The sequence below is a fragment of the Mus musculus genome, chromosome 3 (assembly GCF_000001635.26).
Source record: "Mus musculus strain C57BL/6J chromosome 3, GRCm38.p6 C57BL/6J".
NCBI lineage: Eukaryota > Metazoa > Chordata > Mammalia > Rodentia > Muridae > Mus > Mus musculus.
In genome coordinates this window covers 27,083,021-27,227,199 of record NC_000069.6, presented here as the reverse complement: position 1 = coordinate 27,227,199, position 144,179 = coordinate 27,083,021, and the positions used below count along the sequence as shown (strand labels likewise).

Genomic DNA, 144,179 nt, shown 5'->3' with positions numbered 1-144,179 from the left:
GATAGATTAAATGTATGGCCCGTTGAACATGGAAGACAGCTTCAGAGATAGAATGAAACAGAGGAAAGTGGCTGGGGTTTCCCATGTAGCTGTCAAGGAGGGCCTTCTTAAAGGGAAATCTGAGGGAAAGCATAAGTCAAAGACTGAAATGAAAGCATTGGGACCACGCTGGCATGAGAGAGAGATGAGATGTGATGTTGCCATGGTAATAGTTGTCAACTTATTCAGTTACTTCATAGTTGCTCAAGAAAACAGTGTCTAAGAGAGCCAGCAGAGACCAGTCTACCACAAGGCTTACTAATAGTTACATGTCTAATGTTTGCTGCATATAGTGCAGTGTTTCTGTCAAACTTACAAGACTACATTTTAAAAAGCCTGGGAATACAGCTTAGTAGCAGGCACTTGCTTAGCATATATGAGGTGCTGGGTTGAGTCCCTAGCACTGCAGGCAAACAACAAATGCAGAATACTTAAAGTAAAGTAAATCAATGTATGATTAAGCCCAGTTCAAAAACAATGATGTAAGCCGGGCGTGGTGGCACACACTTTTAATCTCAGCACTTGGGGGCAGAGACAGGCAGATTTCTGAGTTTGAGGCCAGTCTGGCCTACAAAGTGAGTTCCAGGATAGCCAGGGCTACACAGAGAAACCCTGTCTCGAAAAAAACAAAAATAAATAATAAATAAAATAAAAAACAAAACAAAACAATGATGTAGATAGACACATCTGTAATTCCAACATTTGATGGTATATTTTATTTTTATTACTAAGTTACTAGACTGTTAGTTAGAATTTCTTCTTAACAACATTATGACTATCAGAGGCTGGAGAGATGGCGCAGCAATTAAGAGGGCTTGATAGTCTTTCAAAGGACCAGAGTTTTGTACCAACCACCCATATTGGGCAGCTTACAAATACCTGCAATTCCAGTTCCAGGGATCTAACACACTCTTCTGGTTTCTGTGTGCACCAGTACTCATATGCACATACCCAGACATGGACACATATGAAAAAATAAAAGTCTTAATGAGAGTTGTGACTAGTGGTAGCTACTCACTCAATAGAAACGATGACGGCGTTCAGCTCCTCAGCCATTGTTGTGCACAGCTGGTCATAGTAGCTGATCTCTAAGAGAGAAGAATGAATTACGACAAAGGTGGCCATTCAGGCTGTCCACTTGCACACACTGCAGACTATAGATTGTTTTTAGACTAAGATAATAATAGCAACACACACTGAAAAACGCATGTGATCCCGGTGCTCGGCCCTTGCTTCTGATCTCAGGAGCTGAGAGGCAGAGGTACAAGGATCAGGGGTTCGAGGCTGTGGCCATGGGCATTATCCTGGGATGCATGAGTCTACTCAAAACCCAAACAACTAAAGAACAGGAAGGGGCTAGAGGGAGAGGAAGGGAGGAGGAAGGAGGGAGGAGAAGGGGAAGGGTGGGGAGGGGTGGAGGGATGGTTAGAAAGGGAGGGAAGAATGAAAGGCAAACAGACACACTCAACTGCAAATATTAAATCTATTTTATGATAAAATGTAATTATTATAACAGAATATCAGTACTGAGTGAGTTTTGGATGTTTTTAGCTTACTAAACATTTATTTCATTCTGAGCTATATGAAACATACCACATTCATTCTGATTTTGAAGCCCTTCAAATAAAAAGATAAATCACAGCAAACTAGCAGTTTCCTCCGTAGAATTATAAGATTTTATACGTTTAACATCCTCATTTGCTGTGATTCGGGGGAAAATTACCAATGTAAAGAACGGGGTAGTTTCTTTACACCAACAGAGAAGCAGAGTTTTAGGAAATTTTAGTATTTCCTAGAAAGGAGACTCAAATGCCCTCAGGAACAATATAATTTTAAGAGGTAAGGATTGACTTCTTTTATGTTTTCTTCAGATACTTTACAACCCACGAGTCTAGGATGTAGTGCAGTTGGTATAGCACCTGCCTATCAGATACGAAGCTTTGGGTTTGAACCTAACACCACATTAACTGCGGGAGGTAGCAGACACCTGTAATCCCAGCACTCAGGAGGTGAAGGCTGGAGAATGGGAAGTTTAAGGTCATTTCTGGCTACATAGTGAGGCTAGCCCAAGTACGTGAAACCCTGCCCCCAAACAAACAAGTGAACAACAAAAAAAGATGTATTGTTTCAGCAAAGGGCCTAATACTTCCTTCCTTTAGTGACTCGGACAGTAAGTCCTTAGAAGCAGAGGATTAAGGACTCCACACCTGCCCGCACACTTACCAGTCCAGCTCTCCCTCAGGCACACCAGCCAAAACTAAGGGGCAGTGGCCAGGCTGACTCTCATAATGACACCATTCTGCCATCTCTACTTCCTGTCTTGGATAGGACATCCCACCTGACGCGTGTCCAGTGCCACAGACTATCTGTCCAAGGAAGTGACCCTATCTTATTCATTTTTGGATCTCTGTCTCTAGCACACCAGAGTGACTATAATGCTTAGCACTGGTGGTCAATTTTATGAGATGTAGAATCCCCTCTGGGCGTGTCTGTGACAAGTTTCTAGGCTTGTTAACTGGGGAAGGAAGACCCATCCTGACTCAGGGTGATAGGAATCCATGGGTCCTGCTCCTGGACTGAAGACAAAAGTAACAACAACAACAACAACAAACAACAACAACGATAAAACTGTAGATACAATATAACAAGCCCCCTCATGTTCCTGCCCATGGCCTTCCTTCCTGCCACCATTAACTATACCCTCAGAATGTAAACTATAATAAAGCCAGCCTGCCTGCCTGCCTGCCTGCCTGCCTGCCTGCCTGCCTGCCTGCCTGCCTGCCTGCCTGCCTGCCTTCCTTCCTTCCTTCCTTCCTTCCTTCCTTCCTTCCTTCCTTCCTTCCTTCCTTTCCTTCCTTCCTTCCTTCTTTCCTTCCTTCCTTCCTTCCTTCCTTCCTTCCTTCCTTCCTTCCTTCCTTCCCCCTTCCCTTCCCTTCCTTCTCTTCCTCTCTCCTTCCCTCCTTAAGTTGCTTCAGTATTTTGTCATAGTAATGAAGAACCAACTGATACATTGGTGATCCTTGGTCCAGGTCTGCCCACAGCTGTGAGTGTCTGCACTAAAAGTCACCTTTTGAACAAACTAACATAGTCAGTGGGAACAAGCCAGTGAATCACAGAATACCTGATGGGTATGGAGCTAAATGAGATGGAGTTCTGAGAGAGTTGTACATTTTATATTTTGTGCACTAAAAGTTCAGATAAAAACATAATAAAGGAAGAGACCAAGTTTCAATTGCTTTTTCTTTATAGTCTGTTAAAATTACATTTTTATTGGTGTGTATCTTGTGTTGGGGTGCCACAATGCCTATGTAGAGGTCAGAGAACCGTTCTGGGAGTCAACTCTCTCCCTTTCCCACGTAGGTCCCATGGATAGAGCTCAGTCATTAGGCATGGTGGCCAGCACCTCTGTCTGCTGGGCCGTCTTCCAGCCTGTCCATAGGTTTTCTGGGTTGAGAATACCATGGATGAGGAAGGAGGTCATGGTCACCACAGGCAGAAGTCCTGAGCTTCTGAGATAGTCTGTGCCCATGATTCAATGCTAGGCAGCCTGCTTCTGCCAATTGGTTCTGCTCACGAGAGCTGTCCAACTGCAAAGAAGATGCCTCTGGACTCGGAAACACTGTGTGTTGTTTTCTTTTAACGGCTGCATACTTTCGGTATTTTACTCTTTGGGTTTAGAAAGCTAATGTTGAGTTACCTTGTATTAAGCAATACCCACTCTATTTTGTAAGAAGAATCCTTCAGAATCAAGTTGATAAGGGCTACAGATAACTACCTCACGTGCTTATAAGGATGGTGTCTTCTGGTGAAATGAAGGTGAGCTTATTTTCATACGGAAAGCTAGTATCACTGGATTACAGTAAGTCTATGATTTAGATCACGGGAGCTTGTGCATGCTGCACAGCACGCTGCCATCTAAGCTGCATTCTGAGCTCAGAAAAGACTTTCAAAGCAATCGGTACTAAGAAGTAAATCGACAAGGGCTGGGGCTGGGGCTCAGCTGTAGAGCAACTGTTTCACGAGTTCGAAGCAATGCTTTCAACCCCCAGTGCTATAGATGGGAAGATATGAAGGAAGACAGGAAGAAAACAAACAAGGAAGGAAGGAGGAAATCTCTGTAGACCATAACCGTATAAACAGAAGAGACACTGACAATGTGGCCAGGGCGACCTAGGAACCAGAATGTTCCAGGAGAACCAAGGGTCCCATTCTTAAACAGTAACCATGCCCCTCCCAGAGCCCCCTGAAGGTGGCAGGGACTTACTTGCACTAGCCAGGGCCCAGCCTCCTCCGTGGATATAGATGACGCTGCGTCGCAGCGGCTCTTCTGGTTTCGGAGAACCTTCAAATACTCGGACTTCTACCCCATCGAAGTCGGTGTCTGTCACCTTCACTTTCGGAGAAGACCTTGCGCTTTGCTTGCCAAAAGAGGTGATGATGAAATTCAGCGCGATCAGATGGTGGTTCAGTCCCAGGGAATGTATCAGGTTACTCTGCAGGGTTGTGGAGAAGAGGGGTGGGATCAACTGTTAGCAGCAGGCAGGTACACAGAACAGTGCTCACTAACACGTGTGGGGGTGTTTAGCTTGCTTTTATTTTTTGAGAGTATGCATGTACATGTGTGCGTGAGTGCATGTGTACGTGTGTGTGTGCATGCGTGTGTGTGTGTGTGTGTGTGAGAGAGAGAGACAGACAGACAGACAGACAGACAGACAGACAGAGAGACAAAGGGAGGGAGAGAGCCCACTAGAGAGCAAGGATCTCACTATGTGGCCCCCTCAGACACTGAAACTTGCTATGGTAGACCAGGCTGGCCTCAGACTCACAGAGATCTGCCTGCCTTTGTCAACCGAGTGCTGAGATCAAAGGCAGGCTTGCACCAACACACCTGGTTCATTTCGCTGTTTTGAAACAGGGTATTTTGAAACTCAGTATTCCTGGCTTGCTGGCTGGTGACAACTGAGTTCTTGCAAACAACTGTCCCTGGCCCTGAGTGAGTGCCACTGGACACTTAGAACATGACAACAAACTATTTCCCTTTGAGTCTTAGAGCTAACAACATTGCCCCTCCTCCTCCCCCTCCCATGCCCATCCCCTCTCTCACACACTCTCTTGTCTTCCCCATACCCACTCCCACACCCTCTTATTTTAATGGTAGTATTTACATAGAACTCCCAGATGTTATCATTTATTTTTGCAGTGCTGGGAATCACTGGGGCTCACCCAGGGCCTCGAGAATGCTAGACAAGTGCTCTACCACCAAGTCATACTTCCAGCCCTGGCAAAATATTTTCAGCCCTTCTAAAACTCTCTCTCTCTCTCTCTCTCTCTCTCTCTCTCTCTCTCTCTCTCTCTTTTATTTGAGTCAGGGTCTCACTAAATAGCCTGGAACTCTCTGTAGCCCACTCTTGAAGAACTGAAATTTTAGACTTGCACTACCTTGCACTACTAGGCTAGATTGCTGCTTTCTAAATAACTGTAATATTTTGTTTTCTAAAAGCCAGCCTCACATTCCAAATAAATAAACTACAATAAATAAATGCCAAGTAAATACCAAGACTGGAAGAAGAATACTTAAGTGTTGGCGAAAGAAAGGAAAGCTTTATATTATATTAAGTATTTTTAAAGCTTCTGTGTTTAGATGTGTCTGGTCTCTTGAGAAGTGGGAGAAACCATGCACACTAACAAGAAGAAACAGCACAACCAGAAGCTTTTTGGAGATAGCTAAGGACTACCCAAGCGAGGTATGGCTTAAGCCTCTGAACTCAGAATGTAGGAAACAGAGGGATTGCTGCAAGTGAGAACCTGTCTGGGCTATCCAGAGTTCTGGGCTAGCCTGAGCTATACAGTAAAACCTTGTCTCAAAAACAAACAAAAGGATATCTGCACTGAGGCCTCATAGACAGTACAGTTAGAGAAGAGCCCTGAGTCCCAGCAAAGACCTTTCAGAGTCATGGCTTACTGAGTGAGAACACAGCTCCTCAATCATGAAGACCAGAGTTGAGAGCCCAGAACTCACATCAAAAAAAAAAAAAAAAAAAAAAAAAGCCTGGCATCCTGTAAATTCTCATAGTCTCACTGAGGGTCAGATGCCCTCGTCTGGACTGTACACTCCCTCCCCACCCCTGCCACACACACACATACACACTCAGTCAAAACCACAAGTAAATAAACCATTAAAAAAATTCTTTCAGTGAAGGGCACAGCTGGAGAGCACTGGTGCTTTATTACAGACCATGAAACCAGGAGCTGACAACAAGGTAAGCTACCGTTGTCAGATCCTCACAGTATGCCACACTCATCCCTCAGTTTCCTGACTCGCTGACCCCAGCTAAGACGGTTCTCTTGACAAGCACACCCATCCTTTGGAGGGTGTGCTGAGATATGATCACCTGGCTCAGTTTACCCAGCCTACCTAGGCAATGCTAGAAAGCGTTCCTCAAAACCCACCAGGCAGTATTCACGGAAAATACGAGCAGGAGGTGAATGACCTAACCATGACCAGCATTCTGGGACCATTCATTTACCATAACAACGGAGAAATAGATACTGATAATTCAATCTCTATATATGCTCTGACATAACTGTTCACTTTACTGAACAGCTTGAAATAATTGTTAATATCCATCACGTTAAATAAATGGAGGGCCAGCAAGATGGTTCTGTGGGCAGTGGCACTGCCACCAAACCAGACAATCTGAGTTCAATTCCTGGAGCCCACATAAAAAGGGAGAGCTGCGTCCTGCAAGTTACCCTTTGACCTCCACATGCTGGTGATGGCTATGTGCATACAAATGATGAAATTAAATAATTCAAATAAATAAGTAAACAAACATGTGCATAGATTGTGTTTGTGTGTGTGTATGTGTAATTCTAAATTTAAATTCTTTAGAAAATGTCATTTGATTTGTAAAATGAAAACTACTGTAGGTCTGACTATGGTAACAGCTACACTGACCAGGGCATTGCCATATTCATACATCCACATTCCATAGTAGGCACAGCATGCCGGTCCAACACATGGCTCAGTTTACCCAGGCCTCTCCAGAAACACTTCTGCTTCTTAGCTTGCATTCACATTAGCTGTGTTTCTGCAAGACAATGTACTTTGTTTGCAACAGTGGGTGGGGGTAGGGGTGGCACTGAGAAGAAACTGTTTGTCAAGGAGAGAAAGCAAGAGAGGGAGAAAAAATGGGTGGTAGAGAAAGCACCCAGAAAGCTGCCACAAGAATTGTGACATTTAAAAATTACTGATAAATTAGAGAAGCAAGCAAGCAGTTCTTCCAGCACCAAGTGTGATAGTGCAAGCCCATGATCTATCATCTGGCAGGAGAGGCGGCTCCTGATCATACCAGCTATAGTGAGGGCCAGACCAGTCTGGGATATGTGGGTTCCTGTCCCAACAACACAATCAACCAACCCATAGTCAGCATGTTATCGTTCAAATTTGAAAACGGAGTCTGGGGCTCAGTTAGGACAGTGCTTGTCTATCAAGTGCAAAGCTCTGGGTTCAGTCCTCAGCACTATGTGAACCAGGTGTGGGGGTGCACATCTGGAATCCAGGAGAGGTGATGGAACCTGGCAGATGAGCAGCTCAAGGTCCTTCTCGGCTATGTAGCAAGTAGAGGCTAGGCTGTGCTATGAGACCCTGACTCAAAATGTGTCTACCTCCCAAGGTCTGATGGCCATAGGGCAAGTGACAGAATACGACCAGAACTGTACTCCAGGGCTAGAGAGATGGCTCAGTGGTTAAGAGTACTGACTGCTCTTCCAGAGGTCCTGAGTTCAATTCCCAGCAACCATGTGGTGGCTCACAACCATCTGTAATGGGATCTGATGCCCTTTTCTGGTGTGTCTGAAGACAGTGACAGTGTATCCACATATATAAAATAAATGAATCTTTTAAAAAAAAAGAAGAAGAAGAAAAGAATAATCTTTCTGTATCACTATCTGGTCATGTTTTTTGAATACTGTAAAGTTTGAGTGGACTTTATTACAGTTATTACTCGGGGTGGGTCTGTTTTGACACGGTCTCATGTCAAAGTATATTTTTAAGTACAGGTCTGGGGAAGAAAAGGTTGCAACAGGGTTTCACTATGTAGCCCTTGGCTCTCCTGTCACAGTGCTGTGTAGAACAGGCTGGTGGTGAACTTAAAGAGATTCCCTGCCTCTGCCTCCCAAGAGCTGGGATTAAAGGCTACTGTGATCAGCTTGAAGGACAGATTTAATTTCAGTTGATGTTGGCGCTCAACTTCCATGACTACTGTAGGCTAGAAAAGGAACATAGAACAGTGGTGTAGACATGGGTCTCTGGTTGTGGGCAGGGCCCCACATTTCAACCCCAGCAAGGATAGAAAGAGGATGTGAAGAAATCGAAGTTCTCAAAAAGAACCAACTGTGGTGAAATGACAGCTTCATCCCCACACGCCAGCCATCCCTCAGGACAGCTGCAAACCTCCCTTGCTGGACCTGCCGCAGCTTGAGTTCCAGCTCAGCAAAGGGTACTTTCGTCCCTTTCCATCTCCTTCACTGCAGCAGCTGCTGAGAGCTTGTACCCTTGTGTTTCCTCTCTCCAGCGTATCAGTGTATAATTCTCAGCTATGGCCCCTTTGCATACTTTACTTTTTAAGAATTATTTTATGTATATATATGTATACATAAGATATAGCTATCTTCAGACACACTAGAAGAGGGCATCAGATCCTATTACAGATGGTTGTGAGCCACCATGTGGTTCCTGGGAATTGAACTCAGGACCTCTAGAAGAGCAGCCCAGGCTCTTAATCACTGAGCCATCTCTCCAGTCCCACCACCCCTTTATTCTTTATACACAATTCTAAGAAACTGCAAAAGGGATTCTGTGTCCATGGTGGTACAAACAATCAGGATGCTGAGGCAAGAGTGTTAATCAGGAGTTTGGATTGCATAATGGAACACTATCTCAAAACAAAATAGAACCTGGGAGAACAACATAATTTAAGTGGCCAGTTGGCATGAGACGACAGACAGACAGACAGACAGACAGACAATGCTGCCTGTTAGCAATCCTTTCTCTGGTAACTTCTCAGGTATAGAATGGCAAGATGAGCCCATTGCAGTCCATAGCACACAGCCAAGACTTACTGATGCAAAGGTAGTCCCCCAACCTATTTTTTAGAGTATGTGACAGGGTCAGGCCCCTTTCCCTTCTTGAACTGGATGGCCAAGATGTTCTTTGTGGGTTGGGTCACATTAAGTGACAGCAAACCAGATGAAAGCGGACTTCTGAAGTAGCCATGGAGGAAAAAGCCTGTGCCTGGAATAGGAATAAAGCCCTCCAGAAGAGGGATCCTTTCAGGCAAGAACTGTGAATCCGGCCATCTGGGATGAAATGGAAAGTATTCAGAGATCACCCTGATCTAGTCCAGGGCCTCTTTCCCTAGCTACCTACTACTCAAGAATTAACTATTGCCTGCCTTCCTTCAGATGGATGGGTGGATGGGTGGATGGGTGGGTAGACAGACAGATGGACTGATGCAAGACTCTAACTCCAGTCTTCAAGGGTCAAGGTCAAAAGGATCACCAGTTCCGGATCAGTGTGGACTACAAAGACGAAAGAAAAGGGGCAGGGCCAGGGAAGACAAAGGAGGATTAAGGTGGAACTTCCCCAGTAGAAACCACGTTCTCTTTGGCTGGATGCTGGTAAATTCCTTGTGTGAACTCTCGAGAGACCAGCCCATCGTTGCTTTCCAGCCCCCATTTCTTCTTTCTTTTCCCAGGATCATATCTGATACCACTCTGTCCTGTGATCTTGTCTATCGCAAGCTTTCTCGATGCACACCCAAGTGTTTCTATGCATAAGGTCTTCTTTGCTTTCTCTCCCAACCATGTGACCTACAACATTCTGACATTCAGCCCTTGACTCACCAGCTCACCAGCGGCCTGCTCAGTCAAGCACCTACCAACCTGATCCCCAAAGTTTCTTCCTCTCTAACTTCCCCAGGATCTTGTCTATTGTGGATCCACCCCACTGCTGGGGTGCTGAGCTAGGGAAGTGTAGAGACACTACTCAGGGTATAGAAGAATGCAGTCTAAGATGGGGGAGGCCAAAGTTGGGATTCCCTGACTCCAGGATATCCAGTCGTCATTGGGGTGCTGCACAGAGGAGTTGGGAATGAAGGACTGGGGATCTGCGGGCCCTAGACGAGGCTGGGACCATTGGGGGCCCAATGGCTGAGGACAACAACAAACCTGGGGTCAGGGAAAATGGGGAACCCCAGTTTAGCTCATCAGTGAAAGTCCTCAGCTTAATGCAGCTGTCTAGCAGCACAGAGAGGCTTACGGGAGACTTAAGCTGTGGCTCTGTAGGTGAAGGCCTTCTCCATGTAGTGGCTCTGGATGAAAGCGACAGTCCATGTTTATCCATACCATTTGTTGACTGTTCGTCCGTCGTGGAAAATGAATGCCATGGCAACTCCTCAGGGTAGACCAGACGTTAAATACCTTTTGCAGGGAGGAATGTCTGGGAAGGGAAATTTATTGGCTAAAACCTCAGGGCCTCTAGATACATTATTAGCATGGAGAACTCTGTTCTGGGCTATGTGTCCAACCAACATGGGGAGTGTGTGAATACACGTTCCAGGCCAGGAATCTAGTAGGGAGCAGGGAGGTGCCTACTGTCTCAGGTAGGTACTAGGGTATTGGGTGTCAGACCCACTCTACCTTACCAAGTTTCCTGGCATGGTCCACTGTCTATTATGCCACAAAACTCAGTGTATTTATCACTTGGGAGGCAGGTGCTATCTTCTTTTTAAAAGAGGGTCTCATAGCTCTCAGAGTGACCCCAAGCTCACCCTATAGTAAAACATAGCCTCGAACGTCGGATCCTCTTGCCTTTACCTCCCAAGGGCTAGGATTACAGGCATGTACACCATGCTAGGGATCCTGGGGCCTCCAGTATGTTATGTAAATTGGGCACCAACTGAGCCACCTTCTCAGACTTTGGTTTGTTTCTTGAGACAAGGTCTAGCTATATAGCCTAAGCTGGCCTCAAACTCAGGATCTTTCAGCCCCAGTCTCCTAAGTGCCGGGATTACAGGTGTGGCCAATGTGACCAATGCCTGCCTTTGTGTATGTGTGTATCTTATAGATTAGCTCTTCATCTCTGGCCCAGAGTTTATTTGGGGGGGGGAGGGCTGGGGGAAGGATATTAAGACAGGGTTTCTCTGTGTAGCTAGCTCTGGCTGCCCTGGAGCTCACTTTGTAGACCAGGCTGGCCTCGAACTCAAGAAATCTGCCTGCCTCTGCCTCCCGAGTGCTGGGATTAAAGGCGTGCGCCAGAAGCAGGGTCTCAGTAAGTTTCCCAGAGGAGCCTTGAACTTTTAAAACTTTTATTTTAAATTCTGTGCATACATCAGCGTGTGTGTGTGTGTGTGTGTGTGTGTGTGTGTGTGTGTGTGTGTGTAGGGCACATGTAAGAGCCTCCGCTCTCAGATTCCAGAAAAGAACACAATGGTGACCTGCCCGACCCAGAAGCTAGGAACTGAACACAAGTTCTCTTGCCCTGAACTTTTCAATTTTAAACCCCTTGTTGGATAGTTTTTTTGTCACCTTGACCCAAACTAAAGTCATCTGAGAGGAGAGAACCACAATTAAGAAAATACATTCATAAGATCAAGGTATAGGTAATCCTATAGGGCATTTTCTTAATTAGCGATTGATGGGGGAGGTTTCATAAGAAGCAGGCTGAGCAAGGCATGAGGAGCAAGCCAGTAAGGAGCATCCCTCCATAGCCTTTTCATCAGCTCCCACTCTATAGGTTCCTGCCCAATGATTTGATGATGAACTGTTATATGGAACTGTGAGTGAGATAACCCTTCTCTTCACACCCTGCTTCTGGTCATACTATTGCATCACAGTAACAGTAAGCCTAACTGAGACAAGGTTGAAGGACAACTTTCAGGAATCAGTTCTTTCCCTCCACCATGGGCTCCAAGAGTTGAGTTCAGTCATCATACATGTGTAGGAGTCTTTTGAACCTGCTGAGCCATCTTGCTAGCCCCAACTTGAGCTCTCAATCTTCCTGCCTCGGTCTCCCGGGTAGCTGAATTTACGAGCCTGCATTAGACAAAGCTCAAAGCTTAATATTTTATTTCACTCAACGTCACAGTTTTTGCTTGCCTTACAAGAAAATGAACTTCTTAAATGGCACCGTGACTGGCACACAGGAGAGACTCACCAGCTGCTCGATACCTTGAGTTGAAGTGACTCTATTTGAATACTGATCATTTTGGCACTGTCTCCCGTCCCTCGTCTGTCTTTTTCAAACTCCGGATCTACATTTCCAACCATCTCCAGGACCTAGTTTATAAACTCCTCAGAATTTACACGGGCAGGGCTGGGAAGGTACAGTGCCATGCATCCTGTGGTGGTTAATCTTTATTGCCAACCTGAGTGGACACACCTCTGACACACTGCTGAGGTCATTTACAGAGAGATTTCACTGAGCACAGAAGACCCACCCTGATTAAGGGCAGCAACTCCCATGGGCTGAGTTCCCAAACAGACCAGAAGGGGAAAGGTGAATGAAAGCTAGCATCGGGTTTCCTCTGTCCCTGCCCTCTGATGACAGATCCAATGTGGCCAGCTGCCTCATGCTCTTACCACAATACCGTCTCCACGGGGACAGACTGTATCCCCAAACCACAGAAAACAACAAAACTATTAGACAAAACAAACCCTCAGTTACATTGATTTGCTTCAGGTATTTTGTGGTAGTAATTTTTAAGTAACTAATAATCCCAAGCACCACAAAAAAATTAATACCTACTCAGATGTTAGTGCTGTGAGTCACAACCCCTCTGGGGGGTCACATGACCATGCCACAGGGGTTACCTGAGACCACTGGAAAACACAGATGTTTACATTACGATTCATAACGGTGGCAAAATTACAGTTATGAAGTAGCAATAGAAATAATTTATGGTTGGGGGGTGGGAGGGTCACCACAACAAGAGGAACTGTATTAAAGGGTCACAGCCCTAGGAAGGTTGAGAATTGCTGTTTTCGTGACTCACGCCTTAAATCCTAGCACTTGGAAGAGAGAGGCAGGCAGATTGCTATAAGTTCAAGACCAGCCTACACAGCAAGTTCCAGGGAAGCCAAAGCTACATGATGAGACCAGGTTTAAATAAGTAAATAAAATTAACAGGGTCTACTCTTCCTTCTCCTCTGACAGCAGTAACTCACTATGTTCTCGGCAGACTATCTGGCCATCTAGCTTCTAAGGCAGCCAAAGCTTGATTCTGTTCTTCTCCTTCCTTGTTTCTCAGTTTCCAAGCAGTCATTGATTCATCTCTCTACTCAACCAGCCAAAATTTTCTGAAGATCGCTCTACTGGGCTTCCACTGTCACAGTGACCCTGTGCTGAAGCCCTGGTAGGAAGGAGATAGTCTAGAGGGAAGCACTCTGCTCCTGCTTCAGCTAACAGACTACTGAACCATGGCCTCAGAGAATGCCATGCTGGGGGATACCTAAAAAACACAACCAGATGAAGAACTTGCCTGGCAGGAAGTGATGCCACACTATCTCTATCATATTAAGATAGAGATAACTTGCATTTGCTGTGTTTACATTACTGTGCTTTGTTATATATGTCTGCCTCAGACTGCTGTCAGGGAACGCAGGGACACTTGACAATTGCTGCTAACAAAAATCACTGTATTCAGTAAATTCTGACATCAAGACATAAATCTGTCTGTTTCTGGTATAGAGTGCTCTCCCTGCTATGGGGAAGGTGGAGAGAGACTAAGAGCCTTTCTCTCCAGTTTGGCCAAACTACAAAGAAATCACTTTCCTTATTCATTAGTCCATGGACTCGTTGACCTGTAGCCTGGTGACACCCCGCCAACGCTGATGCTGCCTAGATGCAGATGGCCTAGATGCAGATTCCTAGAGCTTGCCTTACTAACCTGAACTGTAGATAACACCCTAACAACATCTTACCCACTGCTGCTGCTGATCCTGCCCTAAAGCTGACGTCTTAGCCTGGCTGCAGTCGAACTTCCTGTTCCCTGGGGCAGGGGCTATATGTGCCTTCTAAGCATTCCTGCTGCACCCCACCCTTTGCATTCATTCATACCTTGTATAACGTATCTTTTACCTCCTATTTTATTTTGGCAGTGTTCTTTGGAAGCAAGCAGGGACAGCACATACAGGCACAAAAAGCAGCTGATAACTTTACAGAGACTCTATACATCAGTTGACAGTGGCCAGGCATCTGAGCCTCGCTGGTAGTCTGGATGCTTTGGTCATGGAAATCAGCACCCATTACAAATCAGGGTAACCTACTCAGACTCCTGACCATTGATTGGTAGAGGCTTCATCATTTTCAAATCACCCCTCTACTTTTCCTTGCTCTGTTTTGTCAAATAAGCCTTTTCTTCCAACACTGAGATTATGTTGGACCCAGAGTTCTCTATGGTACATAGATGTGTGGAAGATGCCACAGAAAAGCATTAGAGAACATCATAAGCCACCCTGCCGCTGTACCTCAGTTGGTAAAGTGCTTGCCTTGCAAAACTGGGTTTGATCTGCTGCACTGCATAAACTAGGCGTGCTTGTGCGTGACTATAATCCTAGCACTTGAAAGGTAGAGGCAGGAGGAACAGAAGTTCAAGGCTATCCTCAGCTATACAGCAAGTGTAAGGCCAGCCAAATAAATAAATAAATAAATAGTCCCATAGTGGTGGTGCACGCCTTTAATCCCAGCATTTGGGAGGCAGAGGCAGGTGGATCTCTTGAGTTCTGAGCTTGAGGCCAGCCTGGTCTACAGTGAAAGTTCCAAGACAGTCAGCAGTATACAAAGAAGCCCAGCATCAATAAATAAATAAATAAAATAAGATAGATAGATAGATAGATAGATAGATGACAGATAGAAGAGCATCTCCAGACTTGACTGGTCAGGACCAAGGAGCCGATGTCCCCCTCTCCCTCCAGCCCTTCCCCCACCCTGTGACACTCTCTGCCCCGTTCATGTCTTGCTCTCCCTTGCCTTCTGAGCACCATGTAAGATAGAGTGAAAAGACAGAGCTCCGGCTGGGGACGGCTTTACGGAGGCTCAGCACAGTCAAAAGAGACAGACGAGAGTTAAGTGCTTTTCTACTCCTACTGAAACACCTTGGCGGTGTTCAGTGAAGATATTCTAAAGACACACGTACCATTCCCCTAGGCCACCAGACTACTGATGCAGTCGTCCCCCCACACCCCCAGTATGGGATTTTCTTAAGAATGTTACTTTGAAAGAAGGAAAGGGCTGAAGCCTGATGCTGGCAATGGAGGAACCTGTCTCTTAGGAGGCGATTTCACAGTCTGACTTGTCAGAGGCCAGGCAGGAGAGACCAGACAAAGCTGACTAGTGGAACCACACAACGGCCAGGCCTGCTTAGCTCTGCAGACCACTTGTCCTCCTGGAAAGGTGGCACCTCCTGTCAAGACCCTGAGGATGGCCATGGAAGGCCCTGGGCCTCTTTCTTCATCCCTCTGTCTGGCATAGCCTCAGTAATTAGGCCTCCTTTTGTCACTATGGTTTCTTCGTTGAATTGGTCTGTTGTGGGCAGGTGGCAGGGTCAAGGCTGTGAAGGTGCCCTGGGCCAGCCTCATCAACTCTAGAAACTAACTCCTTGCTACTTCTCAGAGTGCAAACTAGATCATGAGTCCAGTCTGATAAGGTCTGCCTCTGAGGACCCACATCTTCCTGAGGCTGGGCCTGTAGCTCAGTAGAGACCTAAACTGTGGGAGACCCTATGCTCTTTCTAGTATCAAAAGCAAAAGACTCGAATGCTAATGCTAATCACTTTGTATGTTACTATTATTGAGTTTTAAGAGTTCTTTATATATACTGGATACAAGTCCCTTTTCAAACACATTATTTGGAAATATTTCCTTTTATTGGGTGGGTTTGCATTCTTTCTTTTTGTGTAGGTATGTGTATGGTGTGGCACATGCCTATTAGTGTGGGGTGTGTTCACGTGTGTCAATGTATGTGTCCATGTATAGGGAGGCCAGAAGTCAACTTCCAGTAGCCATCTTTTCACCTTTTTAAATGTGTGTGTGTGTGTGTGTGTGTGTGTGACACTGAACCTGAAGCTCACTAATTCTGCTAGGCTAGCAATGCAAAGAGCCCCAGTGTCTTTGTTACTTTGAAAGAACTCCACTCCTCCCATACTTAAATTATAGGCACATGCTGCCATGCCATTCCCAACTTGTTAAAAAAACAAAACAAAATGTGTGTTCTGGCAATCTAACTTCAAGTTCTCATGCTTGCTTGACAGACCCCTAACCACGAGCCTTCATTTTCATATTCTATACATTGATTTTTTTTAATAACCATTGAAGATTTTTTTTCTTGCTGCTCCCTCCCCCCAAAAACTAAAAGGAAAAGAAAAAAAAGTTTTCTCCTGCCTTGGGTTCTGATCCTCATCAAAAGCCCTCCTGAGGCAGTGTCCTGCTCAGAGCCGCTTCTGCTTGCCAGGACAAATGGCTCTTGTTTTCCTTTCAATGTTCCAAACAGCAGCTGATTCAACCTGCAGCATTAAAGAACAGCGCTTGCAAACAAAGCCTTCCCAACTCCTTCTGGAATACAGCAATCCCTGCTTGCCGGCTCATGCCCTCCGCCTGGCTGCACACACAAGCTCCACGGCCCACAGCACTGCACAAGCTTGACTCAGCTGCTTTCCACAAAGTCCAGGAAGCAGATAATTAGATGAGTCTTCAACAAATGACTTCCTGTTTTTACATCGAGGGCTCTCTATAGCTTAAAATCTGAGTAATCTCTTACGTGGTGGGATATACATTATTCCTCAAATGGTACATGAAGTCTAAACATGAAGGGAAACTATTTTATAGATATTTACCAATATCTGAAGAGTCAGATGATAACCCGCTCATGTATATCCACAATGACAATAATCAACTAGTGCATTCTATATAAAATATTTTAAAAACATATTATATACCCTTTTGCATGGCTTTAGAACCATTTGAACTTCCCCTCTCTGGATTTCCTGAAAGTCTTATGAATAGGAAGGGTGAGTAGCCCACTTATTTTATGCTCATTTGAGGCTGAGCTGTTAATTGCCTAGCTCAGCTCTTACCGCACCACAGCCTGAGTGTCTCTGACTCAGTAGCTCACCCGATTCTGACTCATCACTCTGAATAGTACTGCTCAGAGCTGGAAGGCAGTCACTACGCAAGCAGCGTTCCAAGGCACACCTCTCCTATTACTCGTGCTTTGCAACATTACAATGAGCAGAACTTAAAATCAGGAGGAAGGGAAGCAGGCTATGAAACGTCCCACAGACTCTGTGTCCTGGCAGCATGCTCTCTGTCTGCCAGCAGATCTGCTCCACTGTGCAGCAGGACCCGGCACCGGAACCGGAACAGAAAGCCCAGGCTTCTACAGCAGGAAGCAGTCCCACGGTCACTCGTTAGTCTCAAGTTCAAACAACTGAGCCACAACGTGTGTGGAGACCTCAGGAGGTGCGCTGGCCTGCAAGCTCAGCCCACAAGGCTCACTGACACAGTACTGGCTGTCCTACAGAGGATGGTGTTCGGATGGCTCCTAGACTCGCACTGTTTACAGAGGCTGCTGGTCCAAATAGACTGACATAATCGAAACAACTTACTCACTCACTCTCGTAGAGCACACAGTTTAGGGGCAGAGAGACAGCTCAGCAGTTAAGAGAGCTTGCTGCTCTTCCTGAGGTCCCAGGTTTGGTTCCCAGCACACATGTCCTGTGACTCACAACCACCTACACCCAAGTTCCACAGGCTCTGATGCCCTCTTCTGGCTTCCACGGGTATGGGCACTCACGTGCACATGCCCCCACATAGACAGACATAATAAAAATAAATCTTTTAAAAACGGAAGCCATTTCATCTAGATCTACAATTACAACATTGTCAACTGTTTAATACTAGGCAAATCCAGGCAACATCAAAGCATCTACAGGGCAGAGGGCTAATAATACAGTAACAGCCCCTTCCGAGGAGATTTTATGGGTTAATTACAAGCAAAGGGTTTTGTGTGTATGTTTCATCCACTCTTTTTGTTTGGTTCTTTTTGGAAATTAGGGCTCACCCTGTACTGGAGGGTCCCAGGGACTCCAGAGCTCCATGTTCCGTGAGGAGACTGTGCTCATGAGCAAAGACCAGGGTGATTCCAAATTGGCTCTCTGACTCCACATACACGCACATCACTTGAGAGAGCACCCACATATACACAAAGGAGCAAACACTGGCTTTGAAGTTGGGCACCCATTCACACAAGCCGTAAGGAAAATACACGGTCTATTTTCCACCACTTCACTCTAATGCTCAGCTATAACACGCAGTCAACTCCCAGTGGTAGAGTAAGTAAAGGTCAATACTTCAAACTGGCTCACTGCACTAACGTTTGTTGAAGCTTGGGGCCTTAGATTCTTTCAGGGCTACCCAATTTCTTACTTTGGGCAACTTTGGAGCAATTTTATTATTATTATTTTGGTTTTGCTTATTGTTTTTGACACAGGGTGTCACAGGGTTATCTTGCAGCTCAGGCTGGCCTCAAACTTGCTTTGAGTTATTGCTTGAGTGACAGGAGTCCACCACACACAGTTTGCATATGGTGAGGGCTGAAGCCAAGGTTTTGTGCCTGCTGTGCAAGTACTTCCACCAACTGAGCTGCTCCAGCCCTCACCTCACTGCCAACAGACTCCATACAAATACTGGCACCATAGTCCTTTTAGATGTCCCAGAAAGATTTGGTAGGGTCAAACCTATTCTGTGCAGAAATATTAATGAAGGGCCATTATGCCACATGATGCTGTACACCTACAATCCATGAACTGGGAAAGTAGCAAGAGAAGCAGGTTTCCAAGCCCAGATGGAACTATTCACCAAGTGTGAGACCAGCCCGGATTACACGGGGTTCTGTTTCAAAACAAAAACAGAGGTTTTATTTTTAACTATGTGTGCACATATGTGAGAGTGTATGTAGGTTTGAACACCTCTCCAAGGCATGTACATTTGAGCACAAGGCCCACGCAGGCACTGGAGAGAAGACGACATCAGCTCTCCTTGATCTGTAGTTACTAACCATTGTGAGCTGGCTCATGTGTGTGCTGGAAACCCAATTCCACTTCTTTGCAAAAGCAGTGTGCAGTTTTCACCCCTGAACCATCTTTTCCATCCCTGATTTATAAGTGATAGGAGATGGAGACATAGACAACACTAAGCATGCATTCATTCTCACCCCTGGTACCAAGTTCCCACTCTGTTACCAGGTCCTATACAAAGAGAAGTAACCGCGTGCTAAGAATTACCCCCATCCCTGAGCGCTCAAGCAATAAGGACATCTTCAGATCACCTTGCTAGACAGGAGCTGAGAAAACAATGGGTGAGACCACACCCTGGCCAGGACTGCTTAACTATGCTATCTTCCACCCAGTGCCCAATTCTTCCACTGAGCCCTTAAGGTTGCATCAGGACCCCATAAGATGGGCTTGGGGACCCCTTTATGGGCCACTTCTTCTCAATGGCCTCCTTACTCTGCTCTTCTCTCTTCCCTGTCCTTACTGGGCATGAAAGGGGAAAGGCCAAGCCTAGCCTGTTGGGGCTGCCCGGTTCCAGAGTTTTGGCCTAAAAGCTCCAGTTACAGTAACCGTGTGCTGATAACAAAGTTGACTGACAAACCCTGTGACTGTAATCAGGGCTCACTTCTCTCTGACTCACAACAGCTCAGCCTTTTAAAGACACTGGAAATCCTAGTGGAAGAAAAAAAAAAAGACAGTTATTAAACTCCGTTTAGTCTTTTCACATCTACAAACTCCTCTTAAAACTAGCTGACCGAGCAGAAGGAAGAGATGGTTCCGTGGATTAGAGCGCTTGCTGCTCTCGGAGAGGACCCGGGTTCAGTGCCCAGCACCCACCTGCTGGCTCACAAGCTCCAGAACATCTCAGTCTCTCTTCTGGCCTCTGCAGGTACCACGCATGTATGAGATGCATATACATACATGTTGGCAAAACATTCGTGTAAAATTAAGCCAATCTAAAAACCAAGTTTTTAAAACTAGTTTGGAGCTAGTCTAGCATGTCTGTTTTATGAGGCCCAATTCCTACCGGCCAGAGGACAGGCCCAAAGCTTTAGCCTACCAGAGTGAAGAGCAGGTCTTCCTTGTGAAGCACTGCTTATTGTCTACCAAACACTGACACCCAATCTTTCACCTGCGAAGACCACAAGTATTTACCATGCCTGTCAGGGAAGGAACGGGATAAAGCCACACTTACTCCTGCCTGATCCAAAATCCAAAGGGCTGTGCTGCTAGTGCCGACCTGTGGGCCTTTGTACTAAATGCTGCCCCACGGAGGAGCAAGGCCAACCGAGGACTCTTCTCACAGGTTCCACAAACGAGAGGGACAATCGCAGAAGCAAGTGTCCCAGAGATGTGCACTCAAGACTCTTCACAGTGGAGAATGAGCCGAGGTGAATACAGACAGGGCCCTCTACAGAGGGGTGCATATGCAAGGCTGCCTGCCCTTCCTCTCCACTGTCTCCTAACCACACAGACAGCCTTCTCACTCTCCTTCCCCTCCTCTCAGGGCAAGGCCTTCCAGTGACTCTAGAAACCTTAACATGAGAGAAACGAAGGCTTCTTATGAATTCCCACTACCCCCACCACTCAGGGTAAAGGAGTAAGAAAAGAGAGCATGAAGAAGGGGCTTTAATGGAAAGTGGGAAAACATACACATGCTGCTTCCGCATGACCCAGTTAAGGGAGAGAGCCAGTGTGAGAGAAAACAGAGCATTCCAGAGAGAGAAGGGAGAAGAGCTTTGGGTATCTGATTTCCGCTCTAGCTGACAGCATGAACCTGGGAGAGCGGGGCCTTAAAATGAAGCAAACTAAAGTCTCTTGCAATAGCCAAGAATTTTATTCAGAATACCACCCAGTTTATACTCTGAGGGTTAAGGAGAATCACATGAGTAAGGTGTTCAATCACAAGGACAAGCCACACGTGACAAAACCATTTTCCACAGAGGCGTGTGAGTGAGAACAGCTGAAGTAAATCACTCCTATCCGACACACTTGGGAGGAGCCATGAACACTCATTCCAAGAACAACTCTGTGTTGTGAAGAAACTGAGGGCATGAGACTCTGGTTTTCTTGGAGTTTTCTCACAAGCACTCAGAATTCTCATATGACTCCATCTTGAACTATGTTCCGACAGTACTGACAAAGGCAGTTGTCCTATTTTCTTTCTGTTACTGTGACAAACACTGACCAAAACCTACTTGTGAGGAAAGGGTTTGTTTAGCTTACACGCTATATACTCCATCATGGAGGAAGCCAGGGCCGGAACTCAAGGAAGGGACCTGAAGACAGGAACTGACGTAGAGGTCGCAGAGGAGCTACCTACTGGCTCCCCTCAGGGCTCATGTTCAGCTGCCTTTCTTACCCTCCCAGGACTATAGCAGGCTGGGCTCTTCCACATCAATCACTCATCAAGGAAATGCCCCCACAGACTTGGCACAGGCAATCGTTGGAGGCCATTCCTCAATCAATTCCCTCTTCCCAGATAGCTGACAAACACTAGCCAGCAAGCACACAGTGAGAGAAGAGCTGGGAAGTGTGGAGAGAGACAAAAGGGAGTGTGCTGAAGAGAAGCAAGCCAAGTCACACTGCCCCAGCCCTCCTGGGGAACTGCCTCACCCGAAAGACCAGGAAGGCAGTCCTGGAGAAAAGAGACTGCAGTCTTTCCCTCAGTACAGGCACCGGTACTGTTGGACTGAGTGGCAATGGAGAAAAACCCCATCTGTCACTGAGTGACCCAGAAAGTAGTGCTGGGCTCATCTAGAGAGACAGCCTATTGTTTAACACTGGGTGATGCTGAGGACCTGTGAGCAGGGAACAATTAGAAGTCAACAGTGGGAAAACGGCCAGGGAGGAGCCGTGAGAGCAGGCAGGCCAGCTGCAGGCCAGCTGCAAAGTACAGGTTACAGGAAGTTCAGCTCAGAGAAAAACACAGGGTTTTCCCTAACTTTTAACACCTTTGGTGGCACGGGCAATAGCAGATTTCAACCAAGACTAACCAGAGCCTGAGGTCAACAGATGAACTGGCCTTGGGAGCCAGCTCTCTGTAGGGCTGCAGAACTCTGAAGCCCCGTGGACACATTGACATCCACAGCTCGGTCCCTCCAAATCCGTGATTAATACTACAGAGGTCTTGAAAGCACAAACACAGGTAGGTCTTCTGCCCATACAGACCTCACTGTTGTTGCTCCACATATCCCAGTGTTACTTCCCAGCTAGAACATTAGACACCTCAGGAGATGTCCTGTCTGAGGAGGGTGAGACCTGCCCAACACACACTCTAAGTGTGGCCAGAAGAGGCCCTGGAGATTTGAAGGGAAGACAGCAAAGAGAACACAGCTTTGACACACAGCCGATAGTTTTCCAGTACAAGTTCAACACAGCAGAAGCCACAAAAAGGCCTCACATTCACAAGTGAACACCAGCCCCACACAGTATGGAGAAGACACCCTGTTCTACAAATGGTACTGGGAAACTGGATATACACATAGCAGATGCAACTAGACCTGCATCTTTTACTGTGTGCAAAAATCCAGCCGAACTGCATGGCAGACCTGGATATGAGATCTAAACTCTGAAACTGCTGGAGGAGAAGGCACGAAACACATTCTAAGACAGAGGCAAGGGTCTTCTGAGAAGGACTCCAGTGGCACGGGCACCAACTCCTGGGACTGAAAAGAGGAACTGTGTGAAGTTAAAAGGCTTCTACACAGCAAAGAAACAATCGGCCCACTGTCCATCCCATGGGGTTCATATTAAGAATGCATCAAGAACAGCAAACACTCTGACCAGCAGCCCAGAATGAAATGCACTTGTCACGTAAGCCTGGCACCCTGATGTCAATCAGTAGGGTCCTTATAAAGCGTGTAGGGGAAACGGACTCCACAGTGTCGTCCTCTCACCTCTACATGTTACATCGTGCCTTGCATGGTATGTGTGCATACGCTCTAACAAATAAATAAAAAAATGCAAAATTAAACACTTAGACCACAAATCACCCATAAATAGGCTAATAAACAAAAAGGCAACTCTCTCTTTTCTTTTCTCTTTGAGATTATAATAGCTTTCTTTCAAAATGGGCAGTTCTAAAGAGAAATACCCATGGATGATACATATATGAAAAATAGTTCAACATCCTTAGCCATGGGGAAGTGCAAATTAAAATTGCCACAACTTGGGGTTGGAGAGGTGGCTCAGCGGTTAAGAGTACTGACTGACTGCTCTTCCAGAGGTTCTGAGTTCCATTCCCAGCAAACACATGGTGGCTCACAACCATCTGTAATGGGAACCGATGCCCTCTTCTGGTTTGTCTGGAGAGAGCAACAGCTCTCTCTCTCTCTCTCTCTCTCTCTCTCTCTCTCTATATATATATATATATATATATATATATATATATATAAAACTGTCACAATTCTACTTTGACTCAGTCAAAATGGGTATCACCAAAGCAATAAAAACAAATGCTGGCTAAGTAGAAGGGGAAGAGGAGGAGGAGGAGGAGGAGGAGGAGGAGGAGGAGGAGGAGCCGTTCTATCCTGTAGGGAGGAGTGTAGCCTTCATAGTCAGGGAAATCAGAAATAGCTCCCACAAAAAGTAAAAACAGAACTATATGACCCATCCACTCCACTTCTGGGTTTTTACCTTAAGGATTGTGTGTTAACACACCACAGCGATACCTACCTGTCCGTCCACATTTATCACTGCAGTATTCAAAGTATCTAGTAAATGGAACCAGCTTGGAGGTCCACCAACAGATAACTGGATGAAGAAAAGATGGTACGTGCATACAAGAGAATTCTAATTACCCATTACTAACATGGGCTGGGGATATAGCTCAATGATAGAGTGTTTGTCTAGCATGGGCAAGTTCCTGGGTTCCATCCCCAGCACCAAATTTTTAAAAAATAGTAACATCTGTAGAAACTGGTTAGAAGTATAAAAGTGTGTATCTCTGTGTCTGTCTGTCTGTCTGTCTGTAGGTCATAAAAGTAGGAAGAGGGCAGACCATAAGCTATGAGGAGGAGCTCTTAAGAAAAACAAGATGTGATAGCATCATGTGACATGGGAGCAGAAGAGGAAGGATTGGGTGCAGGGGAAGGATCCCCAGGAGGCAGCACAGCAGGCAACAGGGAGACCGACAGGGACGGACCAGGAAGAACAGCACTGCCAAACTTGTATAAAAACGCCACAGTCGAAACCCATGACGTAGTACGTTAAGTTCTAAAACTTCCGTTTAAAAGCTGAACACGGTGGTCCACAGATTGAATCCCAGCATTCAGAAGGCAGAAGCAGGGGAATCTCTGTGAATTCAAGGCCAGCCTGGTCTACACCGTCAGTTCAAGACCAGCCAGGGGTAGAGTTAGGTCCGATCTCAAACTAATTGTGGGCTGGAGAGATGGCTCAGCGGTTAAGAGCACTGACTGCTCTTCAAGAGGTCCTGAGTTCAATTCCCAGCAACCACATGGTGGCTCACAACCATTAATGGGATCTGATGCCCTCTTCTGGTGTGTCTGATGACAGCTACAGTGTACTCACATACATAGAATAAATAAATAATTCTTTTGAAAATTTGTTTTAAAAGCTGCGGTAACCTAAACTTTGGAATCTCAACACTCAGGGGGGTGAGACAGGAGAATTGGTCATGATGACAAGGTCAGCCTGGATTAAATATAACAAAAGTTTGTTACAAAGAAAAGGCATCATCATCAACAACAACAATAACAACCACAACCCAAAAGGTAGAGAACGAGAGTGGATGGCATGGGTGGAGTGCTTGCCTAGCATGTAAGAATGGCAAGAGTCTGCGGCTCAGTCCCTACATGTGCCAGGGTCTAAAAGAAGGAGAAAAGGGGAAGCGAGAAAGAGAGAGAGAGAGAAAGACAAACTATCATGGGTTTTCTCACAAGCAGGCTCCAAATATATATACACCCCTAAATAATAAGTGTAAAAAAATATTTAAAAGGAATGATACTGACCTATCTAGAAAATCCAGGCAGCCTATGCTATCTCTCTCAGCACTTACCTGGGATGCTACTGTTCATATCCACTAAGCACTAGGAGGAAGGCTATTTATAACTTGGTACTATACTGAGTGATGCCCAAAACTGTGCTAAGGGTCACAGACAATGTCAACAGTCTCTCATCTGACCCTTGTCCTTGAGGTTAGCAAATAGCTATAGATTTTGTGGTGGCCCAGAAGTGCCGTGGACACACAGGGCTGTTCAACCAAACATTGGTGGGAGCTGACAGTGAGCCACACAGAAGACCAAAGCAATTTCCAGAGCAGGTACATGTCTCCGTCTTTGCAAAAGAGGTGCAAGTTCACATGTGACCCTACATGGCTACCACATTAATTACTTCTCTCTTGTGGGAAAATGCAAGCCACTTTTTGTTTTGAGACAGGGTCTCACAACATTGCCCAGGCTAGCTCTGTGCCCTTTCTGTAGCTCAGGCAGTCCTTGAATTCCTCCTGTCCCAGTACCACCAAGCCTAACAGAAATTGATTGAACAAATGGATGCACAGTGTTACTGTCTATGTCTCTCTTCCTTGTCACCTCCAGGTTTATATTTTCTGAAGCCGGGACAATTTACCCTGTCCCCTTCCTACTTAGGTTCTTCATGGGAAGGAAACAGATAGGCAGGGAAAAGCAAACAGTCTGGCCAGCAGACCCTGCAGGATGCAGCCTGGCTTGAGAAAGGGCCGTAACCTCCTCTGCAGGATTAGCACCCTGCCCTCTGCACTCAAAGCTTCTGGGGATGGACCTCCCTGCCTCTTAACCCACTTATTCACTTAGGGAATTTACAGGGGTTTCCTTGGTGCCAGCAAGTTTTCAAAGCTAGGTACATAGGGTGGGGGTGGGGAGCACAGCCCTGTCCCCCTCAAGAGACTCTTCTAACTAGACAGAGGAAGACAGACTTGGTTGGGGGAAACAAATTATGTAAAGGTAACTGAGCAAAGCTGGGGATGGTGGTTCACACCCATCACCCAGCACTTAGGAGGCAGAAGCAGAAGAATAGCCCTACATTCAAAGCCATCCAAGCTACAAAGTGAGATGCTTATCTGGACTCACGGGAGAAGGAAGAGAAGCAAACTCAACAAATGCACAGCTATCGATGGAGAGATCAATGACCCAAGAAAAGAGGGAGAAAGAAGAACAGGGTGAAGGGTGAGAGGGGGTGGCAGGATAGGGAACTAGCCTGGGTTGTTTAAATGTGAGAGCCTGCTCTCTGTCCACAGGTTCATTCTTCTGGTGAGCACGGAAGACGCCACAGCAACCAACAATTTCAGTGTTTGGTTCAAAGTCTAAACAAAGTATGACTTCTTTTTTTTTTTTTTAAAGTTTTATTTATTATTATATCTAAGTACATGGTAGCTGTCTTCAGACACACCAGAAGAGGGCGTCAGATCTTATTACGTATTGTTGTGAGCCACCATGTGGTTGCTGGGATTTGAACTCATGACATTTGGAAGGGCAGTTAGTGCTCTTACCTGCTGAGCCATCTCTCCAGCAAAGAATGACTTCTTGAAGCAACAGACTAGGGGTCCAGCAGGACAGATTTATTATGACGTCTTTGCTGACAACAAAAAGCAACTAGATCTAAACAACAGAAATCCATGTTGTTTTGTGTTGAATAATAAAACTTACACGCCATTATACAGGTGTGACACAGTTTTTTGTTGTTGGCTTTGCGTGTTTTAGATGCTAACTACCTGGGACTTCACACACTAGGCAAGAGCACTACCATTTTTATTATTTTGAATATTATTTATTTACTGTGTATGTGTGTACATGTGCGTACATGTGAATGGAGACCCAGAAGAAGGCATCGAGAATCTTCCTCTCGTGTTCTCTGCCTTGTCCCTTGAGGTAGAGTCTCTCCCTGAACCTGGGGTTTCCAATTTTTAGGGGGGGGGTGCTAGGCTGGAAGCCAACAAGCCCCAGAAATTGATCCTCTTCTTTCTGCCTCTCTTAGAGCTGGGGTTACAGGTAGACACAGGACATCAAGTGTGTTACAGGGGTGCTGCGAGCCAAAGTCCAGCCCTCTGATTGACTAATTAGTGCCCTTAACTGCTGAGCCACCCTTTCAGCCCCCCCAAATTTTAATATGCCATTTATTTTACCAAATAGTACTCTTGAAAAATCATACATTGTATGCTTTCAAGATCTTGCCCTTAGCTTGCTGAAAGCACCTCAATTAAAAGCATATAGTAGATATTTCTTAACAGAGAATTTTTTTTTTTAATGTGTATGTTCTCCTTCCCCAGTAGCCACACTAATCTCAGCTGCATTCTAAGTTTAGTATATGTGCTGGCCACATGAGCACGGACAGGTTTGGTTATGGAGAGATCTTTTAGAAATTCAATAGAAGTGGCTTCCTATATGTACCATCTTATGCTACCTCGGAATAAGAGGAGGAGCAGGAGGAGGGAGAGAAGGTTGAGGAGGAAGAGGAAGAGGAAGAGGAGGAAGAGGAGAAGGGGAAAGAGGAGGAGGAGGAGGCGGCAGCAGTGGCAGGTAACTGTATGTTGGTAACCGGACCTTCTGCAACAGCAACCCAGTATGGGGGTCTCCTGAGACCACAACTGCCACTTTCTCTTCCTGGTCCCCCAGTCCTGGCTCAGAGATCAGCATTGCTTCTTGTTCTTTCAGACTCAGACAGGACATGCTCAATGGCAGCATCTGTAACCAGGAAGATCAACTCAGCACCTGGAGCGACCTGTGAATTCTGACCTCCTGTCCTGACGTGAAGTATCACGTGCACTTCAACTGTTCCACGACGGACTAAGAAACTAGTGGCTTCAATCTTAACTGAGCAGGCTTCCTACCCACCTATTGTGAACTTCATTCCGAAGTAAGCAGAAAGGCTACTCAGTGTGTGAAGAGTCTAGATATCAGCTAGGGAGAAGAAAGAGAGAAGAAGGGGGAAGGGACCCATTAGTGGGTAGAAAGATGCAGCTAGATAGGAGGACTGAGTTTAAGCTCCTATTATACAGAAAGGTGATTGGAGTTGGTAGTTTTAACTCTGTGTGTGTGTGTGTGTGTGTGTGTGTGTGTGTGTGTGTACACATACAGAGTGCAGGTCCCCAAGTCAGATTCCCTGGAGCTGGAATCACAGGTGACTATGTGCCACTAAAACCAGCACCTGAGAGAAGGTAAGGGGACCAGGAGGTCAGGAGGTCAAGACCAGGCCCAGCCACACAGTAAGGTTGAGACCAGCCTGGGCTACATAAGATCCCGTTTCTAAGGAACCAAAACAACAACAACAAAAAGTTAGGAAATATGCAGAATGTCAACCTCAAGAAATGATGTATGTCTAAGGTCATGGGGAGCTAAAATATTATGGGTTGATAATATACAACTTATACATCTACTAAAAATTACTACACCACACACATTTATACAATTATCTGTCAATAAATTAGTTTGGAGGAACTGGAGAGATCGCTCAGGAGTTAAGAGCACTGGCTGTTCTTGCAGAAGACCTGGGTTCAATTCCCAGCACGTACAGAACAGCTCACAAGCATCCCTAACGCCAGTCCCAGAGGATCCCATACCATCGCTGGGTTCCTAACTCCAGTCCCAGAGGATCCCATACCCTCGCTGGGTTCCTTGGGCTTGTTATAAACATATTTATTTCTCAAATTATTTTTGAGACAAGGTCTCACTATGTAGCCCTGGCTGGGACAGATAAGGCTGGCCTCAACTTCATACAGAAATCTCTGCATCTGCCTCCCAAGTACTGAGATTAAAGGTGGGTACCACCATGCTTGGCTTTAAAAAAAAAAAAAACACACTTTAAGGGAGTCCTGGTTGTTAAATATACCTTCGCATGGACAAACTGTGTACTAGTATACTCCATTCTTATACCCTTGGAACTCTTTGCAATGTGTAGCACACCAGGAAGGCACATAAGAAGGTTACCAGCCTCAAACTCTCTCCCTGGAGCCAGACTTCCTGTCCTCAACAAACCAAAACCCAGTTCAGCATAAAAGGTAAAAAGAAACTTAAGGTGGCCCAACGAGAAACTACCAACTAATGTCTAACCAAGAGCTGTCCAGTGACTCATACGCAAGTAAAGCAAAGCCTTTCTCCCTCTCCTCGGCCTCCCTGTGGTCTTTAATCCACGGTTGCCTTGCACCTGGTTCCAGTCCCACTTCCTCTGACATTCCTTCCGAGCCTTGTGAAGTCACACCCTGCAATTTCTGCTTTTAATTTTGATACTTCATTGGCTTAAAAATAAAAAGAGGTATGGTTCTTAATCACCTGTCTCTGAAACCCTCTTCTGTTATGCAGGGAGCACAGTTTGTCCCATCTGTATGGCTTCAGTAATTGCTTCCCCGACTGCAGAGGCATCGCATAGACTGTAACTCTGAGAGCAGCTTTGCATTAGAGGCGCGCTTGATATCTATCCCACACTGAGTGTGGCTGCTCAACATGAATGTAACGGGGTATTTCTGTGGATGAGAGATGGCAAGTCAAATGCATCGACAGGGAAAATGGTGGGGTAGTTTTCATAAATGTTAATATCATGAGTTATTTTGTGAAAATCCTGATATTCAGGGTCTTTTTCTCAAAATAAAAAAGTCCTTGTTAAACCAGAAAATAGATAGGTAGATAGATAGATAGATAGATAGATAGGTGGACAGACGGACTGACCAACCAAGCTTTGGCAATGAAATAATTTGTTCTGTCTCACTGATTACCTGTGGATGACCTGGAACTGGCTATGCAGCCCAAGCCAACCTGAATGTTCCTGCCTCAGCCCCAAGAGCACAGTGAGCCCCCATCTGGCTGCAATTTGTGGATTTCTGCAGAGTCTATTCATCAGGTGTTCGTCACTCAAATATACTGTTTAATTTATTCTGCCTCAAGTTTGTCCTTTCACAATATCAGTATTCTCCAAGATAAAATTTATCCGTTCATATATTCCAAGTTTTGAGACAGCGTTTCACATAGCCCAGGCTGGCCCCAAGCTCATTACATGTGAGTCTAACATCGAATGTCTGATGCTAACCTGTCCTCTACCTCCCTAGTCCCAAGAGTAGAGGCATATACCACCACACGAGGCTCAAAAGTGGTCATATGCTCACCCCTGGGTAATGCATTCACAAGGTGTGACAGTGTTTAGAGTTGGGGTGGTAGGGTTGGAAGAGGGGGGACATTGAAAAACCTGGACTAGAGGCTTCTGAATATTAGTGAACAAACTATGAAGGCCAGTTGATATTGTTCACTGCTTAGCAGGCATGTGCCTGTAAAGAAGTTTATGAACTTTGACCAGTTGATATTGTTCACTGCTTAGCAGGCATGTGCCTGTAAAGAAGTTTGTGAACTTTGACCCTTCGTCCTCCCCCTACCACACTGGAGGTACCAAGGATTGAACCTGGGACCCACATAAGCTAAGCAGGGCTCTGCCACTGAGCCCCACTGACAGCCCTCTATTTCTTCTCTTATAAAATGAGGATATTACAACTTTCCAAAGTGGATGCATTTATAATTCACCACATAGATCTGTTATTATGCAGAATCCTCATGATTGACACCCCACCCTACAACCAATATGCATACAAGAAGCAACAAGCTGATTCCAGTGCCCCACAGCCCAGGCAGGCAGAGCATCTCGAAGACGACCTCTGAACGGTGACACGGCCTGGGTGGGCAGACCACACCCAAGAAAACTCCTACCTGGCGCCACACAGCATGAGTGAGCTGTAGCTCTCCTAAGATGACCCCAGACACCCAGAGGCTTAGGATGCCACCAAGATGAACAAGTGGAAGAAATGAAGGGGAAGCAGAAGGATTTGGGCACAGTGAAGAGAGGTGGAACTGGAGACTCAAGGTTAGCGAAGTACTGCCTGATATGAGTAGCCGGAGATGCCACCTAAGGCCATGGTAAGGTCCTGGCCCTGCAGCAGTTGGGGGTCTGTTACCACCAAGGGCCAGGCAGACACCCCTAGCCTGGGCTGCCACCTGATACCATGATGCCCGAGGGCTCTGCAGAGCTGGCCCCACCCCTTGCCTGGGCATCATGGGAGAGCTGGCCCAGATGTGAGAGCAGGAGAGTGTCCCTGCCCCTTGCCAGCTTCATCACTCAGGAGAGTGGCCTGTACCTCATCCAGGAAGCACCATAGAGCTGCCCATGGTTTGCATGGGTTACAGATGAGCCAACTTGTAAGGGCAAGAGAGCTGGCCTCACCAATAGTCTGCCATGTGGTACCCTGGATGAAGGAAAGATGCCCTCCCCCCTCTCTTGCCCCTTGCCACCTTCGGCAGGCCGGAGAGGTGGCCCCACCCCTCACTGGCTACAGCAGTTGGCAGAGTGGGCTCTGCACCTCGCATGGGTAGCACAGTAGAGCTGACCTTGGTGGTGTGGGCATGGGTGAGCTGCCCTGAGGACGTGAGAGTGGGAGAGCTGAGCCTGTCCCTTGCCAGCTGTGACACTGGGTGGACTAGTGGGGCAATGATAGAGCGCTGATGGGCTGACTGCCTCAGCTACCACACAGACCAGATTCAGGGCTTTGAGTTGGCCCACCCCAACATCTACCCCATCTATAACTGCTAGAGTGCACAGAGGCTCCACTCCTACAAGATAGCCATGACACAGGGCAGCAGCTGGATATCTGAGAGGAGTCTCGGTGCAGATCAGTTATTGATGGTGAAGCAGAAGCCAGAGCCCTCGAGCCAGGCCAGTGACTCACTGCAGTGAACATGTGCAAGTCAAGATGTGTGGATAAAAGGGTGTACCACGTGACACACTGTGACACGCCACAGCTTCCACACAAGGCATTTTTTTTTCTTTTGGGGGGAAGCTACAAGGGCAGAGGGAGAAAATGAAGGGACAGGGAGATGAGTGGGGTTGGATGTATGATGTGAAACTCACAATGAATCAATAAAAAGTTTTAAAAAATTAAACAAATTTTAAAAAAAACCCTCAGTCAGAGGTTTTGTAGCAAGCTCAACAGCCTCATCAAAATGGACGTTCAATCATTCAGAAGAGAGTCAGGGAGACGGCTCAGCAGGTAAAGGCACCTGCGGCTAGGCCTAAGGACCTGAGTCCAGCCTCTGAGGCTGATGAAGAGGAGGCGAACTGAATCCTACAAGTTGAACTTTGACCTCCACGTGTGTGCTCTGACAGACCTGTGCCCACACACTCACACACAAAATAAATAAAAGCAAAAGAAATTTTTTTTAAAATTAAGCATTTGAAAGAAAAAAAATGTGTGGCACAAGCTTGTAAGTTGATTAGTATGTGTGTGTGTGTGTGTGTGTGTGTGTGTGTGTGTGTGTGTGTGTGAGAGTATGTGTGTGTGTAATGTGTGTATGTATGTTAGTGTGTCAGTATGCATGTATGTGTGTTGCCCCTCAATTTACATAGCAGAACACACACAGACACACACACTGACCACCTGAGACCTGACCCCAGGGACAGGGGGAAAACCAATTCCTACAGGTTACCCCTCGACTTACAAGCGTGTGATCCAGGCACTTAAGAGGCTGAGGCAGGAGGAGGTTGAGTTCAGGGCCATTTTATATGGTGTGACCCTGTCTCTTTAAACAGGAAAAGAAGGAGGGAGAGGAACTCTGTATTCAACCTGGAAAGAGAAGGCTAGACCACCTCCATGTGAAGTGCAAGCTTGCCGGCCATCTTTGGAAAAGACGGCCTAGAATTAGCAGCTAGTATTTAGCCCCCCCCCCCAAAAGCCTGTAGTTAATTAATTCCAAAGTCAAAAACAAGCATAAATCTTTAAAATTATTATGAGGAAGTTGGAAGCCCAGAAAACAACAGGCTTGAAGAAAAAAAAAAAAAAAGCCTGCAGAGGAAACAAAAGGAGGTTTTCAGCCAAGTTGAGAGTCAGAAGCACGTGAGCACTGAGGTCAGATCCTTGAGGCAGTGAGGGCACCAGACCGAAGGAAATCAGAACCAGAAACTCCTCTGGCTCCTTTATCGTAAATGACTGTCAAAACCAAAACCTGTCAGAGAGCAATCTGCCCGGTGGAGGGGAACACTGCGGAGGGGAGAAGCTGCTGTTGAGAGATGCATGGGCTATTGGCCAAAGCAAGAGGGTAAGCGGGGCCTCTGAGGCATGGGGACAGGAGACAAGGTGTCACACACACAAGGACAAACAAACTCACAGCAAGGCTGTTGGGGGACAGGAAGCTGGGTAGAGGACTGCTGATGGGAGATAAAGTCAGAACAGAGCACAAGGCACACAGCAATGGAAGCCAGTTAACTGCTTTGTTTTGTGTCTTTACTATATTAAATGAGGCAGTAGGGACATCTTTCATAATCCTTAGTGTTACATAAAGTACAGAAAAGCCATGCTTGTTCGAATGGTTGGCTGGATCTAATTTTCTGGGATGAGGTGTTGTACATAGCCCAGGCTAACTCAGGTAGCTCAGTCTGGCCTTGAGTTCTCAGTATTACTTGCCTTTGTGTCATGAGTGTTGGAATATGAGGTATGGGGCGTGAGCACAATGGAAGTCAGAGTGTCTTTTCACAGTAAGATACTGCGTGTCCCAGGAGTGCCTTGGACTAGATTTCCCAGTCTCCATCCAACTCCACACACAACCACCCTTTTGCTGTGACCCTGACCTCAACAGGTTACCTTCCAGTTAGCCAGCATACCCAACTGTTTACTAACAGGCCTCTTATATCCCAGTAGTGCCCTCCAAGGACCCAAACCTCACCTCACCCACCAGCAGATGCTCTCAATCAGGCTCACTGCCACCATCGCTGCAGTTCTCAGAATCCAGCCCAAGGCTCACCAGACCTCCTCCCTCTCACCCATCCCACATTGGCAGCCCTCGTCAGCTGCCCTCCAAACAACTCCTAACTCATTTCTTTCTTCACTTTTTCTCCTAGATAACTAGATTCTGCTTGAAATTTCAGTTCCTACACTACCAGTGGGGACTCCTCTAAGGCTCAGTGATGCAGGGCTGACCTAGTGTCTTAGTTAGGGTTTTGCTGCTGTGAACAGACACCATGAACCAAGGCAACTCTTATAAGGACAACAGACTCTAGGTTCAGAGGTTCAGTCCATTATCATCAAAGTGGGTGCATGGCAAGCACATCCAGGCAGACATGGTGTAGGAGGAGCCAAGAGTTCTACATCTCCAACTGGAGGCTGCTAGGAAAATACTGGCTTCCAGGCAGCTAGGACGAGGGTCTTAAAGTCTACACCCACACAGTGCCATGCCTACTCCAACAAGGCTACATCTACCTACTCCAACAGGGCCTTACCTCCAAATAGTGCCACTGCCTGGGCCAAGCATATACAAACCACCACACCTAGTATGCACGAGGCCCTAGCATCAGAACCAGAAAACAAACCATAACACTCCTGAGTGCTAGTAGTAGACTTCCTTGGGAAGTGCTTGCCTTAGCATGGTGGAAGCCAGGGGTTGTCAGCACCTCATCAGCAGCAGGATGCTAAATACATGTGATCTCTGCACCTTGGGGGACAGAAGCAAGAACATCCCAAGCTCAGGGTCCTTCCTCAGAGGATACATGGAGTTGGTGACCAGCCTGGGCTATGAGAATCTAAAATAAATGCTGAAGATTGTTCTAACACACAGACTTTACCATGCAACTTCCTGCCGTCTTTCCAGACCACAGACAAAAAGCCACTCCTTACCCAGCCCACACTTCCCTCTGACCTCCACTCTGGCCTTAAAACTTCCAAGGCTCTAGCTGGTTTAAGCTATTTTTAGACCCTCAACTATATCACAATCTCTCCTTGAGCCCCTCATTCATATTCTGTTGCTAAAATGCCCTTTGCCTCTCTCTTGTGAGAGCCTGACTTCCATTTTCTCAGCTGGTCCCTGTGCCACGTTAGTTAGCACCATGGTGAAGCTCCTAGGCATGGCATCGAGGCAGCCTGGCCTTCACCTGCCCCACCTCCTCAGCGCTGCCATACTGAGCAAGTTATTTTTCTTCCTTTTGAGTCCTCTCCTCTTGTCACATAAAGAAAAATGCCATGTTGCTGGAGTGACGCAATGAATCACATGCGAAGCACAGGATCTGAGAGAGGCAGTGCTCGTGATGTTTAAAGACTGAGTGTGCTGTCAATACTCAGTCTTGCTAACAGATTAAAGAGGGAACAGGCCCAGTACCCAGGGCCACTTTCTGCTACTTGGTCTCATGCAGACTTGACCTTCTGATCCTCCTGCCTCCACCTCTCCAGTGCTGGTATTACAGGTGTGTACCACCTAGCCCTGACTCCAGGTCTGTGTCTGGTGTTCTTTTGTGGGCTCCATAAAAGCCCCATCTGTAACTTATGCTCTGTCATTTGAGTATAGCCCCGGTTACTATCAGATGGCCCCTCACATCTCATTCAGCTGGCAACTCTTGTTGTGTAGCCAGTTCTTGTTGTGCTAATTGAAACTTCCCAGGAAGGTTTCTAAAGCCCAGGAAGCTCATGAAAGGTACAAAATTCATAAAATTTGCACACACACTCCCCCCCATGGGAATACAGGTTAATAATGGCTGGGATCGGTGACTCTCTGCTGGAGGCCAGGACAGCATCACCCATGCCGGAGTGGGCTTTTCTATGACATACTGCCTTTGAGTTACCCATGTTCCCGTAACATACTCATGTATACACTAGACTCATAGGGGTCACAAAGGGTTCACAAAGCAACCCTTGGGCGGAATGGTTTCTTTGGCTTGTCGTTGATGCCTGTTTGATTACTGTGAAGAGACACCAGGACCTCAGCAACTCTTATAGTGGAAAATATTTAATTGGGGCTTACAGTTCAAAGGGTTAACCCATTATTGTCATTGTAGGAAGCATGGCAACACGCAAGCAGACATGGTGCTGGAGAGGTAGCTGAGAGTTCCATATCTGGATCAGCAGGCAGCAGGAAGAGAGATGACTCTGGGCCTGAGTTGAACTTCTGAAACCCCAAAGCCCACCCACAGTAATACACAACAAAGGGAAACCTACTCAACATGGCCACACCCACTCCAAGGGCACACCTCCCAGTAGTGCCTCTCCCTATGAGCCGATGGAGGCCATTTTCATTCAAACCACCACCTTATCTTAGATAAATAGGTATTTGCTTTCATCTCATCAAGAAAAGTTCCACAGTGAGAACAGTTACCAGTCTCCCATTCACTCTGCTGCTCCTAGCACCTGTCGTTCAGCTAATATTTGTTAAGGGTTGGAGGGATTGTTCAGTGGTTTGCGCCCTCACTATGCTATCCCCAGAACCCAGGTAAATGAAGGAGCATAGTTGCCTGCCAGTGATTTCAGCTTTGGAAGGCAGGACAGGGCATCCCTGACCAAGCTGCCAAGAGCTCTGGGTTTGATCTAGAGATCTTTCCTCAAAGAATAAGGTAGAAGATTGATGGCAGACTATTTTGGACCTAGGAACAGTAAGATGGCTGAATGAGTTAAGACACCTACTGCTGAGTTCAACTCTCAGGTCTCACACAGTGGAAGGAGAAAACAGAGTCCTGCCAGACATCCTCTGACCTCTACATGCATGCCATGACATGCACATATCTATACACATTACATATACATACACGCATACACATCTGCACAGGGATGCCCACACACATGTGAATGTACATACACACATGCACTCGCCACAGACACACTGAAAAGAAGAAAAATGTCTTTATTGAATATGCACCCCCAGGAATGTGCAGCTCAATGATGGAAGACACACTTAGCATGCGTGAGGTTGGGTGTCTTACTAAGTTGCCCAGGCTAGCCCTGAACTTGTCTTTCTCCTTAGTCAACATTTCCAACCACTGGAATTACACAAGTACACCATCACATGTGCACATATGTGGACACACACTATATGTGATGATACATATACATTACATGTATGCATAAATGATATGATGACTTCCGGGTGGCAGGATTTTAACTTGATTCTGGAAACACTAAAAAAATCTACTGCTACCATTTCATAATAGGACACACCTCAGACTGTCCTGGGAACGCTGCCAGGCTTGTTGCTTGGCAACGCAGTGGCTTTCTCTCCCCTTTTGTGGGGCTGGAGAGTGAACGAAGAATCTTGCTCATAGGCAAGCGCTCCCACCGAGCTTCATTCCTAGGTCCCATTCCATCACTCCTTCATCCCATTGCTTTGTGAGAGAGGGTCTTACTACGCAGCTCAGGCTGACCCTGAAATTCTTAATCCTCCTGCCTCACATTTCCAAGTTTGGGCCTACTGATTAGTGCCACCCCATACTAGGTCTTTCCTTCACCCTTTAGAAGCATAAAACAGAGGAAATAAATAAACAAGCGGATTACTACAATACAGTCTCCTTGGAGGCTAAGATAAACACATGCTGGTTATTCATTTATTTCCTACCGTGAACTATGCCTTGTGTTTGTTAGACACACATTCTACCCTCTCCTCTCCCAACCCCCTTTAAGTTTTTATTTTGGTGTAAGTGTCTTACTAAGTTGCCCGATAGCCTTGAACTTGCCCTGCTCCCATGTCAGATTTCCAGGAAATGGGATGACACAAGTACACCACCAAACCTAGCTAAAACTAGACCGACCCTTCCTTTCTCTCCCCCTCTTCTTACCCCTCTGGCTGCTAGGAATAAAATCTGGGTCTTACCCATGCTGGAAAAGCAATCTACTGCTCAGCGACACACCAGCCTCCTGCTCATTATTTTTAGAGTAACCGTGTATAGAAAGAACCTTTCAGAATGAAAGGTTCCACACCCTACAGAAACGTCTGCAGGCCAAGTTTGGAAACAGGATAGGTTTTCTCACAAAAGATCACATAAGAGGGACACCCTCTCTGTGCTCAGGGCTGGATTTGCCGAAGTGCTAGAAAAAATTAAGCTGGGTCTATTTAATATTTTATTCCCTTACACATCTGGTAACTGAGTCAACTTGACCTTACCATTTCCCAAGTGCTGTCTGCTGAACACAAGTCAACCTGCTCACCTATTAGAATAAATACAGAGTAAATACCTCCCTGAAGGTGAAGCCTTTCTGCTGCCTTGTCTTTGTAGGAAATCCAACTGAATTAGCTAATCATATCACTATGGTTACTGACCCCTCAAACTTCTGTGACATAGTGGTCTTCATTCCAAGTCTGGAGGTTGCATACAAAACTGTCCCCTACCAAGCACAGTAGCCCACTACCACAGTCCCAGTGTTCCAGAGTCTGATGGGGAATTATCACAAGTTCACAGTCACAGAACATGACAATGTTTCAAAAAAGAAAATCATTAAAGCCTATTCACTAATATTCTAAAGTCAAATTAGTACACCAGCATTCACCTCTCCTTCTGGGCTACAGAGGCAATGTGAGCAGCTGCCTCAGGTCCCCATGCCATCCCTGGACTACATCTCCTCAAACCACAAGCCAAAAGAAACACTTCCTCTACTTAGAAATAGTTAAAATTTACCTGATATGGGTACAGTTTTCCAGTTCAAAACCTTATGGCAAAGGTCAGTACACTGGAGTTCTGAAGTTTCCAGCTAGGCTGTAATTTCAGTCACACCCACAATCCAGGAGCACAGCAAGGCCCGCAGAGAGCTCAGGTGAGGTCATGTTACAGCTCTAAGTCTGAGGAGACAACCAACAGCTTAGCTTAGCTTAGCTTAGCTAGTCCAAAAGCTCTGTCTTCCAGAAGACAAAGAAGGACATGGCCTGGTGCTGTGGTTCTGTGCTCAAAAATAGGGGGAAGTCAGCAGACACAACAATTTCAGGAACCTTTCTTTTACATTATGTCACTAAGAAGATTCATAACTGATGTTCTATGGATCTCTCTCACTGGAGACTGAGCTAACAGACTCAGCCATAGTATATGACCAGAAAACCCCTGAGATCCTCCTGTCTCTGTCTCTGTATCTACAGAGCTGGGAACACAAGCAGGTGTACTATATACAGGTTTTATATGCATGCTGAGGATTCGAACTCAGGCCCTCACACTTAGAAAGCATTTTATTTTGCTGTCTGAGTTATCTCCCCCACACCCACTAAACATTATTTTACAGTATAGACATTCTAGCTGAGTTGACTACAATTTAATATTTTGTTTGTTTAGGGATCAAAATCAGGTGTCACACATGCCAGGCAAGCACGCAACCACTGAGCTATCTCCTCCTCTATTGTTCCCGAGTTTTCCTCCATTTAAATGATTGTGGGGTGCCTCGAATCTGGGGTGCCTCTGATCTGGAGTGGCTTGGATCTAGCACATGTAAGATAAGCGCTCTACCACTCCACCGGGTACCAACTCTCTTTCCCTTAACACTTAACACGCAGTGTTTCCTGTTTCTTACAAATGACCATGTATTTGGACCAGCAGGTGGTTCTCAACCCTGAAAAGCATCTGCATCTCTAGCTCCAGCCTTGCTTCTATCCATGACGTAACAAAGTCTATCCAACGGGGCTGGTGGCCAAGAAAAAACATGCTTCCAACGTTTCTGATGGGGACCGCAAGTCATGCTCCCCCCACCCATCAGTGGTTGGCTCTGACAGTCCAACACAGCACCCAGGGGGCATCTGCCTAACCTTTTCTTCTTCTCTTTCTTTCTTTTTTAAAAACACGTATTCCAGGCTAGCCCCAGATATGCTTTGTACGTGAAGATGTCTCTGCCTCTTGAATGCTGGGATTACTGGTATGTACTGCCAAACCTGGTTTAGGTAGAGCTCAGGATTGAACCAGAACCTCGATCATGCTTGGCCAACTCTCTACCAAGTGAGCAACAACCCCAGCTCACTCATAGAACATTTTCAAAGAGGCTCTTAGACATGACCCCTGCCACGGTGGTGCGGCTGTGAGGTCTGAAAGCTCTGCTGTCACACTGAAATGTACCTCATTAGCATCTTACTCCCTTAAGACCAGTGATTCTCAGCCTTCCCAATGCTATGACCCTTTAATACAGTTCCTCATGTTGTGGTGACCTCAGGCCATAAAATTATTCCATTGCTACTTCATAACTGCAATTTTGCTACTGTTATGAATTACAATGTAAATATCTGATATGCATGATATCTGATATGTGTGACCCCAACCCACAGGGTGAGAACCACTGTCTTAGACCTTGAAGCTCACCCAACTAATCTTGTAACCTAGCCATACGTGCTGGATTACCTGGATAGATTAAGAAAAATTTAATTATCATTGCTATATCCAATAATATCCTAAATAAATGTATCCACTACGGTATTGTGTCTTATTTACATGATAATACAATTTGAAGGAATTTCGTTCATTTTTTTGATAGACAGTATCAGTATATACCACAGGTTGGCCTTGAACTTGAAGCACCCACCTTATGAGTGCAGGAACAACCAAGGTTCTTTTGCTACAACTGAAATCACCTGGGGGACTTTTAAAAAAGACACTTACGTTGCAGGAAATGCAGCTCAGTGGCTCAGTGCTTGCCTAGCAGGGGTGAAAGCCTGGACCTACAGCCACAGGAAAATAACTGCTCAAAACACCCAGAATTCCAAGTAAATGTGGGAAGGAGGATGACCCAGGCAGGGGGAGTTTTTAGGCAGCTCTAGCACTGGGGAGCTGAAGACAGGAGGATAAGGGGTTCAAGGCTAGCTCCTACTACAAGAAGCACTTTCTCAAACAAAAAACAACAACAAAACAAAACAAAAAACAAAAAACCAAAAGAAAGCAAGAGACCTGAGCAGTTTCTAGGATCCTCCAGGAAGGAAAGCACAATAAACATAATCAGAATAAGCTGACCCAGGCACAAGGCAAAAGAAAATGTGAGACGCTGTAGGCCTGTGGTAACAGAACAGGGAAGCACTCAAGTAATTAATTATTTGTAGACAGGGCCTCAATATGTAGCCCTAGTTACCCTGAAATTCACTATGGTCACTATGTAGACCAGGCTGGTCTTGAGCCCACAGAGAGCTGCCTGCCTTTGCCTCCTGAGTGCTAGAGATGTGTGAGCCACCAGGGCATGCAGCACTCAAATTTCCTGACATGAGAAAGAAGGCCAGGCGTAGTCTCTTAAATAACTTCTATTGCTTTTTAAAATTGAGCCAAGTGATCTAAACCAAAATTATTTGGCAAACAAGCCTATGCCAACTTCATGGTGGCTCTCTAGGTTCTAAAGCTATAAATCAGCTCATCTTATGGTTTGAGCAAAATTGGAACAATCCTACAGATTTCCCTCACAATCCATGGTGGATCTCTGTGGCTTCGAGGCCAGCCTGGTGTACATAGAAAGCTCTAGGCCAGACAGACAGACCTACGTGCTGAGACCCTGGGGGTACGGGGCGTAGGGAGAGGGAAGACCCACGGACATAACTGGGCCAATGTGAGAATGTAGCTCAATGTCCACTATCTGCCCAGCATGCACAGAACCCTGAGTCTAGTCTCTGTTTGGGGGAAAACGGCTTTCCACACAGACTATCCTTTCTTCTGCTCTGAATGGTCTTGTCAATATGCTCAGTTTAGCAAGGAGGTGACCAGAGCCACTCTCTGAAGACCTACTCCCACGACAGCATGAGGAGGTGTGTGTGTGGGGGGGGGAGACACATATTACTTCATCAGTCCCTGGGACTGCCTGGCATCCCCTCCCCACAAGTTCCTGGCATGTTGGAGGGCCCACCATAGGAGCCCAGCACAGAGTGGCCCTGGAGGTTTGGAAGGCATGTTGGAGAAGAAACACTTTCCTCTAAACCTGGACTTTCCTAAATGGCTATGATACGGAAGAGTTCTTCGGTGACCTGAAACACGAATGGACAAAGTATCCCCACACCAGCACAGCACTGTTCTTTCCTTAAGCTAACCTATTAAAGATGGCCAGCCCAGCCCAGCCCAGTATCGTCTGCAACCCTGGTCTCCAGAATCTGTCAAGTGTGCATGAACTCAACTTCATGAGGACTTCCTAGGAAAGACTGGCTTTCTCAGTTGCGTGAGAGAAGAGACCAGACCACTGCTCCACATTTTGTTAAAGCCTACATGGTGTCTCACAAACTATGGTGGATCTCTCTGGGAGGTGCCTTTAAATAAACTCCAAGGACAGTCAGGCAGGAAAATGATGACCCGAAGATCAGCATGAACAACAGAGCCGAGTTTGAGGCCAGCTTGCTTGAGACAGGTAGCAAGGTCTTGATTCTGAAAACCAAAATTAAGAGAAAAACAAAACAAAACAACCTATAATCTGAACACAAGGGATATAGTTCAAGGGCTGCATAGAAGCTCATACCCAGCCTCAGCTACAAGACAACATCCCCCAACACACACACACAGAGTGCAGACAGAAACACAGTGCAGACAGGTCCGTAATGTCAGCACGAAGATCTGCCAGCTTGACCCACGTAGTGGATTCCAGCACTTGGGAGGTAGAGGCAGGATCAAAAGTTCAAGACTAGTCTGTGCTACACACAGAGTCCAGGTAGAACTACACACTGAGACTCTGTCTACAAAACAAAGAGAGAGAGAGAGACCAGCTGGAGCTTATGGGTTAAGAGCACTGGCCCTGGGTTCATTCCCAGCACCCACACAGAGGCTTACAACCCCTTTAACTACAGTCCCAATATCCCCTTCTGGTCTCTGTGGGCACTCCACCCACGTGGTACACTGAGATACACGTGTGCAAAACACCCATACATAAAAATTGATTTTAAAAATTTAATGCGTGTTCATATATCTTATTAAAAAGAAGGAGAAAAAAAAAAAGAGCAGGTAGGTAGCAGCACATGCCTCTCAGAGTTCCTGGGGCAGCTGCAGTCAAGTTAGAGGCTAGCCTGGTCTACAGAGCAAGTTCCAGTATAGCCAGGGTTATAAAGAAACTTTGTCTTGAAAAAACAAAACAAACAGTATTAAGGCTCAGTGTTGGGCAGAGGTGGAGGGTGGCTTGATTGTGGAGAAGCGCTGGGAACCTGCATATCTCTGACTACTCAAAAATACGATGCAGTCATGGCGTTCAGCCTTAGCTGCAGACTGCGCTTCTGATACTAAAAGCAATCCTCCTATCATGGAATAAACCAATGACACTGTCCTCCCCACGGGGGAGCAATGTGCAGGAGCAGGATACAGTGCAGAGAAATGCCACCCTGCAGGTTAAAAGAAGGCCACACCGCTCCGGCTCAGGCCAAGGTTATCTCCCAGACATCGAAGGACGCAAAACAAATGCCACAAGAAAACAGCCTTCAAACAGGGACCGTTACAGCCCTCCGGGATTGCTAGTCTCCCGGCCTTCTTTTCTTCCGCTGAGCTGAGAAATGCCAGGGAGAGAACCGAAGGTCAGAGCGGTTCCTCCTAGCCTGCGATCCCCAGAAGGAGCGCTAAGGCCTGGGGACGTTAGGAGACTGCCTGTGCCCGCTTCTGCTCACCGGTGAATCACAATCCCCTTAGCAAAAAAAAAAAAAATTAACTCCTCCTTTGCAAGCCAGTGGGACAACAGAGGTGGGGGCGAGGTGGTTTATAAATTACCAAAGGCTCTGGCTCAAGACACAGCGAACCAAGAAAGCAGGGGAGCTAATTAGGTCCTAGGAAAGGTTAAACAGCTGTCAGAGACGCCAGGCGAGGAGAACTTCACCTGTTTCCACTCCTATCTGCCTGTGGACTTCAAGGATGCGAACAGGACATCCTCGGTGCCCGGGCTAGGGGTCCTGGGGAATCGTGCACTCTGAGAAAACATGGGTGACACCGGGTGCCCCCACTGCATTACACGGATGCAAACACGACACCCTCAGACCCCAGAGATCAGAAGAAGCAGGGAGAGGCAGATGCGCGTTCACGGAAACACGGGATATCCCTATTGCAGGACAAGGATGCAAATGTGACATCCTCAAAGGGCCCATGGGCAACCGGGATAAGCGATGGGGGTTTCGTTTAGAGGAGCAAGGACGAGACGGGGCATCCCCTTTCGCTCTGCTCACCACTTGCTGCGCGCCGCGGAAAGTGGCGTCCAGCAGCATCAGTTTCCAGGGGTCGGACACCGCGCTGGGCAGTGGGATGTACACGTAGTAGGCAGCCAGAGCCAGCAGAGCGGCCAGTAGGACGCATGACGACCTCATTGTCCCCAGGCCGGGCTGTCCGGAGCTGACCGCGGTACGGTGCGATGCTACCCGGAGAAGACCAGCAAGTTTCTGCCAGCCGCAGCTGCTGTTTCACGTGTTCCTCCTCAGGCTGCGAGCCAATCACAGGCTGCGTCGGGAGGAAGTGGGAGCGCGGATGTGCCCCCTCCGCGGTGTCCTTGCGAATAGCTGCGGGCTCGCCAGGTTGCAGGAAGCAGGGTGGTGCAGCCCGGAGGACACACAGCAACCAGCAACCCCTGGCGGACACTGTGAGTATGACTGCCTGCGATGCCAAGCTGCCTCTGAAGGTGTGGCAAAAGGGGTTCCGGGTCAGCCTGAGCTACCAGAAATAGTATCAGAAGAAAAACTAACAGTAACAAACAAACAATAAATCCGTTGGGTTTGGCACACTTAACTGTTATCCTTGGTCTTGAAAGGAGGAGACAGGATGAAGGCCAAGGTCATCTTGGACTGCATAACAAGTTTGAGTCCATACTGGGCTAGATGAGAAACCCTGCCTCAAGAAAACCAAAGTATCAGACAAACAAGCAAATAGAAAACTCAGATAGTTGCACTGTGCAACTTTCAAAGAATATAAAGCATCTGATCAAAACAAAGAGACTACTGCAAAAGATACCAAAACTCCTCTCGAGAGAAACACTTGATAAAGTCAGTAAGCGGTTTAAAAAGAGAGTTTCTGGCATGGTGGTGCACACAGCCTGGTTCACATTGTGAGTTCTAAGCCACCCATGGCTATATGGGGGGCATTGCACAACAAACACACAGATACACATACACACACACACACACACACACAGAGAGAGAGAGAGAGAGAGAGAGAGAGAGAGAGAGAGAGAACTAATACCTGATTTCTCATAGCTCATGCAATAAGGCCAGTGTTGGCTTCCAAATGCCCTCAGCTGGGCCTGGTGATAGCACCTGTAATCTCAGAATTGGGAAGGTGGAAACAGGAGGACCAGGATTTTGAAGCCAACCTGGGTTATATGAAACCTTGCTGGAAAAAAAAAATAATAGAAAAAAGGTCTGGGAATTCAGTTCAATGACAGAGTGCTTCTCCCCCCCCACACACACAAAGCCCTGGGGTTACTTCTCAGCACCATATATAATCAGTAAAGCAAAGATCTTATCGTAAACTGTTTGTTTTTAATTATGTGATGTGTGTATCTCTGTGTGGAAATGTGCACAGGAGAGCAAGTGTTTGTGGATGCCAGAAGAGAGCACGGGATTCCCTGGATCCTGAGCGGCCTGACATGGGCGCAGGGAACTGGACTCTGGTCCTTCGCAAAACCTTTGAAAAGTGAACACTTAGCTACCAAGCCATTTCTCCACCGCCAAGTGGCTGCTGTTGTTTTAAGAAACTACAGTGATTCTTGATGCTTCCTTCATAGCTTGGAAAGGAGTTTTGTTGTTTTATTGTTTTCTTCTTGGTAATTTTTTTAATGATGCCACTTAAGATAAAGTAAAGCCCTTTCATCATCCTTCCTGTTATTTCAATTCACCACAAATAACACCAAGAACTACAAGAGCTGGAGAACAAGACCATGGACGGAGTTGACTCTCTGCACTGGGGGCAGATAGTTGCCTTTGTCAGGCATGCATTTTACCACTAAGCTGCATCTCGGCACCTGGGTTTTTTGTCTTGTTTTTGTTTTTTGAGATGGGATCTCCTAGTATAAAGTCATCCTCTTGTTTCAGACTATAATACTGTCTTTACAGGTACTTGTCACCACGTGTAGCAAGACTATGTATATATGTTTTTCAAGACAAGGTTTCTTTGTGTAGCCCTAGCTATCCTAGAACTTGCTCTATAGATCAGGCTGACCTCGAACTCACAGAGATCTCGAACTCATAGAGATCTGCCTGGGAAGTAAAACTCCTAAGTACTGGGATTAAAGGTATGTGCCCCCACCACCCAACCTTTCTGTTTATTTTTTACTTTTAAGCTTTTGGCTCATTGAGACAGGGCTTCGTGTAGCCCAGGCTAGCCCTTTTCTGTAGTTGTGGGCGACTTTGAATGTCTAATCCTCCCACCTACCTGAACTTTCCAAGTAGGGTTACTGTCATGCGCTAACAGGCTGCACTTGCTCTCTTTAACTTTTTTGTGTCTCATTATTGGAGCGTGATTATGAAGTGCAAAGAAAATGCAGAAGGGTGACCAGATAACAATAATAGCTTATTGTGAGCTAAATCCTGTGATCAGCACTCCAAAAGGATTGATGTATTTAGGTTTCATAACAATTCTGGGAAACATTCTTATTACTCTGAAAGCAGAGTCATTTAAAGAAGTAGCCAGGCATGGGGCACAACTCTTTAATCCCAGGATTTGAGAGACAGAGGCAGGACAATTTCTATGAGTTTAAAGCCAGCCTGGTCTACATAGTGAGTCCTAGGCCAGCCAGAGCTACATAGTAAGGTCTTGTCAAAGGAAGGAAGGGAAGAAAAGAGGAAAGAGGAAGGGAGGGACAGAGGGAGAGGGAGAGGGAGAAGAAGAGGTAGAGGAGGAAGGGGAGGGTGGAGGGAGGGGGAGAGAGAGGGAGGGGAGAGAGAGGGAGAGAGAGGTAGAGAGAGCGTGCTCTTTATCCCTAACCATCCAGCTGGCTCGAGCCGGGCTTTAAGTTGAGTCTGTATCCAGGGATCTTGATGGTTTATCACTCATAAGGAATGCAAGCTGAGGCTAAAGCTCTCTTGGTGGAATGCTTGCCCAGCCTGCCACGGCTTGAACCTCAGCTCTGCATGACAGCGGGTATGGTGGCACATGCTTAAGCCCAGCACTCGGCAAGTAGGCAGATCAAGGTCTTGCTTGGCCGTGGCAAAAAAAAAAAAAAAAAAAAAAAAAAAGAATAAGAAGAAAGGAGAGCGACTTCCTGACTAGGCCATCCAAGAGTGGGCCTGATCCCCCCAAGGAAGGAAGGAAGGACTACCCTCTCTACATGAACAGAGCATCAAATGCGGCCTGGGAGAGGATGGGGGCGCTTTCTTTTCATCTATTAGGAGAGTTTTACTTCTTGAAGAAACCAGTTTTCAGATCTTCCTGACCCAGAACAGCAAACAAAACCACAAACGGATCAACTGTCATTTTCAACCAGTTTCTCTGGATCACTCATTGCTTTCAAACCATTGCTTTCTGGTGGTCTTGGGCCTAATTACCACACTTCACACACCGCGCATTGCTCTGATTCAGAGGCACGGAGGAGCTGGGAACAAGTTGGGAGCAGGAGAAATAAGGAACAAGGTTCAAGGTTAAAGTTACTGTTCCGCTGGTGAACACTGATTGCATGATGAGTCCAAGGAATGGTTTGATTTATTACGTTGTTTTCTTAAAGGGTAGTTAAATCAAAGAAGCCAAGTGTATAGTACACAGTTGGAAGTGATTGCAAAGGTATGGTTAACCTTTCTACAATATTATATTGGTTGGTCAGGAGGCTGTGTGTGCAAATGCCATTTGAGTATCTTATAAACTGAAATTCCAAGAAAAAAAAAAAAAGGCCCGAGTCTGTCAAAGGTTCTTTAATGCTGATTAACTAGAACTTAGTGATTGTGGAATGCTGTGGCTAGATCCAAACTCTCTAGAGCTGTCTTTAGTACTCTCCCCCTGCCCCTTTTAGAAGAAGGGAGAAGCCTCCATAAGATCACTGACACAGGCCGTGAGAATTTATACACCACATCAGGCCTCAAAGGTCTCTGTTTTTTTCATTAAGATCTGTCTGTGTTCATTGTCAGCCCATCAGTCAGCTGTGAGATTTACACTCTATCTTTATATGTATTCGCTTCACAATTAGGAATGATGTACTTGCCGGGCGTGGTGGCGCACACCTTTGATCCCAGCACTCGGGAGGCAGAGGCAGGCAGATTTCTGAGTTCCAGGCCAGCCTGGTCTACAAAGTGAGTTCCAGGACAGCCAGGGCTACACAGAGAAACCCTGTCTTGAAAAACAAAACAAAACAAAAAGGAATGATGTACTTAATCATATACTGCTGGGTATTCTGTATCTTAGTTTCAGAAAGACCTCTTCATATCCTTTGCCCATTTTCATTAGATGGCCTTCAACTTAGATATATTCTGGACATTTACTTCATGAATTGTATGGATTTGAAACACATCCTTAGATCCTCTGCCTTACATGTGCACCCTGTAGATTATTTTGCTCTATGGGAGCTCTTTGGCTTTACAAAACCTTGTTCTTATGTGTCTGCTTTTCTGTGTCTGTTGGTGTATGTCACAGGATTTGTCTCCCAGACAGACATACTCACTTCTGTTCTTATGGACCGTGTAAAGCACTCACTTGTCATACTTAAGGCTTTAGTCCATTTGCACTGGCGTGTTTATGAGTTGGAAGATGGGGATCTAATTGCATTCCACTTTCTAAAAGATAATAAGCTTTATTATAAAAAGCTTGTAAATGATAAAAATAATCAGCCAAGAACTGGGAAGCGGGCACAGTGGACAAGAATGCAGTGCAAACTTAGACCTGAGTTTGAATCTACAACCTCTATGCAAAAAACTACGTGTGGGGCTGGCAAGATGGCTCAGCGGTTAAGAGCACTGACTGCTCTTCTGAAGGTCCTGAGTTCAAATCCCAGCAACCACATGGTGGCTCACAACCACCCACAATGAGATCTGACGCCCTCTTCTGGTGTGTCTGAAGACAGCTACAGTGTTCTTAGATATAATAACAAATAAATCTTTAAAAAAAAAAAAAAGACCCTGTGAGGTGGAAACTTAAGGGTTCTTTGGAAAATAAGTTGGATGATGTTTGCTGGAGAGATGTCTCAGAAGTTAAGAACACTGACTGCTCTTCCAGAGGTCCTCAGTTCAATTCCCAGCAACCACATGGTGCCTCCAACCATCTGTAATAGGATCTGGTGCCATTTTCTGGTGTATTTGAAGACAGCAACAGTGTATTTTCATAAAATTAATTAATTAATTTTAAAAAACTATGTGTGTCCCCAAGTGCCAGTAAGGAGGTAGAGACAAAAACATGGCCAGACTTACTGGCTGCCAGCCCAGCTCCATGTTCAGAGAAAGACTCTGTCTCAGCGACTCAGAATAAGGCTGAGAGCAGCATAAGAGGACACCCAAGGTCTTCCTCCAGCTTACATGTGCACAGTGCTGAGGTTAAACACGCATACCACAATGCCTAGTGGGTCATTTTATTTGTAGATGTAATTTTCATTTGTAAATTTTCATTAACCTGAGGAAGGCAACCTGGCAGCTGTAAGTTCCAAGGTATGCACGTGTGAGGGTTCTTCATGGTCGTCAACTTGGCTACATCTGGAATTGATTAAAAACTCAAAACAGAGGGGCACACCTATGAGGGAGTTTTAGAAGTCAGAAGACCCACCTTAAATCCGGATCATCTGAGGTCAGAAGACCCTCCCTAGATCTGAGCCACACCTTCTCATGTCCCTCATTGTCACTGGCAAGTTTATAGACCATGTTCCCGAGGCACTCCTTCATTGGTATCAGAGCCTATGTCTTTAAGATCCTGACATACATGGAAGATCTGCTGAGACATCTAGCTTCATGGACTGAACAACTACTGGATGCTTTGACATTCTGTTGGGATTCAGCCATTATGGGACTAGCTGGACCACAGACTGTAAGCTGTTGTGTGTGTGGGGGGGATACTATATTTTGTATATATGAACACACACACACACACACACACACACACACACAAGCAGTTCTGTTCCTCTAGAAAACCCTGAGTAATATAGCACAGTTAAATTTCTAATATGTGGAGTTTCTTCCATGCCTCTGATGCCCAACAAACTCAAGGCAGAGCCTTTTCCTATGCCACAGGATGTAGGAGACCTAAATGGGGAGGGGAAAGAGCCATGCATTCCCAGGTATACAGATTAAATTGGCTTGAGGGCTAGAGACTGGGTACAGCCTGCAGATTTGAATTTTAAAAGGTGTGATTCTGATAGTGACTACTTGCTGATTGGCAAGAAGAAAGGATGTTAACCTGGACAAGGCCTGGACAGTATATGACAGATTTTATTTTATTTTGATTTAGTTGTTTTAGATTCTAGAGAGGCTCATGGCCTTGCTTAATCCCTGAGACTCACTTTGAACTAGAGACCCTCCTGCCTTAGCCCCTTGTTAAGAGAGCATATAGGAATGAGCTTACTGGCCTGAGGGATTTGAGAAGGGAATGTCCTGCTATTGCTATTGCTATTGCTATTGCTATTGCTATTGCTATTGCTATTGCTATTGCTATTGCTATTGCTATTGCTATTGCTATTGCTATTGCTATTGCTATTGCTATTACAGCTCTGAGAAAGGGAAGGATATTGCAGGGCCCCAAGGTTCTCAGAATTATGGGCAGCTGGGCAGATGGTACCCACAGGCGGGGAGCTGGCTGTTGTGGTACATACCTGTAATCTCAGCACTAGGCTGGTTTGAAGTAGGAAATGCTGAAGTTCAAGATCATTTGCTACATACTTTATGGCCAGCCTGGGCTACTTGACACCTGTATCAAAACAAATACACAAAACCAAAACACAAGAAAAAATTATAGAAGAGTGTGGGGGTTTGAATAAGAATGGCCCTCATAGGCTCATATATTTGAATGCTTAGTCTCTAGGGAATGGTATTAAAAATATTGGGAGGCGTGGTCTTGCTGAAGGAAGTGTGTCGCTGGGGGATGGGTTTTGAGGTAGCAGACTCTGTCTGCCTAGGGATGAAGATGTAGCTCTCAGCTCTTGCTCTAGCATCTTTCCCACATGCTGTAGGGGTCCCCACCATGATTTCCATGAATTCTCCCTCTGAAACTGTAAGCAAGCCCTCCTCTCTCCTACGATTTGCCTTGGTCATGATGTCTCTTCACAGTAATAGCAGAGTGACTAAGACAGGTAGGAAGGTCTGTGGGGGAAAAAAAGGTAATATCGAGGAGCTATTTAAAGCTAAAGTTTAAAAAATGTGTGTTGTCTTTCTTCTTCTAAAAACTTGTGTTTCCCAGGGGAGATCCTGGCAGGCAGGCAGTTCAGTGTGTGGATTCAGATCTCAGGCAAGATCTGAGGTAGAGAGAGACAATCTGACTAAGAGACTGACAGTATGAAAAGTGAGACAGGCCAGAAATGACAAGCTTACCTAGCCGGCAGAAGAGCAGGAAGGGAAGGTCGCCTGCGGGCAGACTGTGAGTTTCCTTGCTTTTTCACGGACAACACGGATGGCACCGCATGCTCACAGTGAGCACTGAGCTTTAGTGACTCAGTTGAAGAACAGCTCTGACTGTTGTTTTCTATTTAACTGTGTCTGGGGCTGGGGGTGTGGATCAGTGGAAGATGACTTGCTTCAAACGCGCAGGCTTTGGCGTCCATTGTCAGTTCCGCAGAAGAATTTTTTCTAATTACACTTTTTCTTTTTTTTTTTTTTTATTGGCTATTTTCTTTATTTACATTTCAAATGTTATCCCCTTTCCGGGTTCCCCAACCCCATCCCCAGAAGCCCCCATCTCACCCTCCCCCTGCTTCTATTACACTTTTTCATGTTTTTGAGAATTGCATACACATATACAGTAAATTATGATAATATCCAGCCCCCATTTCCCTTCCCCATATCCTCCCCAGCATATCCTCCCCAGGATGTCCTCCTCCTAACTTCTCCTCTTCCTCCTCCTCCTCCTCCTCCTCCTCCTCCTCCCCTTCCTCCTCCTTTTGATAACTCACTAAGTCTAATATGCCCATATGTGGGTGAGTGTGGGCTCATCCCCTGGAGCATGGACCCTATCATTTGGAACACACTCAGGACAGTGGTTTTTCCCTCCTCCAGCAGCTCGTCGGGAAGGGATAAGACCTGGAGACCGCTTCCCCATCTCTGCCTGAATCCTGGCTGGGTGGATCTCATGCAAGGCTTGTGCCAGTAACCACACTGCTGTCAGTCTCTGTGTGTGATACCAATGGCATATCCAGAAGCGGTTTCATAGCCCTCCTCCTAACCCAACCGTCCTGCTCCTAGATTCTTTCTTCCTCCTCTTCTAAGCTATTTTCTAAGCCTCGTTGGTGGGGGAGGGCTGGCAGAGTTGGGGTAGGAGAGTGTGGGAAGACATGGTAAAGACAACACATTAATTAACTAGGAGCACTCAGTCCCTTATTCTCAGGACTTTGACTGACTGCCCACTGCAAAAAAGAAGCCTCTATGACCAGAAGCTTCTGTGACCACGGTCGGTCGAGAACAGCCCATGTCTGTAGGCATAAACATCAGTATTTAGGAGGCAGTTTGACAGCATGACCACTGAAGCAGATAGCAATAGCAGATTTTACCCTAAGACCTATAACCTGCTCAGGCTAGAACAGGCCTCAAATCCAATCAGAAAGCAATTAGTTCTCCCCCATAACAGCCGTGCCAGGATCGCACATCCTGCCTGTCTACTCCACACTGTAACAGGAAGCGCGGAGGAATCCTTTGGTGTCTTTCCTCTTAGCAGCGTACAATATAGCATCTTCTGGGACCGGGATTAGAAGGTTTCTCTCTCTCTCTCTCTCTCTGTCTCTCTCTCTCTCTCTCTGTGTGTGTGTGTGTGTGTGTGTGTATGTGTCTCGTGTTTCATTTTAGAGGTTTGTTTTTGAAGTTCAGCTTGTATTCTTACCTTTCTTTAGTGAACTGGGGCTTCCTTTCTCTTCACTACAAGGCCTCAGGAGTACCACACAAGCATTCCGCCGCGGAGCTGTATTCCCAGCTATACTCTGAAACTTTTATTTTGAGATAAGGTCTAGCTAAGTTGTTCAGCCTGCCCTGGAACCAGAAGCTCTCCAGCATCAGCCTCTCAAGTTCTAGAATTATTATTGTGGAAACCACAGTACCCTGTGTTGCTTATTTTTGTAACATCTTCATGTAAATTTAAAATTCTAGCCAGAAGATCAAAAATTCAGGTGACAGCAGATGCTGGCGAGGATGTGGAGAAAGAGGAACACTCCTTCATTGTTGGTGGGATTGCAAGCTTGTACAACCACTCTGGAAATCAGTTTGGCGGTTCCTCAGAAAATTGGACATAATACTACCAGAGGATCCCGCAATACCTCTCCTGGGCATATATCCAGAAGATGTCCCAACCAGTAATAAGGACACATGCTCCACTATGTTCATAGCAGCCTTATTTATAATAGCCAGAAGCTGGAAAGAACCCAGATGCCCCTCAACAGAGGAATGCATACAGAAAATGTGGTAATTTACACAATGGAGTACTACTCAGCTATTAAAAAGAATGAATTTATGAAATTCCTAGGCAAATGGATGGACCTGGAGGGCATCATCCTGAGTGAGGTAACCCAATCACAAAGGAACTCGCACAATATGTACTCACTGATAAGTGGATATTAGTCCAGAAACTTAGGATACACAAGATATAAGATACAATTTACAAAACGCATGAAACTCAAGAAGAACGAAGACCAAAGTGTGGACACTATGCCCCTTCCTAGAAATGGGAACAAAATACCCATGGAAGGAGTTACAGAGACAAAATTTGGAGCTGTGACGAAAGGATGGACCATCTAGTGATTGCCATATCCAGGGATCCATCCCATAATCAGCTTCCAAACGCTGACACCATTGCATACACTAGCAAGATTTTGCTGTAAGGACCCAGATATAGCTGTCTCTTGTGAGACTATGCCAGAGCCTAGCAAACACAGAAGTGGATGCTCACAGTCAGCTATTGGATGGGTCACACGGCCCCCGAGGGAGGAGCTAGAGAAAATACCCAAGGAGCTAAAGGGAACTGCAAACCTATATGTGGAACAACATTATGAACTAACCAGTACCCCTGGAGCTTGTGTCTCTAGCTGCATATGTATCAAAAGATGGCCTAGTCAGCCATCACTGGAAAGAGGCCCTTTGGACTTGCAAACTTTATATGCCCCAGTAAAGGGGAACGCCAGGGCCAAAAAGGGGGAGTGGGTGGGTAGGGGATTGGAGGGTGGGTATGGGGTACTTTTGGGATAGCATTGGAAATGTAAACGAGGAAAATACCTAATTAAAAAAAAATTCTAGCCAGGTGTCTGTTCTTACTAATTTTCATCCCACCCACATGAAAGATCTAAGTTCTCCTATAGACTATTTCATGAAAAAAAATAAATAAAGATCAGAAGAAATATAAGCTGTGTAAGGCCAGCAGCTCAGCTCTGGGAGGAACAACCAGGCCCAGCGCACTGGCCCTTGGAGCTTGGGCTAATTTGCATTGCTGGCTGTGCCATTTCATTTGATACCATAACTCTAAAGGTTATGGTAAATTCTAGGGAGGCATCACCTAAGAAGAACCAAAAATAATAATGGCAATCATACATAAACAGTAGAAAGCACACATTCATATCAGCAAACTTAATACTTTTCAACAGGTAAAGTTTAAAAATATTAAGATTCTTTGCTATAAACATAATTTTATAATTTCAGTTTGCTAAAAGTGTTTATAAAATTTGAGATTTTTTTTATTTGCTTATTTTTAGGCAGGACTCTGAATTTGCTCTGCAGTCCAGGCTAGCCTAAAACAATCTTCTTGCCTCATCTCCTCCAGTGCTGGTGTTATAGGTGTTCCCCAGCATACACAACTGAGGTAATCTATGAAACTTGTGATTTTAATAATTATGAGCCTGTTGTGGTGGTTGGTAAATATTTTGTAGCCCCAACACTCATGATGTAGAGGCAGGAGGATCAGAGGCTCAATGCAAACATTAGATACATAGTCAGTTAGAAGGTAGCCTGAGCTACATGAGACCCCGTGATGGTTTGTATATGCTTGGTCCAGGGAGCGGCACTATGAGAAGGTGTAGCCCCATTGGAGTTGGTGTGTCACTGTGGATGTGGGCTTAAGACTCTTATCCTAGCTGCCTGGAAGTCAGTCTTCCACTAGCAGCCTTAAGATGAAGCTGTAGAACTCTCAGCTCCTCCTGCACCATGCCTGCCTAGATGCTGCCATGCTCCTGCCTTGATAATAATGTACTGAACCTCTGAACCTGTATATGCCAGAACCTGAACCAGCCCCAAATATATGTTGTCCTTTATAAGACTTGCCTTGGTCATGGTGTCTGTTCACAGCAGTAAAACCCTAAGACAGATGTTAGTACCAGGAACTGGGGTATTGCTGTGATAGGCCTGGCCATGCTTTTGTCTGGAAGAATGTGGATTTTGGGCTTTTGGAAAGCAGTGGAATGCTTTAAGTTGGGCTTAATGGGCTATTCCAGTAGGAATATGAAAGATTTCATTGCTGAGTATTTTTTAAACTGTGCAGACCTGGCCCAAGAGGTTTCGGTGGAGAATTTCAGAATGTGGCTTAGAGACTGTTTTTTGTGGTATTTTGGTGAAGAATATGGCTGCCTTTTGCCCTTATCTGAAGAGTCTACTGGAATCTAAGGTAAAGAGGTTTATATTAATTGCATTGACAAAGGAAGTCTCAAAAAAGCCCAGCAGAGAGTTTATTCTCTGCTTAAGTCTCTGGTTAAGAGTATTTTAAACAATCATAGCAAGCTTTAAAAGGAAAAATATAGAATATATGGTTCAAGTATTAAAGGGGCATCATGAAGTGGTGAAATGGAACTGAATCCTATTCTACGAGATAACAGATAAGGGATTTTGGAGCAAGATCCTACCCAGATAAATTTACATCCAGGCATGGTGGGGTGGTACATACCTTTAATCCCAGGAGACAAAGCCAAACAGATCTCTGAGTTCAAGGCCAGTCTGGGACAAAGCTTGTTCTGGTGAAGAAAAGCTTAAATCCAGGCATGGTGGTACACGCCTTTAGTGCCAGCTTTACAGGAGACAGCCATACGGTCCTCTGAGTTCAAGGTCAATCTACAGAGTAAGTTCCAGGAAAGCCAAGCTTAGGCAGAGAGGGAATCAGAAAACAGAAAGCTGGTAATAGAATGGGGGTCGGGGGTAATGTTCCAGCCCTAGCAAGCAGCAGAACTCAGCCATTTGGCTCTTGTCTTTAGAGAAAAAAGTTGAAGGGACTACTGGGACAATTGCTGCTGGTTATCTGGAGCTAAGAAATTGGCAGTAATTAAGAAGATACCAGCATTATTGAGATGAAATCTGGGAAGTGTTTTCTGAGAGCACAAAGAAGCTGTGTTTCAGCGATAGCCAAGGTTGTACCTCATGCTGCAGCTGTAGTTGGTAATGTGTAAGAGTCACCCAGGTGGTACTGGTTTTGAAGAGCAGCTGAGGCCTGGCACTGTGAGAGGCCATGGAAGTTCCATTGGTGAAGGTGCAGCCTCAGTTGCAGTTGATGGCCCAGGACTGAAGAGGTCATGCAGAGGATTTGAGGCTTAGCACCATGAAGAGAGCCTATGAGAGGCTATTATTGGTGAAGCCTAGTGGAAGACCCCATGAGGCAGAACAGAAGAAATCTTAGGCCAATCTGATCTAGGCAGCAAATCTAAGACCACCAGGGCCATACAATGAGACCTTGTCACAAATGCTCACCCACAAGACAAGCTCTGATTTCAGAACTTGGGAGCAGGTGGAGATTGGAGAATTAGGAACTTACAAACACACACACAGACACACACACACACACACACACACACACATATATAGTGAACTCAAGGCCAGCCTGGGCTACATGAAGTCTCACATAACAAACACACAAAGCAAGTGCACAGATGGGTTTACAATGTCACATCCCCATACTGAGGAGTAGTGACGTGCTGGTTCCTTCAATTCTCATCTTTCTGAAGATAAGACAATAAAAGCACCATCACCAATAAGAAAAGGCTTTTAATTTGGAACATTGAAACAGTGTAATTTGAAATTACTGATAATGATCTTAATTATACAATAGTATATGTAATGACTGTGTAATCTTCCGGGACGAAGCATGCAAAATGTGAATGAAGAATTAAAGAAAATTATATCTAGTGAAGGAGGAAATAGCCCAATATTTTAATAGCCTCCATAAAAAGAAGTCCAACTAGGTGTGGAAAAAGGTGAAAATAATGAGCCTGCGCATTTCCCTTTACAGCCGTGACTGAATCGAGCCCCACAGCGTTCACGTTAGTGCTCAGTGGGGAAACATTTTCTTTTTTACATATATTGACCAAAATTACCTCTCGATTACGGATAATTAGGACAGCTATAAAGCTTTGTGTGTTCCGGTTGTACAAAGATGAAAGCAATGTGGTAGAATTGGAGTTACCTGAGGCTGGGGATGGTGCTCAATTGGTAGAGTGCTTACCCAGCTCCTCTGAAGCCCTGGGTTAACCCCAGCTCAAAATAGACTAGGCACGGTCTTGGCCACCTATGAACCCAGCACTTGGACCGGGCTTCATGGGGCCCTGATCGGATCACATCAGTGTATTTCGTGGTTTTATTCCTAGTGCCTAATACTTGCCAGGTAAATGCCCGCTAACTAGATGATTATGCTGATTCACTTTGTTGTGTTATGAGAACTGTCTGGCTGATTTATTTTATTTTTGGTGTTAGTATTTTAAACAGTATCTCATGACCTTAAACTCCTGATCCCCCTGCCTCCACCTCCAAAGTGCTGAGATTGCAGGCCCCTGCCACCACATCCACTCAGCTGTCTCACCAGAATTTTAGATGTCTCCTGTTGTTCACAGTGTGTGTGGGAGGGATGTTCTTCACCATTCTCCCATTCTCTACCTCTCTGGTGCTCTGCACCTCACACTCTGCCCCCACCAATTTCCACTGTCACTCCCAGTCCTCTCTTACCCCTGTGTCCCCACACCTGATCCCTATCCCCACTCTCCTCTTTACCCCCTCTCCCACTCAACTCTCTCTCTCTCTCTCCATTCACCTCCAATGCCTAATTTATTCCCCATTCTGAGTGATATGTATGCACCCTCTTAAGGCCCTCCTTATTACTTACATATTTTTGGGTCTGTGGATTTTTTCCTGGGCATCCTGTATTTTTTTTTAAAGTTAAAAATTCCTTAATTTTTTTATTCCTGGTACCACTACCACAATTTACCGGGCAATATACCTGATGTAATGAAAAGAAAAAGAAAAAGACAAAGCTACAACAGATAAAAGACCTCAGGAATGTACATCTAATTGACACTACATGGCATTAATCAATAGCTGCACTTTTTGCAAACTGTGGCTATGACAGTTCTGAACAAGAAGGGTTTCCTGTTTTTGTTGGTGGTATTAAAGAGGATACGGCATCCTGTATTTTATGGCTAATGTCTACTTACACAGACTAGAACAAGGACTCTCGCCCACATGGAAACCACCCAGTGCCCCCTCTCTCCCTGCTCTCTCCTTCCTTCCACCCTGGGGATGGCTAAGCCCCCTGCCCCATCTGCCTGCTCAGAACTATGGCGGGACTCGGGTTTTCTCCTACTCGCTTTATTCCCCTATGCTCCCTGCCCTACAATGACCAGGGATGCGGACACATCTCTGTGAGTGTTTCTAGAGATTCCTCTGTTGGGAATTTTCTCTTTAGCTCCTTACCCCAGTTTTAAGTTGGGTTATTTGGTTTCTTTCTGACTTCTTTCTTTCTTTTTTTAAAAGATTTATTTATTATTTATTATTGTATCTAAGTACACTGTAGCTGTCTTCAGACACACCATTTCAGATGGTTGTAAGCCACCATGTGGTTGCTGGGATTTGAACTCAGGACCTTTGGAAGAGTAGTCAGTGCTCTTAACCACTGATCCATCATTCCAGCCCTAGTGGCTGATTTCTTGAGTTCTTTATATATTTTGGATATTAATCCTTTGTCAGATGCAGGGTTGGTAAAGATCTTTTCCCATTCTGTAAGCTGCTGTTTTGTATTAACAATGGTATCCTTAGCCTTGCAAAAGCTTTTCAGTTTCAGGAAGTCCTGTTAATTCATAATTGATCTTAGTGCCTGAGCGATTGGTGTTCTGTTTAGGAACTTCATCCGTCATGATCACATAGGCTTCATCCCAGGGATACAAGGATAGTTAAATATACGGAAATCTATCAATGTAATCCACCATATAAACAAATTGAAAGGAAAAAAATCACATGATCATCTCATTAGATGCTGAAAAAGCCTTTGCCAAAATCCAACACCCCTTCATGTTAAAAGTCTTGGAGAGATCAGGGATACAAGGTGCTCACCTAAACATAATAAAAGCAATATGCAGCAAGCCAATAGCCAGCATCAAGTCAAATGGAGAGAAACTTAAAGCAATTCCACTAAAATCAGGGACAAGACAAGGCTGCCCACTCTTTCCCTATCTCTTCAATATAGTACTTGAAATTCTAGCTAGAGCAATAAGATAACTAAAGGAGATTAAGGGGATACAAATTGGAAAGGAAGATGTCAACATATCACTATTCACAGAGGATAGGATATATATATGTGTGTGTGTGTATATACACACATATATGATAGATATATCCATGTATACCTATATCTATCATATATATCATATATATGTGTATATATACATATATGATATATATCACCAAAAATTCTACCAGAGAACTCCTATAGCTGATAAATGCCATCAGCAAAGTGTCTGGATACAAAGTTAACTAAAACCAAAAACCAAAAACCAAACCAAAACAAAAAACCAGTAGCCCTCTTTTATACAAACAATAAACAGGCTGAGAAAGAAATTAAGGAAATAACATACTTTACAATAGTCACAAATAATACAAAATGTCTTAGTGTAACTCTAACCAAGCAAGTAAAAGATCTGTATGACAAGAACTTCAAGTTTCTATAGAAAGAAATTAAGGAAAATATCAGAAGATGGAAAATCTCCCACGTTCATGAATTGGTAGGATTGACATAACAAAAATGGCCATCTTACTAAAAGCAATCTACTTATTCAATAGCAATCTACTTATTCAATGCAATTTCCATCAACATTCCAACACAATTCTTTACAGACCTTGAAAGAGAAATTCTCATCGTCAAATAGAGAAACAAAAAACCCCAGGGTATCCAAAACAGTCTTGAACAATAAAAGAATTTCTGGAGGAATCACCATCCCTGACCTCAAGCTGTACTACAAAGCAATAGTAATAAAAACTGCATGGCACTGACATTAAAACAGACAGGTTGATCAATGGAATAGAATCAAAGACTAAGAAGTAAACCCACACACCAGTGTGTGCCTGCTGCCTACAGAGGAGACTGACAGATCATCTCTTCATTCCAGCCCCTTTATCCCATTTTTTAAAAAAGGTAAAACATATATAGTATGGGTAATATACTGGCACTTTTGTGTGCATAGTGTAAAATGTAGATATTTTTAATAATGATAATAGATTCATACCAACGAGCCTTTTGATCTTAGTTTTGCCACTTGCTAGACAAATAACCATGTGTGACCTCTATGTTCATAACATTGCTAAAAGTCATTTATAAAATCAAAAAATGAGACCAGTGAACCAAGTGAAGTTTTCTTGCTACAGCTATCATGTTGCTGATCAAAATACCCAATTTGAAATAAATAATGCTTTTCTTCTACTTGGGACCCTTTTTTGCTACTGGGGTAGCTAATTCTAGTGCTCACCAGAGCACCAGGGCCACATTTGCAGAGCCTTGCAAATTAGTGTCAAGTGATTTATAGCTCAATGATCTGCATGAATAAAGCAAAGATTCATAGACTACTGACTATTGAAGTGTGCAAAACAACTTTTTCTGGCTCATGGTGATTATAATATCTCAGGCTTGTTTTACAGGAAAGGGCGACTGGTTAGAAGATGCTAGAGATACCTATCTGGAAGGGTAACAATTTAATTGGAAAATGCTAATAGTTAAAAAAAATGACAGAATTGTTATGGCTATTCATTAAACAAAGCCATAAATGAAATTCTTGGAGGTCTCTATCTTTGTGACTCTGGTTAGTGTGGCATTATACATAGCTGTGTTTATAAATGAGACTAGTGTGAGCTATCCGAGATTGTCTCAAAACAACAAAAAACAGTGTAATCTACTCACTGCAACCTTAAATCTTTGGCTTCAGGGTTGTGTGGGGAGATGTAGTAGGTAAGGTGTGTATAAACTCCCAGCTTCTGTTAAAAAATGGGAAGAGTAGTTGGCAAGTAGCAGTGATCTGAATGTAGGCCCAGCACATGTTGGAAACCTTGCTTTCCAAGTCTGAAAGGACCCATGAACCTGTGTCATTTCAATGTCTCTTGTCTCAGGTCACAGGTATTCCAGGAGTTGTCTCTCCCAAAGGCCTCCAGGCTGCTCATGTAGGTACCAGCCAGCAGTGAGCTGGGCACCAGAGGTAAGCCAGTGAAGGAATGTGAAAGGCAAGCCTCTGAGGGCAGATCAGTCCTGTCAGCTGTGCCTGATAATGGGCTAATAGGCCAGGCTTTGAAGGTTGAGAGTCTTGTAAATATTCTATCAGGGCCATTGATGACCACTGAAGGCCGAAGAACGTGACTAATAATAGGGTAGAATCTTTGCTTTACTGGGATAAGAGACACTGGTCAGCTGAAATAGAGAAGTTAGCTAGGATTGAGTGACTAGTACTGAAGTGAAATCTTGAAAGAATTTCCTCAGAGTTAGCACACAGAGGGCTCCGTGGAGAGTCAAGGTTGCACTTTAGGTTGTCAGCCAAACTCAGCAGTGTCTAAATGTCACCAGGGAGTGCTGGTTTTTATGCCATTAACTGTGGGATGACTACCCAGTACAGCAGCTCTGTAATGATGAAGCTGGCCCAAGCCTATGAAATGAGCTCTGTGTGCCTTGGAGTGCAGAGAGAAATGGAGCTGCCTGAGCCCCCAAAGATCATGCGTGCATGTCAGATACTGGTCACTGTTAGACTTTGGTTTTGCTGTGATCTGATTATAGTTGTGGTAGGGTTCTTTGTAACTTTAATTTTTTCAAATCCTATTTTTATTATTTTTTTATTTATTTATTTTTTTGGTTTTTCGAGACAGGGTTTCTCTGTATAGCCCTGGCTGTCCTGGAACTCACTTTGTAGACCAGGCTGGCCTTGAACTCAGAAATCTGCCTGCCTCTGCCTCCCAAGTGCTGGGATTAAAGGCATGCGCCACCACGCCCGGCTAAATCCTATTTTTAATGATGGTTCTTAAAATGCTTTAACCTCCCTTTTAGCCCACCACCCACCAGAGGTAGTAGAAAAAAAAAAGATATGGGGGAGGTGGACCTGTTTAGAAATGGTTCTTTGAAGCAACTCCTGTCTATGTTATCTGGAAATCAGCGGTTCAGTTCATAGGTCAGTAATGCCAGCTCGATCCACTTGCAAACACTTCACAGATTCACCAACAGTCCAGTTCGGAGTTGGGTTAGCAACAGTGGTGACATAATCTAGGAAAGACAGCCAGGCCTCAGGCTCTGCACAAGTCAGTAGGAGGGACCCAGAGGTACTCCAGGAGAAGTTTTCTGCTGTGCCTCTCTCAGCAAAGCAAAGATCAGTGAAGACTTGAGACCAACAAGCATTGCACAGCTAGCTCTATAAGCAAGCCAAGCTCAGCCTCTGTCACTGTCCCTCAAATTCTATTTATACTCCCTCCAAACATCACCTGTCTTTCGCAGGTCTTGCCTCACCACAGGTCTTGCCTCAGCATGTGAGTCTGTCTCAGGAGACATCACTCTACCAATCAGCCTGAATCTGCAGAAGTGGCAAGAAACTACAGCACATCACCAGAAGTTTTTTGGTGCATTTCTCTTTGGATTCTCAACAAATGGAGCTACACAATCTAAGGCAGACCAATACAATCTTGTCATTAGCCAAGAATTCTTCATCACGTGTCCTTTCATATGCTTGCTTTAGCAGACATCCTTTCTCCTGTGCCTGCTTTAGCCTTTCACCAGTGTCCACTTCAGGAAAACACTCCTTCATGTGTTTGTTTGCCCCAGCAAAACACCATCTAATACAAGTGACTCTCCAAAGAACCCCTATGTTTCTAATTCAGTTCTTCCTTCTTGATTTCTGCAAATGACTAGTGTAAATTGTTAGCTTGATAGGTCCTAGAACCATACATGTAAACCTTTGCACCTGGGTTCCCCTACTGTGTCAATGGGCTGGTAAGCCAGAGCCTACTACTTTGTTCTATATGTGGCTTGTATCTGCCTCTGTCCAGCACTGTGGCTGATCAACTAGAGCAGAGCGATGCTATCACTGACAGAGGACCCTGGGACTTGTGCAGACATGAGTATGGGTTGTAAGGAAGACAGGTGTTTCAGGTGCTCCCAGGTGTCACTGGACCCACCAGCAAGTCTCCTTTTTGTCAGTGTAGACCATTAGATTCCATTTTATATTGGAACAAATGCCTTTGTCTGTATATTACGTTGTCATGTGTTGTTTGAGTCTTGCTGAGGAACTAGCTCTGGAGGTGGCACTTGGCCTTCCCGCTTCAGACTCAGGGATTTTTTGTTTCAAAGCATCCTCGAAAGCCCCCTTCCCTGAGTCAGGCCAGGCCCCTAACTCTGTAACAGAGATAAGAGAGAGCAAGGGAACAGCCAAAGAATAAAGATGTGATTATTACTTATCTCATGATATAAAGCTCTGATCCTGTCTACTAACTTACCTTATTCAAAACCATCGTATGGCTGTGGTAGATGGCCATACCTAAGTGTATGAAGACGATCCTGCTGAGTTTTCTATATGTTTTACCTGGGCACTTACCAAGCCCTACAGTTTAACAGTACATACACAGGTAATGTTAACTTATTTTGTATGCTGTTTGGATATATGAATTTCTTTCGCTTAGGTGGCATTATGCCATACTATCTTCCAAGACAAACAGCTGCCACTACATCTGTACTAATTTGCTGTTCTTATAGCAATGCTTATTGATTGTTGATCTGTTAATGCTATTTTGTCTTATAAGTGAGCTGGCTGAATTTTTTTTTATTTACTTATTTATTTTATATGTGTACATTGTAGCTGTTTTCTGATACATCAGAAGAGGGCATTGGATCCCATTACAGATGGTTGTGAGCCATCATGTGGTTGCTGGGGATTGAACTCAGGACCTCTGGAAGAGCAGTCAGTGCTCTTCACCACTGAGCCATCTCTCCAGCCCGGCTGGATGAATTTTGAGAATGGCAATAAAAAAAAAAAAAAAAAGCTGGAAAGTTTAAATGAACTACAAGGGTTTGAGCAAGGAATGTAAAAAGTCAAAGTTCAAAACAGTGATGTCAAAGCTCTGTTTAAATCAAAGGAGTCACAGTCTAGGCTCCAAAATAATTACAAGGACTGGCTTAAAGAACAAAAATGTATGTCTAATCAAGTGAATTTAAGGGTTTGGTTTTTGCTTGAGTTTTATCTAAATATTACACAGTATTTAAAAGTACCGAAATGGTATAACTAACTTTCTGGGAGTTCAGTAACCATATTTAGAGGCTTATCTCTGTGATAAGAAGAATTAAAGGGGAGAATAGTCCCCTCCTTATGTAGTAGTAAATAATTAATCTCAGCAGGGGGTTTCTACCCCACGTTGATCATTCAGTTCTCAGATAAAAGACACACAACCTTTATCTTTATAATAAGCCTTAAACAGAGCTACAGCTGGGCAGAATCTACCCTCTATGTCATTATGTCTACTTCCCTATCATAACCGCAAGTAATAAGCTGCCAAATTACATCTGGGCTACTCTTAACTCCAATTGGCTAGACCCCATGGTCATGTTTTTATAATTCACCTACCCCACTTCTCTTTCTCCTTGTGGTCTCCTTTCTCAGCCCTGTAGCCTGGAAGCTGAAACTCTGCCTATCTCTCTCCTGCCCAGCTATAGGTTATTGGCATCTTTATGTTTTTCACCAATCAGGAGTAAATTGGTGGGCAAGCTTACATAGCATCATGTGGGTCTCCATGAGATCTGAGAATCTCCTAGCCCTTGTGGGCTACCAGAGCCAATATTTAGCATTACAATACATAGAAACAGACCAAACCTCAACACCCTGGTTCTCCAAGGTCATTTCCACTATGGGGCAACTCTCAAAATGTCCTGCGACCTTGAGGAATCACCTGTTCTTTGGTTGGGAGGGCAGAGATCTTGCCAGTGGGCTCCAACAGGGTCCAGGTTCTGAAGAGGAGGGTCAGTACAGAGAAAAAAAATTCCCCCGTGCTTTAAGCAAAGCCAAGGTCAAACAAGGCCTTTGAATTATTCTCACATGATGAAACAACCGTAAAAAAAAAGTTAGAAGAGCCTGAGTTATTCTCAAATCCAGAGAACCCACGAGGACTAGAGTCGCAAACGGTCTTGACAGTTAAAAAAGAAAAAGCTACCTGTGTGGGCTTAAGCACCCAGCAGGAAGATGTCCAAAGAATGAAATACTTGGTTGATTCTTTAATGCTTTAAATGGTTTAATGCTTTTAATGATTTCTCATGCTGCCTGGACATTGGGCTTAACCATATGAAATGCTATTTCTCATTAATGATTTTCTTCTGGATAAGACAAAAACATGACACAGATATAAGACCTCACAGCTTGGCTCAACTCAACAAAGAGATACCTACCTGATGCTGAGAGACATAGGCCTGCTATTGTTTTCAAATGTTGGTTAAATTTCTTCTCTCTCTGTGTCTCTGTCTTTCTCCCCCCTTCACCCAAAAATCTGGGAGGGACCCCATACTCCTCATCCTGTGAGGTTAGCCTCGCCTCATCACCCTCAAGAGTGATGTGAGATGACTTCCTTCTGGAGAAAGAACCATGCAGTGGAAGCCCTGGCTGGAACACCCTTGGGGTGGAGGTAGAGGTGGGGACACAGTTGGGGAGGAGGCAAGTATAGTAGCTGGGGGCCAGGAGGGGAACAGGGGCATACCTATTACCACTCTTGTGATCTTCCATGAAATGGCACTGTAGAACACTACCAGGAAACAGAAGGGGAAAGGAAGCCATTGAGCTGTGGAGCCAAGGTAGTCCTTCAGAGGCATCTCTCGTCCTCTAACCAGCCTCAATATTTACTAAGGAGTCAAACCAACTCGGTCACCTCCCAGGAACACTAACAGCTGAGTACCAAGCCAGTTGATACATGGGACTTTTTGGGAGAGGTACTTTGTATCCAAACTGGATCCCAACACGAGGAGAAACAGGCGTTAGGCATGTATGAAGAAAAAAGTTAGGTGAAGAAAAACCCACATTGATGTATTTACTATGTAGTAATTTATTCCAGTTTATACACATAGTAGCAGCCTTTAGAACCAAGTTAGTAAGTAGGTAAACAAGCATTCATTAATTAATATCAGACGCAGGAAAACTTAGTCAATGGATTGGGCCTATAGCTTGTTAGGTGAGTGTTTGCTTAGCAAGCATGAGGCCTTGGGTTGGGTCCCCAGCATAGCATAAAGTGAATATGGCTACATGCTAGGAATTCTAGCACTTGGGAGACAAAGGCAGGAGGAGCAGATGCTCAGGTCAGCTAGGAAGTAAGCAGAGGCCGGTCTGGGGCACGTGAGACCTTATCTCAAGTGGGGATGCAGAGGAGAGAAAACTAAGTCAGTATGAGCTTATCGATCTATTTTGATGTCAAACTCTTAGGTTATGCTTTGATCAGCCTAAGCACTGTATTGGTGTATAGTATCAGTGTTATAAAGATATCTGTAAATAGTTACACTGAAACTGATATAGTATCAGTGTTATAAAGATATCTGTAAATAGTTACACTGGAATGTTTGGGGTTTAAACTTAGTAAAAGTAGCTTAGATTAAAAAAACAACTTAAAGTAACAGGAAAAAGAGGAGTATTCATGGCTGTTGACTTGCCAATTTAAAACAAAACAAAACAAAACAATGTACTCAGAGCTGGAGAGATAGGTCAGAGATAAGGAGTGTTGTCTGCTCTTCTAGAGGACCTGGAATCAACTTCTAACTCCCACAATGGTGTCTCACAATTGTTTGTAACTCCAGTCCCTGGGGACCTGATGCCTTCTTCTGACCTCTGCAGGCATCAGGCATGCCCATGGTACATGTCCAATTGGTTACAGATTCTGCTAGTTTTTCCTTCCTTCCTTCCTTCCTTCCTTCCTTCCTTCCTTCCTTCCTTCCTTCCTTCCTTCCTCCCTCCCTCCCTCCCTCCCTCCCTCCCTCCCTCCCTCCCTTCCTTCCCTCCATCCCTTCCTTCTTCTTTTATTTTTTCAAGACAGGGTTTCTCCGTGGCATAACCTTGGCTAACCTGGAACTCACTGAGACCAGGCTAGCCTCAAACTCAGATCTGCCTGCCTCTGCCTTGGCCTCCTGGTGTATGCTGTGACTAAAGGCATACACCACCACTACCACCTGGCAATTTTTCCTATTTTTTTTCAAAAACAAGATCTTGAAAGGAAATAAAACTGTGATTCATGTAATGTATGTCAAATAGCCCAAAGAGTTGTTTGTGAGCTTTGAAACCTGGGGCTGAGAACATAGCAGAACAGAGCAGGACATGCCCGGGCAGGCCCATTGCCTCCCTATCTCCCACCCCTCTGACCTAAGTTAAATGTTACAGGCTGCTGATGTTTAAATGGACCAATCATGTGAAACCGCGCCAATTCCTCCCCCAGCCCCACTCCTTTTCTATAAAAACCCCTAGCTTCCAAGCCTCGTGGTGGAATCCACTGTCTCCTGTGTGAGATACGTTTCGACCCAGAGCTCCGCCATTAAAATACCTCATGTTGTTACATCAAGGTGTTGTGTTCTATTCGTGATTCTTGGGTGCACGCCCAATCGGGAGCTGAGTGGGGGTTTCCCCACTAGGTTCTTTCAATCTCATATAGCCTGAGCTTGCCTTGAACTCACTGTGTATCTGAATAGGACCTTGAAACTTTTTTTTATGCTAAGTCACATAAGTTTTTAGAACTTTAAAATTAACTCTGACAGTTTTACACATGTATACAATGTATCTAAATCATACTTAACCCCCAACTCCACTTCCTCTCCTCTCAGACCCTCTCCCCAGTCCAGCCAGTGCCATGGATTTGGGGCCACCCACCTGCTGTCTGGGCAGCCTCACACCAACCACACCCGCAAAGAAACAGAACTCCCCCCCCCTCTCCTAGGCAGCCTTCAATTCACAGCAGCTCTTCAGGAGGCCTGGAGCTTCCTCAGCCCCTCCTCCATCCATCCTGGCATCCTGGAATGTTGACAGACTTGATTGTTCCCAGGTCCTGTGCGGTTGATCATAGCTGCTGTGTGGTCATGAGTCTTCCAGAATCCAGCATCTCACAGTACGCAGCACTCCTCCCCTTCCTCCTCCACCTCTGCATCCTCTGCTCCCTATCCTCCTCCACCTCCGCATCCTCTGCTCCCCATCCTCCTCCACCTCCGCATCCTCTGCTCCCCATCCTCCTCCACCTCCGCATCCTCTGCTCCCCATCCTCCTGCACCTCTGCATCCTCTGCTCCCCATCCTCCTCCACCTCTGCATCCTCTGCTCCCCATCCTCCTGATCCTCTGCATCCTCTGCTCCCCATCCTCCTCCACCTCTGCATCCTCTGCTCCCCATCCTCCTCATCCTCTGCATCCTCTGCTCCCCATCCTCCTCCACCTCTGCATCCTCTGCTCCCCATCCTCCTGATCCTCTGCATCCTCTGCTCCCCATCCTCCTCCACCTCTGCATCCTCTGCTCCCCATCCTCCTCATCCTCTGCATCCTCTGCTCCCCATCCTCCTCCACCTCTGCATCCTCTGCTCCCCATCCTCCTCCACCTCTGCATCCTCTGCTCCCCATCCTCCTCCACCTCTGCATCCTCTGCTCCCCATCCTCCTCCACCTCCGCATCCTCTGCTCCCCTTCCTCCTCCACCTCTGCATCCTCTGCTCCCCATCCTCCTCCACCTCTGCATCCTCTGCTCCCCATCCTCCTCCACCTCTGCATCCTCTGCTCCCCATCCTCCTCCACCTCCGCATCCTCTGCTCCCCATCCTCCTGCACCTCTGCATCCTCTGCTCCCCATCCTCCTCCACCTCTGCATCCTCTGCTCCCCATCCTCCTGATCCTCTGCATCCTCTGCTCCCCATCCTCCTCCACCTCTGCATCCTCTGCTCCCCATCCTCCTCATCCTCTGCATCCTCTGCTCCCCATCCTCCTCCACCTCTGCATCCTCTGCTCCCCATCCTCCTCCACCTCTGCATCCTCTGCTCCCCATCCTCCTCCACCTCCGCATCCTCTGCTCCCCTTCCTCCTCCACCTCTGCATCCTCTGCTCCCCATCCTCCTCCACCTCTGCATCCTCTGCTCCCCATCCTCCTCCACCTCTGCATCCTCTGCTCCCCATCCTCCTCCACCTCCGCATCCTCTGCTCCCCTTCCTCCTCCACCTCTGCATCCTCTGCTCCCCATCCTCCTCCACCTCTGCATCCTCTGCTCCCCATCCTCCTCCACCTCTGCATCCTCTGCTCCCCATCCTCCTCCACCTCTGCATCCTCTGCTCCCCATCCTTCTCATCCTCGGTCTCTGAGCTTTGGAGTTAGAGCTGAGCATTTATCTTAAGCTTTCTGTCTCAGTAGGAGTCTCTCTGTTGATTTCTGCCCACTGCAAAAGGAAGCTTCTCTGACCAAGATTAACAACAGCAAGATTAAGAGGGTTAATGAGATGGCTCAGCAGTTAAGAACACTGGCTGCTCTTCCATAGGTCCCCGAGTTCAATTCTCAGCAACACATGGTGGCTCACAACCATCTGTAATGGGATGTGATGCCATCTTCCGGCATGCAGATGTATATGTAGCAGAGCACTCTACATTAAATAAATAAAATTAATAATAATTAAAAAAGAGCAGCAGCACTAAGCTATGTATCACATATAACTATTTATAAGGCAGTTTCAACACTTGTCTGTACAACAAAACAGTAGAAGGTGCTGCCTAGGGCCTATGACCTCTGTAACCATGGGTTTTAAAGCAGGTTTACAGCACCAAGCATGAATTCTTTTCTGGAGCAGGCCTCAATATTACCAGAAGGCAGTTGGTTGCCCACATAACAGTTATGCAACCATTGCACCAGCAGACACATATTTGCTGGCACGAGTTTGAACTTCTGATCCTCCTGCCTCTACCTCCCAAAGCGGAGACTGTAAGCACGCATCATCATGTCTTGTCTAGCCTTTTGGTGGTGTTTCGTTTTTTGTTTTGGAGACTCATTGTGTAGCTTTGTGATAGGTTATTTCTCCGGCAGTGAGATGAACCAATTCGAGTCAGATTGGAGTACCTGAAGACAGGTTTATTGGGATGCTACTCTCAGGCGGGCAGGTTCACTGACCCCAGGGATTGAGGCCATGGGATTGCCATGGGGGTGGGGGTAGGGGAGCAAAAGGGAGCATTGGAGGAGAAAGAAGAGAAGGAGAGGAAGAGAGAGAAGGGCAGAGACTAAATGTCTGGATTATATTGGGAGGAGACTCTTGGGGGAGGGCGGACAAGCACCTGGGCTGGAAAGTTCCCTGTTGGGGGCAGGGTATGCCAGGTAGGGACTGAGGGGGGCGCTGGGGAACCTGGAGGCCAGCTCTGCTTTGGTGGGTAAATTATGCACCTTAGTCAGTTCCTGGTGCTTCACGGTCCAGTCTTGATCTTCTCTTGTTTCTACTGCCTCTGTGCTGGGATTATAGGTGTCTGGATTAGTATGGGCATTTTAAAAGGAGGTTAGTCACAGTAAGCAAATAAACCAGTACCCGAGGTTTATTCTTTAGAAGTTCAGGGTTACTATGCCATCGAGTCATTTTAACCTTATCTATAAGTGTGCTAATAAAAAGATTGTTGCTGTGTAGACTCAGGAGTAGGAAAACACTTGAAAAAGCTTCAGAATCAGACAGTTATTTTTTTATTACTGTTCTCTTTGTGAAAGCTTGTGGGATAAAAGCTAGTTCCAGGATGAGGTCAAGGTTCTTGTCTGTTCCGTCTCATTCCTAGCGTACCTTACTGGACGCTTAGCGCTTATTGCACAATAACTGTGAGTAAATTACTGAGAACAGCTTTAACTGGGTTCCTACCTCTGCACACCCTCTGCTTATCAAAGAGCAAATAGACCATGCTTTTCTAAAAAGGTCTACACATTAAAAACATGTTTAGATTTGAAAATTTTATTTTTTGTGTATGAGTGTTTTGCTGGATGTATGTATACATATCACTTGCATGTCTAATCCTCACATTTGGCCAGAAAAAAAGAAAGCATAAGATGGAAGATCCCCTGGAACTGGAGTGAGTTAGAGGTGGTTTTGAACCACCATGTGGATACTCGAAACCAAAGCCAGGTCCTCTGCAAGAGCCACAAGAGCTCTTAACTGGCGAGAAACCCCTTAACCCTTCCCAACTCCCCCCCCCCCCCATTAACGTACCAGTGAGAGGACCTAGTGTATAAAAGCTCTTGCAATACAACCTGATGACCTGAGCCAGATTCCTCAAACCCACAGTGGAAGGAAAGAACAGATTCTTTTCTTTTGACCTCCAAGTAACTCCCCCCACATACACACTCCGGAGTAGGGATTCAAAGATAGAGGACTGTGCCTTATTTCACCAGGATCTGCACCCTGCTTGGTACAGATTGGCAGCAATCATCTCTCACACAATTATCTAAAATGCTTCCTGTCAGCATTTCCTCAAAAAAGAAAAAAACAGCACTTCCCATAGAGTGTTTTCTATATTAGGCTTTCTTTACACCCATCTATTATATCTGACTTTCTTTATATTTTTATGTCTAAAGATGTCTGGGCCTCACAGAGCCTGGGCTGGCCTGGAAGTTGGTATGCACCCTAGAATGACCTTGAACTGTAGCTCCCCTCTCTGTGGTGATGGGATTACATCATTCCTCCCAGCCCCCAACTCTGACAGGCTGTGTCTATCCCTTATTCATGCTTTCCCCCAAGCAAATACTTTCTTACACTTAATACAGATTTGCCGAGTAAATAACAACCTGCAGGTGAAGATAGTATCTCTTGTTCATTTCTCACCAAAGGGCTGCCCTCGCTGTAAGAGGCTAAGCTAGCCTTCCTGCACTGCAATCCTACACTCTCACCCAACAGACTGGGAAGCTAGCTCTCCTCGGGCAGGGCACAAAGGAGGCGGCTGCCTTCTACTTTAGTGAGGAGAATGCTTGGAATGCCAGACACACCCCAGTTTAAATTGCAAGCACACTTCTCTGGGCAAGGTCCAGGCCGATTTTTCCTTTCTTCCACTCCAAAGGCTAGTGCGGAATTCTAGTGATTGGCAGGCCATAGATACTGGTAGGCAAAAAACCCTAAAAACCAACCAACCAGACAGACAAAACTATAGATTGTTTTACTCATTCTATGAACTCACCGTAGACTTGTCGAACTGCTTAGGCTGTCAAGAAGTTCTTTTGGTTTTAAAGTAGATTTTGGGCTTAAAGTGAGTTGGCTCAGTGGTTTAAAGCGTTTGTTTCTCACACATAGGCCGTGAGTTTGATTTCCAGCACCCACCTGGTGGTTCATCATTCTCTGTAATTCCAGTCTCTGGGGATCTGGCCTCCTCCTATGTCCAAGGACAGCAGGCACTCACAAATGCACATACGTTCAGGAAAAAATAATATGTATAGGCAAAAAGACACATAAAATTTATCAATCTAAATTTCAAAAGTGCTTTAAAAACCTCTTAATGAGATTTGGGGCCTAGCAACCGATCCAAACACTTGGTAAGGTTTTGAAAGTGAAAAATAATTGTTTTGAGTCCTGGTCTCCTATAGCCTAGGCTGGTCTTGTCCTCCTTAGTACAGGCTTTGAGACCACACCCAGCTAGAAGTGTATGCCTAGGCGACTGTATTATAGAACATTCCATCTAGAAACAAATTTCAAAATAGCAATACTGATCCCAGGGGTAAAACAATCCCTTCTTTTCTAGACTTCCAAGCACAGTCACTAACATTCCTAAGCTGGGAGTTGGGGTGGGGAGGGAGCAACCCACCCAGAAGCAGTTTTGCTTCAGGAGATTCTAAAATCTCCTTATACACTTTTTTATATTAATTACTCAGATGCAAGCTTGTCTTCAAAAATAAAATCTGGTTAGTAGTAAGAGCGGATCGGTTTGCGGTGCTTGGTACTTTTTCTTGAAGTTGGAGGTGATGGCAGAGAGACCGTTCATCAGGAACTGGGCTGTTTACGGAGTAAACAAGCGGTAACCACAGAAACACCTGCTGCATCCAGAGGCGCTGCAGAGCCACGCCTCCTCAAGCCCACATCCGGGCACTCCGCCGACGTTCGCACGCTCCAGCCGTTTACCGGATTTGAAACACACTCACAACCAATCAGCCGGCGCCTCCCGAAGGCAGACGTTGGGATTGACCAATCGGCAGTCCGCCCGAGGTTCCAGCCTATCAAAAGGAGGTTGACAGAGCGCGCCAATCAGCATGGCTCTTAGAGAGAGCGACTGGATTTTTTTGAATCGGAGGCGGCAGCCTCTCTCGAGCCATGGCGGCGCCTGTGAGGGGGAGACTTAGTGTTTGAGAAGGATAAGCGAGGACTGCGCCGTCGTGGTTCCTTTTTAAAATCTCTGAGCGTGGTGAGGACTGCGGGGTGAGTGGGGGACGGGAAGGGATTCGGGAACCCGGAACTGAGCACGGGCCGTGGCGACCAAGGCCGGCGCCCCCGCCGCGGTGAGCTCCCACGGCTGCGTACCTGTCTGTCCCGCTCCCCTCCATCCTCCTTCCCCACATCCGCCTCCTGTCCTGCCCTCTGCTCTCGTCCCGGCCCTTCCTTGCGGGAGGCTGGGCTCTCTATCTATTCTGCTTCTGTCCGGCGCCTCAGGGTGAAGGGCGCAGTTGGGACCGGGATTTTGGCCTCCCGCCCGCCCGCCGCAGCCCCGAGCTGCCTTGATTGTTTTGTGGTTTCCCTCTGGAATTCCTGTAGAATTCCGATTTTCAATTTTTAAAAATATAAAACACAGGCCGCCCCGCCCCTTCCTGGCCACAGATGTGTGTGGTTAGCGGTTAACTTAGCTCCCTCAGTTAGACCCGGCTAGGAGTCGCTGTGTGAGCAACTTCCTTAGCCACAAACTGGATATGACAGTGACATTTGTCTTTTAGGATGGCTGCAAGCGTTAAAAAGTGGCAAGGGAAAGATTTAAGATAGTGACTAAAATATTGAGCTCTAAGTAAATGAGAATCGCTAATTGCACTGTTATCAATAACGTATACACTATTGTAGTTTGGGTTCCTTACTCTGGTGTGACGTGTTTATGGAAAAAAAAAAGGTTTATTTAAAAGAAAAGCTGAAATGACTATTTGTTTAAAAGAATCCATGTGTTTGTGAGACAAGATCTCAGGTACCCCAGCATAGACTTGAATTGTGGAGCCTAGGGTGACAAGGAACTCTGTCTGCCTCTACCCCCTCTTCTGGGTGCTCGGATTACAGGTGTACTTTCACCTTACCTGGTTTCTGAGGTGCCCGCGGATGACTTCATGCACACTGACTGCAGCTGAGTCACATCCCGAGTCAAAGATAGATTGTTTTTATGATCACGATTCCGTTGTGTTTATTTTTAAAAGGTCTGTAGAATATGTGAAAAGGAAGAAAGTGACCTGGTGCACTTAAGTTTGCGGTGATGTTGGGTGCTAGATGCTGGTTGTATCACTAGTGTAGCGTGTAGCTCTTTTGCTGTATATTATGGAGCTGTTTTGGTAATAAATGATCTGTGTATTTAAGCATTTCCAGTGTTTTGGGGTGTAGTGAGAAAGGGTTTAGTTATGTATCTCCTCCCTCTGTTTTGTGGGTGCTGGAATTTTAGGCCACACATTGTCAGTTGTTTGGTGATTTTTTTTTTTAAGAGGATCATGTAAACTAAAAGTATCCTTAAAGGTGCATTGTAAAGCTTTGGCACACAGTTGCACATAATTGTAGGCTGTGTTACCACACTTTTCCCCCTTTGGACTGGGAGATTGAAAAACAAATAAAAATACATGTTTTTTTTTTTTCTCCTGGAAAAAAAAGCAAACATGGTAGTGAACACTTCAGAAGGCTAAGGCATATTTGTTTGTTTGGGCAGGGATGCACTATAGCTCTGCTGGTCCTGGAATTCGCTGTGTAGACTAGACTGGCCTTGAACTCAGAGCTCCACCTGTGTCTGACTCCCAAGCTCTGAGATTAAAAACATGTGCCACTATACCTGACTCTTAGTTTTTTTTTTTAAAGGGGAAATTTTTTTTTTCTAAACATTGAAAATAGTTCTCTCCCTCCCTCCCTCCCTCCCTCCCTCCTTCTCTCCTTCTCTCCCTCTCTCCCTCTTTCCCTCTCCTGGTTTCCCCTTCCCCTCACTCCCTCTCCCCCTCTCATCTCACAGGTTCAAGCTTCTCTAATGGCTGATCAAGACACTGATTTATGGGTATCTGGCAGAATGTTGATAGAAGTCATGTTGTAACATTTCTTTAAGTGACTTAGAGCCGTGTATTTTATCCTAGAGATGAGTTTTAGGGGAGGTAGGAGGGCTGTATGAAGTTGGTCATTTGCTTCTGAGTAAGGACACCATTGGAGCTCTCCTGTGGAGACTTAAAAATGATTGCCGTGGATAAGACAAACAATACCAAGTTATGAATATTGTATGAATGAATAGTTATTTGTCCTTTCAATACCTATTGAGTTTCTTTCCCAACCTGCATTTGAGTCTTAGTGCTATGTCTGCTTCCTTCATTTGGAAACTGAGACGAGACTTCCTGCAGAGTCTTGAGGAGGCAGAGTGGAGCCAGGAAGCAGGTGTCTGACTTAAGCATCTGAGTTTTACAACTCTGTGTAGGTCTGTACTGTGTACCTGTACACATAGACTCACCGCCTAGAAATGGAGAGTTGTACTTTACTGTTTCCTCAGGGCAGACAGCTTAAACTGTGTCTCTACTAAGAATCTGAGCGCTCTCTGACTACTTTATCAATCTGAAAAAGTGGATCAGACACTTTTGAATAAAGTGAGATTAAGCTCTGAGGTAAAGGTGAGACTGTTGGTTATATTTGTTTGATATTTAAGATATTTACTACCCACTCCAGTTAGGTATAGAACCCAGGGCCCTCAGCAGGACTTACCCCTGAGTTACAACAAACTCAAGCTCCATACTTCAATTAAACTTTCTCTCTTCCCTACTTGCCTAACTTTCCAGTTCTTAGGTCCTAGAGGTCGAAGAGAGCTTTCTTTCATAGTCCAGATTTATAATGGTACTAGTTTATATACATTTGTCTTGTCAAGTCTTGGAGATGTTTGGGAATTAATATAAAAATGGCAGCTTACAGTGTAAGCTGTACAGTGATCTATGAAAGATTCTGAGAATCCACATAAAGGTGAAGTCAAGAGTGATGAATGAAGTTGACGTTCTCTGTAGAATATTCCTGCTGCGGTGAAATATACCCAGTTATAAACTACATTGCAGTTTGGGCTGGAAAACTGCTCAGAAACTCATTGCTGGCACAGAGAAAGATTAGACATTGGAGTACCTTGGTTAGAGACAGCAGGGGATTTGGGCAGGAGGAGGAGGTGAAGAGTAAAGCTGGGCTTATTGGGAGGTAAATGTTGTGTAGACACTTTGCAAGAGAAGTGGGTTGAAGACAGATGTAGAAGAAAGGTAGAAAAACACTTGTACCTTTTGTGTGCAGGGAGCTTTCTGTGTTATTTATATTTTATTGTATGTTTATAACTCATGCTCGAGTTTTATAGAAAAGAAAACTTAGTCTTATGGAGGTTTTGAGACAGGCCCTTGTACCCCACATTTGCTTTGAATTCGCGTTTCCAGGGGTGACCTCCACCTCCTGTGTGCTGACTGACCATCTAGCCTACCTCCTGGGCCCAGCTTACAAATTCTAGATCCACAAGTACAGTATCTAAGTCAGTGGCCCAGTCTGTGGGTCTCGATCCCTTTGGTCATCACATATCCTGCATATCTGATATTTATGCTAATGATAGCAAAATTAGAGTGAAGTAGCAATGAAGCGAATTTACAGTTGGGGAGGAGCTGTATTGAAGGTTCGCAGCATCAGGGCGCTTGAACCACTGTTGTAAAGTTTCTTGCTCAGTGACCATGTTTGTCTCATGTATTCTCATTTCAAGTTTTACTGTTTCAGCCTTCATCAAGTAGTGCAAACAATGGCTGACGACAGCGTGTTACCATCTCCTTCTGAGATAACTAGCTTGGCAGACTCTTCAGTGTTTGATTCTAAAGTTGCTGAAATGTCCAAGGAAAACTTGTGCTTGGCGTCTACTTCAAATGTTGATGGTAAGTTTAGTACCTGCTTTTTTTTCTTCTTTGGTTTTTTGAGACAGGGTTTCTCTGTGTAACGCTGGCTATCCTCTGTGTAGCCCTGGCTGTCCTGGAACTCATTTTGTAGACCAGGCTGGCCTTCAACTCAGAAATCTGCCTGCCTCTGCCTCCCGAGTCTTGGGTTCAAAGTCGTGTGCCACCACCACCCAGCAGTACCTGCTTTTAAAAACACACAATTGTTAACTTAAATCAAAGAATACTTACTAGTGAATTTTTTGTATTGAGTGATTAGGGCTCTATGTCTACATTCTCTGTCCATGCTTTGGGATAATGCTTCCCCACTTTGAAAAAGGGCGTGTCTTAGTGTTGATCCTGCTTTCTTGGTATTGAGGCACTCTCACTATAACATTGGTAAGCTGGAGTTTATTCTTGCTTAAGTGAGGAGCTACTGTGGTTTATTGCTTTGTACTGTTTTATTCTAAAGTTCCATGTACTTTAAGGAGGAGGGTCATGCTTCATAATGCTTCTTTAAAGGGAGTTGTTTCTTTGATGTATGCCTTTTGCTACAATGTATATAGCCTTTTTAAAAATGATATGTGGTCAAATATTTTTGTAGAAAATTCAGAATTAGGTTACTTTTTTTTTTCTTTTTAAAGATTTATTATTTTTTAATTTTATGTAAGTACACTGTAGCTGTCTTCAGACACTTCAGAAGAGGGCATCATATTTCGTTATGGATGGTTGTGAGCCACCATGTGGTTGCTGGGATTTGAACTCAGGACCTTTGGAAGAGCAGTTGGCACTCTTAACCACTGAGCCATCTCACCAGCTCCCAGAACTAGGTTACTTTAACTTCTGGGGATTTTCTGTTCTCCTCAGACATAGACTTTCTAGCTAGAAAGAGGGTCTAGGAACTACTAATGTGCTGTTGGTACCTTATAACCACATTGAAACATTTTCCATCTTAATAGAAGAAATGCCGCAGGTTGAAGCAAGAGTGATAATGGTCCAGGATGCTGGGAAACAAGAAGAACTTCTAAAGGCCTTAAAGGTAAGGAGTTGGGGTTTGTAATTCATTTCTAAAGAGATTCTTCACCCAGCTTTGTAAATACTTTCCTCCGCTTCTTAATCTTACACGTAAGTCTCTTTTCTACAGACTATTAAGATAATGGAAGTCCCTGTTATAAAGATAAAAGAAAGTTGTCCTGGAAAATCGGAGGAAAAATTAATAAAAAGTATTATTAATATGGTAGGTCAAGCATCTCATTGCATGTGGCATGCTTCACTTCCCTCGATTGAATTACTTCACTCTGGTGACTGGAATCAGGCACGAGCACTGAATTAGAAATGTTGGAAGTAGCTTATTTTAGAATAAGTTGTTTCTGAACCCTTAAATTATAGCATCTATTAGAAATTCAAGTTTTCGAGACTTGGTCATTATTTAAGAAAAGGATGCAATGGGTACAAAGGTCTGGTCATTTTCTTACACATTTAAGGACTTTTCCCCATTAGCTTTCTGTTTAGTTTAAATTCGTGCTATTCTCCAGTGTGTAACCAGTTTGTCTTCATAATAATTTCTATTTATATTTTGTCAGATTGAACCTAGGTTCTCGTACATTCCAGGCAAGCATTTTACTACTGAGCTAGTGCCCTGACCTTCCATTACATTAGTTTGCTAGGGCTGTTAAACAAAGTATCAGACCATGCAAATAATCCTGACAGATTAAACAACAGAACTTAGAGTCTAAAATGAGTGCCAGTGGGTCCAGTGTCCTGAGGTCTGCATAGGACTTCCTTGCTGCACCCCGCACGGCCCTGTTTCCCTGTACTCCATCTTTGCTGTTGATGTTCAGACTTCTGAGCACCTGAGTCAGGTTGGGTGAGGCCTGCCCTGGACACCTCGTTTAACTTGAATCGTCTCTGTAATGGCCTTAGGACCTTAGCTGCGTACAGTCACATTGAGAGAGAAGGTTTCATTTTTCATTTTAGGTTAGCTTTCAGCATATGAATTTCAGGGATAGATGATTTGGTCCATCACTCCAGCCTTTCAAATAAAAGCCCAAATAATTTATTAATATATTCAGAGTTCTTTGTTCCGTTCTGTTCACACAGGAATTATGTAGGCTGTTCAGGTTTGTTTTTTTTTTGTTTTTGTTTTTGTTTTTTTTTCCAGGGTTTCTGTATAGCCCTGGCTATCCTGCACTTGCTTTGTAGACCAGGCTGGCCTCGAATTTAGATCTGCCCTCCTCTGCCTCCCAAGTGCTGGAATTAAAGGCATTCACTATCACATCTGGCCTGGTTCTTTTTTTTTTTTTTAAATGAAGATACTTTTAATAAGATACTTGCCTTTGTATGTCATATATGTGTCCTGATGCAGCCAAATTAGCTCATGACCTCTCTATAGCATATGTATTGAAATGAGAATGTCAATCAGTAACCTTTTACTAAGTGTTAAACGGCGGGGTTTTTTCTTTTTTTTTTTTTTAAGATAGCTGCATATGTAGATTATCATTTTTCTTGCTCAGAATAAAAACTGGTGGATATATACCTAAATCAAAATACATGTACTTACATTTTTTTAAAAGTGTAGCCTAGTGGCTCATATCTATAATTTTATCACTCAGTAGTTCATGGGTAGAGTGCTTGCCTAGCATGCTCTGAGTTCTAGGTTTGATCCCTATTACTACCAACAACTAAAACTACAACCCTGGAAAGGAAAGTACCTGGTGTTCTATTCTAGTACCTGGAACTTACTGTGCATGCTAGGTGGCTTATAGACCAGAGTCAGAGAGCCTGTGCTTATGTCTTCAGAGCAAGGTCTTAATGTGTATGGGGTTATATGACGTATAAAGTAGAGAAATATGATTCTACACTGTTATATGTTATGTTGGTAATTATAGACTTTAACAGTTAAAATTTCTAAAAAGATGTCAAAAAAATACAGGAGTCAATTTTAGGGAGTCGTATATTATTTTATATGACCTATGAATTATTTTTATTTGTAATAACTATGAAAAAATCCAGGAAATGAAAGTGCCCTGTGTAAAGATGGACTCAATGGAAGAATTTGAAAGTTTGGATTCCCCAGAATTTGAGAATATATTTGTAGTTACTGACTTCCAGAATTCTGTCTTCAATGACTTATACAAGGCTGATTGTAGGATTGTTGGGCCACCAGTTATACTCAACTGTGCACAAAGGGGAGAGGTAAGAAACGTACGTTTGTCATCTCAAGAATACATTTTTATTAATGCATTCTTTGAAAATTTATAATTAGAAAATGCTGTTAATTGTCGAGTACACGTAGCACTTAGGATAAGAATAATTTGTTGTTGCTGGGTATGGTGGCTCATGCCATGAGTCCTGGCTTCCAAGAAGGTGCACACATAAGCCATTCTCTTTTCCACTTAAAACTAGTATTATATCCATTATCATACGATTTAAATTAGAAAAATTATTTTAGGTTTTTTCTTTTTCCTTTTCTTCTTCTTCTTCTTTTTTTGTTTTTGTTTTTGTTTTTGTTTTTTTGGAACAGGGTTTCTCTGTATGGCCCTGGCTGTCCTGTAACTCACTCTGTAGACCAGGCTGGCCTTGAACTCAGAGATTCACCTGCCTCTGTCTGTGAGTGCTGGGATTAAAGGTGAGCGCTACCACGCCCAGCGCTTTTTATTTCTTTTTGATGTGTATTTGAATGAGTATGAAGGTGTATGTGAGTGTGTGAACCTTGGGTATTGAAAAGTTAACTGGTGCCAGGTGTGGTGGCACATGCCTTTAATCCCAGCACTTGGGAGGCAGAGGCAGGCCTGGTCTACAGAGTGAGCTCCAGAACAGCCAGGGCTACACAGAGAAATCCTGTCTTGAAAAAACAAACAAACAAACAAACCAAAACAAAAGACAGAAAAGTTAACGGGTAAAGAGTGAAATCTTTAAGCATGAGGAAATGCTTTCTCAATGCTAACGGAGAAGGAGGCTCATGAGTTTGGAATTGTGTCCTCCAGCCCTTGCCGTTTTCCTGCCGGCCGCTGTATTGTACGAGTATGCTGAACCTGGTGCTCTGCTTCACTGGATTCAGGAAGAAGGAGGAGCTTGTAAGTATGAGACCCTGACCTAGTAACGCAGGGTTAGATTGCATCCAGCCATCATTTCTGTTTGGTGTTGTGACGTCATTTAAAAACTCATGTTTGTAAGTGATAGTTGGCCCATGAATTCCTAGAAAGTTGCATAACTGTGAACTCTTTTACTCTCTTGTTAATTATTAGTTATACTGGTCAACTGAAGGTTTGTAACAAAATGAATACTGCTTTAAAGCAAGCTAAACTTTAAAGTACTTTTACCTTGATGAATAAGCCATAGAAACTTTTTTTGGTTCACAATTATTTCCTAAGTTGGAACTAGTAAGTATTACTGTAATTTTGTGGGAAGAATGTTGATGTTATATAACCTGATATTAAAACTCAATATTTTGGTGCTGGAGAGATGGCTCAGTGGTTAAGAGCACTTGCTGCTCATTAGAGGACAAAAGTTTGGTTCCCAGCACCCGTGTCTGGTCTCAGAGCTGCCTATAATAGCAGCTCTGGGGGACGCTGCTTCTGGCCTCTGTGGGTACCTACTTGTGTGTGTGTATACTCTCAGACACATAAATAAAGATAAAGTGTAAGAAAAGAAATTGATATATTTGTTTGTGGGTATATGGCTTTGGCTTCAATTCCCAATATTGTTAAAAAAAAATAGAAGGTGAATAAATGAAAATACTACATCTGTGTGTTTAGGCAGTATCAGAGTTGGTTGCCTATTATTAGCTTAATACTCTGTGTATTGCTTATCTTTGTTATAGATTTACATGTAGCAAGAACTACTTTTTTTTAACAAGCTACTCTTTTAAAAGTGTTTTTTTAAAGTTTTGTAAAGTAGTTAATGCTAAATGACTTAGTACAAATTTTGCTCAAATTAATTAAAATCAATTTTGTTTAATTTTTCTTTTGAGGTCAAATTGGTGACGTTGGTTCATCATATGGGTGGAGTTATTCGAAAAGAGTGTAATTCCAAAGTAACACATCTGGTGGCAAATTGTACACAAGGCGAAAAATTTAGGGTATGTAAGCTTACTGTTTTTGTCTTTTCAGTATAGTATTACTCTGTAATGTTTATTTTGAGACGATCATATACCATTTAGAAACGATTGTGTAGGCCAGGTTAGCCTTGAACTCATTAGTATCCTCCAGTTCCCAGCTCCTTCATAGGCATGATCTACCAAGCCTGGCTTGTGTCTAATAATGTCACTCCTCTGTTGATGGTACGTTTTTTTGAGGATCAGATGGAGGTTGTCATTGGAAAGTCAGTAAAGGGTTTGTGACATAGCTTAGCTACTGAGTGCTTGCTTAGCACACATAGCCCAGCATACCTGTCCTGATAGTGCACGAGTATAATCCCAGCATGGAGACCACTGTGGAGACAGGAGAATCAGTTAAATACTGCCTTTTCCTGCTGTTTGCAGTTAGCCGGTGTTATGTAAGTCCCTGTCTCAAAGATAAAACCTTGAAGGAGACTGAAGTTAGATGTTGAAATGTGTGATGTGGGCTGGGCATGGTGGCGCACGCCTTTAATCCCAGCACTTGGGAGGCAGAGGCAGGTAGATTTCTGAGTTCGAGGCCAACCTGGTCTGCAAAGTGAGTTCCAGGACAGCCAAGGCTACACAGAGAAACCCTGTCTCAAAAAGCCAAAAAAAAAAAAAAAAAGAAAAGAAAAGAAATGTGTGATGTGAGGGGTGGTTGGTAGGTAGTATTGGTAGTAAAGGCTGTATGACCAGCAGTGGCAGCTAGGTCAAGGAGTGAGAACAGATATTTCACTGTTGGCTTTATGAAAAGAAAGCCCTCTTAGAAAACAAACCTGTGTCTTTGAATGTCTAAATTATCTATATATTTTCTTAAAAAGAATTTTTTAAAAAGGAGAAAATATTTTATATTTTTCTCTCAAGAGAGGGTCTTTTTATGTTTGGATTTTGTTTGTGATAGGGTCTCTATTTTTGTAACCCTGGTTGTGGATAGACCAGGGGGTCCTGAAACTCAGAGAACCCCCCCTTCTTCTCAAGTTCTGGGATGACAGGTATGCATCGTGTCTGCCCATGTTGCCTAGCCTAGCCGCAGACTCGTTATCTTTTGCCTCAGCCTCCCAGGGGTTGGGATTATTGTACTATGCTACTGTGTCACCTGACACTAACTTACTTGGGTAGGAATCTATTGTCAGCTGCAGTTGAGTTGTGCATTCGATTTATTTTGGGTGTGTCTGTGTTTGCATGTGGGTGTGTGCTTGTGCCATGGCCCATATATGGTCAGAAGACAGCACTGCGGGTACAGGTTTTCTCCACTCCATGGGTCCTGGGGACTGCATGGGGACTTCTTAACAACTGATTTATGTCACCGAAGTAGCTTAACGGGAATTTTTCATTCATTGTCACATTCTCAGTGTATTTATATAAGAAATTTCCCCTAATTTTTATGTATACACACACACACACACACACACACACACACACACCTACACCTGAAAGGATGGAAGCCATCATAGGTACATTTGAAAATTAAATTCATTTACCTTATTCATTCCTATGTACTTAGTAATATCGTTCAATGTTACTAGTAGACTTTGTAGTACGTTTGTTTACTGTGGTAAAATATAGCTAAAAGCTATTTCATTCATTTACATTCATGGTTCATTGCCATTATCTACAGCCACTTTACTGTGTGCAGTTATTGTTACAATCCTTCTATTAAACCTTTTGTTTCAGGTCTTGAGGGCTACTCATACCTCAGATAAACTCTTGTTCTCTGGTTTTGTAAATGCCAGTGTTCTGAGTAACTTGTTACGAGAAATCTTGTCTTTAATTGTATAGTAAGTGTCAAATAGTCCAGTATCATAGTTATGACAGCTCACCTCCACCCAAGAATATGTGTGCAAACAGTATCAAAATCTTCCAGAGTCAAACTCTTGTATTGGTAAAGGTAATTCATTTGCAGGTCACTTTTAGGTGTACGTGGGAGGCTTTTCGTTGTCCATTCTATAAGTACTCTATAAGGAATAAGTGCACTACTGATAAAACCTAAGGAATATATACTATCTTTGTTTCAAGATTGGAATATTGTAAAAAATAAAAAAAGCATCATTCTATCTACATTAAGTAACAGCAAGATTATTCTGATAACTACAAGATCACACATAGGTGTCTTCATATTTGCCTTAATGGTATCAAGGTCATAGTCAGTGCCTAGCTAGTCATGGTTAGCTAAAGTGCCATGGCCCCTCCAGGTTGAGAACTGCTACTAAAGATGTTTGGTTCTCTTTGCTCTAGACGTTCCTGAAAAACGTATTCATATTCTACGAGTTTAGTGATGTAACTGTTTCGTGTTTCTCCCCGTAAGCTCCAATAGACTGCTCAGGGCGGGGAAACTGAAACCTAAGCTGCGGCAGGCCAAAGCTGGGGGTTCCTGACTCCTGCGTGTCCACTTGCTGCTGGGAACCACGCAGAGGAGTCGGGAATTGAGGGTCAGGGTCCATGGGCCTGTGATGAGGCCTGAGCCAGGGTTCCTCAGACTCCTGGGCACCCAGATGCCGCTGGAAGTCGAGGACGCTGAGGAGGAGCCTGCAGAGACCAGGCCGTGGGGATGGGAACTCAGGGTCAGCTCAGGAGTGGTGAGTCTGGGAGCAGAGCGGCCTTCTGCAGAGACTTAGGATGGTGAGGCTCTGTAGACAAAGGGTTTCTCCATGTTCCCCACAGTGCTTCTTGATGAGAAAGTCCTTGGCTCCAAATTGTTTATTGGTTGTTCAGTGTGGAAAATGGTTTCATACCACCTCCTCCGGGTGGACCAGAGATTAAATACCTTTTGCATGTAGGAATGTTTAGGGAGGGAAGTTTATTGGCTAAACCCTCTAGATACCTCATTAGCATGGAGAACTCTGTTCTGATCCACGTGATCATAGGTCGTGTTCCTATGCTGGTAGTATGGTCATGTGACAGTGGCCTGGCAGGAGGCAGGTGAAGCTCCTACCATCCTCTCAGAGGCTTCCTCAGAGGCTCCGGGGCTTCCAGTCTGCTCAATGCCCACAGTCATTACTTGTTTTCTTTTGTAGTCTTGTTTTAGCCAATTCTTCCAAGGTGTGAACAGAACAAAAGGAGAAATCAAAGAGCTATAATTATAGAAAATAGCATAAGAGTTGGGTACCATGGAACTTATTTTAGAGTCACCATAACTGTAAGAAAATAGAATGTGAAATTGTGCTAATAATTTTATAAGTAGTTCTTTAGAAGCACTTCCTTGAGTCCCACTGTAACTGGTGTTAATATTCCCAGGTTGCTGTGAGCCTGGGCACTCCAATTATGAAGCCAGAATGGATTTATAAAGCGTGGGAAAGACGCAATGAACAGTAAGTGCTTAGGAATCCATAGTTAATTATTGTGTGAATTCAACATGTTCATTCGTTCGTTCTTTCTTTCTTTGAAATATTTGTTTTTTTGTGTTTGTTTTTGTATATTTGTGTACTTGGATGAATATTTTTGTACCACATGTATACAGTGTCTGATGAACCCCAAGGTTGCAGGCATCAAATCCACTGGGACTAGAGTTGCTCAGAGTCAAACCTGGGCCCTGGAATAGCAGCCAGGGTTTTTAACTACTGAGCCATCTCTCTACCCAACATATTGTTATTATTTTTTAAAGTGTGGTTAACATTTGTTTTAAAGATAAAGCCATGTGCCAACAAAAACTAAATTTGAAAATAGTATAGAAAACATGAATTCTTTGAATGGCTTAGGGAATAAAACATAGGTTATAAAACTCATTTATAATAAGCATATAAGTAAGACAGGTTTTTGAAACAATTAAAATTGTAAGATTTGATATCATTGGGTTTTATTTTATAAAATCATTTCTCAGAATTAAGCACTTTGTGCGTGATTGTATGTGTGGGCAGATTTGGAGGATGGAGGGTGTCTTAGTCAGGGTTTCTATTCCTGCACAAACATCATGACCAAGAAGCAAGTTGGGGAGGAAAGGGGTTATTCAGCTTTCAATTCCATACTGCTGTTCATCACCAAGGAAGTCAGGACTGGAACTCAAACAGGTCAGGAAGCAGGAGCTGATGCAGAGGCCATGGAGGGATGTTTCTTACTGACTTGCCTCTCCTGGCTTGCTCAGCCTGCTCTCTTATAGAACCAAGACTACCAGCCCAGAGATGGTCCCACCCACAAGGGGTCTTTCCCCCTTGATCACTAATTGAGAAAATGTCTTACAGCTGGATCTCATGGAGGCATTTCCTCATCTGAAGCTCCTTTCTCTGTGATAACTCCAGCTGTGTCAAGTTGACACTAAACCAGCCAGTGCAGAGGGTGATGTGGATTTGTGTTCTCCATCTACTGTATGTGCACTTTAGGGATTTAGTCACCTTAGGTTGTTTGGAATGGTTGCATGTACTTTTACCTGCTCAGCTAGCTCATGGGGCTGATTTTTGTTTGTTTGTTTGTTTGTTTGTTTGTTTGTTTGAGACAGGGTTTCTCTGTGTAGCCCTGGCTGTCCTGGAACTCACTCTGTAGACCAGGCTGGCCTCGAACTCAGAAATCCGCCTGCCTCTGCCTTCCCAGTGCTGGGATTAAAGGCGTGCGCCACCACTGCCCTGCGGGGCTGATTTTTGTTAAGTGAATTTGACTGAGCAGTCCAGAAGCTTTGGTGGGCGGAGGTACTTGCTCCCAAGCCTGATGACTTATGTTGGATTCCCAGGGCTCCCACGAGGGGGAGATTAGACTTGTGGGCATTGTCTGCTGACTTCCATGTTTGCACTACAGCACCCACGTGCACACATACCAATACATTTTTTCCATTGTCATAAACATTCTAAAATTTATTAGATAATAGTTTAATGCTTTCAGGTATTTAGATTATGTTTTTTTCTACTTTATGTGTAGATACATTTAAATTGGTCCTTAAAACTTAACGTTTTTTGCTAACCCTCCAGGTGTGCATTGTCTGCTCTGGTTCTTCTTTATGTAAAAGTTCATGAAATCAGAGAATGTCTGTGTTACAGAGTGTCAAACGCCCAGCCAGGATTTGAATGATGGGAAGGTTGTCTGTGATTATTTTGTCAGGTGCAGTGAATGACTCCCAGGCCTGCACGTGTTAATTTCAACTTCTACTAAGCAGCATCCTGGGCGACCTCCTCTTTTACTAAACAAAACAAAGCAGACAAAACTAACTTTTTAGGACTTTATGTAATATATTTTTCAATAAATGAACTCATTCTTGTAAGACCTTGAAAATTTACTGAGATTTCACAAACTAATTTCCCTAGCTGATGGAATTGAAGCTGGTTTTAGAAATGCACATTTTGTTTTTAGGTGTTTCTGTGCAGCAGTTGATGACTTTAGAAATGAATTTAAAGTTCCTCCATTCCAAGATTGCATTTTAAGTTTCCTGGGATTTTCAGATGAAGAGAAACATAGTATGGAAGAAATGACTGAAATGCAAGGTCAGGTAACATGATGTCTGTGGTGGTCGACACTGGCCTGAGGCGAGCACCTGAGCATGTCTGTGAGGGAGTTTCCAGACTGGGTTAGTGGACGTAGAAGACCCATTCTAAATGGGGGTGGTACCATTCCGTGCACACAAAGGCCAAAGTGAACTGAATGCCTGCATTTATCTCTGCTTATTGTGGTGTGACTAGCTAGCTACCTTATGCTTTTCCTGCTGTGGCTTACCAGTCATCACTGGACTGTACTTTGTCTGACCCGAGTAAAACAAACCCTTTAAGTCCTTGTTAGAAATAACTGATATCCTATAAATAGACACTTCATAATAAATAGCTGCTTTAGAGATGGATCTTTGGAGAACAGTTGTTTGGCTGATCTATCTGTGTCCCTGTTCTCTTTAGGAGGTAGCTATTTACCAGTTGGGGATGAAAGGTGCACTCACCTTATTGTTGAAGAGAATACAGTAAAGGACCTTCCATTCGAACCTTCAAAGAAACTTTTTGTTGTCAAGCAAGAGGCAAGTAACTCCAGAATGAAGTTACTTAGCTTTAGTAATAAATACTATAGCTTCTCTGCTAAGGTCAATTTAAAATCTTAATTAATATTGTTCTCTCTTTTAGTGGTTCTGGGGAAGCATTCAGATGGACGCTCGTGCAGGAGAGACTATGTATTTGTATGAAAAGGTGTGTTTCTACTCTTGGTTCTGTGAAATTGCAAAATCGATACTGTTGTGTCCAGAGCATTTATATATGTATAACAAGAACCATCATAGTAAAAATTAAACACTTTTGTGCTTTTGATTTCAGGCTAATACTCCTGAGCTCAAGAAATCGGTGTCTCTGCTTTCTCTAAGTACTCCAAACAGCAACCGCAAGAGACGGAGATTGAAAGAGACCCTGGCTCAGCTCTCCAGGGAGACTGACCTCTCTCCTTTCCCTCCCCGGAAGCGGCCCTCAGCTGAGCACTCTCTTTCTATTGGCTCACTCCTGGATATCTCCAACACACCCGAGTCCAGCATCCACTATGGAGGTAGTAATTCACGTTTCATGGAATTAGTCTTTAAGATGGAGTATACTGGGATAACTAGTAGAATAAATCCCTGCTACAGTGAATGAACTGGGAAGGCTTTTCTCTTAATAGTCTTGGTCTAGTTGAGTAAACAAGACAGTTCAAAACAAAAGCTGAGCGTAGCTGGGTAGTCTACCCTTATAATTCCTAGATTGGGCAAGTGGAGCCCAGAAGGTGGGTTAGAGACACTCTGGCCATTATGAGACTGGGCCTCAAAACAAAAGCAAAAACAAAACAACAGAAACCCTGAAGAGAGAAATCTTGTAAAAAATATCAGTTGCACAGTAATGCTTTTGTTGGGTGATTGTTTACTCTATGCTTTTGTGTGATTGTCTGTGTGTCTGTCTTGCAGGCCACTGAACTTCAGAACAGGAGTTAGGAATTGTCCAGGGCTATAGCTGAAGAGTGACTGATAATTGTTCTGTTTTTCTTTTTGAGACAAGGTCCCATAGCTGAGGCTAGTCTTAAGTGCTGGGTGTAACGCTACACCTGCGTTAATTCTAGTATTAAACGGTTATAAGAAGTCCTGGGGAAGTGAGGTAGAATAGGTGGGAGTCAGGAGGATGATGTCACTTTGTGTTGAACAGACAAAGACTCCTATAGTCAAACCTGTTATGATCACCAGCATTTCTCTTGTCTGTAAATATGTAGGATTTGCTAGATTTAAGATACAGAAAGTAAAAGCCTTTGACTTCATAGTGTTCTGTACTAATTGTCACTCATGCTAGGGAGGTGCCCTTCCTCTACATTACCAGCCCATGCTTTGAGACAGAAAGGGGAATATTGCTGTGTGGCCAGGGTGTCCTTGAACTTACGGCTTTTCTTCAGCATCCTGAATAATGAGATTATATATGTGCACTCTGAAGTATTTTAGATTTCTCTAGTTGTCTTAATCATGTCCTGATTTCTAACCCTCCTCTCCCCCAAACAAGAAGCTCTTGTAGTTTAGTTTAGGATTTAATCTAGGGTACCTGTTTTCACCGTTTAGTTTCTTCTCATTGAGGGGATTTCCTTTAATATAATAACCTTGGTAAATCTGAAGAGTGTAGGCCACTTACCTGTACACTGTCAGCTTTTTAATTGGTATTGTGGTTGAGCCTAGAACTTCACACGTGCCAGGTGAGCAGTTTCCCATTGACTCATGTTCTCAGCTCTGAATCAATGACCTTTTTGGTCATTGTATTTTCCTAGCCTTATCCCATGAGGAAGTTTTACTTTAACAGAAAGCTCTATTGCTGTGCTTTATAATGTCTTTATAGTGTTTAGATCTGCCTTCTGATGGAACCTTTCTTCTTTCCCAGAAACACCGAAGTCCTGTGCTAAGTCTTCTAGAAGTTCTACTCCAGTTCCTCCAAAGCAGTCAGCCAGGTGGCAGGTGGCGAAAGAGCTCTACCAGACTGAGAGCAATTATGTCAATATACTGGCCACAATCATTCAAGTGAGTAGGGTGTGCTTGTAGAGTGATTCCTGTTGTTTGAAACTCTCTCCCCTCTTGTCTTCCTTTCTGTGACTTTGTGTTTTGTTCTTTTAAAGAGTATTGGTGTTGTTTTGGGTGGTAGTGGTGGATATAGGGTTGAGATAAATCTTGCTGTGTATTTCTGGCTGGGCTGGTACTTAACACATAGCATAGACTGACCTCAGACTTAAAGTTATCTTCCTTGCTCTGCCTCCTGAGTACTCCGATAATGGGTGTGAGTGCCAGCCCCACAGGAGGATGACTTAGAGACTAAACCAATAGTCCTTAACTGCAGTGTTTTTTCTTAAGAATAGTGCCAGTCAGGCTGCCATGCACTTGGTTTCTAGATGTGCTTTTTCTATGTTACACCACAGCCTTTGTGTAACCTTGTGGCAGTGTCTTGTGTTAATTACTACCAGGCACTTGTGCTTAAACCCTTTTGAAAAGGTGTGTGTCACCGCCCCCCCCCCCCTTCCCCAACTGGGTTGAACCAGCACCGACTACATTTGGATTCTTACAACTTCCACCTTGTTAAGGTACTGCTTTATGTTTAGAAGCGGTAGGATTTTCTGAAAAGTGTGTTCTAGAGAAATTGCTCTATTTAATGCTGCATATATGGACAACAGATAGTCTGTACTCCGGCTGAGAAGCTGTACAATACTGACATCAGTAATCTGTTTCGGCTTTTCATGATACCTTTGGACTTGTGATCCTCCTGTTTGTACCTCTTAAGTGCTAGACTGAAGGTGTGCACTGTCTGCCAGGCTTATGTGGTGCTGGGGATGGAACACGGCTTCCTGCATGCTCTGCCTGTTAGGCAAACACTGCTAACTGAATTACATCCCTAGTCCTAGTTTTTTACTGACATTTATGAAAACTACATTTGAGGTGCAGTTTTACACACAAACCCAAAAATGAGAAAAGTACAGTCAGTATACAGTAAAGGGCAAGAGAGGCTGGGGGTCCTGCTCAGAGGGTGAAGTTCTTGCTGGGTGGCATGGGGCCTGCAACTTGGATCAGCAGAGCCCTGTAATGCTGGGTGAGCTTAGCTCCTGACTGTGAGTCCAGCCTCAGAAGTTAATGTGGATCCCAGAGTGTCTGACTAGTAACATTAGCCACATAGTCTAGCTTTTGGTTAGGCCAAGAGGACCTGCTTCATTTCAGTGAATGCATAAGATGGGAGAGCCATGGAGGGTGATTCTCAACATTAGGCTCCCACGTGCACATGCACAGACAGACAGACAGACACATACACTCGTACTATACACATGTACATGTTACCATTACAGGGACAGGTAAGGCATATGCAGTATACATGAGGCACAGATTTTAGTGTCCATATCATTAATACAATTTGTCTTAGTCAGGGTTTCTATTCCTGCACAAACATCATGACCACGAAGCAAGTTGGGGAGGAAAGGGTTTATTCAGCTTACATTTCCATACTACTGTTATCACCAAAGGATATCAGGACTGGAACTCAAGCAGGTCAGGAAGCAGGAGCTGATGCAGAGGCCATGGAGGGATGTTCCTTACTGGCTTGCCTCCCCTGGCTTGCTCAGCCTGCTCTCTTATAGAAACAAGACTGCCAGCCCAGAGATGGTCCCACCCACAAGGGGCCTTTCCCCCTTGATCACTAATTGAGAAAATGCCTTACAGTTGGATCTCATGGAGGCATTTCCTCAACTGAAGCTCCTTTCTCTGTGATAACTCCAGCTGTGTCAAGTTGACACAGAACTAGCCAGTACACAACTTAACCAAAGCTTCTAACTTGCCAAACAGTTTATCCTTTCTAAAACACAGATTCACACCTCGCCCCCAATTTTTGTGATCAGGATGAACTTGATCTACTAAAAACAAATAAACATACTTAAAAAACCACAGCTGGGCATAGTACAAACCTGAAACCCCGATACTTGGTAGGTTAAGGTAGGAGGAAAACAAATTCTAGGCCAGCCTGGACTACCATGCTGTAGTAAGAGCCTTCCTTCTTCCAAAGAGAGAGGCAAGTTTTGGGTATTTGTTTGATCTAAGTGGATAAGGTAAAATTAAGTGATTTTGAAATTGTTTCCAACAAAAGAAACACAAGTCCTAAAAGCTGTCTTAAAGAGAACGTTCTCGGACTGGGGTTTGCTCATTGGTCAAGCTGTAGATTAACACACAACCTGCACTTAATCCGGAATTAACCCTGTAGGAAGGAGGGAGGAAAAGAGAACAGTCATAGTAAATGCAGGTCACAGGCCTTAGAACCTCTGCTCAGTTTATGTAAGCAAAGTGGCCCGAGACGTGTAATTTCACATGCGTAATTAAACAGTTTCAGTTAACTGGGCATGGTGACCCTTAGGAGTAGGCCAGTTCTCTGGAGGCTACGGCAGTTGGATTGCTACGAGTGCATATGCACAAATATAGAGGTCAGAAGAGGACTTTGAAGGGTTGGATGTCTCCGTCCTTCCTGTGGATCTGTAGATGGAGATTGACAGGTTTGGTGGTGAGCATCTACCTGCTCAGTCATCCCGAGTTAACATCTAAGCTAACTTAGAATCACTCACTTCTTTCTGTCCTTTATGTTAAGAACCGAACAATTTGTTATCTTACTGTTACTTAACTAGTAACTTTAAATATGTACTTGTTCTTGGAGGGGTTTACCTGACTGCAGTCTGGAATCAGAACTGACTGTACTCTCACATCTCCCCGGGTTTCTTTTTAGGGTATCTTATAATTGGAGTCCTGGTGTGCACCCCCTGAGGCCTGGGTTCCTTCAGAATCATCTAACTAGTGTGTATCTATAGTCTCTTCCCTTCCTCCCCCCACCCCCCTTTCTCTTCCCTGTTTTCCTCTTTCTGACAGTTTGACTATGTAGGATGTCTGAGATCCAATGTTTGATTCTTTAGCGTCTCTTTGCTCTTGCTAAAACACACCGACATCTTAGTGCACAAAGAGCTCTCAGGGTTTTTATGTTGTGTCGTTTCTTTCCTGAGTTTTAAGAGTTCTTTGTATGTAATTTTGAGTTTTAGTCCTTTGTCAAGTGTGTGATTTTTAAAATATTTTTTTAAAACAGTATATAAATAAGACAGTTGCTAATTATCTTATTAGAATTTTTAAAATTCTTATTAAATGTCTGTTTTTCTGTTTTCATTGTAGTCCACATTTTTGAGGTCATGTCTAAGGATTCTACCTAAAACTAAATCATGAATATTGTCTTCTAGAAATTCATGAAGTTAGATTTTACTTTCCATGAACTGCTTTGAGTTAATTTTTGCAAACAGGTTTTTATTCAGGCTGATGTTCATTGGTATAACAGGGTTGAAAGACCATTCTTTGCGTGGTTAAGACTTGCTCCTTGTTGTTTGTTTGTTTGTTTGTTGTTTTCCTTCTGGTTTTGCCTCAGTGTTGATCTAGTTGACCTTGAACTCAGCTCTTTCTGTTTGCTTCTGATACGTTGGGATTGCTACTGTGGTTTTTATATTTATATAAATTGTGTCAATTTTCATTTCTTGGTTTAGTTATACTGTACCATACCATCTTTAATATTGTTTTCTATTATGAAATAATTTTTTATTTCTTGAGAAATTCTAGAATCAGATTTTCTCTCTATAGAAAGTCCTAGGACTTTGATTGGTATTATCTTGAAACACCTTGATCAACTAACAAGATAATTGTCATTCTTTCTGTGTCCAGTGTTTCCATCTGCGACTGTGTGGCTTCTTTCCTTATGTCTTTATCTCACCTGTCAGATCTGCTTTTGAGCATGTGCACCCTATACCCAAATGTTTAGTTTCTATTTTAGAAATAGATGGCACAGCTTTTTACATCATTACATTTTCTTTTTGCCTGGTGTGGTGGCGCACACCTTTTATCGCAGCAGAGGCACGGGAATTTCTGAGTTTGAGGCCAGCCTGAGTTCCAGGACAGCCAGGGCTACACAGAGAAACCCTGTCTCGAAAAAACAAAAAACAAAAAAATAAAAATTTTTTTTTTAAACTTGTGGGACAGAGTGTTACTATATAGCACTGGCTATCCTGACACTTGCTATTCAGACCAGGATGGCCTTGATATCACAGACTCCACTTACCTCTGCCTTCACCTTGCAGTGTCACCAAAGTCCTGTGAGTAAGGTGTGCATGCTTTTTGTGTTTATGTGTGTGCTGCCCTTTTATCCTGTGACCTTGCTGGACCGACTTATTCTCTATATGAGGTTTTTTTTCTTTCCTTTTTTTTTTTCCTCTTTTATGATTGATACAGCTGGCCCAGGGAGATGGCTCAGTGTGGGTAAAAGCACTTGCCTCAGACACCCTAATGTCCTGAGTTTGATCCCAGCACCCCATGATAGAAGGAGAAATAGACTTCTGAAAGTTGTTCTCTGGCCTCCAAATGTGCGTTTGCATGTGTACACCCATGTTTTCTCCCCCTTCCTCGTCTTCGCCATCCCTCCCTTCTCTCATATACAGCCATGTACAATAATAATAATAGCAAACATGATGATGATGATGTCTGTAGCAATAAGTGGATAGAGTTCAGGTCTCTTCATGTGAGATGAAGATATCTAGTTTCTTTGCAACTGGGTTTCTATGCCACCATTTCTAAAACATTTAGTTTTTTATTATTATGTATTTAGAAAGCTTATTGCTTCCTTAAAAATTCAATTAAAAAAGCCTCTTCTAATTCTAATAATTTATTTGTTTGGTTCCTTTTTTTAAAAAATGATATATTTTTATTTTATATATATTGAGTTTTGGCACAGTGCCTGTGGAAATCAGAAGAGTTCATTGGATTTCCTGGGACTGGAGTTGTAAACCACCTTGTGGGGGCTGGGAACCGAACCTGGGTCCCCTGGAAGAGCAGCAGTGCACTTACTTACCTTCTGTCCACCCCCCCCCCCCGTCCCCCCCCCGTCCCCCACCTCCCACCTTGTATGTGCGTGCGCACAAGTACATCATTCTATAGATGGGAAGGAAAATGTAATGAGAAAAGATGGCTAAGTTTAGGGAGCACACTTTCCTTGGCTCTTTCTAGGGTTGCCATCGCTGTTTATCATAGCTATTTACATTTCAGCCTTCGTTTCCTCACAGTTTGCCTAACCCTGATCCCCCCTCCTCCTCTAGTTATTTCAGGTGCCCTTAGAAGAAGAAGGACAGCGTGGTGGGCCTATTCTTGCACCTGAGGAGATCAAGACTATTTTTGGGAGCATCCCAGATATCTTTGATGTGCATATGAAGATCAAGGTAAGTTTGTATTAGAGGTCAATATCATTCTTTTTGTGGGCTGTGTGTAGTTACTGTAACATTTCCGGTATTTCAACCTAGCTACGTAAATCAGTACTGTATGTAAAACGTAGATCTCACAATGTTTCTGGCTTTCCCTTATGGTGGTCCTCCTTGTTTAGGCTTTAAGACACTACTCTAGGCTCAAATATGGTAAATATCTTCAATAAAAATTTTTGACATGCTGTATGTGTATAAATATTGCCTACATGTTTGTCTGTATACCACGTGCATGCTTGGTACTCAAAGAGGCAGAAGTTGGTACTGGATCCTCTATAACTGGAGTTAGAGTTGTGGGTGCTGGAAATGGCACATGGGTTCTTTCGATCCCTGAGCCATCTCTCTAGCCCATTCAAGTTTTTATGACTATTTTGTGTTTTAGGGCGACTGAGGAATTTTAAGAACTAGGGGTTAGCAGATATGGTTTATAGGCTGCATCAGGCCCTCTGTCTCGGGGAAGAGTGATAGCAGAGCCCGTGTCCTCATACTCTCCTTTCCTCATACTTTCTATTTTGATCTCATTCTTTCCCCTTCCTCCTCCCAGAGGGCTCCGCACCTCCCTACCACCCAGCTTCATGTTCCTTGTCTCTTTTTTAAAAAGATGAATATAACAAGTCAAGAAAAAACAAAAGACAGACAAAAAAATCAAGAAGACAAGAAATACACTAAAGCAAGACAAAAGAGCCCAGAAAAAAAGAAAAAAAAAACCATGGCTCCTATTTGGGGTTGACCAACTGCTTCTGGTATGGCGCCTTCCCTGGAGTGTGGTTGCTAAACCCAGTGTCACTCCATTGCAGAAAACCAATTCTCTGTTTCCCGGGAAGTATCAGTTCCTAATAACTTCTTCGTTAGGGTAGGACTCACTTAAGTCTCTTTCCCCTTCTCAGTGCTCGGGTTCTGTCTGGCTTAGACATGTGCAGGTATTATGTACACCGCCACAGTCTCTGAGCTTATATGTGCTCAGTTCTGTTATAGTTTTGCAAGATGCTGCTTTTTTTTTGGACTCATCCAAGATGGCTCTTAAAAATATTTCTGCCTTCCACATACATCTCTGAGGCCCGAGAGTGGAGGTTTGTAAAGGCATCCCATTTAGGACTCAAGGTTCCAGTCTCTCCTCTCCCCATTTGTTACTTTGTATGGTTGCTTCTCATCGTATTCAAATTCTGCAGACTTGAATACTAATGACAGAAGACATATGGCCTTGGAATATTTTCCATCTGTCCCTTTTAGTAAGATTTGCTTGAACCCTGCTACAGGTTATAATTTTTAATGACTTGTGTTAAATTAGTTGCTACAGCAGCAGGATTAAAAATAGCCTTTTCATAATTAATAAGGTCGATCAACTTTCATAGCTAGTAAGACAAAACATCGATCTATCAGTCATATAGGGGAATTAGGATTGGTCTGTCTGACAGTGCTATTTATGTTTTCTTAATTAATCCAAAGGCTGTTGTCTTTGTAGACAAAAATTTAATTCTTTGTTGTGATAAGAAGTTTGCACATAACATTATGGTACTGCATAAGGTGTTTTTTTTTTCCCAGCAGAAGATCTCATAAATAGATGTTAAGATGTTTAAGGAGCTGTTGGATTTAAATGTTTGATTTTTTTTCCCCCTTTTTCAGGATGATCTTGAAGACCTTATTGCTAACTGGGATGAGAGCAGAAGTATTGGTGACATCTTTCTTAAATATGTAAGTGTTTATTGTAGAGTTCACATTTATTTAAGTGGTATCTCATTAAGGACTGACAGGGAAGGAAATGTGAAAATGCCATTTCCCATGGTTTTAAAATCTGCTAGGATTGTTCATGACTTTTAAACTTTTAATATGCCCAACGCAACACAAGATCATTGTTCGAACACAGTTGCATAGTGACTTTAGTGTAAAGTTGTCTGCTATCCCCAAATGGTGTGTGTGTGTGTGTGTGTGTGTGTGTGTGTGTGTGTGTGTATAGATATATATGTATATGTGTGTGTATTATAATTTATAAACCTGTATATATATTTATATGTACACACACAAAAACGTATTGTTTATCTCTTTGTCTGCCTCTGTGGAATTTGATTTCTTAGGATTAAGGCCACATATATGAGTCAGGCAAGGATGTTTGTTGAGTATTCATTACACATTGTACTAGGGGAGGAAGAAACCTTTTTATTAGTTCATGTTTCATTTAAGGCTGGAGGTTAGGGTAGTTCGTGTTGGTGTTTGCCTATTGTGAATGGGGACTGGATCCAATCTTTAGAACTATAGAAGTCCTTTAACAGAGAATAAACAAATCAAGAGGTAGGTTATAGATACATACACCTCTCCTTCTAACACTTAGGAAATTAAGGCAAGAAAATTGTAAGTCAGAGGCCTTCAAAGCCTGTCCCAACAAAAGGCCTACAAAAATCTGTGTAGCTTACATTTAGTAAGTAAATCATGTGTTCTAGGTTGTGTGGTTTATATCTGTAGTGCTAGCACTTGGAGACTGAGGCAGGAAAATTGGTAGCCTGAACTTAAAGTGAAACCCTGTCTCAAAACAAAAACAATACAAAAATCCCGAAACTATTTTCCTTTTCCTGAAGTCCTGTGACTATAAGCTGCTTTTGTTTGAATCCCTGAGGCTGGGGTTATGCATCTGAGTGCATGATGTTCTTTCTGCAACAGTGCTTTTGTTTTCTGAGGCCTTTTCCTCATGTTTATATATGTTTGTTCAGGTTGTTGAGGACTAGAAACATAGGAATTTGTTTATTTGATGGCTTTTAACATGTTTAATTGGCTAAAACATTTTAAAAATTTATGCATGAGTGCTCTTTGCATGTGTGCTTGCCTGACAGAAGAAGCCATCAGATCCTAATGTAGGTGGTTGTGAGCCACCGTGTGGTTGCTGGGATTTGAACTCAGGATCTCTCTGGAAGAACAGTCAGTGTTCTTAACCACCGAGCCATTTCTCCAGCTCTAGCCAAGAAACTTTCTTCATGTTTTGTTTGCAAAGATAGAGTGTTTTGATTTTAATGGTATTTCTATGTGTGCCCGGGTATATGCAGGCAGGTTCTTGCAGAGGCCAGAAGGCACACTAGATTTCCTGGGATTGGAGTTACAGGGTGTTATGAGCACTCTTGCCTTGTGTGGGCACTGGGTACTGAATTCTCATTTGCTACAAGAGCAATAAATTCTCTCAACAGCTATTCTATCTCTTCAGACCAAAATTTTTCCTTCCTTAAGTTGCATGTTTTAGGTAATAGGATTGGTGTTTAGTAGTGGTTTGGATTCTTCAGCAAACAATAAATGCAATTTTAGACTCTGTACAGACCAACCTTAATTTCATTTTATGTATTCTGAAAACAGATTTCAAATGCCAAGTTCATAGATAGGTGTCATCATGTGTAGATTATATTGTGCTGGGGTGGAACCCCAAGGTTTTATGTGCTTGGCACACACTATCAACTGAGACTCAAAAATGTGTCCTTTTTTAATGTGTGTGTCGTGTGTGTGTGTGTGTATGTGTGTGTGTGTGTGTGTGTGTGTGTGTGTGTGTACATATGTGTCTTTATTTGCTGTTTTATGTCTTAGGTTGTGGATACCAGTTGATGCATGGTTTGAATAGCAATGAAAAACAGAGTTTGAGATGAACTCCCACTCTAACGCTGAGGGTGCCCTGGAGCTTGGGAGGCCAGTGTGCTCTATTACTGGAAATCTTGGCAGTCTCTTGATTTCCTGAGGGCTGAGGCCTGTGCCATTGTGTCCAGCATCAATTTGTTTGTAAAGGAAAGTTGTATTAACAGAAATTGTGAGGAAACTTTAAACTTTTTTTTCTTTTGAATATAAATCTTAATTGTGATTGTCAATTGTGTCACAAAGATTATTTGTCCAAGGGTGACGTTCATAACCAGCAGTTTCTCTTTTTTGTTTCTAGGCAAAAGATTTGGTAAAAACCTACCCTCCGTTTGTAAACTTCTTTGAAATGAGCAAGGAAATGATCATTAAATGTGAGAAACAAAAGCCCAGATTTCATGCTTTCCTCAAGGTAATATACACTCCTATCATACAGAATTCTGAGTCACTTCTGAAAGAACTCATTAAAATAGTCTTTTAAAGTAAATTAAAATAGTCTTTTAAAGTTTTAAAGTAAATTTAAAGTAAAGGAAAATTCTACACATATAAGAACGCCTTAATACTTGTCTTAAAATCAGTTGTATCTGGGAGTGTTTATGATGTTTAGGCCTAGAAATTTGGAATTTTATACAGCAGAGGACAAGAGGTAGTTAAGTGAATAGGGATGTTGTTTTGACTGGTTTTGTATTGGTGGGGATTGAGCCCAGGGCCTTGCATATGGTTGGTTGCCCATATGTGGTTATTTTCAAAAGAACTAATGTTGTCGGTGTAGTTGATATGGTACGTCCTCATAGGAACTTAGAAAGGCCCGTGCATATAACTCTGTAGAGGATCACACTTTGTAACACGCCAGCCTTCCCTCAGCAAGGGAAAATTGTAGGTCTTGGAGAATTATTGAGTCATGGTGATGGGCCTGAGAGCAGCTCCCGTCCTGTATGAGTTCTTAATTTACTTGGTGATTTCTCTGTGTGCGCGTGTGTGCTTGCACAGATGTGCTCATGCCAGGGCTTGTGCATGCATGTGCAGGTCAGAAGTTCGTTAACCTTTGACCCTGTGGATTCTGGGGCTTGGCATGGCAGCAGCTGCCTTTACCTTCAGAGTCACTGTCAACTGCTGGCTCTTTTCTATTAAAATATTTTTGCGTTTAACAAATTAATTACTTCCTTTTAGATAAATCAAGCTAAACCAGAATGTGGACGACAGAGCCTTGTGGAACTTCTCATCCGGCCAGTGCAGAGGCTACCCAGTGTCGCTTTACTTTTAAACGGTACTTGTTTTACTGGGGTTTGGTTGGTTTTTTGGGGGTTTATGTTGTTTGCTTAATTTTGTTATCTTAGATGTTTTTATCCAATAGTTTTCCCCCCTTCTTTGAGAGGGCAAGTCTTCTGTAGCCCAGCTGATCATGATCTCATAGATATGACGACGACCGTGAATATCTGCCTCTCCAGTCTCCTGAATGCAGTCACTAATGTCTGATTTATATTAGTGTTGGAGTTCCATCCCACAGCTTCCCGCTGCAGCCAGCAGCGCCATCCTCAGTCTGCTGCATTTTTTCCTGAAGAGTTGATATCCTTATTTTCAAAGTTCATAAGGTTTTTAAGCATTAAAGTTTTTTATAGATATCAATTTTATGATAATCTTGAAAAACAGTCTCTAAAGCTACAAATTCTGAGTTTTGCCTGACAGTCTTTGTTGTAATAGCTGTGTCCTTCTGCTTATATTTCCTGGTGTCACTATGTCTAAATCTATTTATTCAAGTAACAAAATTCCTACAGAGACTTCACAGGAAGAGGACTCATACCCAAGTTTCTAGTCCTCTGAATTTTAGCTAAGTTTTTTTAATTGAGTTTTCTATTTAGCCTTTTTTAGCATCTTAGGATTGGCAGAGTGCACAATCCCTAAGTTTGATTGATTGTCTCCAGACCCCAGGCATGGTGCAGTCCTTTGTAGTCAGCACAGGTTCCAGGGACTGGCATAGAAAGTTTGAGCCTGCCTAGTATATATCCGACCCTGTCTCAAATTAATCAGTCTCAGATTGTCTAGTGTACACTTGCAATACTCTATTATTTTACACTTAAAACTTCAGGTCTCAATAGGATTGTCTATCACAGCTTTATGATTTCAATTATATTTCTGGCTAAAAAGGATATGTTTATCATTTATATTTGGTTGACTAAATTAAAGTAGAAATTCAGAAATCTAATTTATTGATTGTTTACCTTTTTTCAACAGTTTTAGTTAGTATAAATTATAGGACTAACAAAAAAGGGAGATTTTTTTTCCCCTTACAGATTACTTTTCTAGTTGAAATTGTTTTAGGCTCCCCTGATCTTTAAACCTATCCATTCTGTAGACTGTGGTGATGGTCTTTAAATAATCCAACCTTTAGGTTTTCAAAATTGAGTTTTTAAAAGTCAATTTGCATATCCAAATTCTTCATTCCTTGATTCATTTTTGGAAGTAGAGTCTCACTTTAGAGCAGGCATTCTTCCAGTCTAACCCTGCTGAGGTGGGAGCAGATTCCTAGCTCACAGTAGGGCTTTTTATTAAGTAGAAGTTTATCAGATGTTACCACGACTAACATGACTAAGCATCTTTGTGTTACTCCACATAAACATTAGGTTGATGTGGTGCTAGCTTGGGTATGGCTTGGGTAAGGATGTCTCAAGTGAGGCATAGGGAACAAAGAAAGAGCCTGAGAAATCTGGGCATAGTGGTGTCCTGATGTCAGCATTTGAGAGGTGGGGCAGGCAGGTTGGATGAGTTAGAGGCAGGCCTCTTAAACTTAGAGTGACCTGTAACAAACTAACAACAGCAAGAACGCCACAGAAGGAGAACCCAAGCAGAACAAAAACTCCAGAGTCTTGGAGAAGCAGGGTTAGCATGTTAGACATGAATGTCTCCAGTAAATAACACAGAGCTTGCTCATGAAGTGTGCAGATGCTCTCTATAGTGGGGTCCTATGTTCCTATCCATACTTAAAAACATGTAGCAGTGTATGAGATACTGGGTCATTCAGCATTGTAGGGGAAGCTTGAGAAATCTACAAGTCTCCCAGAGTGACTGAAAGGCATGTGACAGCAATGGTTTTGGTGGTGGTGGTGGTGGTGGTTGTTGTTTTAAAAGGTCAGTACTACATATTCTGAAAATTTAATCAGTAAAGTAGTTTGGAATCTTTTTTTTTTTTTTTTTTTTTTTTTTTGGTTTTTTTGAGACAGGGTGTCTCTGTGTAGCCCTGGCTGTCCTGGTACTCACTTTGTAGACCAGGCTGGCTTGGAACTCCAGAAATCCACCTGCCTCTGCCTCCCAAGTAGTAGCTTGGACTCTTTAATGGAAGAAGACAGTGTTATTAGAGAACTTTGGTTAAAACTTTTTTTTTTAAAGTGTATGCTTGTGAGTAGTGGTAGTGGTGCACATGTGAGTTTGAGTGCCCATAGAGGCCAGCAGAGGCTATCAGATTCATTGCTGTTGGAGTTGTAAGTGTGAGCAGTCTAACCTGGGTACTGGCACTGAAGTAGGCCCTCTGCAAAAAAGAGCTCTTAGCTGCTGAGCGCCATTGTTTTATGAAAGACACTGCGGTCTGGGAAATCCTGACACTCACAGTGCAGTTTTGCATATAAGTTAAGTTTTAATTCTCTTTAATTGTATCTTGAAAATATCTTATGCTGAGTAATAATTTTTGGTTTAATGTAATTAAAGCAGTTGGTGAACTGATAGATATTAATACTAATGTGGCATATCCAATTAGGTGTATTAATGGGTGACAATAATGGGTGTAATAATGTTTTCATCTGTGTCTCTCAAGTGTTAGGAGTCAAAGCATGCACCAATAGTGCTGAGGAATAAGCAGACCTAGGACTCTGCTCCTATTAAGCAAGCATTCGACCTCTAACCTACACATTAAGCCATTGGTGTGAGAATACGCCGTTACTGTGCAGTCAAGTGTTGCTCCAAACTTGCAGTCCTCCTTCTCTTAAGGTTAGGGATTGCAGATCTGCTGTACTGTACCTGGCCACAGACTTCTGCTCAAAATAAGGGCTAGATGTTGTCTTTGAAAACAGTTAACCTATATTAAAAAGAGTGATGTATTTTTAAGGCGTAGGTGGAAAACCACTGACTTCTTTTTGATCATGGAAAAAAAAAACCATTTTATTATTACAGATCTTAAAAAGCATACAGCTGATGAAAATCCAGACAAAAGCACTTTAGAAAAAGCTATTGGATCACTAAAAGAAGTAATGACGTAAGCAGTTTATATTTTACTTTGTGTGTGTGAGAGAAAGAGAGAGAGACAGACAGAGATTGAGTGTGTGGTGAACATGTGGCTTTTATCATAGGCAAGTGGAAGTCAGGAGACAACGGGAGGTTGTTTCCTCCGTCCACTTTTACATGGGATTCTGGTATATGGGGCTGTATGCTTTTACCTGTAGATCCATCTTGCTGGCATGTTTTTATTAGATTAGGCTGGAAGTGATAATCTTTGTCATAAATGATAGAAAAGTATCAATAACATACTTTATAAAGTGTCTAAGTTCTTTCTCTAGTAGTATGATTACAGTTAAAATGATAAGTATTGTAAGAATATGTTGATCAAAATATTTATTTCTGACTTAATTATATGTACAGAGCCAGTAATGGAAATTTGAAAATAAACGTGAATGCACTTTCTTGTGCTCCAGAGAAAGGCTTTTCCATGTTATTCACATGCATATGGTCTTTTTCATGGGGATTTTCTGATTTCAATTAAAATCTGTCTACAAACCTTGCATTCATAGGTCCTCTCACCAGCTGAATTTTCTTTTTCGTACTTTTTATATTTCTTGAATAAATTTTCTCATGTGAATTAAACTTCATTCAGTGAAGGCTTTACACATTCCTTAAATTCAGGAAGTTCTTTCATAGAACATTCTCCCATTGAACCAGATCCTAACCCCATGCAAGCTTTGCATTCCGAAGGCTCCCTGCTGATGTTGAGCAGGGCATGAGCTCTAGCTAGAGCCTCCCTGCCCCACTTCCCAGTGGTGTTTCTCCGTGACAGTAACTTCAGTAAGTTTGCACCGTGAGCAGAGGTGTTCCTCACCTCTTAGCAGTGAAAGTTCCCACACTCTTACATTCATAAACTGTTCACCGCGTAAATTCTCAGGGTCCAGTTAGACGTGATTGTTAAATGAGAGCCTAGTCCAATAAACACAATTTTGGGCTTTTAACCGTTATGTGTTTTCTAATTTTAAGAAAAATGTTTGACTGATTTTTAGTTTTGAACCCAAGGGTAAAAGGCAGGCGGCGTCTAAGCCACCCTGTCTAGTAGCCGTCGCCCTTGTGGCTGTTCGGAAATGACTGCCGTATGACTTGAGAGGAAAATATAAAGCCTAATGCAAAGTATGTTTCAAACCTGAGAATTTTGTTAACATCAAGTATTATACAGGCTAACTGTATTTTAGAAGGTGTAAATCCTGAGTAAGATGTTCCATAGTAAGGTATAACAATTCTGAAAGATTCCTTGGAATAATTTTTAATATCAGGATGTTTTGAAGGAATATTTATCTGATTCATGTTTCACAATTAAGGCACCCGCATGAAAGTTGGGCTTTGTGACATGAGATTTATTTGTATACTGATTTCAATGTCTATATTAAAAGAAATTTTATGAAACAACCATTAATTTTCCAGACATATCAATGAGGATAAGAGAAAAACAGAAGCACAGAAGCAAATTTTTGATGTTGTTTATGAAGTAGATGGATGCCCAGTAAGTAGCTTTTGTCGATGGCCATTGAATTTTCTGTTTTAGTGAGGTTTCTGTGGTTTGAATGTAAACAGTCTCAGGCTGCAGAGATGCCTCTGGCTATGTGCACTTGCTGTCCACTGACTCACTACCTATGACTCCAGCTACAGAGGACTGGATGCCCTCTGCTGGGTTCTAGAGTGCAGTAAGCTACACAGAGAAAACATATACACGAAGAGACAACATGCATATAAACAGATTAACAGTCAGAGTGCCACTTTTGAATGGCAGCTTGTAAAAGCTGCTTGATAACATTTGACTACTTCTTTACTGTTCACAGGCTAATCTCTTATCTTCTCATCGGAGCCTGGTGCAACGAGTGGAAACGGTTTCCCTTGGTGAGCACCCTTGCGACCGAGGAGAACAAGTCACTCTCTTCCTCTTCAATGACTGCCTCGAGGTAAATTTGTACTCATTGAAGTTTAACACTGCTGTATTTTGTGATCTCCCTAATTATTTAAAATAAAGCTTTAATCGAAGTACAATATAGAAATTTGAGGTATATTCAGTTATTTTTCAAAAAAAAAATTGCTGATTTCATAATGCGGAATACTTTTGGGGAGAAAGTCTAATACTAACTTTGATACAAATTTCCAGAATGCAAACCAAGTCAGAATTCCTTACAAGTAAATTAGATGATGAGTTCTGGGGAACCTTGTTTTTATGTATATTTATTCAAGATACACAAGGTGGGGTTTTGTTTTGTTTTGTTTTTAATGAAAATGGAAGTAGGCTTTAGCAGCTAAGATGAAGGCAATTGAGGAACTAATTTGCTAACTTAGTACTGTGACTCCTTGATTTCTCTTTCCTATGTTGGTAGTGTCTCACTCACTCTATAGCCCCAAACTGGCCTTGATTCCTGGGCAGCCCTTCCACTCCAGCCTCCCCAAGTGCTGGGATGACAGCATGAGCCACAGTGCCAAATTGAAGTCTTTAAAATAAGGTTTTAGTGATAAGATGTAGTAATTCTAATTCTAAAACTCTCACCTGTGTATGTTCAGTATTTTCTTTCCAATGGTACCCCACAGGCAAATAATGAGTTTTTTAACAATTAGCGAATATAATGAGGGGATGTTTCTTAGGGTTTCTATTGCTGCAATGAAGCACCATTTTCAAAGCAAACTTGGGGGGGGGGGAGGGTCTATTTGGCTTACATTTCCAGAGCACTGTTCATCACCAAAGGAAGTCAGGGCAGGAACCTGAGGTCAGAAGCTGACTCAGAGGCCACTTCGTGGCTTGCTCAGCCTCCTCCTCCTCCTCTTCTTCTTTTTTTCCTTTTTAAGAGCCCAGGACTACCAGCCCAGGCATGGCAGGAATAGCACCACCGACAGTGGGCTGGACCCTCCCACATCGGTCACCGAGGAAAATACCCTATAGGCTTGCCTACACCCTGATCTTATGGAGGCATTTTCTTCATTCGGTTTCTTCCTCTCAGATGACTTTAGCTTGTGTCAGGTTAACATTAAACTATCTAGCACAGGTAGAAAGGAATACAGTGTTCTTTATTTCAAAAAAGAAAAGATGTTCATTTGGACATTAACAAGAATACTCTTTGACATGTTTGTTCCTGGGTAACTTTCTGTTGCCCTCATCAAAGTGTCTGCGGGCTTTGCTTTTTCCTTTAAGTCCGTGCTACTTCTCTTAAAGAGCTCCTCTCTTCCATTATGCACATTATTATTTAAAGTATAAAACACTAGCAGTCTTAGAAACCACAGCATGCACAGAGTGGATTAAAGGGCAGTGGAATCTCAAGGAAGACCTACCTCTGATAAAGGGCCTTGTACTTAGAGGTTCAGAAGTGATACTTTCATTTAGCTAGTAATGTTTAAAAGTCACACACTGGGTGACTGAATTGCCCGAATCTCACCCTGCAATAACCACTCAGCCTGCTCTGCTTTTGAAAACAAGGTCAGGTGTCAATCTTAATCCCATTTTACCTGAAGGTGCGTTCATTAGCAGGGGCCTGACTGGTTTTCTTTGTTTCTGTTAATAGTTTTTGAGGTTTTTTCCTGTTGAAATCTCTAGGTCTGCTGGCCTCATTTTGTTAGGTTGGGTTATTTAGGTTTCTTTAACAATTGCTTATGGAATTTATCTTTGCTTTTAGTACAGCTGTGATTTGTTTTTTAATTTTATATCCCCTTCATATTTTACCATAATTGGCTCCCAAGATCCCTTGTGCTTTAATTCTTATTGTGGCCATCTCTGTACCTTTTCAAGCCCTGGCCTCAGTCTCTTAACCTTCATGAGTCCAGTGACTTTTTGTCCTCCTCCGTTCTAGTCAGGGTTAATAATGCTGTGATGAAACACCACGAACAAAAGCAACTCAGGGAAGAAAGGGTATTTGGCATGTATACTTTCATATCATTGTTCATCATCAAAAGAACTCGGGGCAGGAACCTGAAGGCAGGAGCTGATGCAGAGGCCATGGAGAGTGCTGCTTACTGCCTTGCTCCACATGACTTGGCTCAGTTGCTTTCTTACAGAACCTAGGACCTCCAGTCCAGGGATGGCACCACCCACAATAGACCAGGCCGTCCCACATCAATCACTAATGTTTTATAGGCTTGCCTGTAGCGGAGTATTATGGAGGCATTTTCTCAGTTGAGGTTCCCTCCTCTCTGATGACTCTAGCTTGTTTCAGGTTAACATAAATGCCGTCAGCAGTCCTATTAGCTTCTATCTCAGTAGCTTGACTAGAAACGGCTATTTGTTCTTGTTTATATTATTTTGAGTCTGGCAAGGACTGGCCTTGTAATCTGTTTGCCTCTTCCTTTTCAGTGCATTCATTACCAGTATGTGTACCCACAGCCCAGCTGCTTTAGTTTAAGACAGGATCTTGCTATGCCTCCTAGGCTGGTGTAAACTACCTCAGCCTCTGAAATGCTGGATTAGAGACATGTGTCACCATGCCTGTTCAGCTACCGTATTTCTGATAATAAGTTTGCACTTCAGGATTCATACTCCTAGGTAGACCCTTAGTATTTCACTCACTTAAGAAAAATAAAATTCAGTAAAATTGAAATTAAAAAGTTACTTTTAATACTTCTATATAATATAAAACCAAGAGCAATCACTATACCTGTACATTAAGAACAGTTGAATATTAGTACATCTGTATTTTCTTAAATATGACAGATGACTTTGAGGAATTTATTTTCCATTTGAATATTTTATCTGTGCTTTGGGTTTTTATTTTTATCCTTGGTTTATTAGTACTTGTACTATCAATTTTAATACTCTTCTTTCCTTTTTAAAAATTAATCTTAAAATAATATATTTCATTTAGCCAAACAAAAAGAAAGCATATCTGTTCATTGCACAGGAATCAGTATCCGCTGCTTACTTTTCACGATATGTGTGTGAGCCTTTGTATTTGTTTTATACACAAATGCATATATAATTTATATATAAGATATGTATATAATTTATTATAATATATGTGTGACATGTGGAATAGACACATCTGTGTCTGCTTTAGTGTAGTTGTAGTATACTGACTACCTTATCTTATTCATTAGCTCAATACCAGGTAATACATTTTTAACTGTGTCTCTCATATTCATGATGACCGATCTCAATTCAAGTACATATTTATGTTCATTTAGTGTTAATAATGCCTTTCAGTAAAATCTGAATTACTGCAAAGGAGATTTCTTCTTTCTTTCCTTTTTCTTTCCTTTTGGCAAAATCTCACTATATCACGAATCACAAGCTCTTTCTGATTTCGCTCTTCTCCAGTTCCCTATTTCTTCCTTTTGCATGGGTATCCAGTTAAGGTAAAGTTATAGCCTAATACAGCACTGTGGATTTATAATTCCTATTGCTTCTGTGTGTGTTGTTGTTGTTGCTGTTGTTGATCTGTTGAGACAGCCTCACTGTGTAGCTCGAGGTGGCCTGGAACTGAAAGTCCCGCTCTCCTGCAGTGCCCCCTAGAGCTGGGGTTTCGGGTGGATGCTTATCTTTCTGCAGCTTCCCTTTGGCAGGCTTCTGTAAGCAAGCCTGAGGACAGGACCGATCTCACACTTCTTGTGTGTTCTGTTACTAGGAGAGATTTCAAATTTTTTAACTTAAACTAAAATTAACACCATTTTGAGCCCTAGACTCCTGCCCCAGAACAACTGTTCCCCTGTGGGGCTGGGACTGTTATTCTAGACCTCTGTTGCTGTCCCTCGTGGTCTTGTCCTTTCATGCTCTGGAGTCTCTCTGCGCTCTCTATCCCTAGGCCTGCTTTTCTGATTGTGAACTTTCCTAATATGGACATGAGCATCTGGCTACATAATTACATGTGTGCTTTTTCGTCAGTCTCTTGCTTTTATTGCATAGTAACTGGCATGGCTAATCTTCAGATTAGTTGCCTATACATTTATGTGATTGACGCTGTTATTTTTAAATGTTTGAAATTTGGCTTTATTACAATAATGATTGACTTTCCCCCTACAATCAGATAGCAAGAAAGCGGCACAAGGTTATTGGCACTTTTAGAAGTCCTCACGACCGCACCCGGCCCCCCGCTTCTCTGAAGCACATTCATCTCATGCCTCTTTCTCAGATTAAGAAGGTGCTGGACATCCGAGAGACAGAAGGTAAGCTCATGGAGGAAGCGTTCCTTAACTTAACTCGCTTGTCCTCGTTGAGCCTTAGCTTTATTACTGTAATTTCTCTATGTATACATTAATGTATCCATTTTCTTCACACGTGGCTCCCCATCAGCTCCTTCCCTAGGTGCAGACTGATGTCTTCATGGTTTCTAATGAAAGTGTTACACCATCTTGAGGAATATCCTCTCTTAAAAGTCAAACAACTTTTACATGGCTATGCTTTAAAATAGCACCTTAGCTTGTCTTATTCCCACATCAAAACTTACTAATAATTCTTCAAAATCCAACATAAACGACCAGTTTTATTCAGGACCATATATTTTAATACTTTTTTTTCACCAATGGTGCATTTTGGGTTCTTTCTTTTTCCCATTATGTATGGATGTTTATTTAGTGTCCATGTCTGTGTGCCTCATCCATACAGTGCTCACGGAGGCCGACAGAGGACACACATCCCCGTGGGAGTGGAGTTAAGATGGCTGTGAGCCATGTGGATGCTGGGAATGAACCCAGGTTCTCTGGCAGAGCAGCCTATGAGGTCTTAACCACTGAGCCATTTCTCCTGCTCCAGGAATGTCTTTAAGATTTGGGAAGGGGGTTGTGGGAGTGATTACAAGACGGTCCAATGTGTAAAGGTGCCTGCTGCCAAGAGTGACCTGAGTTCAGTCTCTGTCACCCACATAGTGGAGGAAAAGAACTCATTCCCACAATTTGTTCACTAAAGTCCACATACTCTAGCATGAGAGTGTGCATAGGAATAGACAATCACACCATTTTTTTTTTAAAGAAAAGAGAGATTATTAGTAGATGTATATCAAATAAATAGCCCACAGTATCTGGTAACTTGGCATAGGATTAAGTACATACACATACATATGAAAAAGATGGGTGTCTTGGCTCACTCCGATCCTAGCATTTGGGAGGCAGAAGAAAGCAGATTTCTGAGTTTGAGTCCAGTTATAGGTACGTAATGAGTCACTCAAAAACAAATAATAAAATACAAGTAGGCATGTGTACATGTGTGCTAGTTTTCTCTTGCAACAAGAGTCCTGAGATAATGCATTTCTAAAGATACTTTGGCTGATGATTTTGGAGAGTTCAATCCATTCTTTGGTCTCACTGCTGTGAATGGTGGTGACATGGTTCATCATGTCTGAGAGCACATGATGGGGCCTCATGGCTGAGCTGTGAAATGGCATGTCCTTAGCCATCTAGAACCTCCCACTCTTGCCCAGCTGGAGACTGAGCCTGTAAACGCTTTTGGTGACATCCTGTCCCAAGGGAAAGTTTTCCTTTTTTAACTTGACTAGTATTTGATTTTTCTGTAGGTCTGAAAAGGCCCCACTACACATCTACCTTAAGTTGTGCTTTCTAGTTAAGCAGTACTAGTGTTGTGTGGTCATGGTCTTGGTTTAGGAAATCTTTTCTTTTTTCTTTAAATAAATGAAGTGCTTTAGGTGATCTGCTCCTGAGTTTGTAAGACATGAGCAGCTCCTCTTTCTCCTGTGTGTTGCTACTAATCAGACCCAGGGCTTTGCACCTACTTGTCAATTCCCCTATCCCTGAGCCACTTCTCCAGTGCACAGTAACTTACAAAACTGGTTTTCACCTGTTCAATTCTGTTTTGTAGAGCCTATGATGAGGCATTTACTTAAATTTGGTGGAGTTGTGGTTGTGAAAGTGTTCAAAACACACGAGTGAGTATCTGTAAGATGCAGATCAGGGAGATAGAGAGCACTTGATTATCTGAGTTCAGTCCCAGGGACCCTGTGCTGGAGAGAGCAGTCCTCCCACAGCTGCCCTGGCCTCCACATGGTCATTCATTGTAATTTTAAAATGTTATTTTAGCATCTCAATTACAAAGCAATTATGTTTTGATATTTGTACCCTTTGAATTTGATTTATGTATGTTAGTGATACATGCTCTCATTTTACTTTTGAAATTACTAGAATGCTAAGCAATGTTACCTATTTTTTATTAACCTATCAGTGAGACACTTCACAGTCACAGAACCCTGCTTACTTGTTCTCAGGTTCCTTTGGTTGCTAATATGTGGTTAATTCTTCCCAGTCTTCAAATGACTGCACTGATGCTCCCTTTGAGTTGAAAAAAGCAGGGCAGAGAGAGGAGGGAGGTGATTTTGGTGTTCGGTGGAAACGAATGTCTAATAGCTAAGGACTAACATTGTTTATGGTTGTTCTGGAACCCTAGATTGTCACAATGCCTTTGCCTTGCTTGTAAGGCCACCAACAGAACAGGCCAATGTACTGCTCAGCTTCCAGATGACGTCAGAGGAGCTTCCAAAGGAGAGCTGGCTGAAGATGCTGTGCCGACATGTAGCCAACACCATTTGTAAGGCAGATGCTGTAAGTTCTTAAACCTGTGTCACATACAGGTGTGAGCGTGCACAGTGCAACCAGAGTGAATGACTACATTTCCAGTGGCCACTTAATCATACATCGGAGAGAGCCTTTAGTTTTACTCAGAATACTGAAAACCTACGTTGTTTCCTGAAGGGTTTTTAAATTTTTAGGCCCATGAAATATCCCAAGTCCCTGATTCCCAGATGGTCAGTTTTAACTTTCTAGCTCTGTGGCTGCACTTTTATAGTGAGGCTTTTGGGCACTTGGAATGCACGGTGTGCTTTTTGTAGATGCTTTTCCTTTTAATCAGGGAGTTTAGTAGATTTATATTAAGGTAATTTTGCATATGTAATGTCTTTTTGTTTTTTGGGTTTTTTGTTTGTTTGTTTGTTTGTTTTTTGTCTTTCGAGACAGGGTTTCTCTGTGTAGCCCTGGCTGTCCTGGAACTGTGTAGACCAGGCTGGCCTCGAACTCAGAAATCCACCTGCCTCTGCCTCCTGAGTGATGGGATTAAAGGCGTGCGCCACCAGGCCTGGCAATATAATGTCTTTTTTTTTTTTTAATTTTTTTTTATTACGTATTTTCCTCAATTACATTTCCAATGCTATCCCAAAAGCCCCCCCCCCACACTCCCCCCCACACTCCCCCCCCCCACACTCCCCTACCCACCCATTTCCATTTTTTTGGCCCTGGCGTTCCCCTGTACTAGGGCATATAAAGTTTGCCTGACCAATGGGCCTCTCTTTCCAGTGATGGCCGACTAGGCCATCTTTTGATACATATGCAGCTAGAGTCAAGAGCTCCGGGGTATTGGTTAGTTCATAATTTTGTTCCACCGATAGGGTTGCAGATCTCTTTAGCTCCTTGGGTACTTTCTCTAGCTCCTCCATTGGGGGCCCTGTGATCCATCCAATAGTTGACTGTGAGCATCCACTTCTGTTTTTGCTAGGCCCCAGCCTAGTCTCACAAGGGACAGCTATATCACGGTCCTTGCAACAAAGGCTTGCTAGTGTATGGAATGGTGTCATTGTTTGGAGGCTAATTATGGGATGGATCCCTGGATATAGCAGTCTCTAGATGGTCCATCCTTTCATCTCAGCTCCAAACTTTGTCTCTGTAACTCCTTCCATGGGTAATTGTTTCCAATTCTAAGAAGGAGCAAAGTATCCACACTTTGGTCTTCGTTCTTCTTCAGTTTCATGTGTTTTGCATCTTGTACCTTATATCTCGCTATACTAAGTTTCTGGGCTAATATCCACTTATCAGTGAGTACATTTCATTTGAGTTCTTTTGTGATTGGGTTACCTCACTCAGGATGATGCCCTCCAGGTCCAACCATTTGCCTAGGAATTTTGTAAATTCATTCTTTTTAATAGCTGAGTAGTACTCCATTGTGTAAATGTACCACGTTTTTTGTATCCATTCCTCTGTTGAGGGGCATCTGGGTTCTTTCCAGTTTCTGTCTATTATAAATAAGGCTGCTATGAACATAGTGGAGCATGTGTCCTTCTTACCGGTTGGAACATCTTCTGGATATATGCCCAGAAGAGGTATTGCGGGATCCTCTGGTAGTACTATGTCCAATTTTCTGAGGAACCGCCAGACTGATTTCCAGAGTGGTTGTACAAGCTTGCAATCCCACCAACAATGAAGGAGTGTTCCTCTTTCTCCACATCCACGCCAGCATCTGCTGTCACCTGAATTTTTGATCTTAGCCATTCTGACTGGTGTGAGATGGAATATCAGGGTTGTTTTGATTTGCATTTCTCTAATAATTAAGGATGTTGAACATTTTTTCAGGTGCTTCTCAGCCATTCGGTATTCCTCGGGTGAGAATTCTTTGTGAATTCTCACCCGAGGAATACCGAATTCTCAGGTGATTAAGTTAGCCTCTATCAGCAGACCTGGGAGACTAGCTCTATCCTTAGTTTCAGTGGTCAGAGTACTCTCTGCATGCAAGCTCTCCTCTTGCAGGGATGGTGATCAGATATCTGGTGTTTGAACCTGCCTCCTGGTAGAAGTTGTGTTCCACTCACCAGAGGCCTTAGGATCCCGTGGCTGATCCTGTGTGGGTCCTTGCGGGTGTCCGGAGACTCCCCTGGGCCAGGGACCACGGTGCTGCAGTGGGCCGGCCGGAAGGGACTTGAGCCCCATATCAGGCCGGGTTACCTGCTTCCTTAATTACTGCAGTCTCAGGTCCTGTGCGATTGGATTGGAGCAGGCGCTGTGTTCCACTCACCAGAGGTCTTAGGATCCCGTGGCAGATTCTGTGTGGGTCCTTGCGGGTGTCCGCAGACTCCCCCAGTCCAGGGACCTCGGTGCAGCAGTGGGCCGGCTGGAAGGGACTTGAGCCCCGTATCAGGCAATATAATGTCTTATGTAGCTGTTTTACAAGTTGTTTTCTAACTTTTTTTTTTTTAATTAAAAAAATTACCATTTTGTGTTCACCAGTGTTTTGCCTGCATGTATGTTTGTGGCCTGACTGGACTTGGAGTTACAGATGGTTGTGAGCCACCATGTGGGTGCTGGGAATCACACTCAGGTTCTTTGAAAGAGCCACCAGTGCCATCTCTTCAGCCCCTTCAAATGAAAACCCTTCTGAAATCCAGTAATGAAAGTCTTTGCTCAGCGGTGTGCCAAAGTTGTTGCAAGCTCTCTTCATTCCTGTTTTTTTTCTTCCTGTGACTGTACTTTTGAGATGGCCTGCCTTTGAACTTTGAACTCAGTATTTTATTTTTGTTATTTGACTTAACCTGACATTGATGCTTTTTTCTGTTATCTTTGTAACATGGTGAATTTTTTTCTGCACAGTGATCTTTTTTAATTGCTCCCATCACTATTTAGTGTCTGCTGAGTGTTGAATCTTTTCTGTCTTCTTGAAACTTGAGTTTTCTTAAAACAGTTTTTCTTAAGTTGTAGAGTGTGTAGTCCATCCTAGTGGTGAAGCCAAGGCAGTAGGAGCTCTGAGTGGCTGGTCACGGCCTCGCACAGTGAGGAGGCCGTGATGCGTGTGCTCGCTTTTCCTTCTCTTTCCATAGGTCAGCATCCCAGCGTGCTGCAGCAGAAGAGTGCCACCCACAGTAGACAGGCCTTACCACATCCTAACCCAAATAACCCTCCAAAGGCCTGGGCTCCGTAGGATCTGGCTCAGATTAAGCATCCTGGTGGTAGAGGCAGTCTTTCTGCTGTTGGTTAGCATGGTTCTTCAGTATAGCCCCTGGTTTTGGAACTTTGCTCAGTATTGGTTTCATCATGGTATGCCCTTTGGTGAGTTTCAAGTCCAGGGCCTGAACTTAATTCTTCCTAGGCCAGAGGCATCTTCCCCCTTTGCTTCAAGTGGAGGAGAGAGTGCTGCACCTTGCCTCTTGGTTAAGTTAAAAGCAGACACTGTACCCACTCGTCTGACTTTCCTTAGCACTTAGGATGACCTTGTTTCCTATCACTGTGCCGTCTTGCTTGCCACCTCAGCCTCTGGCTTCCTTCGCTCCTATCCCGTAATTTCCATCGGCCTTCTTAGGTATGGATAGTATTGGCAGAATATTCCTCTTTCAAAATGCTTGGAACCAAAAGTGTCTCACATGTTGGCAAAGTTTTTCAGATGTGGGGTATCTGTAGACTTTCCTGGTCAGATATATCTCTCGTCTGAAGTTATGAGACAAGTTGCTCCAAGATTCAGTATTAAGTGCACACTGCTTCATGGAGCATTGGATTATGATTTCACATTGTTAGATTAGGGGAGCTTGACTGTAGTAAAAGAAAGAGCATTTTGTTTTCTTTCTTACTGAAAGCAGTACCTTTCCCGACACGTTGCCTGTCCAGGTTTCTCACAGCAACTCTTAAAGTACCTTTATACTAGACAGATTACAATGAGATGACTGGAAGTAAATGAATTGCCAGTTATTTGAGATTCTATCGTAGCTCTTGGATGAATTCAAGGCCCCTTGGAAGATAACGTGATCTTGTCAGGTTGTTAGATAGAGAGCCCTTACTCTGCAGAAATGATACAGCGAATAGATCTGTTGCTGAAAGAAATTGACACTGTGTAGTAATAGTATTAAGAGTTTCTTGGGCCTTCCCAGGGGAATAACATTTTACCAAATTTACACTTGCCTTATAATGATATTACATATATCAGGGTAAGTAACAGAATGGCTTATGCAGTCTTTTCTAGGTGGATAACTTTGTAACATTGAAATGCAAAGCTAATGAAAAGTTTTGCTTAAAGTGTAATTATTGGCTATAAGATGAATAATCATATTAGAACTGAACTATAAGCAACAAATGCAGAAAATTTCAGATAATATAATTATCCACAAGATGGCAGCAAACATTTACCTATGTTCTGATACAGCACAAAATTATTCCAGTTTGTTGAAATTTTTTTGCCTTAAGATTTGCTTATGCATTGAAAAATTTGGTGACATCAGTAAGCTCTTTTCTGAGTTTAAGGCTTCACACATAGTAAAATAATTTAAAGCCCCTCATTTAATGTCTTATTTGAGAATATTTTGCCATATTGAAGAAAGTATGTTTCTAAATATGTATGTTCAAATGATATAAATATATGTACAACTGGTCATTTTTAAAAAAGCAATTCTGATTTTTTTTAATCAATAGTTTTTGACTTTAAAAAAAAAATTCCCTAAATAATAGCTGCTTGCTCATTTTGTTGTTGAAGTCTCCTTTGGTATGTAATCCCAGGGAGTCCTCAGACCTGTTAGGATTACCACACCAGCTTAAGGCTGTTTAACTGAGTAAAATAAGTATGATTATTTTATTGTATATACTGTTTCATTTATTCTGACCATTTGTAAATGAGTTAACAAAGCTTTCAGGATGAAAGAAAACTTTAAAACAATATGTGTGAAACTAAAGCCAAGAATAATAACTGATGGTTGTATAGCCAACTCTAGGACTCAGGCATCTTTATTTTCAGTCAGACCTTTTATCTGTGTGAATTTCAGGCTGTACCCTAGTCCCACTCTTTTCTTCTCGTACCTGCCTTTCACCCTTACAGCCTCCCCTACAACAGAGAAAAAAAAATCTTGTGGGAGCTGTAGTTTTTCACAGTGTGTCTCACAGTAGACTCTTTTGTCTACATTTCTTTGCTTGCAAATGTTCATTTTAATGACTTTGGTTTGGGTCAAGGCTTTTGACTTCTGCTGAACTATCAATATTGGAAGCACTGGGACTCCTCTCAAATATCCTGTTGTCACCCTGTGTCATGGGGATCCTCTGGTTTTGGGTCTATAGGACTGGTCCCCTCATGCACTCCAGCAGTTTATTGCTGGGGTAGATGTTAGGGAGGGCAAATTCAAAGTCCTGGGTTGGGCCCTGAGCTGGCCTGCCTGCTGACTTTTCAGTCTCACTTCATTGGGCCAGCTCTTGGCCTTCCACCCAACCCTCATCAGGGTCAGCTCTACTCTTGTAGCAGGTGAGGAGTAGGGCCAGCTCTCCTTATGCTCCTCCTCTGGCTAGCTTATCTGCAACTACTGCATTTTTATGGGGAAGGGTGCTCATCCAAGTATGGCATCAGGCTAGGGTTGGGGGTCAGCTCTTTTACTTTCATAACCCAAAAAACAGTTCTGCAAACCCTCAGATATCAACATGTCCCTAAGAGGCAGCCCAGATCAGGGACATCCACCTGGCCTTTGGTAACAGACCCCTGCTGCTGCAAGGCCACCTACCCCCCCCCCCCCCCAAAGTTGCAGCACTGTCCAGGATCCAGGTGACGTCACTGGCCGCTCACATCAGGCTGTTCCTACCCCTGAGTCTCCAGTTCTGTCTCTTCATTGTGCCCACGTCCTTCCGTTTCTCTTTCTCTTCCAAGTCTCCACCACCTACTTGCTCTACTTAGTGGCTCCTTGGTCGCTGAGTGTCTGGGGTTATCTCTGAAGTGGTCTCAGGAGCACGTGCTCTGCCCAGCTCATGTGTTATAGTGCTGGGCAGGGGTCCTCTCAGGCATGGTCTACTCCCCCAGGCCTTTGTGGTGCCAGACTGGTGCTCATCTAAGGCTAGCTCCCTGACCAGGCCCTACCGGCACTGGTCTGGTGGTCAGCTTGGGCTCATCTCCTTACTGGGTCCACCTGAGTGGCCCCATGTAAGGCTAATCTGTCGTGGGCTCACTCCTGCCCAGGGCTCATGGTCCTAGGTGTAGTTCTTCTAGTATCCAGTTTGCTTTCCACCCTGGATGCCCATCTGGGCCTTGGAGGTGCCAGACTGGTGATCGTCTCAAGCTAGCTCCCCATCTGGCACTGGACTGGTGATCATGCCAGACTTAGTTTTTTTCAGGGAATGTTAAGGAATGTTAATCAATCATTTAAATGTTCACAAATCAGAACAGAGTGAAGAAATAGCCTGTCTCTCTGCCACCTACTGATGCACATGTGACATAGCAGCCACACTTGTAGGGGCAGGGCAGTCAAATCGCTGTGTTATCTCTGCTTCCTAATTATATGATTCCCCATGTTCTGTGTTTTCAGAATGTAATGTGTAAAGTTTAGTCTGCTTAAAGTGTTAACTCAGAATATATACAGCAACGTTTCCAGTCTCTTCCCACCATGTATATTTTCAGTCAGGGAGGTGTTTTTTTGTGACACACATACACACACACACAAACACACACACACACTCATACACTCTACACACCCTATACACTCTACACACCCTATACACATACCTTTAATACCAATGGTATAGTTTTATGAATACATGAACTTAAGCATTGTTATCTTTGGCCAATATAGTTAAGTCTAGAAGAAGTAACTTGAGAGTTAAATGCTGTATGCCATTATTTAGTATTTTTGACACTAACTCAGAGTTTCTAATAAAAAATAAAAACCGTATTCTATATCTTGGCAGGAGAGGTGGCTCAGTGGCTAAGAGTACTGGCTGTTCTTGCATAGCACTCAGGTGCTGTTCCCAGCACCCACATGCCAGCTTAAAACACTCTGTGTCCAGTTCCCAGGGATTCAATGCCCATGTCCATCTTCTGTGTGGGCACTAGGCATGCATGTAGTGTACACACATACATTTATTCATACATGCATATAGGCAAAATACCCATACACATTAAATATATTCTATATCTTAACTTTAATTATTGCCACTGATTGCTTATGAATAACAGTATTTTGATTTTTTAATAATTTTGTAAGCAGAATTATAACTAAAGGGGAATAGACATAGGAACTGTAGGAAGATATTTATTCTTGTGAGCCAGTATTATTTATAATGAAGTTAATATATGATTTTTATTAACTATTCTGTAGATTATATATAAGATGCATATATCACTTAGAATTCAAAACTATTGGATCCTAAATGTTAAGATCCCAAGTATTCCAGATTTTAGATTTTTTTCTACATTTTGAAATATTTGCATATGTATAATGTGATAAATTGGGTATTATGCAAGTTTAAACCTGCAGTTCTTTTGTTTCTTATAGTCTAAAGATAATTTGTTTTGTGCCTGTGGGAGCCAGGGAGTTAAGCTTAAGGAAGGGAAAGAAGGAGGACTGGGTAACTCATGTGTTAGGTACTTTTATCGTCCTTAGATACCAGAAATGTGAGATCAGTCTGTGTGTGCACGTTAACTAGCATTCCTGTGTAAACTTGTAAGCCATAACTGACTCCCTTTCACTTACAGTTGGCTCTGTACCTCAGGAGAGGCTAGTGTTTTTCAGTCGTAAATTCAGCACTTGTTTCTGTGTTCCTCTGGGGTCTATAGGCATTGGGCGGTAATTGAAAAACTGCCTTCCCATAGCTTCTTCTCTGTGTGACACACTTGACTCAACTGTAAATGTTTTCAGAATTACGGAATTATTTCAGGAAATAGGAGCTGAGCTTTGCTTTAGATTTCGTTCATATTTTATTTGAGAAACTCAGAGAAAACGATTAAAAATAAAGGATATTTTTGAAAGTGCTGTAATTACTAATGAGAGGTAACAGGATCTCCCCCACGAGCACGTTTGCCTGCTCCTCTCACTTTTCTCCATGTTTGAGAGCTGGGAGAGTGCTTCCTTCCTCCTTGGATCTCAGCGAACAGCTTGTTGTTATTCAGTCCTCTAGTGGAGTACCTGGGCATTTCTCCTTTGCTTCATCTTGAAGGAAAGCCTTCTCCGGTTGCAAAAGAGCTTATGGTTTATCTTCTCAACTCAGAAGGATTTATTTCTTTGAGAAAATAACCATGAAACTACTTTCCCCCTTCTTAGTTCTTAGGTAGTTATTATATACTCATTAATTGTTATAGCAAAAAGAAAAGGTTTAAAAAATAAATGAAAGAATTAAAGAAATAGTTATTGCAATAGGAAAATAGATCATGAACTTGCTAACACCACCTTTTTTGTTTGTTTGTTTTTGTTTTGTTCTTTGAGACAGGGTTTCTCTGTGTAGTCCTGGCTGTCCTGGAACTCACTTTGTAGACCAGGCTGGCCTCGAACTCAGAAATCTGCCTCTGCCTCTGCCTCCTAAGTGCTGGGATTAAAGGCGTGCACCACCACTGCCCGGCGAGACACCACCCTTTTCACTCACTTATATCAATTGCTACAGTTTATTATTTGTGTGTCAATGTTTTGCCTGCATGCCTGTGCATGTGTGTGCAGTGCCTGGAGAGGCCCAGAGAGGCCACCTGATCCCCAGAAGTGGAGTTGAAAGATGAAAGTCCCATGTGGGTGCTGGGAAACACTGGGTCCTGAGGGCGATCAGTAGATGCTCTTACTGCTGAGCCAGCCCTCAGACCCCAGAGTCTACAGTTCCCAGCTCCTCCACTGTAAAGAGCAGTTTACAGAAATGGGGCATAGGTGGAGTTTGCTTCATTATATGAACTGAGGCTTTTTTAATTCAAGAAATAAATTTTAGTTATATATTTATGCTATGACTTTTTAAAAATGATATTTGTACATAAAAGTAAAGACAAATAAAATAGATACGCTGCAGTAATACAGCATACCTTTTCCCTATCCCATTGGTCTTTCCGTTCAGGAGTGTGTGGTTTTGTTATGCTTTGTCCTTCCAGAAACAAAAGATTAGGTGTATGCTTTCTTTGAAAATATATGTTTATTAGAATCACCTGGGCGATTTTCTCTATAATATCATGCATTGGTACCTAGGTTGTTTCTGGTTTTCTTTCTTTCTTTTTTTTTCTTTTTTTCCCTGTAAATAGGTGAATCTCTAATACATTAAGTTTTTGGCCAGCCATACTATTTTACATAGTCCTTGTTCACATAATTTTCTACTATTCTCCATTGTAATTTTCAGCTTTCTGATTTTAAAACAGTGCTGCAAGTTGAACAAGTCAAATGCACAGAAATTATATTTAAATGTTTGGACTTCCCAATGAAGAGTAGGAATATGTGTGTGTTGATGCCAGGGAGTCAGTCCCTGGCATCTTTTTAGCCAGTAGTACGCTGCACACCATCGTGGTCCTTCTGTAAGGTAGCATTGTGGTTTTGTTTGCACAGCTATGAAATTACATCCCCGTTGGGAAGCAGCGCAGCGCTTCAGTGCGCACGTAATTGGTGGTGCTATGTGTAAAGCAGGGCAGGGAGCAGAACCTCACTGTTACCTGGAGCAGGAGGTGTGTGGCACTCACTTAGGGTGCCAGTCACTGCTGAGGAGATTAGAGGAGCCTCAGACCTGTTAGGACCTTCAACTGTTTGGTAAAGTAGTGAGAGCACACGCCTGTGTCAGTAGTTATCCTTAATGACATCTCAGTGTCATCTGTTAGGAAATGTGTAGGAATCGTCTGTTAAGAAACATGCAAGCTATTTTAAGATGTTTGTGTTTGGCTAGGATTATAGTTCAGTGGTAGCAATTTCTAAGACCTGCTGTCAATATCCAGCATAAAAAGAATGAAACAGAAATCTGCAGTATTGAGCCCTTGATAAGATATTCCTGAGTGAGAATGTTAATAAACAGGTGTTGATTCATCTTCAGTTAGTTTATGGATTTCTTTTGTCTCTAAAATCCTATAGAAAACTTTTGGAATTTGACAGAATGATCCCTAAGAGAATTTCTAAAGAAAATACAATGATACCTAGAAATTTTAGTAGTGCTAATACCATTTGAAATAGTAACTTATACTTAAGGTTTGATTGGGACGTTTGTTTATTTGGGAGAGTGGATGTGGATGGCACTGTGCACTGGAGCAGGAAGCCCAGAGGATAGCTTGTGGGAGTGTGTTGCTTTTCCACCACAGTTGGTTCTGGGATCGATCGGATACAGGCATCAGGCTTGCAGACAGACGCCACACTCACTGGTTTCATCTTTCTGGCCCTGAAATTGTACTTTAAAAAGTGATAGTGATCAGAGTGTATCGCCCTGTTTTAACGTTTATACATGAACCTATAGGAAGAGGAAACTTACAGAAAGTAATTTACACAGATGGGTATTTTGCCGTTTGTGTGTCGGGGCATTCAGTGCACAGGGAGGCCAGAGGGGGCATTGGATCCTAGGCACTGTAGTTACCCGCGGTTGGGAACTGACAGGTGGGGGTTTGGAATCAAACTCAGGACCTCTGCAAAGCAGTCCTCTTTACTACTGTTGGGCCATTTCTTTAGCTCCAGAATACATGGTCTTGAAATAAGGCTGTCATATTAGTGTAGACTTTAATTAAAGTTATTAGCCCATGGCACTACAACAAGAACTTAGATGTATATCCTATTTCTTTCCACGTATATTATAAATAAGTGTGAAAAGATGAGAGACCATTTCAAAAGCAAATATATGTGGCATGTATTATCTCTTTTAAGCAGTAAGTACTTGGTAAGACAGGAGGAACATAAGTTACAGAGTTTAACAAAAGAGGTGTCCATATGTTAATAAGGAATGTAAAATAAAAATGGACAAAAATAAGTAATAAAATACACTTGTTATTTTTTGACTTTAACTTCCCTTTAAGGGACATATATCTACAAATACTGTTATCTGTTGGAGATTGGATTAGTCTGTAATTTAACAGATGTGTCAAATGAAACAAGTGGTTTGAAGGCGGCCAAATGACTTTGTCTTGTTTTTAATTTTAAAAGGTTCATCTTATTTCTAGCTATATGCATGTAGGGCAAATATGTGCGTGTGGGGGAGGCAGAGGACAGAGGAACAGGGCAGATGGGAGTCTTCCAATGGGTGCTGAGGACTGCACGCTGGCTTCTGCTACAGCAGTGTATCAGTTAATGCCTGGGCGACATCTTCGGCCCCAAGTGTGAAGAAACGTGAAGAAACTAAGAAAGCTTTAGCAAAATAAGCTGTTTGGCTGCTAATGGTGGAGAGCAAAATAGGCATACATAGTTAACTTTTGTTTTATTTTAAATAGCCTTTTAAAATAAATAGCCATTGTAATTGTAGGACATATTGTTTAATAATTTGCTTGTAGTTTGGCATTTCAGTCAGTTCTGAGTTTTATCAGGCTTTCTCCTTGTACTTTAAAAGATGGTATTCACAGTTCTGCAGTTACAGGCCTGGTCATGCTAACTTGTGGCTTCTCAGTGCCTGAAGAATGAGGTCATTGATCTTTTTCAGTCTAGATTTATGGATTTAAAGGGGAAACCCTTCATAGGAATAATGGGTAGACTTCCCCTTTGAAAGTCCAAAGTAATATTTGTAATTATTTGGAGAAGGGCTGTCTGGTACTTTAGATGTTGTGAGATCTGGGAAAATGGAGCCAATAAATGAGGAGTCTCATACAATAGCTTTATTCAGAGCATCAGACAATTTATAATAACTGAAGGTTAAGAACAGTCCTGTGGGGGCTGGCGAGATGGCTCAGCGGGTAAGAGCACTGACTGCTCTTCCGTAGGTCCTGAGTTCAATTTCCAGCAACATGGTGGCTCACAACCAACCATCTGTAATGAGATCTAATGCCCTCTTCTGGTGCGACGGAAGTCAGCTACAGTGTACTTATGTATAGTAAATAAATCTTAAAAAAAAAAAAGGTCCTGTGAGTAAATTGTACAATCATACAGATAAGCTCCAGGAGGCAAAAACATGGTTTTCCATAGAGACATAAAAACAATAGCCAGTTGTACTGAAAAATCTGAAGTAAACTCACTCAAATCCACGCACCTGGGAGGGACACGGAAACACATTCTAAGAACAAGTCCGTGTTCTGAAGAAACTGAGGTCAGAAGACTCTTGAGTTGCTTTCTTGGAGTTTTCTCACAAGCACTCAGCATTCCATTCACATGTCTCCATTCTTGGACGTGTTCTGACAAAGGTTATCTTGTTTTAAGGGTAATTTTTGGTGCATGGTTCTTTGCTTGCTCTAGGAGGGCTTTTGCTCCTTGGGGAATGTACTCTATAATCTGTGAACCCTCTTTTTTGGAAAGAGCACTTCACTCATATTTACACAAAATATTTGCAGTTTCCAGGGTGTTACATATACCCTGATATCTAGCTGCTTTTTCCGTAGGGACTCAGGATGTCGGGCCAGAACTTCTAATTTAGATTTCTTCCAGACACAAACTGAGGAAGAAAGTCAGGTGTGCGTCTCTTAAGGGAAGTGTGTGGTTTTTTTTGGCTTTGAGGGATAAATTTAAAAGAACATTCACTGTTTTAAATAATGTTCAGTTTTAGGGTAGGTAGTAAGATTTTGTATGGATGTATTCCCTGTTTGAATTATGTGGTCTATAGTAAACTGTTCGTTTACATAATTATTTTTCATTATCTCCAAGTTACTGTTTTTCAGGGTAGAAATTAAGTACACTGTTGTCGATAGTGGGGTAGGGTGGCACGATGGTCAGATCCAGGACATATGTGCTTTACCACTGAGCCACATCCTAGCCCATGTCACACGTCTGAGGTAGCTTCATCTATAAATGTTACCATGTGTGGGAATGGGCATGAGTGCTTAATGGTTTGATTTTAGAAACAGTTGGTTTTTGAACTTTATTTTTCAACAGGAGAATCTTATGTATGTGGCTGATCCAGAATCCTTTGAAGTAAATACAAAAGATATGGATAGTACATTGAGTCGAGCATCTAGAGCAATAAAGAAGACTTCAAAAAAGGTGAGTTCTAGTGAAATTCTGAGGATATCTCTAAATGTGCTTTTCACATTAAATTAAAGGAACGTTGCCTTCAACACCAATAACAGAATGGTCTAGAGCTGTTGTGAGGACCTGAGTGAGTTCTCTCTTTAGAACCTACGGAGCTGCGGCAGAGTCGGGAGCACTCCTGGAGTTTGGTGTCAGCTAGTGTAGCCGACTTGGTGAAGTCCATGCTAGGAGAGATCCCATCTTTAGCAAGAAAAAAGTAGAAAGCACCTGCCTGATACACATCAGGGGGCCCTGTACTGTACCCGCATAAGTACACTCGTGCATGCACGTGTAAACACACAAACACACACATACCCCAGTTTACAACAAAGCTGACCTACAGTACTTGGAAATGACTCACAGATTACATTTTATAATGGTCAGTGACTTCTTTGTCACAGTGCTTACAAATAGCTTGCTGTTGCATTCTTTTTTTGGTTTGGTTTGGTTTGGTTTGGTTCTTTTTGTTTTTTTTTTTTTTTTGAGACAAGGTTTCTCTGTGTAGCCCTGGCTGTCCTGGAACTCACTTTGTAGAACTCAGAAATCCGCCTGCCTCTGCCTCCCAAGTGCCGAGATTAAAGGCGTGCACCATCACAGCCCGGCTTGCTGTTGCATTCTTGTTGCAGTGACTATTGTATGAACCAGACGTGAGTGAGTTGTTGGTGATTTAGGTATAAGTGCATTTACATTCATCTTAATGCCCAAAACAGTTTTCAGCAAAGCATGACTTGAGTTAGGAAATCTAGGCTCTGTTCATGTTATCATCTTATATTAGTAACGGAAAGTAGAAGTGAGCTGGGTGTGCTGGCGCACACCTTTATTATCAGTACTTGAGAGGCAGGCAGAGGCAGGTGGGTCTCTGAGTTCCAGGCCTGACTGGGCGAGGTAGAGAGAATATGTTTCAACAAAACCAAAAAAGAGTAGAAGTAGAGTTTCAGAGAGCCACAGAGCACTTGCAGCCTTAGAGCTGTGTTTTGTTCCCTTTGAGAGGGAGGCCCTGTTCTACCTTTACATACACCCTCACTCAACAATGCAGCATAGGAGACGACCTAGACAGTATGATTCAGAGGGAGCCTTCACTTGCACTGAAGGCACTAGGGTTTAAGTGGTGTTGGATTACACGTCTACACTGTGCCAGAGTAAGAGAAAACCCTTAGCAGGGGTTTAGCTGAGGATAAAGCTTTTTAGCACACAGAATTCCTGGGTCCAACCCCAGCCCTACAAACAGGAAAACAGAAAACAAGCACCACAGCAAGCCCTAAGTTCTTGTGTCCCAGGCTAGCTACCATCCTTTTTGTGGAAAGTGATAGATTGGGCTTTCTTTGTGTAGACACATTTTTATGGACCATCTTAAGTTTGTCTAGCTATAACTAATGTTAATACTTTTAAACTTCAGGTTACAAGGGCATTCTCTTTTTCCAAAACTCCCAAGAGAGCCCTGCGGATGGCTCTTTCATCATCCCATAGCTCAGAGGGAAGGAGTCCTCCGAGCAGTGGCAAGCTTGCTGTGAGCCGTCTGTCCAGCACATCATCCTTAGCAGTAAGTATTGGGTAATGTGGTCAAGGCCTTGCTTAGATGCATAGGTTGCTGCACTTTGATAATGTTAAGCAATCTATTTTTAAAAAACTTTCTAAATTTTTTTAATTGAAAGTTTTAGCTTAGCTTACAAAGTAATGGAGTTGTTTTACTGTCTAAACCTCTAACTTTTATTTTACTTATAAAAGCAATTGAAAGATCCTGCCCCCCTCCCAATTTTTTTGGGGGTGGTGGTGGTGGTAGACAGGGTCTATGTAGCCTTGGCTGTCATGGAGCTACTATGTAGACCAAGCTGGCCTCAAACTCTCAAGATGCCTGTCTACCTTAGCCTTCCAAGTGCTGAAACTAAAGGTATGCGCTCCCATGCCCAGCTAAGAGTCTCCTTTTATTGGGTTAGCTACATACCTACTATGTAGCTTATTGGATGTGAAACTTTTACTATAACTGAGGCATTCTAATTTCCGTAAGAAGAGAAGCTTGTTTTGGCCTGGCTTCTTACTTTATAAATGTTATATTTCTGTTTGATGAGTTCCAGTAACATTGGACTAAGGTTTATTTTTTTTTCAATTGGCTTGATGTATATATACTAAAGTATAGAAATTTCTCTGGAATCCGAAGTCGGGCACATACTTAAGTGTTTCTGAACAGTCTGCAATTCAGTTTTAGAATGCTTAAGGCACCGTCCTGCCTCCCCAGCTAGGGGCTTTAGAATTACTAGAGGAAAGTTACGTATTGTCTTTTCTTTTCCAAATTTCAAAAAAACAAAACAAAAAAAAAAAACCCGTTAGTCAACACTGACATTTGTGAAGAATTAGGAGCTATGGCAAACAGTAATGGAGACAAGTCTCATGAAGTTTAATGGGAGCTCATTGTATTTATAGAAGAAAAGAAAACACTTTCTAGATCCAATCTCTTTCTGTGGGTTTGGTCTTCTGAATTCACAACTTTACTGTTGCTTTGAATTGATAGTAAGTTAGGTTAAATAGGTTTTGCATATTGCCAAATAAAGATGGTTTTACAAAAATTAAGTTCACAAGAAGCAGGTTTTTACAAAATTTCTCTTAGGAGAAGGATCATCTAAAGGAGAATGGTATTCTAGTGGTGTACGTCCATTGTGGCCTTTTCTAGTAAATCAGACCTCTGCCCGGGGAGGAGTTCCTGTGGAAGCCCTTGTATCACTTGAGTGCAAGTGTTTTAGTGCTTTTACTCGCCTGGATGGGGACAGAGCCCGTTAGCTTACAAGCCCTGAGTTTAGATATAGTTAGCTGTTTATATGCATTTTAAAAAGGTAGACTTTTAGTTTATCTTGATTATACCCACTCTTGGGCTTTAAGCTTCTGCGTGTTTTGGGCGTAGTTTAAGATTCTAACGATGATTAACTTTGACCTTTGAAAGAATAAGTTTAGATTGCTCAGCAATTTAATAATTATTGTTACTTAGAATGCTGCAGTTCTGTTCGGTTTTCATGTGGAGTGAAATATACACCCATGAGAATGCACACCTATACATATAGTAGTTGGGCATATAATTAATACAACACTCTGGGAATATATGACTTAATTTTAGATTATTTCCATGATGTCATTTTTATCCTCTCTAATTTTGCTTTAAAAATTAAGAAGAGGGGTCTGGAGAAGGGGGCTCAGCAGTTACAAACATTTCCTGCTCTTTCAGAGTACCCAAGTTTGGTTCCCAGGGCCCATATGACATAGCACACACATACTCACACTCACACTTATCTTTAAAATAAGAATTCAGAGAGAATCAATAGGATGACTCAGGAGGTCTAAGGTGCTGCCTCCAACCAAGCCTGAGGACCCGAGGTTTTAACTAAAGAACCTACTGACTCTCACAGACTTAACACCAAGCCATCAGTACCTCATAGAAAAGCCAGCGACTTCTCGGGAAGTTAATTAACATCTGCTGAGGCCTAGTCAGCCATCACTGGGAGGAGAGGCCCTTGGTATTGCGAAGATCATATGCCCCAGCACTGGGGAATGCCAGGGCAAGGAAGCCAGAGTGGGTGGTTGGGGAGCAGGGCAGCGGGAGGGCATAGGGGGCTTTGAGGATAGCATTTGAAATGTAAATGAAGGAAATATCTAATAAATCTGCTGAATCAGTCAGTTGTCTAGCTTTTGTTTGAGAATGCTAAACTAGTTTTAGTTGTGTTTTATTCCGACTCCATTCCTCTGATCATAAGTTATACATTTAAAGAGTCTGGAACTGTTAGTGTCTTGATTGTCATGTTAATAGTAGAAGGGGAGAATGGCAGGCATGGCTGTGAACTCTGCTACAAGTTTTGAGAAGAAAACTGTAAATTCTATTTGCTTTGTCTTTTATAGGGTATTCCATCTCCCTCCCTTGTCAGCCTCCCTTCTTTCTTTGAACGGAGAAGTCATACATTAAGTCGATCTACAACTCACTTGATATGAAACTTAAGTCCTGTGGGACCTATGCTTCAACAAGACGCTGACTTAAGTGGTACTTTGAATTAGCACTTGGTAAAGTTGTAGAGAAGATTAGTAACACTAACCAACGCCGTTTTATTTTCTTGAAATACAATTTTCAAGATGGTCTATGTAAAAAAAATATGGATTTTGATGTAATTTATCTTTATTTGAATCTCACATCTGAAGACCAGTGACTTAAGTTATTCCTGATAATCAGTAGCTTTGTAACCCTGATACAGTAAACAGTTGGTGGGTGCAAAATACTATTGTGTATTTGTATAGTATCTTGAATTTTTGGAAGTACATATTTGTGTATCTCAATTTGTGCAAAGACTGAACAGCAATGCAACACTTGCTGAATAAAACCCTCTGATTAAATTCTAGAGGCTTGTTCAGTTCGATTGTTTGATGTACTTAACTGCGCTTTTGCAGTTTATTTTCTTTTAAAATAAGAGATCTAACACATGAATTTTAAAGGATACACCATTATTAACCATACAATTACGATCGTTTGGAATTTTCTTTTGCAAATTGAGATAAGAAGAGAAAGATTACAAAACATTGTATATGTTGCGAAGATAAGATATTAGTATGTACTTTATAATTGTTTCAGAGACTTTTATTTTTATTTTATTTTCTTATTCTAGACACTAGCAAATCTTGATTTAGTTTTGACTACTGTATTGAATTTATTTCAAAGGATAAGACCACGTGAAAACTGTGTTAAGAATTGCTTCTGTTCTTTGTACAGTTCTGAAGTTGTCTTCAGTTTTGCTAATCGCCTGTGAAAAGCATAGATATAATGTGTGGTGAACTTTTTATTGTGGTCATATCATTAAAATAAGATTGGAAATTTATTGTCAAAAATTTTGTGAATCTGCCATTATCTTCTACTGCAATATTTCTTTTAGTCAGTAATACAGAATGACTGGGCTACTATGGCCAAGAATATTTTATTTCTTACACGTTCAGAGGAGTGTTACAGGTCTCCTTGTTACATAATTTTCAATAATCTGCTTTAATAGTTTAACTGACTGGATTTTTTTCTATACCATGTATGTACCAATTCACACGTTAGTAAATGACCTTGTTTTGCTATATTTTAAAAGCAGTTATATTAGCAAGAACTTTGTAAATAAATAGCTTTAAAATACAAGTATCTTTTATGTGTCCTGTCATAATTTCTTTAGAGAATTTTTTCATAGACAAATGTGAGTGTTTCCTTAGTCTCTGGATTGTTTTGTATTTATTCATGTATATCAGTAATGGTTTTGAGTATTTGTGTAGTATTGGGATTTAAGCTCACCTTTATAGAAGGGAGTGTAAATTGTGTATTTCATTTAAATTTTGTGTTTATGTCTACGTATACACTTTTTCCCCCAGGAGAAAACACATAGCCTTTCTTGTTTTATTGGAGATGGAGGTATTGTCCTGCCACCAAAGACTGAGTGTTCCAGGGGAAGAAATGACAGAAGGCTTGAACTTGGAAAACGATTGGGTGTAGCATTTGAAGCAAGTATCTGGGTTTTATCACTAACTGTCTGCAGTAGGGCATTGGTGTGTTCCCATTATCAGATAAAGGCAGATTGCTTAATGTATAAATACATTAGGAGAGTGTATTGGCAGATTTTTTTCATTTTAAAAGTAATTTTATTGGCATATATTTATTGTACATGTGCTGGATTTTGTACTTCCTATTGGGAACATTCGTTCCTTTATATTTGCCCTGCTATTTCCTTTTTTTTTTTTTTCCACTTTTTTATTAGTATTTACTTCATTTACATTTCTTTTTCTTTCCAGTGTCAGACTTTTATTTATTTATTTTTATTTATTTTTCATTAGATATTTTCTTTATATACATTTCAAATGTTATCCTGAAAGTCCCCAATACCCTCCCTCCGCCCTACTCACCTACCAACCCATTCACACTTCTTGGCCCTGGCATTTCCTTGTACTGGGGCATATAAAGTTTGCAAGACCAAGGGGCCTCTCTTCCCAATGATGGCCGACTAGGCCATCTTCTACTACATATGAAGTTAGAGACACGAGCTCTGGGTGTACTGGTTAGTTCATATTGTTGTTCCACCTATAGGGTTACAGACCCTTTCAGCTCCTTGGGTACTTTCTCTAGCTCCTCCATTGGGGGCCCTATGTTCCATTCAATAGCTGACTGTGAGCATCCACTTTTGTGTTTGCAAGGTACTGGCATAGCCTCACAAGAGACAGCTATATCAAGTTCCTTTCAGCAAAATCTTGCTGGCCTATGCAATAGTGTCTGCGTTTGGTGGCTGATTATGGGATGGATCCCTGGGTGGGGTACTCTCTGGATGGTCAATCCTTTCATCTTAGCTCCAAACTCCTTCCATGGGTATTTTGTTCCCTATTCTAAGGAGGAATGAAGTACCCACACGTTGGTCTTCATTCTTTTTGATTTTCTTGTGTTTTGCAAATTGTATCTTGGGTATTCTAAGTTTCTGGGCTAATATCCACTTATCAGTGAGTGCATATCATGTGAGGTCTTTTGTGATTGGGTTATCTCACTCAGGATGATACTCTCCAGGTCCATCCATTTGCCTAGGAATTTCATAAATTCATTCTTTTTAATAGCTGAGTAGTACTCCATTGTGTAGATGTACCACATTTTCTGTATCCATTCCTCTGTTGAGGGACATCTGGGTTCTTTCCAGCTTCTGGCTATTAAAATAAGGCTGCTATGAACGTAGTGGAGCATGTGTCCTTCTTACCGGTTGGGACATCTTCTAGGTATATGCCCAGGAGAGGTATTGCTAGATCCTCCGGTAGTACTATGTCCAATTTTCTGAGGAACCCCCAGACTGATTTCCAGAGTGGTTGTACAAGCTTGCAATCCCACCAACAGTGGAGGAGTGTTGTTCTTTCTCCACATCGTCGCCAGCGTGTGCTGTCACCTGAATTTTTGATCTTAGCCATTCTGACTGGTGTGAGGTGGAATCTCAGGGTTGTTTTGATTTACATTTCCCTGATGATTAAGGATGTTGAACATTTTCACTATATTGATCCTGCCAATCCATGAGCATGGGAGGTCTTTCCATCTTCTGAGACCTTATTTGATTTCTTTCTTCAGAGACTTGAAGTTCTTATACAGATCTTCCACTTCCTTAGAGTCACACCAAGGTATTTTATATTATTTGTGACTATTGTGAAGAGTGATGTTTCTCTAATTTCTTTCTTAGCCTCTTTTTTTAAAATATTTTTATTAGGTATTTTCCTCCTTTACATTTCCAATGCTATCCCAAAAGTCCCCCATACACTCCCCCCCCACTCCCCTACCCACCCACTCCCACTTTTTGGCCCTGGCATTCCCCTGTACTGGGGCATATAAAGTTTGCAAGTCCAATGGGCTTCTCTTTCCAGTGATGGCCTACTAGGCCATCTTTTGATACATATGCAGCTAGAGTCAAGAGCTCCGGGGTACTGGTTAGTTCATAATGTTGTTCCACCTATAGGGTTGCAGATCCCTTTAGCTCCTTGGCTACTTTCTCTACCTCCTCCATTGGGAACCCTGTGATCCATCCATTAGCTGACTGTTAGCATCCACTTCTGTGTTTGCTAGGCCCCAGCATAGTCTCACAAGAGAGAACTCTTTCTGGGTCCTTTCAGCACAATCTTGCTAGTGTGTGCAATGGTGTCAGCGTTTGGAAGCTGATTATGGGATGGATCCCCGGATATGGCAGTCTCTAGATGGTCCATCCTTTAGTCACCGCTCCAAACATTGTCTCTGTAACTCCTTCCATGGGTGTTTTGTTCCCATTTCTAGGAAGGGGCAAAGTGTCCACACTTTGGTCTTCCTTCTTCTTGAGTTTCATGCATTTAGCAAATTGTATCTTATATCTTGTGTATTCTAAGTTTCTGGGCTAATATCCACTTATCAGTGAGTACGTATTGTGTGAGTTCCTTTGTGATTGGGTTTACCTCACTCAGGATGATGCCCTCCAGGTCCACCCATTTGCCTAGGGATTTCATAAATTCATTCTTTTTAATAGCTGAGTAGTACTCCATTGTGTAAATGTACCACATTTTTTGTATCCATTCCTCTGTTGAGGGGCATCTGGGTTCTTTCCCGCTTCTGGCTATTATAAATAAGGGTGCTATGAACGTAGTGGAGCATGTGTCTTTCTTACCAGTTGGAACATCATCTGGATATATGCCCAGGAGAGGTATTGCGGGATCCTCTGGTAGTACTATGTCCAATTTTCTGAGGAACCGCCAGATTGATTTCCAGAGTGGTTGTACAAGCCTGCAATCCCACCAACAATGGAGTAGTGTTCCTCTTTCTCCACATCCTCGCCAGCCTGTGTTGTCACCTGAATTTTTGATCTTAGCCATTCTGAATGGTGTGAGGTGGAATCTCAGGGTTGTTTTGATTTGCATTTCCCTGATGATTAAGGATGTTGAACATTTTTTCAGGTGCTCCTCTGCCATTCGGTATTCCTCAGCTGAGAATTCTTTGTTCAGCTCTGAGCTCCATTTTTTAATGGGGTTATTTGATTTTCTGGAGTCCACCTTCTTGAGTTCTTTATATATATTGGATATTAGTCCCCTATCTGATTTAGGATAGGTAAAGATCCTTTCCCAATCTGTTGGTGGTCTTTTTGTCTTGTTGACGGTGTCTTTTGCCTTGCAGAAGCTTTGCAACTTTATGAGGTCCCATTTGTCGATTCTCGATCATACAGCACAAGCCATTGCTGTTCTATTCAGGAATTTTCCCCCTGTACCCATATCTTCGAGGCTTTTCCCTACTTTCTCCTCTATAAGTTTCAGTGTCTCTGGTTTTATGTGGAGTTCCTTAATCCACTTAGATTTGACCTTAGTACAAGGAGATAGGAATGGATCAATTCGCATTCTTCTACATGATAACTGCCAGTTGTGCCAGCACCATTTGTTGAAAATGCTGTCTTTTTTCCACTGGATGGTTTTAGCTCCCTTGTCAAAGATCAAGTGACCATAGGTGTGTGGATTCATCTCTGGGTCTTCAATTCTGTTCCATTGGTCTACTTGTCTGTCACTATACCAGTACCATGCAGTTTTTATCACAATTGCTCTGTAGTATAGCTTTAGGTCAGGCATGGTGATTCCACCAGAGGTTCTTTTATCCTTGAGAAGACTTTTTGCTATCCTAGGTTTTTTGTTATTCCAGATGAATTTGCAGATTGCTGTTTCTAATTCGTTGAAAAATTGAGTTGGAATTTTGATGGGGATTGCATTGAATCTGTAGATTGCTTTTGGCAAGATAGCCATTTTTACAATGTTGATCCTGCCAATCCATGAGCATGGAAGATCTTTCCATCTTCTGAGATCTTCTTTAATTTCTTTCTTCAGAGACTTGAAGTTCTTATCATACAGATCTTTCACATCCTTAGTTAGAGTCACGCCAAGATATTTTATATTATTTGTGACTATTGAGAAGGGTGTTGTTTCCCTAATTTCTTTCTTGGCCTCTTTATCCTTTGTGTAGAGAAAGACCATTGACTTGTTTGAGTTTATTTTATATCCAGCTACTTCACTGAAGCTGTTTATCAGGTTTAGGAGTTCTCTAGTGGATTTTTTAGGGTCATTTATATATACTATTATATCCTCTGCAAAAAGTGATATTTTGACTTCTTCCTTTCCAATTTGTATCCTCTTGACCTCCTTTTGTTTAATTGCTCTGGCTAGGACTTCAAGCAATATATTGAATAGGTAGGGAGAAAGTGGGCAGCCTTGTCTAGTACCTGATTTTAGTGGGATTGCTTCCAGCTTCTCACCATTTACTTTGATGTTGGCTACTGGTTTGCTGTAGATTGCTTTTATTATGTTTAGTTATGTGCCTTGAATTCCTGATCTTTCCAAGACTTTTGTCATAAATGGGTGATAGATTTTGTCAAATGCTTTCTCAGCATCTAACGAGATGATCATGTGGGTTTTGTCTTTGAGTTTATATAGTGGATTACTTTGATGGATTTCCGTATATTAAACCATCCCTGGGATGAAGCCTACTTGGTCATGATGGATGATTGTTTTGATATGTTCTTGGATTCGGTTTGCAAGGATTTTATTGACTATTTTTACATCGATATTTATAAGGGAAATTGGTCTGAAGTTCTCTATCTTTGTTGGGTTTTTCTGTGGTTTAGGTATCAGAGTAATTTTGGCTTCATAGAATGAATTGGGTAGAGTACCTTCTGTTTCTATTTTGTGGAATAGTTTGAGAAGATCTGGAATTAGATCTTCTTTGAAGGTCTGTTAGAACTCTGCACTAAACCCTTCTGGTCTTGTGCTTTTTTTGGTGGGGAGACTATTCATGACTGCTTCTATTTCTGTAGGGGGGTATAGGACTGTTTAGGTCATTAATCTGATCCTGATTTAACTTTGGAACCTGGTATCTGTGTAGAAATGTGTCCATTTCATCCAGGTTTCCAGTTTTGTTGAGTATAGCCTTTTGTAGAAGGATATGATGGTGTTTTGGATTTCCTTAGGATCTGTTGTTATGTCTCCCTTTTCATTTCTGATTTTGTTAATTAGGATGCTGTCCCTGTGCCCTCTAGTGAGTCTGGCTAAGGGTTTATCTATCTTGTTGATTTTCTCAAAGAATTACCTCCTGGTTTGGTTGATTCTTTGAATAGTTCTTTTTGTTTCCTCTTAATTGATTTTGCCCCTGAATTTGATTATTTCCTGCCCTCTACTCCTCTTGGGTGAATTTGCTTTCTTTTGTTCTAGAGCTTTTAGATGTGCTGTCAAGCTGCTAGTGTATGCTCTCTCTAGTTTCTTTTTGGAGGCACTCAGAGCTATGAGTTTTCCTCTTAAGACTGCGTTTATTGTGTCCCATCAATTTGGGTATGTTGTGGCTTCATTTTCATTAAACTCTAAAAAGTCTTTAATTTCTTTATTTTTTCCTTGACCAAGATATCATTGAGAAGAGTGTTGTTCATTTTCCATGTGAATGTTGGCTTTCCATTATTTATGTTGTTATTGAAGATCAGCCTTAGTCCATGGTGATCTGATAGGATGCATGGGACAATTTCAATATTTTTGTATCTGTTGAGGTCTGTTTTGTAACCAATTATATGGTCAGTTTTGGAGAAGGTACCATGAGGTGCCGAAAAGTAAGTATATCCATTTGTTTTAGGGTAAAACATATAGATATCTGTTAAATACATTTGTTTTATAACTTCTGTTAGTTTCACTGTGTCCCTGTTTAGTTTCTGTTTCCAAGATCTGTCCATTGTTGAAAGTGGTGTGCTGAAGTCTCCTACTATTATTGTGTGAGGTGCAATGTGTGCTTTGAGCTTTACTAAAGTGTCTTTAATGAATGTGGCTGCCCTTGCATTTGGAGCATAGATATTCAGAATTGAGAGTTCATCTTGGAAGATTTTACCTTTGAGTATGAAGTGCCCCTCCTTGTCTTTTTTGATAACTTCGGGTTGGAAGTCAATTTTATTCGATATTAGAATGGCTACTCCAGCTTGTTTCTTCAGACCATTTGCTTGGAAAATTGTTTTCCAGCCTTTCACTCTGAGGTAGTGTCTGTCTTTTTCCCTGAGATGGGTTTCCTTCCTATAAGCAGCAAAATGCTGGGTCCTGTTTGTATAGCCAATCTGTTAGTCTATGTCTTTTTATTGGGGAATTGAGTGCATTGATGTTAAGAGATATTAAGGAAAGGTAATTGTTGCTTTCTGTTATTTTTTTGTTAGAGTTGGGATTCTATTCTTGTGGGTGTCTTCTTTTAGGTTTGTTGAAGGATTACTTTCTTGCCTTTTGTAGTGCGTAGTTTCCATCCTTGTATTGGTGTTTTCCTGTTATTATCCTTTGAAGGGTTGGATTCATGGAAAGATATTGTGTGAATTTGGTTTTATCATGGAATACTTTGGTTTCTCCATCTATGGTAATTGAGAGTTTTGCTGGGTATAGTAGCCTGGGCTGGCATTTGTGTTCTCTTAGTGTCTGTATAACATCTGTCCAGGCTCTTCTGGCTTTCATAGTCTCTGGTGTGAAGTCTGGTGTAATTCTAATAGGCCTGCTTTTATATGTTACTTGACCTTTTTCCCTTACTGCTTTTAATATTCTGTCTTTATTTAGTGCATTTGTTGTTCTGATTATTATGTGTCGGGAGGAATTTCTTTTCTGGTCCAGTCTATTTGGAGTTCTGTAGGCTTCTTGTATGTTCATAGGCATCTCTTTCTTTAGGTATAGGAAGTTTTCTTCTATAATTTTGTTGAAGATATTTGTTGACCCTTTAAGTTGAAAATCTTCATTCTCATCTACTCCTATTATCCATAGGTTTGGTCTTCTCATTGTGTCCTGGATTTCCTGGATGTTTTGAGTTAGGATCTTTTTGCATTTTGCATTTTCTTTGATTGTTGTGTCAATGTTTCCTATGGAGTCTTCTGCACCTGAGATTCTCTCTTCTATCTTTTGTATTCTGTTGCTGATGCTCACTAACATCCATGGTTCCTGATTTCTTTCCTAGGAGATCTGATGCCCTTTTCTGGAGTGTCTGAAGTCAGCTACAGTGTACTTACATATAATATATAAATCTTTTAAAAAAAAGAAAGAATGGATCAATATGAAAATACATACCTAGCCGGATGCAGATGCTCAGAGCCAAAGGGGTGGCCCAGTGGGTAACAACAGTGCATGCTCTACATGTGTGTGTGAGGACCTCAGCTCAGATCCTCAGCATTCATGTTCAATCCTGGCATTGCTCTGTGTTCCTGTAACCTCAGCAATGGGAGACAGGTGCTGGATCCTGAGGCCACACTGTTAGCCACCCCAGCCCGAAGGGGAGCTTCGGGCTCAGTGACAGTCCCATCTCAAGGCATTGATATCTATAGAGAATAAAAGGAAGGCACCTGGTCGTCTGACACACACATCTAACACAAGCATACAATCACAATGACAGTAAACGTCTCGTAATGGATAATAGACCAGCGTGATTATATTTAATAAAATACGCAGTATGGGTCTTGAGTGATAATAGGTTGCAACTTCAGTTCCAGGGATGCCCTCTGCTAGCTTGCAAGGGCACTGTGGTTCCCTGGATGTATGTGCAGGTAAAACATTTTTATATATATAAAAGTGATAAATGTTTAAAGTATGGTGAAACTGATCCTTAGAAGTGTAATCAGTTAAAGAAAGATGCCATGACTGATATTTTAATATTTACTACATTTGGTGAAAAACTGGGAAAGTCTACTCCATTTAGCTCTAGTAGCAAAATAAATTGTCTATAGTCCTTATCCACGGGATTTAGAAATACTAAAATCATATTGTCCATTGACATGAACTCTTTGTCCCAATTGTGGGAGTAGAGCAATACTGCAGTCAAGTCTCTTGATACGGGATTGGGTAATAAAAGTTTACCTACACTATATAGTTCTTGAAGTTAGTTCTTATGTATGGAGTGATTTCTAGAATACTGGTTTGAAGCAATTGCAAGATTCAAGACAATGGTTTTGCGTTTATAAGAAGGTATTAACATGTGGTCCCACCAGATCTAAATTGACCCAACACAAGTTCCAAGGAGTTTTAGCTATCTTAGGGACATCTGTAGTTGCCCTTCTGCATAGATAGTAGTTCTTTGGTTAGAGAAATCCCAAGTAAGATGTTGAGGTCAGGGAAGAAATGTAAGGCACAGAAACGTGACTATGTTGTGAGGCTAAAGCTAGGGAGAAGGAATGCTTGATACAGAATAGGCAGTGGTCAGAGGCTGCTTCAGTTGGTTACAAGTGTGAGATAACAATCTCATGGGTTCTTGCCCATGCGGCATCTTAGGAAGATAGCCCAGTGACCTGGTGATTGTGGGTCCCATGGTATGTACCATGCTGCCATAATCGGAAGAGACGGAACATCTTTATAAGAATCTCAGGAGTCCTTTGTGCTGTCGATTGGGCTGGCGTCAGTTTGTATCAGAGCAGCTGTCTCCTGCTTGTGACACTGGAATTATAATACGCTTTCATTTGGTTTTGTCTTTAATCAGTCTAAGCTGTATTTCTGGCAGAGTCAGAATCACAAACTTAGACAAGAGACTGTCCCTCAGCTTTCCTGGTGGTCTCATCTTTATTCCTACTTCCGATTAGATGGATAAGTACCTATTTAGTCTCTTCAGAGATCTCAAGGGCTTTATTTAGTAGAGCCCTGTGTGCAACAGCTAGTTGGGTTCGGGTTTTCCAGAAATACAGTGACATAGTCAAGACTGAGCATACAGGCCAATGGAAACCTTAAATTAAAAATCCCAACTGGTTACCAGGCTTTGTTCCTTTAAAAATACTGTTTTCTAAATTAATCTCCAGTCCAGGCTGACCCTGCTCAGTGTAGGCTGACCTACCTCTACTTCCCAAGCACTGAGATGTCATGTTCGTGCCAAAACACCTCGTTTATTGGTGCTGGGGATGGACTACACAGCTCCCTGTATGCTAGGCATACACTGTGTCTCATCATTCAGGCTCAGTGGGCACTTGAATCTAGGTGTAAGTCTGAGAAAAAGGCCGAGAAGACTCGAGCATTCTTTGGGACTTTTCGAGCATTCTTTGGGACTTTTCCCTCTTAGCTGTGACACAGCTTGGGAATTCAACCTGCATGTTAATCCTGCCACTCACAAGGTAAGGACCTGTTTTTTTAATTGATGAGCTTTTTCTCCAGGACACACCTAGATAGATTCTTTGAGGCCATTTATGCCATGCACAAGTTGTGACCCAGAACCCTTCACCATGGTCGTTTCTCTTGTCAGTTTATACAGTGACGTTAGGGACAACTGACCACACCATTCTCTAGCTTTGTGAGTGTTCACAACAGGCTTCTTTGTGGAGTTTCTTAGCTCCTTCTCAAAGTGCACGGGAATGCCAAAGGCTGATATGGAGGGTGTGACAACACCGACTAGCGCAAAGCTGCTAGAAAGCAAGTCACTGGTGTCTTATTCTAATCAGTTTAAGAGAGCCAGCTTCAGAAATTGTAGCTCCAGTTGAGAAATCTTATCCTCACAATTCTGTTTCTTTGGAAACACTGGTGATATTAAAACCTTAGACCGGAGTTCTTCAGAAACAGAGCCAATAGTATATAGAGTTTGGATAAATAATATAGTCTTACAGGAACTGGCTCACTTGATTTCAGAGGTTGGTATAATTCAGTCCACGTCTGAAGCTCTGACCACCAGGGGAGCCGGTGATTAATTACTGGATCAAGTTCAGAGTTGTGAGAATAGAATCCCTGTGGCCAGGGAGAAAGAACATGGAGGCCCAGGGGTAAACGTGGGACACTGGCTCTTCCCCTGTTTTTCTCTAGTTAGGTTTTCAATGGGTTGGATGATAGCCACTCACATTGGTGAGGCTAAATCTTCACTCAATTCTGCTGCCAATGTCTTGTAGAAATAATATGGATACATCCCAAAATGATGTTGAACTAGCTGTCTGGATATCCCTGAACCCAGTCAAGCTGACACATGAGGTTAACTGACATTCTGAAGCGAATCGGTCAGTGAAAAGTAGCCATGCTTTCTATCCAGAGCACACTTGTTGACAGCAAATCTCCTAAAGGCATCTCCTCATGTCTGGACAGGGGAAGGTGGAGTCCCTGGGTGTCTGGACAGGTAGAGAACTTTCAGCATTATTAACTCCTGAACTTTCTCCTTAGCCACCCTTCCTCCATCTGTGTCCTCCTATTCACTGCATAACAGCAGCAGGGGAAACCAGACCCACACCTTTGCTCCAGAGTCTCTGCACTGATCGAGTCCGCACCCACTTTGGGAAACAGCAGAAGTCACTCAGTGTCTTGCCTCTATATTCAAGGACCCCCTTTTTCCCTGTGTGCAGCAGTTCTCATTTCTCCCATAGACTTCTCAGTACACACTGAGCATGTGCATGTCTACCGGCCATCTGTCTGTCCGGACGATTCAGGTACTTTCCTAGAGGATTCAGTCCTTCCTGCTGGGACCCTTCTGAGTTTTCACTGTGGACTCATTAACATCCACATTTCTTTCGGTGGTTGGTTTTGTTGAGACAGGGTCTCATGTAGCCCAGGATGTCCTTGAATGCATTTCGCAGTCAAGTCTGGCCTTGAAGCCCTGATCCTCCTGCTCTGCCTTTTGAATGCTAAGGATTCAGGCATGCTACACTCCACTCCTATTGGCAGCATCCGTATTTCTAACAAGCGCCCCGCCCCGCTCCCCCACTAGCATAAAGTTGAGTTCCTTTTAGTGTACTGTTTATTTTTCTTTAATTTCTTATTGTATTGATGTTTTGCCTACATGTATATCTGTACAACAACACAGTCGTCTGGTGTACACAGAGGCCAAAAGAGGGCATCAGATCCCCTGGAACAGATGGGTGTGAGCCACCATGTGGGTGCTGGGAATTGAACCTGGATCCTCTCCAAGACCAGCAACCACTAGGTCTGTCAACCACTGAGCCGTCTTCATTTCCCTCTCTTATTTGGGTTTTGTTTCATTTGTGCTCAATTTTTTTCCATTTAAGAATGTGTTGTACCTTCAGCAGTTTTCTCTCTATACATTCTTAACTCTCCTTTTTCTTATTTATTTTAAACTGACAAAAACAGTTTTTTTATATTATGGTGTACAACGTGGTATTTTGGAATATATGTTGTAGCATATATATTACCTCTGTACCTAATAACATAAGCTTTTGTATATAATTCATGTATCCCCTCACTGGCCAATTCCCTATCAATTTCTGCTGCTTGTTTGTTTTTGAGGCAAGTCTCATATATCGCAGCCTAGCCTCAGATTTCAGATCCTCCACCTCTGCCTCCCATGTGCTGGGACTGCAGACATGTGATCACGTGTATTTGTCTCTTGTTGGTGACATTAAAATGTAGTTGGCTTAGTTACAAGCTGATCATGAAGTGTGTGTGTGTGTGTGTGTGTGTGTGTGTGAGAGAGAGAGAGACAGAGAGAGAGAGAGAGAGAGAGAGAGACAGACCAGACTGGTCTGTATAGCTAGGCCTTTTCTATAACTAAAGAAAACAATTCCCTCAACCTCCACACATTCCCTTTGTCTGGAGATGAGAAGTGCCCTTCAATCTGACTGCAGGTCAGTGGGGCAGGCTTCTTCTAGGAGAGAGCCCATTCCTAGTCTCTCACCTTAGAGCTCTGCTGGCTGTTTCTTGGCCTGTCACTCTCACTGTTGCTTATACAGAGGTCATGTTGCCTTTCCTCCTAGAAGAACAGGAGTGATTAAGTCAGGGCATTCCCACCTGGGTATTCCTGGAACACCGAATCTCAAGCGCAGTCAGTTTACAAAGTACCTTTACCACCTAACGCACAGAATCCCGGGCTTTGAGGACATGCTGTCACATGTGTGATAGCAGCTTAATGATTTTCACCCATAAAAACATTGTAGGGTCAAGGCATAATTGTCAAGGTCAATGGGCAAGCCGTTACCAGACAATTCACTCTGAATGACCAGTGAATATATGAAAAGCTACTCAATGTAATAGGAAATGAGACTACAAAAATGAAGTGACCTTACTTTAAAAACCAAGGTATGATGTGCTACTGACAAAGGTGTGCTGTGTATCACAATTTATATAAACAATTCTCAGTTGAATATAGATACCCACAGCCAGCCATTATACAGAGAGAGATCTTGGGACATTGATCCCCAAATGGGATGTCTCCATCAAATCCTTCCCCTTGGAGCTCAGGGATCCTCTCTGAAGAGGAGGCAGAAAGAGTGTAAGAGCCAGGGGTCAGGGGGTGGAGGACCCTAGGAGAACAAGTCCCTCTGACAGCATGAGCAAAGGTGGGCCACACTCAGAGACTTAGGCAGTGCGCACAGGGCCGGCATGGGTCTACAGCAGGCCCCCTTGCGTTTATATGATGGCTTTCTGTTTAGTGTTTCTGTGAGTTCCCGAGGTGTGATTGAGTGAGTCACTGATTTTTGTGATTTCTCTTGGGCTCTTTTTCTTCTCTTGGTTTGTCTTGTTTTATCTTCTTATATTTTATTTTGTTATATTTTAATATCTCTTAGAAGCTTGCTTTTTTCCTAGTAAGAGTCTGGAAGGCAGTAGATCCAAATGGGAGAGAGGTAGGTAGGAACAGGAAGTAGAAAGGGAAATCATAGTCAGGATATGTTATGTGAGAAAAGAATTCATTTATTTTCAAAATCCTAAATGCCCCATATCGGGACTACTTAACTTTCCAGCATAGCACCGAAGTACAGAACTCTACACCTAACCTGTCCTTTTAAAGACAAATTTATTTATTTGTTTGTTTACTGAAGGGCACTTACATGCCATTGCATGCATATAGAGGCCAGGGAACAATTTTCAGGTATGTGTGTGTTCTCTTCCACGATGTTGGGTCTCAGATATCAACTGGAAGAATACTTAAATAAGAAGATATGACCTTAGTTAGGGTTTTACTGCTGTGAACAGATACCATGACCAAGGCAACTCTTATAAGGACAACATTTAATTGGGGCTGGTTTGCGGGGTCAGAGGTTCAGTCCATTATCATCAAGGTGGGAACATGCTACTATCTAGGCAGGTATGGTACAGGTATGTTTGGTTTAGGATTCCACCAGAACTGTACATGAGAAAGCAGCTGCTGCAGGCGCTCTGAGGGGGGCTCTCTGAAAAGCACTTGGCAGTCTAACAAGTGACGTCGATTTCCCTGAAGCTCCTGCCTAACACAGCACATATCTCCTGTCTCAGGATTCGAGTCTTTGTATTTTACATGGATGTTTATACATACAAAATTGTCTCGAGTGATGTAAAATTTCATAACTGCATGCTGCAAGATCCTCGAAGTCTATAATAGTATTTTATCTAGACTATATAATAAACATCAATTAATTGAGAACAAGAACAAAAAAACCAAGACTGACATTCTCTAATCCTTGCCATGCCATTTTGGTTTTTTTTGTTTGTTTGTTTGTTTGTTTTATTTTTCAAGACAGGGTTTCTCTGTATAGCCCTGGCTGTCCTGGAACTCACTTTGTAGACCAGGCTAGCCTTGAAGTCAGAAATCCGCCTGCCTCTGCCTCCCAAGTGCTGGGATTAAAGGCGTGCGCCACCACACCTGACCGCCATGCCATTTTGTATGCTGACATTGGCAGCCGCGCTCACCGTAACCTGAGCCAGAAACCCTAGGCTGCTCTTGTGCATGCTCATCTCTTTCAACATTCCTTCTAGCCAGCCCATGGATCGCAGGCTCGGATGGCAGGCTCTTAGGGTTTTGTGGATCCATTTCTTCACCAGCAGTCCATTGCTGGACTTTCCTTGAAGTGTGCAGAGCACAGCTTTCTCCTGGATCTGCTCGGTAGCCTTCAATTCTAACCCGAGATCCACAAAGGCTTCTGCTCAGGTTTACCCGAGTAGTTCGTTCACCCT

At 43.1% G+C, this 144,179-nt stretch overlaps 2 protein-coding genes, 1 long non-coding RNA gene and 1 pseudogene across 8 annotated transcripts in view; 1 reads left to right on the top strand and 3 right to left on the bottom strand.

Moving 5' to 3' along the window:
* Nceh1 (neutral cholesterol ester hydrolase 1) overlaps positions 1-44,196 on the bottom strand; it is a 62,263-nt gene extending 18,067 nt beyond the window's left edge. The window contains exons 1-3 of one of the 2 annotated variants that reach the window (NM_178772.3): positions 43,985-44,196; positions 4,304-4,532; positions 1,058-1,127 (exon numbers count right to left, since the gene is read on the bottom strand). In NM_178772.3, coding sequence (NP_848887.1) covers positions 1,058-1,127; positions 4,304-4,532; positions 43,985-44,122 — 437 coding nt within the window. In that variant the 5' untranslated portion in view covers positions 44,123-44,196. Of the gene's footprint in view, positions 1-1,057; positions 1,128-4,303; positions 4,533-8,494; positions 8,501-43,984 lie in introns of those variants that run through there. The other variant, XM_011249684.1, reaches the window with a different exon arrangement.
* Positions 44,197-70,180: 25,984 nt separating this feature from the next.
* Positions 70,181-73,174, bottom strand: 1700125G22Rik (RIKEN cDNA 1700125G22 gene). The gene is made up of 3 exons (NR_040548.1): positions 72,890-73,174; positions 72,269-72,460; positions 70,181-70,564 (listed from the first exon to the last, which is right to left on the bottom strand). It is a non-coding gene; the product is annotated as an RIKEN cDNA 1700125G22 gene (long non-coding RNA).
* Ect2 (ect2 oncogene) lies at positions 72,947-129,978 on the top strand. Of its 5 annotated transcripts, none has more exons than XM_006535385.4 (25): positions 72,947-73,497; positions 77,020-77,171; positions 78,128-78,207; positions 78,313-78,405; positions 80,181-80,363; positions 81,155-81,244; positions 82,141-82,248; positions 85,501-85,574; positions 87,538-87,668; positions 88,071-88,186; positions 88,290-88,352; positions 88,476-88,698; positions 90,039-90,175; positions 95,296-95,415; positions 97,078-97,146; positions 99,356-99,466; positions 100,225-100,321; positions 103,216-103,297; positions 104,725-104,803; positions 105,120-105,239; positions 109,284-109,422; positions 111,650-111,804; positions 124,698-124,805; positions 126,229-126,372; positions 128,712-129,978. In XM_006535385.4, the coding sequence occupies exons 2-25, from the start codon at positions 77,042-77,044 to the stop codon at positions 128,799-128,801; spliced, it is 2,742 nt and encodes a 913-aa protein (XP_006535448.1). In that variant the 5' UTR covers positions 72,947-73,497; positions 77,020-77,041; the 3' UTR covers positions 128,802-129,978. The 5 variants fall into 5 exon arrangements, with proteins under 5 accessions (XP_006535448.1, XP_006535449.1, NP_001171097.1 ...); XM_006535386.4 differs by having other exon boundaries at positions 72,947-73,577; NM_007900.3 differs by having other exon boundaries at positions 73,346-73,483.
* Positions 118,105-118,218, bottom strand: Gm25152 (annotated as a pseudogene).
* Positions 129,979-144,179: the final 14,201 nt, after the last annotated feature.

Bases quoted from the DNA above. Each gene is read 5' to 3' on its own strand.
- Ect2 (XM_006535385.4), top strand. From the start codon at position 77,042: ATGGCTGACGACAGCGTGTTACCATCTCCTTCTGAGATAACTAGCTTG. The intron at 78,208-78,312 runs GTAAGGAGTTGG...TCTTTTCTACAG, and splicing joins AACTTCTAAAGGCCTTAAAG to ACTATTAAGATAATGGAAGT. The intron at 87,669-88,070 runs GTCAGGTAACAT...TGTTCTCTTTAG, and splicing joins AGAAATGACTGAAATGCAAG to GAGGTAGCTATTTACCAGTT.